This window comes from Juglans microcarpa x Juglans regia, chromosome 2S (assembly GCF_004785595.1).
Source record: "Juglans microcarpa x Juglans regia isolate MS1-56 chromosome 2S, Jm3101_v1.0, whole genome shotgun sequence".
Taxonomy (NCBI): domain Eukaryota; kingdom Viridiplantae; phylum Streptophyta; class Magnoliopsida; order Fagales; family Juglandaceae; genus Juglans; species Juglans microcarpa x Juglans regia.
In genome coordinates, this window is record NC_054597.1 from 7,418,351 (window position 1) to 7,552,436 (window position 134,086).

Here is a 134,086-nt window from a genome sequence, read left to right on the forward strand (position 1 = left end):
TGCCAAATTTGCCATCTAAAGGAAAATTTTCCCTAGAAATTCATGTTGGGAAGACACCATTCAGCCAGATTCATGTTTAAGGGAGATTTGCATTATAATACTGAATCAGGTAGCAGAATGAGTTGTCCAAGTTCAAATGAAACATTTACTTAAATGATGGGAAGCATACCATCAGGAATGCGAAGTAGTACAAGCCGCTTGCCAGAAGGTAAGAAATTGGCAGGACAAGACCTGACATTCAAGCAAATAAGCTGTGAACGAATGAATGCCCTAAAAGGTAAAGGATTCTTCTCAAAATAATAATAATATGGTATCTCTGGGCAGGTTAAGGAGTTTGCCTTGAAAGGAGGGGTCTGAAAGTCCAAAGCCTAGCCGACTTTCAATGTATAGATCGTCCGATAGCTTGTATATTTGTATTCATGGATCATGCTGACGTGCAAATTGTGTTTGCATAAATTGAATGAAGCCTCCAGCAGTGCATTATGCAACTAAAAAGATTTGGCAGTATTCCCAACCCCGATAACAGGTAGAGACATTAAATATGGTAATAGTCATGTTGCAAAGAACATTGAATTAGCAACCTACGGTTGTACTTAGAGGCAGTTTCCCAGTCCACAATCACCAGGTCATACTGATGCCTGTATTATCTTATCTAACATTTCGTGTAACTCCAGACTTTGAGGATGAGAATGGTCCCCTTGATAGAACTTACGGATTTTTCCTTGAATGGTTATCCAGCTACAACCAGGAGTTTTAACCAAACCCAATTTCCTCATCTTTACTCTGATTAGTGACACACCATCCCGTATGCTAAGAGAATCATAGATACTGCACAAAGCTATGTAGTTGCTAGAGTTTCTAGGCTCCAATTCAAAGAGCTGAAGAGCTGCAATTTCTCCAATTTCAACATTCTTGTGCATCATGCAACCTGCAAGTAGGGCACCCCAAACACTTGCTGTTGCCACCGGCTTGATATTTTTAACCAATGCAAGCGCCTCCTCTAGATACCCAAAACGACCTAAAAGATCCACCAGACAAGCATAGTGCTCTACACTGGGTTCCAATCCATAATCAAAACTTATTGAGTCAAAAATCCTCCGACCTTGATCAATAAGACCTGAGTGGCTGCAACTAGACAGAACTGCTGTTAGTGTGACACAGTTAGGTTTAAACCCACAATCTCTCATTTTCTTAAACAAAGCCAGCGAGTCCTCTCCTTTCCCATGAACACCATAACAAGATATCATTGTGGTCCAAGTTACCAAATTCAGCTCACGCACGCTCCTGAAAACCTTTTCTGAGTCATGCAAGCATCCACACTTTGCATACATATCAATCAATGAATTACCAATTGCAACATCTCCGTCAAATATGAAACTTTTAACTACTTGCCCATGAATTTCCTTCCCTTTTATCAAGTCTCCTTCCCCTCCGCAAGCATTCAAAATGCTAGGAATCATCATCGAGTCCATCTTCTTCCCTTCATTAAGCATGCCTCTGAAATAATTTAAAGCATCCGCATAAAAGCCAGCCCTACCAGAACCAGAAATCATCGAATTCCAAACAGCAGAATCTTTAGATGACATATTTGAAAATACACGCCTTGCATCAACTAAATTCCCACATTTTAAATGAAAATCCAAAACTGAACTTCCAACAACAACGTATTGCTCAAATCCAAGCCTAACCACCCAACAATGAAGCATCTTACCCAGATAAGCATCTCCGATTCCAGCACATGCCTTAAATACAGGAGGAAACGTATAATGATCAGGTCGAATACCCATTTTAACAAACTCAAGGAAAACATGAAGAGCATCCGAATAAAGCAAATTATTAGCATATGAAGCGAGCAAGATGTTCCAAGAATGCATATTCCTCTCAGACATATTGTCGAAGACTCGGCGAGCGTCTTGGAGAAAGCCACATTTAGAATAGGCCAGTAAGAGATCGGTTTGAAGGGTCACGTTGGTAAGGAAGCCATGAAAGAGGATTTGGGCATGGGTTTGCTTAGCTTGGGAAATTGCAGGGAGTAGAGCACATTTTCTCACAAGGGAAGACAAAGAAAACACAGTAGTGTTAGACATTTTTCAAGTTGTTAAATTCGAACGGTCACACGAAGATTTGGCGGGAAGAGAAGCGCGCTAACCTGTGACTTCCTGCTTCTATCTTCCTCTTCCATAGTCGACTAAAATCATGCCATGTCAATGACAGCTGGTTCCACTCGGAAGTAAAAAAAAATGGCAAGCATAGCAGAGTTGAGAGAAAAATTATATTCACGGTCCGCACATTTCACGCAATATTGTTTTTTTTTTTTACACTTAACAAATGTGTGGTATACTGATGATGAATAGAAAAATTTAATAAATTTAAGAAGAATAAAATCAAAAGTAATTTTAAAAAATTTAAAAAAAAAATATGATGTGTGATGTTTGGAGATGATGAGTAGCAAAGTTCAAGGAGAAATGATGTTATTTTTCTTGGCTTTGGATATGTAGGGTCTTGTTTGGATTCAAAAATTATCTTAACTCATTTCATTTCATCTAATCTAATTATTACAAATTTTCTGAATTTTCAAACAAAATATAATAAACAATTCAATTTTTTCAAATCTTAAAATAAAAATTATATTAAAAAATTATATTCTAATAATATTTTATTCAATATCTCATATTATATCATCTCTACTCAACTTCATATCCAAACCTCTCACTTCACTATGGTTAATGTATCATATTTTAAGTCATTTCTTATTTAAATAGATATATAAAGCCACTTAAAACATACCATATTGACTAAATTTTCAAATGAAGTGTAGCGTTATTTTAGATAGAATATTTTGTTGTAAAATCTTGTTATAAATAAAATGTATAAGCGATTTCATGAATAAGATGTTACAATGATTATGTCTAGAATAAAAGCACAACCTTTGGTCATCCATCTTTGCCCATTCTCTTGCCTAAGAAAGTTCATCTACTGTATTTTGGAAGCACATAAATTGTATTTCCAATACCCTCGCATCGTGGCATCATTATTATGTATACATTTCAAAATTTGGCATCCACAGGTGAGTTGACCTCGAGTCATTCATTTATTTATACGATATTGTACATCTAATAAAATACTTACATGACATAATTTAATTTAAAAGAAAAATTTAAAAATTTCAATTTTACTAATCAAATATTTCCATTTACATGACATATCAACTTGAAAACAGAATAATTTTTGCAAATAAAACCACCTTTCTAACTCAAGTGATTGCCTCCATTAATCATATTTATCCTGACAGTCTTTCACAATAAGACATTAAGCTCCCACAACCCTCAATTAATGTGCTACAATAAAAACCTCCCTATTCTTTTTCTTTTTTTTTCTATTCAGGCATGCATTATATTATAAAAGGAAATACTTGAATAATTATATTATAAAAGGAAATACTTGAATACAAGAGATTTCAAGTGGATCATTTCCACTGTCAATAAAAATAAAGCATCTAATAAGATTATCAAGGGGTTTGCTTCCAAAAATTAAGTTGGCTGCTAACCATTGCGCTACTAAATGCGCACATCGATTTTTATTTTCTAATTTGTGTTTTCAATGGCATCAATGGCAGATTGAGCATCGCCTTCAATTAGTGCTTGGAGTTGATGTTTTTTTTATGCCATTTTTTAAGCTAGGAGCACTGCTGAGGCTTCAACTATCAAGGGATTTGTTGTCTGAATTTTTTCTGTTTTGATCTCCAAGATTTCTTCATTATGATATTTGCATACCACTGCTGCTGTTGAGAATGAGTCTCTTACTGCTGCATCAAAGGAGAAGCTTTTGAAATTTTGTGGCAGAGGTTTCCATAGTTTATCTCTTTTTTCCTCTTTTTTTTCCCATGCATTCTTGTAATCTTGATAAATCTGGTTCAGTCTGATCTTTGCCGTCTCTAAAGATAAGGAGATGTGGTTATAAACTATTTTATTTCTTTGCCTCCAAATAAAATCTATGATGATAGCCGCAAATAATTGGAATGATTGTTTTTCCTTCTCCTGTAGTCCTAGCTCCTTCTTTAGATACAATATTATTTTGATCCAATCTGAGATGGATTGTATTAGCAGCATTTCTAAATTCAGTGGCCATGAGTTTTGTTGCCATAATATTCGATTTACTGGGCACTTTATGAATAAATGCAGAGAAGTTTCTTCCACTTGATTGCACATTGGGCATTCTTTATCTTCAGTTTGAGAAATAACTTCGCCCACTCTTGATTTTGTAGGGCCCATGTATCAAAGTAGTTTCCATAACAATAATTTATGTCGATCATGGACTTTTAAGCTCCAGAGAGGTCTTGATAAATTCTACAGAGGTACTTGCTAGGTTACAGATTGATTTTTAACAGCTATGTGGTATGTTGTTTTGATTGAGAATTTACCATTGTGATTCAGAGACCATATTATTTTGTCTTGTCACTGGGAGATTGATGGCAATGGTATTTTTTGGATTTCCAGAATGCTTTTTGAATAAAAAAGGCCTTGCATTTTTGGTAGATCCCAGGATCTTGGGTTATCTATAATTATGTCTGAGACCTTTAGGAATGGGAGCATCTGATTCATCTCTTGGACTGGTTTTGGTTTGAAATTTTCTATGGAAGGAATCCACGATTCTAAGCAAGCATTTACTAATTGCCCATTATTAATTTGATAGCATCCTCCTTTTGTGAGGAGACTTCTTGTTTGAATAATTCCTTTCCATAAGCTGGAATCTGATGTTTTTGGAGTTGCATTTCAAAAAACTAAATTCTTTAGATATTTTGTCGAGACGACTATTGGCCATAATCCATTCCTTCTATTCTGCCCTTCACTCATTTATTATCTTGTCTTTGCTAAAAGAGTTTTGTTCATATTTTCCATCAGTCTAAGTCCAAGACCTCCCAATTTTTTTGGTTGACAAATTGACTTCCATGACTTGAGGGTCAAATTATGAGTTTTGTCTTTTGGAAATCTCCACCAGAAGTTTTTGAAGCTAGTATCAAGGACTTTGCAAATTGATTTTGGGAGACAGAACAAGTTCATATAATAAGAAGGAATGGTGTTTACTACTGTTATGATTAGCATTATCCTACCTGCTTGTGAGAGAAGTTTTAATTTCAATCATTCCAATTTCTTCTCAACTTTGGCCAGTATCTTCCTGTAGTTATCTTTCATGTTCTTGCTAAAGGTAGTTGGAAGACCCAAGTATTTCATTTTTGCTAAAGAAATCTGATAAGGAAGCCATTGAGTAATGATTGTTTTGGTCGCAGGACATGTGTTCCTTGTGATGAAGATGGAGGATTTTGTCAGATTTATTTTTTGCCCTAACCATTGTTAATATTTTTCTAGACTTGTAAAAATCTCTTTGGCATTATTTTCTATTGCTTTGGCAAAAATTATAGTATATTAGCAAAGAGTAGGTGAGAAATTGAGGGGCAGTTTCTGCTAATTTTTATTCCTGGACCCTTGTGCCTCTGCTTTAAGGAAAATTCTTAATAGTGCTTCTGTGACTAGTATGAAGAGAAATGGTGAGATAAGATATCCTTGTCTTAATCCTTTTTGTGCTTTAAAAAACCCCATTGGCGATTCATTTATTAAGATGGAGAATGTTGCAGTAGTGATACATTCTTTTATCAAATTTATCTATCCTTGACCGTAACTCAAAGCCTTCATTACTTTGAAAAGAAAATCCCATTCCATAAAATCAAAAGTTTTTTCCATATCAAGCTTGATAGCCATTAGTCTTTTTTTCCCTATTTTCTTCTTGAGAAGGTGAAACAATTCATGGGCAATGATGGTGTTTTCTTTAATGTTGCGGCCCGGGATGAATGTTGTTTGAAGATGAGAAATTATATTGGCTAGAGTGGCTTTGTAGATTACATTTGTGAGACTAATTGGTCGGTATTGGCTTGAGGCACTTGGGTTTTGAGTTTTGGGGTTGAGAGCTATATTGGTATGATTCATCCGTTTCAAGAGTTTCCCATTCCAGAAAAAAATTTGCACCACTTCAATGACCTCTTTTTTTATGATGCACCAAATATATATAAAAGATCACTATCATTCCATCTGCACCTGATGCTTTGTGATTAGAAATTTGTTTCAGGGCTCCAAATATTTCTTCTTCATTTGGCACTGCACTAAGTGATGCGTTTTCTTGATCTAAAATTTGCTTTTCGAATAGATTTTCTAACTGGTCTGGAATTTGAGAATTTGATGAAGTATATATTGCTCTAAAATGATTAATAAATGATGATTCAATAACAAGAGGTTTCATTGACCAATTACCTGGTCCCAGTTTGATGGAGTCTATCATGTTGGTTCTTCTCTTGATTGTTGTTGAAAGATGATAGAATTTTGTGTTGAGGTCTGTTGAAGTGAGCCAAGCAATTCTTGATTTTTGCCGCCATAATATTTCTTCATATTTCCTCTGTTTTTGGAGGTTTTGTTGCAGAAATCTTTCTTGTTCCTGGCTATAGAAGTTCATTGGGCTACTTTGTACTTGTAGTAGCTCTTCTTCAATTCTTTGAATAATATTGGTCTGAATTCTCCCAAAATGCTTTTTGTTCCATGATTTGAGGGATTCTTTTGTGGATTTAATTTTCCTGCATAGGATGTTGGCCAGGTTACCCTGATAATTTTTGCTCTATGCTTCTTTGATGATGTTGTAAAAACCTCCCTATTCAACTGTATGGAATCAATTGAATCATTCATCGTTATGATTAATACCTAATATGGGATCTAACAATGTGTCTTCGGTAACCCATTTGTACATGGGGTTCCGGAATGAAACTAGAATGAATGGAGCAAAACTTACCTATTGCAAAGAGGAATTGAAAAAAAAATTGTCCTATAAGGTAACATTTAGTTTAATCGTCTTTGTAAATACTATTCGTTAATGCATGCTTTATACACTTTTACATGTGATAGGCAGTCATGCAGTTTGTGTTGCGTGTACTATTGGGGCTCCATAAAATACAGTGATCCACAAAACCCTAGCCCCTGAAAAAATAAAATGGAAAGGGAAGGGGTCGTTTTTAGACATTTATAAACAAGATCATTGTTCCATATATCATGTAGACCCTGCATTGGTATCAAGGATCAATTGCCAAGGGAGTAATGCGCCTCTTAGCTGGTTTATTTGAGATAGGAGTAGTTGTTGAGCTTGGTGATGCCAGTTTCCTTTCATTCTCTCCTGCTTCTGATTTCGTGCTATCTGCTGCAACAACAAATTCTCTCCTAGTTTCATCGATTAACATATCCTCTGGCTTCTGAACAGGCCCCTGGTTCTCATCAACCATGACTTTCTTTCCTTCTAAGGCAGATCAAACAAGAACTTTATGAAAGGAACTAAGCAGTTGAGGGGAAACAAAGGATTGGCAAACGAGTGATTCAAAAATAAAAACCACGGACAACAGACCTGATAAAGAGATGGGCAATCCCAGTTATCATGTTCAAATTCTAGTATAGTACAGTAACCGTCTTGGGAGGATAATGCCAAGTATCGGCCATCAGGTGACCTTTGAACACAAAGTAAGGGTAGGCTTTCAATGTCCAGAAAATATCAACTATAATTATAAAGAAGAATTGTCAACATTCACACACTAGGAGCATATTACATGGGAAATAGTACAAAACATACCATGTAATGTCTGTTATGGCTGCATAGTGAAGACCAGCCAAGATTGCTATAGGAGGAATGCTCTCTGTATCATATATGTATAAAGAATTCAAAGTGGCCACCGCAAAAATGAGGCGATATGGGAGCTTAAAGAGCGCAGCTGCACAACTTACGGAAGATGATTCAGATTACTATCATGTATTGGCCTAGCTGCAATCATTTTTGAACAACAGGTTAACTATCATAAAAGTACCTGGAGTTGACCCCCGAAGGCTAAAAACTACTGGACAGAAACGGACCACTACAACTGGCTTACTAGCACCTGGGAGCTGTAGAGCCGGCCTGCATGTGAGAAACTTCTATGTTCATGATTGCAAAACCTAAGGTCTCCTTTTAAAGTTACTTTATTATTTAAAGGAGTTAATTATCACTTGCTGAAAAACATAGATTGCTATTAATTCAGCTTGCTTCATTAAGAGATCATGCTCAATATTTGGCAAAAGTAGCTCTTAAAAAAGCAACAAAGGTGCAGTACCAAAAGAGACAGTATACAAATGTGCAGCAAAAATCTTACCTTGAAAGATCATTTCTGGAAAATATGTAAGCTGTATTTACTGTTTCGGATGAAGATGAAATTTTACAAGAACCTGGAACGAAAAGTGGGCTCATCAACACAAATTCAAACAAAGAAATATAAAAAAAAAATGTTTTACTTCAGTGAAGGGAGTCACAAGTTCTGGAAGCGTCATAAAGCACAGCTCTTTGTCAAGGTTATAAAAAAAGTTAAAATGGAGCACAATCAGAAAAGGGTGAGATCATTTAGAAGAAAATAAAATATTAAGGCATGGCTTCACACCACACTGTTTATAAGATGGTTCATCTTCTGTTCCCTCTGTCTCGCACATTGGCATAGATTAAGAAAGATATGGATAAAAATTATAAAAGGCCACAATATATGGGAATTTTGATATCCATGTTCCCGTCAATACGGCGTCACAGACTCACATGTTCCATGTACTAGTAAAGTAGAAGAAGGTACCATCTAGGTTTTTCAGATGCTGATCAACCATTATTGTCCATTCGAACCAAATTCAAGAGTCCTACCAGTTAGTGTCCTAAAAGTTTGCAGTTACGAGAACAAAAATACAACCTAATTGTTAACAAGACCAGATTAATCCTCCATTTCTAATGCAGGCTGAAAATTTTGACACCAACGGCACACGAGTGTCTGCGTAATATGTTTACTCCTCGGCCACAATAACACCTTTGCCGACCAAGAAAAGCAAAACTGCGTTTTTAATAAAAAGAATATCACAACCATTTCCTAAATAAGACATCAAATGAACGGCCTTATATGGTAGATTTTTGGCGACAATACTCATGTGAGTGATCGGGGACTCTAAGGTGCTAATGACAATCCCATTAAGCAGCAACTTTATAATATCATCAAGGATTCTTAAACCAACATTCAAAGAAAAAATACTAGTCTACATAAGTCCACAGTAGATTGGATTGTATATTATAAATGAAATCAGTACCTGCAGGCACAAGTAAAAATGATCCATCGGGTGACCAGGCTAATCTTCGGAAGAAAGATGGCAATGTTTCATCATGGAAAAGATGATTTAATGCAAACTGCACCAGAAACCATTCATGAGACTTACAGCAAGGGATGCCTTGTTGTACAACTCAGGAAAAAAACAAAAGAATGTCCTATTATGTCCTTACTTTGGAGTCATCTACTGATGAATGTTCTGCCTTTGTAATGACATTCTGACAAACGTAATTCATCTTTCCCATGCCCTTTGTTTTTGTTTGAGGCTTATTAACGTAAATACGGCAAGTTCTATCAGAACTAAGGGAAGCAACATACTTGGCCAGTGGATCCCACGCTACACCTTGAACATAATGGAAGTGGCCATCCAAAATCTGATGGACAGAACCTGAAGAACAGAAACATTGAAAAAAAAAAAAAAAAAAAAAAAAAGATATGAATTAACAAAGCATTTTAACTGACATGTCCAATACTGGCCATAAAGGGGTGTGCAATAGAAAGTTTGAAACCTCTTTAATCCTATTATTCAATGATTTTCTAAAGATACTAAATGATACAAATCTGATTTTCTAGTGTCTTTCTTACCTTTGCTTATATCCCATATAATGCAAGAATTATCGACTGATCCAGAAACAAGAAACGCACTATCGGCAGACCACTGCAGGTCCAGGACATCCTTGCGGTGAAACCTAGTCAAGGATAAGTCTATTAATGAGCATAGAGTTTATCTTAACAAAATCAGAAACGAACTTTCCGAGTCCAGAAAATAAGTGGTTTAATTTTTCCTGTCTATATGTAAGGTTTCACTCAAGCACTACAGGCTAACCCAATGATAAGCAGATTATGTTCAACTTGGACCACAAAATAACCATCATTTCATTTACCATTGAAGATCACCACATATATGTTTAAACGTGATTTACTTTATCTCATTGACATTGTGTTTTTATAAATATGATCGGATTAGCTTATTAGTTTTAAGTTGGACCCCGAGAATGAGTGATTCGAGGATGCCCTTCCTGGAAAATATTTTATTGATTTCTTCTCCTGGTTGGGTTCAACATATAGATCAATTGGCTGTAAGTTGGCAATGTTCAGTCTAATCCAGAGTGACAACCTGGTGTGTTTAATTTAGAACCATTGTAACTCATGCAAAAGATTTATCCAAAACTCCGATGAAAGGCCTTACGATAGAGCCCTGAAAACCTTCCACGTTTGACCTGTGTCTGAAGAGTGTAACTTCCAAATGACCAGTTCACCTCCTGAAACAGGAAGACTCAATTTAAGAATTTCCTAGCTAAATCACCTTGCTGAGCAATGATAAGACCGGGGTCGATAGTTTATTGGCAAAAAACTGCTGCAATGACTGAAGTCATACCATCAGCACCAGATGCAAGTTGTTCCCCTGCATTATATAAGCGAGCAATATCAAAATTCCAGCATAAAAAACATCATCAAAATAGGACATGCAGTTAACCACAAAACTAACTTGTAGAAGCCTCAACAATACTTTAATATACACAGAAGTCTGATAGAAAACATCAGTTTTAAAGTTCAGATAACTAAAAAGCAATGAAATATTAGCAAGAACGTAATGCCGACATCAAATATGGGTTACGAATGTGTGCTACTTCCTAATTTCATCAGTTTGAATATTTATACTGCGGGGCTCACCTGAGACATCCGATTGAAAGAAAGATTCCTGTGTTTGTAAAGTTTCATCATAATCTTTTTTTTTTTTTCTTTTTTTCTTTTTTTTTTTTTTTAATTTTATGACGGGGAACCATCCCACGGCAGAGCCCTTAGGACTCACCAATAGAACCTAAGCTCCCAAGGAGACTAGCACAACAACCCACCGCCATAGCCTCCCACTTAAATTGCAGTTTGATTTCAGAGAGAATCGAATCTGTGACATGGGACTCATGCACACAAGTTTGGCCTTACCACTTGGGCTACCCACAGGTGGGTAAAGGGACGTCATAATCTTTCTATGTTTAAAATTGTGTTCAGCTTTGAGTTGATTTTTGAAAGTTATTCGTGGCAGATTCATTCTATGTCAAATAATTGATAGTTTTCTGCCTTGAGTTGATGGTTATATCTTAAGAAATTATTTAGGAATATGGTCCTAACTACAGTCGCCCCAGGGTTTCTAGCAATATTACGATGGTCCTTACGTATTTTGTAGTTGTTAGGTAGTGTCTATGTAGAGAATCGTAATCATAGTAGACTAATAGGTTAAGGAAGAGTCCGAGTCAAGAGGTCTTCTAAGCTTCACCGTACTCAAATAAATAAGACATTGATAATCAAAACTTAACTTTTCAGCGTTGAGTCAAAATTGCCGGAGTGGGTCTTTCTCTATTTTTCTTCTTATACAATTACCCTGGTCCCTGACACATATATCGGTATCTCACATTCCATAGTTTGCACTTGGCGGTTCCGTTTTCGATCACAATGTATATATTCTAACAAAATATACGACTTCGAAAGGTATGTACTTACCAGAAGGAGAGAACCGCAGGATATTTATGGCAGAACTATGGTAAGAAAGGCTATTTTGGTAGGAAGCTGTTGGGCTGTTCTTCTGCGCATCGCCTGAATTTATCGACCAGAGCTGTAGCAATTAAATTAACTCGATAGTTAGCCTGGTTCAACGAGAGTATGGAATAACTTCAACTATTATTCAGGTTCATATCGTCACTGAAACATGCAGTTTACAGGTATAAAAGGAAACCGAATTCTTCAATATTGTAATTTTTCATTCGATTCCCCGGATAAATTGGGAAGTCAACGCTACCTCACAAATTAGAAGCATGAAGAAATAACGCAATTCCAAACCCTAGATGCTCACTTATTCATAATGCTTTGTTCATTTCTTCGGAGTCCAAAACGCACCCACAGAAAGCAGATAAAACACTCGAAATTCCGAAAAAAAAAAAGATAAAACACTCGAAATAGTTGAATTCCCAATGGCGAGCATAAAACTACCATTGAAAGTTTCGGTTGGCAGGAAATTATGTTGATTTCCATTTATCATGATCTAAAATGGAATTGAAAATCAAAGAATTGAAAAATAAGGAAATTGGAGTACCTTGATGTCGTAATCGGCGCCGCCGGTGGCGAGAATACCGGAGAACGGGTGGAAATCAAGGGTTAAGACTGGCCTGGTGTCGTGCCAATTGATCTGAACCGTCCCACCTTTCATTCTTCCTCTTCTTCTTAGGCTTCGTTGGGAAGAGGAACAGAGTTCTGAGTCAGGAAATTAGGTTCCTTCTCCCACCTAATTAACTTTAACTTGAGATATCGCGAATTTTTTTTAAGCAGATTTGGCGCGCTGCTTTCATTTGGCGGGAAGTTGGCAACGTGGCAAATCTGCGCATAGCACTAATACAGAAAAGTACTGCAATGATGTTGGGCCTGAAGTAAAGTAGCCACCGTTGGGCCCTGAACTCTTGACCCATTCAGAGTTCAAAAGTTAATGATAAAAAATTATAATAAAAAAAAAAAGTCACAAATAACAACTAATTAAATAAAAAAATATTATATTTATAAGTTGGCAAAGAAGACACACCATCTACACTATTAACATGTCAATATTTAATTTACAAAAGAGTAATATTAGTACAAATCATAAATAGACAAATCACATATAATTTTTTTATTAAAAAGTGAGTATCGTTAATAAAGAATAGTTTTTTTTATACTTTTTTAATATGTGATCTATTTTTTTTTACAAAGTCTTGTATAAAGTTTGTCTACTTAGGACTTGTACAAATCATTTCTATTGATATTGTTATATTTTCTACGCTGACTTATAAGAATTCAATAAAAATGCTATGATAGATTAACCATGTGCATCCTAATTTCAATTTTAACAAGTACAGTAGAAATTCTCCTTGTTATTAGGGGTAGCAGTATGTGATACGACCAGTTAATTCAACACGATAATAGCGGGTTTGGATTTAGTCTTGACGGGTTCGAATTAAAACAGGTTGACCCGTTAAGACACGATTGCTTAACATGTTGATAATGGGTCAACCCGTTATAACCTGTTAAAAAAATTAAAGTTACAATTATACCATTATATCTAAAAGTAAAATTGTTGAAATTTTAATTTCGATATTTTTATTGTTTGGGTTGTAATTTTAGATTTGTAGTTAGTTTTATATTTTTTTATAGATATTGTGATTTTAACATTTATATAAAATTGTGCTAAACTTAATCAGGCCAAATAAGTTAATTTCGGATCTATTCAACCCATTTATATAAACAGGTTGAAACGAGTTGGGTCGGGTCTAATCGTGATAGCTTATTTCGTAGTATTCACTAACGGGTCGTGTCAATCCGTTATGTTAATGGATCATATTAAGATTTGAGATTTTGACACAGTAAACTTAATGAATAGTATTCGGGTTGACCTATATAGTATAATATATATGCATTGACACGACACGAATACGACCCATTAACACTATTTGACACCCTTGTTATGTTAATTCTTGAAGAGTACTACTACGGGTACACCCAAAAAGTGTCCCGAATAGTGCAATTTTTTTCCTCTTTTTTCTTTTTTTTTCATGTATTTTTTTAATCATCATAAATATTTTTTAAAAAAATAAAAAATTCACAATATTATTAAAAATATTTTTTTAATCATTGGGTAAAAAAAAAAAAAAATCCCATTCGGGACATTTTTTGGGTCCCGAATTATTTCTCATTCCTGAATATGAACTCTAATACATGAAGTATGGTTGTGGTTCATTTCCAATTAAATGCATGTGCCAAAACTTTCCGAACGTGTCGAAATTATAGGTATTTTGAAACATACACACGAAAAAAGGGGGAGAGGCGATAAAATTAGCTAAAAATGCCTGCAAATTAATTTTTCTTTAGCTGTTTGGTACCTAAATTCTCTTCACCTCATCTTTCTGAGATAAAAAATGGCGGAGAATGAAGCCATTCTTGCAGTTCAGTAGCACAGAAGATTGTGTCAAGGTAAGTTTTAAAAAGACAACAATGCTTTAATTAGTGGGAAATTATATGATCCTTATAATCACGGTCTACTTTTTGACAGCACTGGATTCTTTCCCCCTTAATAAATTCAATATCGCTAGGCTTTGACGCAAAAGGCCAGCCTAGATGCTATCATGTCATGCGCATTGATAAATTTCAATCATTGCCAAGAAAAATTAACAAATCATTAGCATACACAGAAAAACAAGAAGTTCATAACACAAAGATAACTAGGGAAAATGCAGCACGTTGATCAATATTATCGGGGAGGCAAGTCACGAATCAACAAGATCAATAATTCCTAAAACTGCATAACAAAGGCACTTCAAAGCCTCCTCCCTACGTGCAAGCTCTGACGGATAAGCCAATCCTGGATACTGTTTGAAGACATTGCGGCAAGCATTTGGGTAATCCGCCGCTGCAGAAGCGTGCATGTAGGCATAGTCATTGGACTCAGCAATCAAATCCTGCGCAGAAGCTTGGAGAGCGTCACCCGCATAGGCATACTTGGCAACGCACTCCTTGAGGACCTTCTTCAAGATCGTGTCGTTTGTAGTGCTAAGCAACTGAGATGAGAGGAAAGAGGAAGCGGCGGTGCCATTTGCCATTCCAATCCCGACCATGATGACTGCCAATCCCTTGGTATCAGCATTCAGGCTGGTGGGATCGGATTTGAGAGACTACAGACAAAGTTCGTAATATTTGGTGCTTTTGCAAGTCTCTTGGATCAGATTGGCATCCCCAGTCACAAAAACGTATGGTCGGTGAAAAATACATGTTAGAGAAGAGAGATCACTAGCAAAAGAACCCATTTTAGAGAACAATCAAGTTGAGTGGAATTAAGCAAAAACTGTACGTGAGAGTGCCTTTTCTTTCTTATATATATACGGCTCCTTATACTTAATTTTATCTTTTCCTGTGCCAGATCATATTACGCGAAAAAATATTTGCAATCATGAATTGTGCAACTGCTGCATAATCTCTTTAAAAAAAAGTGAATAAAACATAGAATCCACATGAAAAAAAAAATATTTTTTTAATAGTAGACCCTACTCTTTTTCAAAACGATTACGCAGCGTTTACACACTTCACGGTTACATGTAGTTTGCAAATAATTATGGCCTCGTTTGGCAGCTTCCAAAACCATGTCACGGGTCACCACCAACGACAAAGGAGACCCTCAATCTAATGTCTTCTTGAACTCTGAAATGTTTTGTTATGCACATTATATATATGTGTTCCCTGTTCAGCCAAGATAACCCATTTAGACCAGTCTTAATTTGTTAAGCCAAGATAATGCTGAACATGATTACAACAGGTCCGAGCACGTTTATTCAAAACATCGATTATGCGTGCGTCTAACAAGTATCCCTTTGCATATGAGAATGTTCTGCCTTGTTAAGATTGCAAAGTGTGAAACTTTTTGATTGACTCTGCATTGCTACGTTTACATACATTTGGAGAAGATTACAAATAAATAGATTACAAGTGACTATGCTATGTATGGAAACAAATGTATATGGTAAGTACATATGCTAATTCCTAAAATCAAGTAATTGATGCCAATTTGCTGCTGATTTTGCGTTTGATTGAAGAATCTGTCAATATGCCACCTTGTTGTAATATCCCCAGTCTACCTATGGAAAGGCGCTATCCGGTGTCAAGTTTTTGTTCAGTTTATCCCTTGTGTTGTGTTCAAGAAAATGGATTTATAATGGCGAAAGAAATGGACCATTAAACAGAGGATCAGCAACTCTGTTTGCAGCCAAAGCTTCCATTTTAATGTGCAATGTACAGATCAAGAGTCTTGTATGGCTGATGCTGGTACTATAATATTAAACCCAGTTCACTACGTATTGCCTTTCATTAATGGACGATATTGCTCAATCAATCATCAGATATATACATATATAGAAGTGTAATACATAATAATAACAACAACAACAACAACAACAATAATAATAATAATATAGAAATTCTATTTACAGTCTTAAGTGGGAGATTGCGTATGCAATCTCATTGATGAATGAGACCAAGAATAAATACCCAAAATAAAACAAACAATTAGATGCATGCGAGACAGACAATAATTCATAATCCCATACAATGAAAATTGATATAAAATCATGCATATCTATTCCGATTGTAAAACTAAATTCAAAGTATATAATTGGAATCCGAGGTAATTCTGAAACCCAAATATTCGAACCCTAAATTAGTTAAAGTACTTAATCTGACCATATCCAAATTCACGATCACGCCTATGATCTTCGATTTCTATGCTGCTGCATCTTCATCGATCTCAAACTCATTGATGCCGTGTGTACCTATATACGTATAGAGTGAGTTCATATCCGCTGGAGGCCCGTGCATTTGATCATCATCTGGTAAAGTCTGCATCATGGGGTTCCGTACATTAATAGGCGGAATCATCTGCATCCTGGGATTGTAATTGAACATTGGAGGCAACATGGAGTTGTTGATCACTGTCATATTTTCCATCAATCCAACGGCCAGATCATAATAGATCGGGTAGTTCGGTGGAGAATACTGTATCCCAGTACTAATAGACATATTTCCATGTGAAGAACAAGCCTCGTCGACCTTGACCTTCATCGGATCGGCTAAAGGATTAACACAAAACGGAAGCAAAGAGGAATGATCACCCTGGTTATAAGATGAATAGAAATCGGGCCACTGCAGGCCGTTAAGATCATCCAGTGATTTTACATAAGATTTAGGCATAGGCAGCAGGTTACCAGCCTGCAGATCTAGTCCAACATTAATCCTTTGAAGCATGCCCTGAGTGTAGTTAGGAAAATCGCTTGGGATTGATCCAAAGACGTCGTTGGAGTTGCCCGTTATTTCTAATGCTGCATCAATATTCATCGCAAAGGATTTGTTATCAGCGGCCTTTAACATGTCGATTTTTCTCTGCACTGCTTCGATCTTCGTATCCAGAAACCCTTGAACTATCCTTAGTTGTTCACAAGAGAAATAGTCCATACGTTCATCCCACGTCCGGAACATGATGTTACTCCTGCAATTTTCCGTGCGCTTTCTTGAGATCTCTTTTTCAATATTCTTCTTGCGGTCAATGAAATAGTCGGATAAATCCCGAGTTCCTCTCTTACGTGCGCTGCTAATTGTGTTGGACTTGAATTTGTTGACCAAGGTTCTGACGCAATCTTCATCGTTTTCAGGCCAGGTTGCCATATCGCAGGGATGGCCATTTTGTGATCTGGGACCGTAGATGATCATGCACGCCTTGATGCCACAGAGGGTGGAGATCTCGTAAAGCTTCTTCTCCAAACCTTTTTTTCTCTTATGATAGGTTATCATCCGAGACTTGTCGTTGCTTATGAATTCCATGCTTCTTCTTCTGCGCCCCATCTTTTGGTGGTGTGAAAAACTGAAACTAAATAAGATCTTACATGCACCGAAGTAGTTTTATAGAGAAAAGGCCGGTCTGAAGATCACACATCAAGGAAGATTCTAGGAGGCTAGGGATACGCGCGCGAGCTGCATTGGCCATCAAGAAACAGGATCGGTAAATCAATATTTCCTCAAGAATTTATTACTTACCATAAAACGTAGTGAGAGCTATATACACGGATTTAATTGCTGCAGCTGTCTCTTGCTTCATTAATGTCACGGATTTAATTGCTGGAATATTTCCTCGTGTTCACTCTTTTAGTTGTCACCGAAGAAAATTAATTAAACTTCTTGTTTGAATTAATTAAACTTTGAATCCCACAATTCTGATATTTCTATTTTCCAATTTAAAAAGCCCTCCCCCTACCAACTAAATGAATAGTTCCATTTGACAGTGTCGATAGAAAACCAAGATCAAGGAATCCCATGTTTGGTAACCGATAGAACAGATAGAAGAAAATGAAATAATAAAGCAAATTAGGGGTCCTTAAGTACTCCCCCATCCGTTCTTCCTACAATTCTTTATTAAAAAAAAAAAATCAATTCTAATAGTGAAACAGAATGAGATTAGAAATGAACTTGGAATTGAGATCGAGATTTGAGTGAAAAAAGTCAAAATCCCCTTAAAACCCTACCACTGGGAATGGTTTCGTGGCTTCACTATTTCATTGGAAGGCTTACGGTGACAACTAATAGGTAAGATGCAAAGAACAAAACATGAGGTATATATCCAGAGCAGAAAGATTACAACTTCTCGTAAATATATATCTACTTATTTTAACATGATTAAACACATCTAGTTTCATTTTAGACTGGCTCCACATAATTTATTTTATCACCTCAACTCTCAACATCCAAACACAATCTAAGTAAATGGAAAAGGGTCTTGTAGCGGACTTTTTCGCTAGAGTACAGACCTAGCTCTTCCACAAGGCGCCTAGTGGAAGAATGCCCCCGCAATCCCAAATATAATTTTTTTTAAAAAAAATAAAATAAAATCTCAATATTTAGAAAATAGAAATTGATTATCTCAGTGAGATATCAAATAGATCTCTTGTAATTATTCATTTTTAAAATATCTTCACGAAATAATTATTTCACATATTATCTTTTTTAAGAATACACTTATCTTTTGTCATTTGTGGTACCGCTAGGGTGCTGCCCAGCACAGAGAGCTAGGTGTGCCCCTAGGCTAAATCCCACCTTTTTTTTCATCTTTTAAACATTTTTTTTTTAAAAATATCAATATATTAATAGTCACTTCTTTAACTATTAAGCAAAAAAAATTAGAAAAAAACTCTGGGGAAAAACAACCTGTTTTCTCTCTCCAGCCCGTTTCTCTCTACCCAAACAGCTAGCGATCACAATCTCGCCGCCCAGGGGTGTTGGAGCTTTGGCTCCTCCCTCCCTCCGCTCAACTAGCCATGTTGGCACTGTCTATAGGTTTTTTTTTTTTCTAGTTTTTTTCTCAAGCTTTCCAGCGATAGCACCTAGATACTCTGATATGCTGCTTTCTGGCCTTCCAAGGCTACTACGCGCCCTACCATCGAACTCTCCAGCCACCGATCTGTTGAAAGATAGGAGAATATCGTCCAAACATGTGGCACGTGTGTCTCACACACTACCATGCCAGGTGGAGTCCTCTGCCGCCATGCCCGACACCGTCGAGGTCAGCGGCTTCGGCTCTCTCATATCCGACTATTCTTCTTTTTCCTAGTGTGGTGCGTGATCTGCACGCGCCACCACAGCCTATGGCGGTCCTATGCCGGTGTATTAATTTATCTGCAGGTTGTTATTCCCCTATATTCATGTTTTCCCTAACCACTGATCAAGATAAAATGTTGGTAATAGACTCCCTCAGCTAGACCAGATCAGCAATATGCAGTACACTCCTTTCGACTGCGACTTTTAGTTGTAGTTTTTTAGTCTGTTTATCAAATATTGTAACTGCTTTTACGTGACATCCCCTTTGCGGGACATGGGTTAGAGTCAATCTTTTGATTCGAGAACCCACTTTTTTATTTTTATTTGCTGGTGTTGCTTTTGCTTGTTTTGTGACGATTGTTGGGGACTCTCATCTCATGGAATCTTGTATCTTTGTACCCACGTAGTTCAATCTATGATTTTATTGAGAAAAAAAAAGCAAAAAAATTTAAAAACAAATTAAATACATGCACGATAAAAATGAGGAAGCACAATGAGAGGGTATACTATCATTTTCCTTTGTCATTATTATTTTATTATATAATATAAAAATATAAATAGCAAAATCTAATTTTTAAGTGTTCATAAAAGGATTTTGTATAAGAGTAATACTATATAAAATCATAAGTTGTGCAAGTGTTATGTACTTCTTTTGAAAAAAATATGATTCATCATTAAAAAAAATTAATTTTTTCATGCGTGTCTCATATTTACTCAATTTTTCAAAATGAGTACCCAGCGCTTGAGCATTCTATAACTGTAAATATCATTTTTCTTTATATAATCTTTTGAAGAGCTAAGGCCTCAACTTTTTCCAAATGCGAAGGTTATTTATATATTTTATTGACAATAATGGTTATAATTGTTTGAGTATGAAGTGCGTCTTCTAAAACTAAATTTGATAAAATCTTCTCTAAACCAGTATTTTTCTAACAAAGATTAAGTATGTTATTAATTGGAAAGGTGGTATTAAATCTTAATTAGTAATTTCATTTTGCAAAATGATAGGAATAGTTTTTAAATAAGAATGTAATGTAAAAAATGAAATCAAAATAAATTTTCTAAATCATACTTTTAAAAAATAAAAAAGGTCTCACTCAAAATTTTCGCCGTAAGCCCTCCAACCTATTGAGACGGCGTGAGAGTTTGTTATCTTTTGTGCAGAGAATTTTAAATAAGAAATAATATAAAATTCAATAGATAAATCAATGTTCATATTGAGCTACCTCAAAGCCATACTTATACATGAATGCCTAATCCAATAACAAGAAGTTTTATGTTGATATTGCTTATATTTTTGCTAAACTTGACATTTGGCTAATCTAATACAAATTCTGTATCAAGTTTTATCAAGTGACCCATATTTGTCACATACCGACCACTCTCAATTGCTTATTCAAAAAGGATGACCCTTATTTATACCTTATCCGGGTTCCGCTGCTAAGAGGGATTGTGATGTGTCAGGTGTCAGACTTCCTACCACTCATTTTCCTGTCGCCACAATGTGTCAGTTAACGGCCTAGGCAGCTGAGAACGATCGTTCCGTGTCAATTGTGCTAGGTCTGTCCTGCAGCCACCTTCCTGCCAAGATAGTGTGTCAGATCGTGGGCGAGCCGCCCTTTGTACGTGAGGCATACCATTATGTGCCAGGTCTCCTGACACAGGCATTGAACACGGCGTGCCTTGAGTCTGTCGGATCCATGACTAGGCACATTCAGCCATCCGCGTGTAGTTGGGCGTCTTGTCCGATGCTCTACGATAGGGCAAGTTGCCGAGCCCTGAGACGTTCTTCTTGGCTCCTTTGGACTTGGTGTTGATAGGCCCTCCCAGGTTGGTTTGCGCTCGGTACCCGATCCTCTTGCCCGGGGTCTATGACTTCCTTCCTTAGGCCTGGGGCTCCATAGCTCGGCCTTCTTGGGCCCGAGCCCTTCTAGGATGGGCCCTCCCTCACATGTTCGAACCCCCCACCCACCTCATAAAAATAGAAAAGCATTAACTAATCTATTTATCCCATTTCATTAGAAATAAATTTCAGTTTTACACAACTACAATTTATTTCATCTAAACTAATAAAATAATCTATAAATTCATAATTTCTTGTAGTATTATACTCTACAAATATACATTTCCGGCCAAGTGGTCTAAAATATGTATCAAATGAGCTTTGAGCCCCGTATAAATAAATAAAAAAATAAAGAATAATTTGTGCAAGTCTAATGACGTGCAAGTATCGTAAAATTCTTTTAAAAAAAAGTATGATTCAAAAAAATATTTTTATTTTATAAGAAAACTTATTTAATATTTATTTTTAAATAGACTGTATCTGAGATTCTGATGTCACCCGAAAAACCATTTTGTCCTTTGGCCCAATTAGGACCCAAAATTCACGTTCGCTAGGGTTTTAGGGAGACCTCTATCTGGCACTGGCATCTCCTGCTTCTCCGCACACGACCCGTCTTAAACCCTAATTCCCTCCTCAAATCTCCGAAGTCACTATGCAATGACAGACTTTCTTCCTCAACCAACACCCGAAACCCCAATTATAAACACTAGCCTTACCTCTTGCCGTTACTCCCATCCCTCCCACCACCATGAGACCCCATTCTCTCCAAGAACCCTCCTTTTCTTCACCTCTTATTCTTCTCCACTACTTGTCAAAATCTCTCATTTCTCATCCTCTTCGCATTACGCGTCCATTCCGTACATCCGGGGAGACGCCACGACGAGGAGTCCCGGAATGTGAGAGTTTCGGTGTGGTGGGACTTCGAGAATTGCAATTTGCCCAATGGTGTGAACGTCTTCAAGGTCGCCCACTCCATAACCGCGGCTGTTCGGGCCAGTGGGATAAAGGGTCCCGTTACTATCACGGCGTTTGGTGACGTTTTCCAGCTCTCGAGGGCGAAGCAGGAGGCGTTGTCCTCGACTGGGATCAATATCACTCACATCCCTAACGGTTCGTGCTTCTTTTTATTTAATTATCTGGCATAGGGGATGTTTTTACACGTTTCGGATCGGTAGTTAGTGAGCATATTTAAGTTTGATAATATGGACTGTTAGTGATTGTTGTTTGAACTTTGAAGTAATTAAGTTGAATTGTGTGGAATAATATTGAATTTTTTATCAGTTAGATGGCTAACCCGTTGAAGTTAATTTATTTAGGAAAATAAATGCTGAAGTGAAGTATGCTGTTTTTTTATCCCAAAAATATCAGATATTGTAGGTGGCTTGAGTTAATCTCTTAAATGAAAAATTGATCAATTTTGGTTGGTGTATTGGGATGAAGGATTTTATTTATGATCTTAGTGGTGCTGACAATGCTGTCATTGCTGAGCCATCAACCGTGAGATTGAGTTTGATTGTAAAAGTTTTCAATTTGTTTGTGAGTCATAGGGCTGCAATTTCCAAATTCGTAAAACTTGATTGAGCAGTATATGCTTTTAAGATTTGTCTTATCAAGGTTGCATGAAATAGTAGTTCACTGACTGAACAAAAAACCAATAGATTTTTTTCAAAGGTTTAGGCCCCGTTTGGATGTCGAGATGGTCTCATCCCATCTCAACATCCAAACACCACTGAAACATTGTCACTTTTCAATTTCAAATCTTCAACGTTTTCATCTACCATTACCTAATCATTATAACTTTCCCAAACTTCCAAACAAATTTAATGACTTGTATGCTTCTTTCTCTGCTAGTAGGCTGTAATTAGGTATATTTCTCTTGTATACTCTGTACTTGGGCTTTGCATAAATATGAGGATTAATAAATTTTTCTTACTTATAAAAATTAAAACTTCCAAACAAAACACAAAAAACAATTTAACTTTTTCAAATCCCAAAACAAAAATAATATTCTAACAATATTTTAATTTTATAATATTTTTATTTAACTTTTTCCTTCTCTTTTCCTTTTGCCTGCGCTTTCAGTTTCAGCAATACATGTGCTTCATTGGCTTTGATTGTCTCCACCATTACAATCATAGCAGACGTTCCAATCTTACCCTCTTCCTTCTTCCCTTTCTTTCTAAAAATCTGGGTTTCTGGGTCATGTGCTTTTGAACATAGTTCTACAAAAGTATTGATTGTTTGAGAAGCCAAGATGTGAGACAACTCATATCTGAAGCAATTGATGCACATCTTAAGTTGTTGCGCTTCAAAGAACTCTTGCTCACAGGAGAGTTCCAGATTTATCCATATGGCGATAAAGTCATCAACAGACTCGTGTTGATACTATAATAATGAGTCTTAAGGTTTTCTCTTCAGTGGCAAATTGTTGAAGGTTTTGTTGCTGCCCTAATTGGAAGCTAAGTTTCCTTCAGAATTTTAAGCAGCATTTGTTAATACTTATCAAAAGATAAGATCTGAATGAGAGCATGATGTTCTTAGATTTTTTTTTTTCTCTCTCTAAATGAACTGAAATGAACTTCATTTTTCCTTTCTCTTTTCTCTATATTTATCTGGACATAGAGACTTCACCATGAACATGAATATTCACAAACTTCAATTTGTATGTTGGATCTTGAAATCTGAATGATATTCAATACATCACTTACTGTTATATTATAGCGGTATAATATATTTAGCACTCTGTAATTATACACTCATTTCTTCTGGTCAACAATTGAAAAGCTTACATATATTCAAATCATTCAATTTTCCTTACAACTGATTGTTGTTTCCAAATCTTTTTTCTCAGTTAAGTTTTAACATTTCATGTACATTGTTTAGTAGCTGAGCAGATGATATACCATTGTTCGATCATATGTATCAGTTCAATTTTAACGTTTTGTGGATATCATTATATACTTGGTTGCAGGTGGAAAGAACAGCGCTGATAGGTCTCTTCTTGTAGATCTTATGTATTGGGTTTCTCAAAATCCTCCACCAGCACATCTCTTTTTAATTTCTGGTGACAGGGACTTTGCTAGCATTTTACACAGGTTAAGAATGAACAACTACAATATATTGCTTGCAAGTCCTGAAAGTACACCTGGTGTTCTTTGTAGTGCTGCAAGTATCATGTGGCATTGGCCTTCCTTGATTAGAGGGGAAACCCCAACTGGGAAGCATATTAATCAACCCCCAGATGGTCCCTATGGTTCTTGGTATGGCCACTCTAAGGTGCCTCTTGAAGATCCCTTCTCAGTTACTGAGCAACCAGCCTCACGAGCTGAGGACTTGCCTGAACCTAGTCCAGATTCTAAGCCTCGTCCTGTTCCAGAGATGATGACAAAGCTGATTCTCTGTATATTGAATAGTCATCCTGAAGGAATTTCCATTACAGAACTTCGTTCCAAGTTGGGAAATACTTTGAACATAGACAGAGACTTTTATGGGTATAAAAAGTTTTCCGTCTTTCTTCTATCAATGCCACACATTTTAAAGCTTCAGTCTGAACGTGATGGTCAATTTGTTGTACATGGTATCACCTCTAAAACCCCTGAACCATTTCAGTCCAATCCAGCCTTGTTCGCAGAACCTGCATGTGATAGCGGAATCCAGGACTTCTCTGCAACTTCAAAGTCAAATGGTGAGCTGGGATCTGTTGCTGGAGGTGTAAATGGGAAGCCATCATTGTCTCCATCCCCCGAGTCAAATGTGAAGGGGCCTCCTAAAAAAATTCAAGAACCTTCTGCACTTGGCAGATCTGTTACAGGGGTGATGGATGAGAAGTCAGCATTGCCTTCATCGCCTGAATTAAACATTGAGGATGTGCAACAGCACTCTCCACATGAGGAGAAGGGTGTTGAACAGGTGAAGAACCGTCATTTGCCTCCAGTGGTGGAACAAGATTCTGCATCTGCAGTGGGTTTTTTAAAGAGAGTTTGGAGAAAATGTTTCGGCAGAATCGATGGTGGTCCCATGAATAAAAGTCAAAGCATTCCAGAAAAATGTTCTACTTCTGTTGTTATGTCTGAGAAAAGAGGTCATGAAACTGCTGAATATGGTTCCACTGTTAATGGCTCAAAAATGGCAAAAGTTGAGGACAAATGTGTGAACTCAACAAGCCTGGATGCTAAACCAATATGTCAGGTGCCATATTCTTCTGCCAATAATGGGTCGGCTATAGACAGCAAAACTGCTACAGTTTCTGAAGCTTATGGTAATAACTCAAGCACAGGTCCAGGTTTCTTCAACCAGATGGTATATTGGTGTAAATTTTGGAGAAGTAACCCAAATTCTGATATATTAAATGATCAACCCAGAGATAAACTGGAGCAGAACTTATCAAAAAATAAACTGGAGCAGATAAATAGTCGTTCTGAAAAGCATAGCTTATTTTCTATGGATTCTTTTTGGAGTGACATGGAATCTTTTCTGGGCACAGTCAATGGTTCAGTTATTGTCTCCCAGTCAAGGACCAGGTCTTATGCATTTTTTGATTTTCTATCTTTTATGCTGTTTTCTTTCTGATGCTGCTGATGATATCCTTTTATCCGGCTTATGTTCTTGTGTAGTGTAAATACTTGGTTCTGTTCCTTATTTTCTTATCATTGATGTAATATCAACTATTAGAGAGAAGAAAAAATGAAGTATCTCAAATTGTAGTACACATATCTGACTAAACATAGTAGATACTGGGTTCTCTGGGAATTATTTGCAACTTATTTTATGCTGTGGCTTTTCGATTTTTTTCAAGCATAAATTTCAAGTTTAGTGGTTGGAAACTTGTCGGATAGGTTTTTGTTTGAGTCGTTTGGATTGAGAAACACTCTCAACCCATCTCATCTCATCATTACAACTTTTTCAAATTTCTACATAAAATATAATAAACAATTCAACTTTTTCAAATCACAAAACCATAATAATATTAAAAAATAATATTATAACAATATTTTATTCAATTTTCGACTTTCATCTAAAACTATCTCATCTCATCTCACAATCCAAACAGCTCTTAATAATTTATTTTTTTTTTGCTTTTGGTCATCAGAATTTATCATGGGGAAGAACTACTTCAAATCTTGCATACACATGTTTTGTATTGAACTACATTAGATGGAATGAAATTTTGCAGAAGGCTTATAACTCCAGTCTGAGTACCACAAGGTTGGGATAGTTTTCATTGATCATTTTCTGGCTTTTTATTAAGAGAACGTCTGCAACTTTTCTGCAGTTCTTCCACTTCATGATTCGAATGTAAATATTAACTGATTGATATACCCGTCAGGCTGCAGCCTAATGGTCAAAAGGCGGGCTTGCGATGAGTTGTAGACTCAGAAATCTTGGGTTCATTTCCACACTAGGGGTTCCCCCAAATTACCTGATATACGGTTCTGGCAGACGTGATCTTTGTACCAGGATTTACTTCTTAGGGGTGGGTCCAAAGGTCCCTACATTGGTAAAGTTCCACGTCGTTAAAAGAAAAAAAAAAACTTTTTAAACCTGAAAGCTCTCTAACCCTGTTGATGCCTTTATTGCTGTGATCTGACAACTTTTGCCGATGTTTAAGCTGGGTGATTTTCTTAAACTTAGCACTTGGAATCAGAAGAATATGCTAATATTATTCTGCTGTATGTGATTCTTTTCAGGGAACAGATGGCACAAAATCTGCAAAAGGAAGGGCCTCCAGCTCTTAGATCTCTGAGTGAAAGTGACGTCCTCCATTTGGTAGATTTATTAATATCAGAAATGAAATGGATGGAAGAACGCCCTTCTCAGGCATCACCTTTCAAACTCACTCGGCCGGTTGGAAATAGCTCTTTGGTTCAAGCTCGCAGTTCAAATGTGTTGAGCTCTATCTTTCTGGGCAAAACATTACAGTCACCAGAACATGGAGAAAGAAAATATCAAAATATTCCTCATACTGGAGTTTCTCCACCTGCTGTTCACAAGAAACCTTCAGTCAGATCTAGATGTGATATATTAGCTGATTGTCAGAAGCTCGTGAATGAGATATTAAAGAATTATCCAAATGGCTTTAATATGAGCTCCTTCAGAAAAACTTTCCTTGAGAGGCATGGTTATCCTCTTGATTTACAGAAGCTTGGGCATCAAAGTTTGGTATCCCTGTTACAGATAATGCCTGGGGTGAAAATAGTCTCTACTCAGATTTTTCCCTCTAGTGAAGCCTCAAGTAGTTCAGGCCTAGAAATTGCCCTTCCTGATAGTCAAGAAAATAGTGCTTGTCATTCAGTTGCTAATTCAGATAGTGAATTGTCTGATCCAACAAAGAAGAATGATGATTTTGACTCTCCATGGGAAGAATTAGGGCCTGTTGCTGATACAAGTTCTACAAAAAATGAAATGGAATCAGTGTCAAGGAAGAAAACTATAGAACAAACAGAGAGGCAAAAATATCCTGATTATGAACCTTCCATATCTGATGATGACAAACAGAGAGAAAAGTTGTACAGGAAACTTGTACGGAAGCAAAGAGCTCAAAAGACTTTTTCATTTGTTGCTGACCCAGTTGAGGTTAACAAGGACAAGCTGATTGATGGAATATTGGTTGGCCTGAAGAAATCAGGTGAATCAAGGGTGCAGGGCTGAAGGGTTCAAAAACAAGATGTGATGCATCCGGGGTTCTCAGGTTGAATGCTGGAAATGGGACTTTCGGGCTAGCGAGAAAGATTTATTAGAAACAGGTGGTATTGAGTTATAGTCATGCATCACTCATTTTTTGCAGATTTTTTTATTTTTGATGGAAAAAAAATTATTCTATTGAGGTTAGAGCCTCAGAGGTGGGATACGAGATCATTGGCACTACCAAGAATGTAAGTTATGGCTTAAATCCAACTGATGGTTAGGGGTGACAGCGATATCAGAGAAAGTATATATCATTACCAAGGCACAGAACATGCTAACATTATATTTATATTTCATGCTGATTATAAGCAAAATCTGTGATAAATATATATATATATATATATATATAATATTCCTGTTCAAGTGTTGAACGTGGATGATTAAATTTCTTTTTTTGTCTACTCTAAACTTGTTTTGTCATGTATTAAGCCTAATTGTTTACTGTTTCTATTCCTTAATAAAAGTTAACTTCCCCAAAGGGGTGATTGTAGCACCCTGTCAAATGTACATCCTTTGTAGTTTGTCACGTTAAAAACACTTATTTCATGATAGATAAAAATATCGCTTCGTTTATATTTTAAAGATACCCTGCAATTTTTTTTAAAAAAATTTAATCGGTTCCTCTTCCACATAAAATGCTAAGAGATCAAAGCCTGAAAATAAAGACATTAATTTATAATTCCATTTTCAACCATCCCGACCCAAGCCCAGCAGTCCTTTTTCATTTTGACTTTTAAATTTCAATTTCTCGGAAGCTCTATTCCTATACGATGATTTAAGGTTGAGATGAAATGGTTTTAAATTAAAGTTGAAATTTTAAAAAATTATTATTAGAATATAAGTTTTTACTATTCTTATCATTTTAGGATTTAAAAAATTTTAATTAAGATGTGAAAAAATTTAATTGTTTATTATATTTTATGTGAAGATTTGTTAAAATTATAATGACAAAATGAAATACTTTTCAAATCCAAACGGAGCCTTATTTTCTAACTTGGATACTAAGAAGATGATTGATGAAAAAACACCTCCAACACAAACCGCCATTAACAAGGCCAGCAGCCCCGCCACCATAACTTTTAGACGGCAATTGGCTCGCAAGATTGGCATCACTGGACCACACCACATGAACACCTCCATAACAAAAGCTGCTTCATTTTTCACTCTGTTCACACCCTCTTCCCCAACCCAAATTAAAGGGAAAAAGGGGGGGGGGGGGAGGTGGTGAACATTTCAATGGAAGTCTCGAGCTCTGTGTTTTCTACTTCCCAAACATGCAATTTGTTCTTTTGTCATGGATTAAGTAATTGAAGAAAAGTGTTCTTGCTTTTGTTTCTTTAAGTTCAAAAAACAGACGAGAGACCAACACCAGTTTTGGAACTTCCTGGCCTCTGCCTCAGGTACTCCATTGTAAATACAAGTATGCCATATCCAGTCACCAGCGCCTCCCGTGAGAACCACCACCTCCACCTCTGTTCTTTGCAAAGAAGGTATTCTTGGGTTTTGGAATCTCATGGATGTCCATCACCTGAATTGTTCTTTGCTTTTTGGCTTCACAATAAGTAGAACACACAAGCACAGACAGCATCAGCATAAGCCAAAAATAAGAACTACAAAAAACATGGAATGCAGCAAAATTATAGAAACAAAAGGGAATAATCAAACCATTTTGAGCTTCTTTGTAATTCTCTTGAAGCCGTTTTCTTGCTGAAGCCAGTCTTTCTGAGTCAAAATCCTTTTGCTCCCTTTGTCTTTGCATCAATCAATGAAGTGATTTGAATTGAGTTAAATCTTCTTATAATACATTTGATTGGCCTGAGAGAATAGCAGGAGTATATCTCAAAACTCCATATTGTTAATGGGGCATGATCAGAAAACTTACACCTCCCACTCAATTGAACCAAAATAAACCATTTGATACAATTGAGTTTGGTTTCTCATATTCTGGTAGCATAAATGCTTCGAAAAATTATTCTCTATCTCCCACTTCACATCAACCAAACATAGAGCAAGAAACTCTAAGTTGGTATCCATACATTTTGATGTGCAGACGCAGATAGAGTTGTGGATTGGGCTGGTCTAAGAGGAGCTTCCTTCCGAGGAATCACTTTCGGCTTAGGCTCTGATTCTGAGTTATTCTTGTCTGACCCAGAACTCCCATCTGTTCAGGCAAGACAGATCAACAAAATCCATAATCCCAGACAATGAAAATTGATATAAAATCATGCATATCTAATCCGGTTGTAAAACTAATTAATTCAAAGTACATAATTGGAATCCGAGATAATTCTGAAACCCAAATATTCGAACCCTAAATTAGTTGAAGTATTTAATCTGACCATAACCAAATTCACGATCATGCCTATATATCTTCAATTTCTATGCTGCTGCATCTTCATCGATCTCAAACTCGTTGATGCCGTGTGTACCTATATACGTATAGAGTGAGTTCATATCCGCTGGAGGCCCGTGCATTTGATCATCATCGGGTAAAGTCTGCATCATGGGGTTCCGTACATTAATAGGCGGAATCATCTGCATCCTGGGATTGTAATTGAACATAACTGGAGGCAACATGAAGGAGTTGTTGATCACTGTCATATTTTCCATCAATCCAACGGTCAGATCATAATAGATCGGGTAGTTCGGTGGAGAATACTGTATCCCAGTACTAATAGACATGTTTCCATGAGAAGAACAAGCCTCGTCGACCTTCAAAACGGAAGCAAAGAGGAATGATCACCCTGGTTATAAGATGAATAGAAATCGGGCCACTGCAGGCCGTCAAGATCATCCAGTGATTTTACACAAGAAAAGACGTCGTTGGAGTTGCCCGTTATTTCTAACGCTGCATCAATATTCATCGCATAGGATTTGTTATCAGCGGCCTTTAACACGTCGATTTTTCTCTGCACTGCTTCGATCTTCGAATCCAGAAACCCTTGAACTATCCTTAGTTATTCATAAGAGAAATAATCCATACGTTCATCCCACGTCCGGAACATGATGTTACTCCTGCAATTTTCCGTGCGCTTTCTTGAGATCTCTTTTTCAATATTCTTCTTGCGGTCAATGAAGTAGTCGTATAAATCCCGAGTTCCTCTCTTACGTGCGCTGCTAATTGTGTTGGACTTGAATTTGTTGACCAAGGTTCTGACGCAATCTTCATCGTTTTCAGGCCAGGTTGCCATATCGCAGGGATGACCATTTTGTGATATGGGACCGTAGATGATCATGCACGCCTTGATGCCACAGAGAGTGGAGATCTCGTAAAGCTTCTTCTCCAAACCTTTTTTTCTCTTATGATAGGTTATCATTCGAGACTTGTCGTTGCTTATGAATTCCATGCTTCTTCTTCTTCTGCGCCCCATGATCTTCTGAAATTTTAAGATCTTACATGCACCGTAGTTTTATAGAGAAAAGCTTGGTCTGTCTGAAGATCACATCAAGGAAGATTCCAGGAGGCTAGGGATACGCATTGGCCATCAAGAAACCATATAAAAAAGCCAGATTTACTAAAAATATACTAGTTTTCTTGTAGTGTGTGCATTTCATCTGCATGCTATTTTGGTACATGTATATTCATGTGCTATTTTATGCTAAAAATCATTATCTTAAAATTTGGCAACGACCCAAGTTGAAGATTTTTTTAACTTCGTAAAAAATTGTTGATTTTTCAGGAACAGCTAGGATTAATTAATACTCTTGCAATTAATTATTTTTTCGATTTTATTTTCTATCCTAAGTTCATGTCGTTCTCTCGTCATGCATTATCGAACTGGCATGGTGAGGTTAACATGATATTTTGACTGGATTAGGTACCGCGTACCTCTTTCTGTAAAATTTTGTCTTGCTATATATATGATTATATTGTTCTTTATAGTAGTATTGAGACGAAAGGATTTCTATGGGTTAATGCATTAGATTAAGCAATTTTTGGCTAAAAATGTCATGATACAGCTGCGTTAAGATGTTTAACTGAATTGAGTTGAGTTGAGTTGAAATGATAAAATATTGTTAGAATATTATTTTTTAATATCATTATTATTTTAGAATTTAAAAAAATTGAATTGTTTATTATATTTTACGTTGAAATTAGAAAAAATTGTAATGATTAATTGAGATGTGTTGATGATCCAATCCAAACGCATCTTGTTGGATTAGTTATACTACTCACTACAACATGCATGAAAGGGTTTTTGCAACCATTATATACAACGAATTTTTTTTCCTTACTAGCTAATAATGTATACACTTTTTGCAATGAAAGTCTATTTCTCTGTTGCAAATGGCCTCAATTGCACAATTTACTTAGCAACGGTTTAAGTAGGCCTTTGTTGAATTCAAAACTCATCTCAGCTCATTTCATCTTATCATTACAATTTTTTCAAATTTTCACACAAAATATAATAAACAATTCAATTTTTTCAAATCTTAAAATAATTTTATCAAATTTTTACATAAAATATAATAAACAATTCAACTTTTATTCTACTATTCACAAAACATCTCAACTCATCTTAACTCATCTTTGAATTAAAACCACTCCTTAACAATAACAACGACATTATCCCGTTGCAAAAAGCTTCTATCCACTAGCAACGGTTTAATTTTATTGCAAAAATATATATGCTCATTAGCAACAATATAATTCCATTGCAAAACATGTATCCTGATTAATAACGATATAATTTCATTGCAAATACATGTATCATCATTAGCAACGAATCAAATTCGTCGTAAAAACATATATTCTCACGACGAATATATATCATTGCAAAAAACGTATATCCTCACAACATGTATTTCTCACAACTACAGTTCACAATCATACAAAACAATAAGAAAATGGACCAAACCAAATCCTTTCAAGCAGGAAGGATTATGATGATCAGGGTCCAAAATGAAATGAAATCATTAGTTACTAGGAATAAGTGACTTAATTGAATTACAGCTTTCTCAGCAAATACGTAAACATGTTCACTGTTTTTGTCACCAAGGACAATTAATTAAACCTTTTTTTTTTTAGTTAATTAAACTTTGAATACCACAATTCTGATTTTCCTATTTGTATATTCCAATTTAAAAGCCTTTTTTTTTTTTTTTTTACCAAATGAATAGTTCCATTTGATAAGGCTGTGTTTAATCATAACTCATCTTAAACCAATCATTAATGAGACCAACTATTTTTTTAAATTTTCATTAAAAAGTTAAACACGTCTCAACCTATTTCGTACATTTCAACTTAAAAAGTTAAAACTTAAAAAAGTTAAACTCATTTCAATAGAATCTATAAAATAATGTTATTCACAACTCAACTCAATTAAATAAAATAATAATAAGAATTAGGGGTCTTTTAACTCCCCATACATTCTTCTAACAATTATTTTTTTAAAAAAATAAATTATAATAGTGAAGATTTCTGCTTTCTCAACAAGCAAATGTCGCACAAGTAAAGTGGATCAAAATGGGAATTGAGATCGAGATTTGAGTGAAACTGGGAATGGTTTCGTGGCTTCACTATTTCATTAGAAGGGTAAGTTTAAATATTGAGATGAGTTTATAAGTTGAATTGTTAATAATATTATTTTATAGGTCTTGGTATGAGTTTAAATTTTTTATAAAAAATTAAAAAAAAAATCTCATCAATAATTAATTTAAAATTAATTTAAAATGAATTGAATTAGGTTATCAATCAAACACATACTAATTCATCAACCTGGCATAGAGTCCGATGCTTTTTCCCCACAGTCAGTCCTGCACTAACAACCAAAACCCATCACTTTCACTCCCTCTTCAAACCTAACCTACCGAATCTAAAATTAATCCCAAAATTCGATGTTCATCCCAAAGGCTAAAACCCATCACAATCGAATGATACCAAAGTCAAACAGCAGTGTTTATTAATTATTAAACTCCAAACAAATTGAGTCGAACAAATGGATTTCATCTTGTCTCAGACGAAGAGGCAATGCCGACGTTACCGACATGGAGAAAAGTTGGCAACAACGGACAATGAAGAGCGGCTGTCGGGACTGAAGGTTAGGGCGGAAGATTTGGGAGTGTAAAATGAAAATAAGTAAACCGGGAGAGGGACTAGTAGCAGCCTTTTCGCCGGAGTGCGCAGGCCATGCTCTTCCATAAGCCGCCTAGTGGAAGCCCCCAAAATACAAACAATCCCAAACTGTGTTTGTGTGTGTTTGTATATATTAGAAGAAAAGAAAATCTCAATATTTATAAAAAAAATAAATAAATAATTATCTCGGTGAGATAAAAATATCTTTATGTAAAATACACTTATCTTTTATTATTATTATTTTAATATATAATATAAAAATTATAAATAGTAAAATTTAATTTTTAAATGCTTCATAAAATGATTTTGTATAAGAGTAATACTAAATGCTATCATAAGTTCTGCAAGTACCATGTATTCCTTTCGAAAAGGAATAGGTTCATTATTAAAAAATTTTTTTTTTTATATAGATCTCATATTTATTTAATTTTTCAAAATAAATGTTCAACGCTTACTCACTTTATGATTACAAATATCATTTTTTTCTATATAATATTTTGAAGAGGTAAGGGCCTAATTTTTTTTCCCAAACGTATAGGTTATTTGTAGAACTTTATTGAAAAAAATAGTTATAATTGTTTGAGTATAAAACGCATCTTGAGACTTGATCTAAAACTAAATTTGATAAAATATTCTATAAATCAATATTTTTCTAACTAAGATTAGGATATGTTTGGGGAATGGGATGAGACAGAAAATTATCATCTCATCTCATTATTACAATTTTCTCAAACTCTCACACAAAATATAATAAACAATTTAACTTTTTCAAATCTCAATTCAACATTTTCAAATCTCAAAACAATAATAATATTTTAAACTTTCATCTAAAATCAAAAATAATATTTTAATTGAGAAGGTGGTATTAAATCTTAATTAGCAATTTTATTTTGCAAAATGGTAGGAATAGTTTTTAAATAAGAATGTAATGTAAAAAATGAAATTAAAATAAATTTACTGAATCTTACTTTTTAAAATAAGTTTTATATTGATATTACTTATATTTTTGCTAAATTTGACATTTTGGCTAATCTAATACCAATTATCTACCATATTTGTCACCTATCAATCACTCTCAATTGCTTACTTGGATATCATGCGCGTAATCGTCGTAGCTAACAGGCTTTGCTTTAGATTATAACCCATTTGGAAAGTACCTCCCAATGCATAGATAATGTGCTATCTGATCTTCAATTTAACGTTAACTAATCTATTCATCCCATAATCCATTTCATTAGAAATAAATTTCAGTTTTACAAAACTACAATTTATTTCATCTAGACTTATAAACAATTTATAAATTAATAATTTCTTGTACTATTATACTCTATAAATATGCATTCCCGGCTAAATGGTCTAAAATCTCTATCAAATGAGTTTTGAGTCCTGTATAAATAAATAAAAAACAAAAAATAATTTACACAAGTCTAAATTGTGCAAGTCTCGTATAATTATTTAAAAACAACATATTTTTAAAAAAATATTTTTTTTATAAGAAAACTTATTTAATATTTATTTTTAAATAGACTGTATATCTGAGATTCTGATGTCACCCGAAAAAGAATTCATTGAAGGCTGGGTCAATCCCGTTCTAAACCATTTTGTCCTTGGGCCCAATTAGGACCCAAAATTCACAGACACCGCACCTGTTTCTCACGTGCGCTAGGGTTTTAGGGAGACCTCTATCTGGCACTGGCATCTCCTGCTTCTCCGCACTGGCCCCGTCTTAAACCCTAATTCCCTCCTCGAATCTCCGAAGCCACCATGCAATGACAGACTTTCTTCCTCAACCAACACCCGAAACCCCAACTATAAGCCCCTGCCCTACCTCTTTCCGTTACTCCCATCCCTCCCACCACCATGAGACCCCCACTCTCTCCAAGAACCCTCCTCTTCTTCACCTCTTATTCTTCTCCACTTCTTGTCAAAATCTCTCATTTCTCATCCTCTTCGCATTACGCGTCCCATTCCGTACATCCAGGGAGACGCCACGATGAGGAGTCCCGGAATGTGAGAGTTTCGGTGTGGTGGGACTTCGAGAATTGCAATTTGCCCAGTGGTGTGAACGTCTTCAAGGTCGCCCACTCCATAACCGCGGCGGTTCGGGCCAGTGGGATAAAGGGTCCCGTTACCATCACGGCGTTTGGGGACGTTTTCCAGCTCTCGAGAGCGAAGCAGGAGGCGTTGTCCTCGACTGGGATCAATATCACTCACATCCCTAACGGTTCGTGCTTTTCATTTAGGCTGCTTTTGGTTTTGATGTTGGGTTGAGTTGAGTTTTTTATGATTGAGATGGTAGAGTGAGTTTTGTGAGGTCTATTTAAGATGAATTTAAATATGTTTGGATGTTAAGATGAGTTTATATGAATTTATAGTTGATGAAAAAGGTTGTGTTCCCATATGTAAATAAGTTTTGAATTGAGATAATTTAAGAATTGGATGTTGGATGTTAGACTTAAAATTAGACTGAACTAAGTTGAACTCAAATGAATTTAACAACCAAACAAGGCCTTAATTATCTCGCATAGGGGATGTTTATACACGTTTCGGATCGGTAGCTAGTGAACATATTTAAGTTTGATACTATGGACTGTTAGTGATTGTTGTTTGAACTTTGAAGTAATTAAGTTGAATTGTGTGGAATAATATTGAATTTTTTATCAGTTAGATGGCTAACCCGTTGAAGTTAATTTATTTAGGAAAAGAAATGCTGAAGTGAAGTATGCTGTTTTTTTATCCCAAAAATATCAGATATTGTAGGTGGCTGAGTTAATCTCTTAAATGATAAATTGATCAATTTTGGTTGGTGCATTGGGATGAAGGATTTTATTTATGATCTCGGTGGTGCTGACAATGCTGTCATTGCTGATCCATTGACCGTGAGATTGAGTTTGATGGTAAAAGTCTTCAATTTGTTTGTGAGGCAGAGGGCTGCAATTTCCAAATTCGTAAAACTTGATTGAGCAGTATATGCTTTTAAGATTTGTCTTACCAAGGTTGCATGAAATAGTAGTTAACTGACTGAACAAAAAACCAATAGATTTTTTTCAAAGGTTTAGGCCCCATTTGGATGTCGAGATGAGATAAGATGAGACCATCTCATCTCAACATCCAAATACCAATGAAACATAGTCACTTTTCAATTTCAAATCTTCAATGTTTTCATCTGTCATTACCTAATCATTATAACTTTCCCAAACTTCCAAACAAATTTAAGGACTTGTATGCTTCTTTCTTTGCTAGTAGGCTGTAATTAGGTATATTTCTCTTGTATACTACCTCTGTACTTGGGCTTTGCATAATTATGAGGATTAATAAATTTTTCTTATTTATAAGAACTTATAAGAAGTAAAAATTCTAAACAAAACACAAAAAATAATTCAACTTTTTCAAATCCTAAAATAAAAATAATATTCTAACAATATTTTAATTTTATAATATTTTTATTCAACTTTTTCCTTTTCTTTTCCTTTTGCCTGCGCTTTCAGTTTCAGCAATACATGTGCTTCATTGGCTTTGTTTGTCTCCACCATTGCAATCGTAGCAGATGTTCCAGCCTTACCCTCTTCCTTCTTCCCTTTCTTTATAAAAATCTGGGCTTCCAGATCATGTGCTTTTGAACATAGTTCTTCAAAAGTATTGATTGTTTGAGAAGCCAAGATGTGAGACAACTCATATCTGAAGCAATTGATGCACATCTTAAATTGTTGCGCTTCGAAGAACTCTTGCTCACAGTAGAATTCCTGATTTATCCATATGGCGATAAAGTCATCAACAGACTTATGTTGACGCTACTTGGCTTCCATGACTTCTGTCACGCCTACACTCCTGTGGGTACTGTAGAAGTGTTTGTGAAACTGTTGACGAATGAACAAACATATAATGAGTCTTAAGGTTTTCTCTTCAGCGGCAAACTTTTGAAGGTTTTGCTGCTGCTGCCGCCCTAATTGGAAGCTAAGTTTCCTTCAGAATTTTAAGCAGCATTTGTTAATACTTATCAAAAGATAAGATCTGAATGAGAGCTAATGTTCTCAGATTTTTTTCTCTCTCTGTACATGAACTGAAATGAACTTCATTTTTCCTTTCTCTTTTCTCTATATTTATCTGGACATGGAGACTTCACCATGAACATGAATATTCACAAACATCAATTTGTATGTTGGATCTTGAAATCTGAATGATATTCAATACATCACTTACTGTTATATTATAGCAGTATAATATATTTAGTACTCTGTAATTTACACTCATTTCTTCTGGTCAACAATTGAAAAGCTTACATAAATTCAAATCATTCAATTTTTTTTACAACTGATTGTTGTTTCCAAATCTTTTCTCTCAGTTAAGTTTAAACATTTCATGTACATTGTGTAGTAGATGAGCAGATGATAAACTGTTGTTTGATCATAAGTTTCAGTTCAGTTTTAACGTTTTGTGGATATCATTATATACTTGGTTGCAGGTGGAAAGAACAGCGCTGATAGGTCTCTTCTTGTAGATCTTATGTATTGGGTTTCTCAAAATCCTCCACCAGCACATCTCTTTTTAATTTCTGGTGACAGGGACTTTGCTAGCATTTTACACAGGTTAAGAATGAACAACTACAATATATTGCTTGCAAGTCCTGAAAGTACACCTGGTGTTCTTTGTAGTGCTGCAAGTATCATGTGGCATTGGCCTTCCTTGATTAGAGGGGAAACCCCGACTGGGAAGCATTTTAATCAACCCCCAGATGGTCCCTATGGTTCTTGGTATGGCCACTCTAAGGTGCCTCTTGAGGATCCCTTCTCAGTTACTGAGCAACCAGCCTCACGAGCTGAGGACTTGCCTGAAACTAGTCCAGATTCTAAGCCTCGTCCTGTTCCAAAGACAATGACAAAGCTGATTCGCTGTATATTGAATAGTCATCCTGAAGGAATTTCCATTACAGAACTTCGTTCCAAGTTGGGAAATTCTTTGAACATAGACAGAGACTTTTATGGGTATAAAAAGTTTTCCCTCTTTCTTCTATCAATGCCACACATTTTAAAGCTTCAGTCTGAACGTGATGGTCAATTTGTTGTACATGGTATCACCTCTAAAACCCCTGAACCATTTCAGTCCAATCCAGCCTTGTTCCCAGAACCTGCAAGTAATAACGGAGTCCAGGACTTCTCTGCAACTTCAAAGTCAAATGGTGAGCTGGGATCTGTTGCTGGAGGTGTAAATGGGAAGCCATCATTATCTCCATCCCCCGAGACAAATGTGAAGGGGCCTCCTAAAAAAATTCAAGAACCTTCTGCACTTGGCAGATCTGTTACAGGAGTGATGGATGAGAAGTCAGCAGTGCCTTCATCCCCTGAATTAAACGTTGAGGAGGTGCAACAGCACTCTCCACATGAGGAGAAGGGTGTTGAACAGGTGAAGAACCGTCATTTGCCTCCAGTGGTGGAACTAGATTCTGCATCTGCAGTGGGTTTTTTAAACAGAGTTTGGAGAAAATGTTTTGGCAGAATTGATGGTGGTCCCATGAATAAAATTCAAAGCATTCTAGAAAAATGTTCTACTTCTGGTGTTATGTCTGAGAAAAAAGGTCATGAAACTGCTGAATATGGTTCCACTGTTAATGGCTCAAAAATGGCAAAAGCTGAGGACAAATGTGTGAACTCAACAAGCCTGGATGCTAAACCAATATGTCAGGTGCCATATTCTTCTGCCAATAATGGGTCGGCTATAGACAGCAAAACTGCTACAGTTTCTGAAGCTTATGGTAATAACTCAAGCACAGGTCCTGGTTTCTTCAACCAGGTGGTATATTGGTGTAAATTTTGGAGAAGTAACCCAAATTCTGATATATTAAATGATCAACCCAGAGATAAACTGGAGCAGAACTTATCAAAAAATAAAGTGGAGCAGATAAATAGTGGTTCTGAAAAGCATAGCTTATTTTCTATGGATTCTTTTTGGAGTGACATGGAATCTTTTCTGGGCACAGTCAATGGTTCGGTTATTGTCTCCCAGTCAAGGAACAGGTTTTCTTGATTTTCTATCTTTTATGCTGTTTTATTTCTGATGCTGCTGATGATATCCTTTTATCTGGCTTATGCTCGTGTGGTGTAAATACTTGGTTCTGTTCCTTATTTTCTTATCATTGATGTAATATCAACTATCAGAGAGAAGAAAAAATGAAGTATCTCAAATTGTAGTACACATATCTGACTAAACATTTCAGATACTGGGTTCTCTGGGAATTATTTGCAACTTATTTTATGCTATGGCTTTTCCATTTTTTTTTAAGCAAAGAGTTCAAGTTTAGTGGTTGGAAACTTGTCGGATAGGTTTTTGTTTGAGTCGTTTGGATTGAGAAACACTCTCAACCCATCTCATCTCATCTCATCATTACAACGTTTTCAAATTCCTACACAAAATATAATAAACAATTCAACTTTTTCAAATCTCAAAACAATAATAAAATAATATTATAACAATATTTTATTCAATTTTCGACTTTTATCTAAAACCATCTCATCTCATCTCACTATCCAAATAGCTCATAATAATTTTTTTTTTTTTTTGCTTTTGGTCATCAGAATTTATCATGGGGAGGAACTCCGTCAAATCTTGCATACACATGTTTTGTGAACTACATTAGATGGAATGAAATTTAGCAGAAGGCTTATAACTCCGGTCTGAGTATCTCAAGGTTGGGACAGTTTTCATTGATCATTTTCTGGCTTTTTATTAAGAGAACATCTGCAACTTTTCTGCAGTTCTTCCACTTCATGATTCAAATGCAAATAAAAACTGATTGATATACCCATCAGGCTGCAATCTAATGGTCAAAAGGCAGGCTTGGGATGAGTTGTAGACTCAGAAATCTTGGGTTCGTTTCCACACTAGGGGTTCCCCCAAATTACCTGATATACGGTTCTGGCAGATGTGATCTTGTACCAGGATTTGCTTCTTAGGGGTGGGTCCAAAGGTCCCTACATTGGTAAAGCTCCACGTCATTAAAAGAAAAACTTTTTAAACCTGAAAGCTCTCTAACCCTGTTGATGCCTTTATTGCTGTGATCTGACAACTTTTGCTGATGTTTAAGCCGGATGATTGTCTTAAACTTAGCACTTGGAATCAGAAGCATATGCTAATATTATTCTGCTATATGTGATTCGTTTCAGGGAACAGATGGCACAAAATCTGCAAAAGGAAGGGCCACCAGCTCTTAGATCTCTGAGTGAAAGTGACGTCCTCCATTTGGTAGATTTATTAATATCAGAAATGAAATGGATGGAAGAACGCCCCTCTCAGACATCACCTTTCAAACTCACTCGGCCGGTTGGACAGAGCTCTTTGGTTCAAGCTCGCGGTTCAAATGGGTTGAGCTCTATCTTTCTGGGCACAACATTACAGACAGCAGAACATGGAGAAAGAAAATATCAAAATATTCCTCATACTGGAGTTTCTCCACCTGCTGTTCACAAGAAACCTTCAGTCAGATCTAGAAGTGATATATTAGCTGATTGTGAGAAGCTCGTGAATGAGATATTAAAGAATTATCCAAATGGGTTTAATATGGGCTCCTTCAGAAAAACTTTCCTTGGGAGGCATGGTTATCCTCTTGATTTACGGAAGCTTGGGCATCAAAGTTTGGTATCCCTGTTACAGATAATGCCTGGGGTGAAAATAGTCTCCACTCAGATTTTTCCCTCTAGTGAAGCCTCAAGTAGTTCAGGCCTAGAAATTGCCCTTCCTGATAGTCAAGAAAATAGTGCTAGTCATTCAGTTGCCAATTCAGATAGTGAATTGTCTGATTCAACAAAGAAGAATGATGATTTTGAGTCTCCATGGGAAGAATTAGGGCCTGTTGCTGATACAAGTTCTACAAAAAATGAAATGGAATCAGTCAGATCTAGAAGTGATATATTAGCTGATTGTGAGAAGCTCATGAATGAGATATTAAAGAATTATCCAAATGGGTTTAATATGGGCTCCTTCACAAAAACTTTCCTTGAGAGGCATGGTTATCCTCTTGATTTTCAGAAGCTTGGGCATCAAAGTTTGGTATCCCTTTTACAGATAATGCCTGGGGTGAAAATAGTCTCCACTCAGATTTTTCCCTCTAGTGAAGCCTCAAGTAGTTCAGGCCTAGAAATTGCCCTTCCTGATAGTCAAGAAAATAGTGCTAGTCATTCAGTTGCTAATTCAGATAGTGAATTGTCTGATTCAACAGAGAAGAATGATGATTTTGAGTCTCCATGGGAAGAATTTGGGCCTGTTGCTGATACAAGTTCTACAAAAAATGAAATGGAATCAGTGTCAAGGAGGAAAACTATAGAACAAACAGAGAGGCAAAAATATCCTGATTATGAACCTTCCATCTCTGATGATGACTTCTCTGATTCAGATGGGGAGACCTCTGTGTTAGCTGGACGTGAAAGGCATGGGAAAAGAATGAACGAGGAAGATAGTTCCCTACTGCAAATTCTAGATTCCTGGTACAGCACTAAGGAAGGTGACAATAAAAAGAACGAGTTAGAAAATGTTGATAGCATGGTTGATTATTCAAAAAACGGTTCAAAGCCATCTGGTTCATCCGCCAATGGCACCGGCAGTGAACCTTGTACAGGAAACTCTGTCCGGAGGCAAAGAGCTAAAAAGATTTTATTTGTTGCTGACCCAGTTGAGGTTAACAAGGACAAGTTGATTGATGGAATATTGGGTAGCCTGAAGAAATCAGATGAATCAAGGGTGCAGGGCTGAAGGGTTCAAAAACAAGATGTGATGCATCCGGGGTTCTCAGGTTGAATGCTGGAAATGGGACTTCCGGGCTAGTGAGAAAGCTTTATTAGAATCAGGTGGTAATGAGTTATAATCATGCATCATTCATTTTTTGCAGATTTTTTTTTAAAGGAAAAAAAACTATTGTATTGAGGTTAGAGCCTCGGAGGTGGGATACGAGACCATTGGCACTACCAGGAATGTATGTTTTGGCTTAAATCCAACTGATGGTTAGGGGTGACAGCGATATTAGAGAGTATATCATTACCAAGGCACAGAACATGCTAACATTATATTTATATTTCATGCTGATTAGCAATTTGGATTGCATCCATTGCGAAGCAAAGTTCATCTCACTATTTCTATGGCATCCTACTCGAAACTTGGTGTTTTATAAGCAAAATCTGTGATAAATATATATATATATATATATATATATGTATATATATATTATATATATCCCTGTTCTAGTATTGAACGTAGATGATTAAATTTCTTTTTTTGTCTACTCTAAACTTGTTTTGTCATGCATTAAACCTAATGAATTTTGCTACACAACCTCCACCACACCACACTTCACATTTTTTTAAATTTTTTAATATTTTTTTAAAATTTTTTTTTGAGTTTATTCTTTTTAAATTATTTCAAATTTTCTATTCATTATTCACATAATAAATATTTGATAAAAGAAAAAAAATAATAAAAATTAAAAAAAAAATGTGGAATGTGGAGTTGTGAAAATTTATTCTAGATAAAAGTATCGCTTCATTTATATTTTAAAGATACCCTACCATTTTTTTTTTTTTTTTTAAATTTAATCGGTTCCTCTTCCACATAAAATGCTAGAGTTCAAACAAAGCTTGAAAATAAAGACATTAATTTACACAATTCAATTTTCAACCATCCCAACCCAAGCCCAGCAGTCCTTTTCATTTTGACTTTTAAATTTCAATTTCTCGGAAGCTCCATTCCTATACGATGATTTAGGGCTGATAGATGAGATAATTTTAAATTAAAGATAAAAATTACAAAAAAATATTATTTGAATATAATTTTTTAATATTATTATTATTTTAAAATTTAAAAAAATTTAATTGAAATTTAAAAAAAATTTAATTACTTATTATATTTTATATAAAAATTTAACAAAATTGTAATAATGAGATAAAATCCTTTTCCGAATCCAACGAAGCCTTATTTTCTAACTTGGATGCTAAAGTAATTGATGAAAAAGCACCTCCAACACAAACCGCCATTAACAAGGCCAGCAGCACCACCGCCATAACTTTTAGAGGGCAATTGGCTCACAAGATTGGCATCACTGTAGCACACCACATGAACACCTCCATAACAAAAGCTGCTTCATTTTTCACTCTGTTCACACCCTCTTCCCCAACCCAAATTAAAGGGAAAGCAAAGGGGGGGAGGGGAACATTTCAATGGAAGTCTCGAGCTCTGTGTTTTCTACTTCCCAAATATGCAATTTGTTCTTTTGTCATGGATTAAGTAATTGAAGAAAAGTGTTCTTGCTTTTGTTTCTTTAAGTTCAAAAAACAGACGAGAGACCAACACCAGTTTTGGAACTTCCTGGCCTCTGCCTCAGGTACTCCATTGTAAATACAAGTATGACATATACAGTCACCAGCGCCTCCCGTGAGAACCACCACCTCCACCTCTGTTCTTTGCAAAGAAGGTATTCTTGGGTTTTGGAATCTCATGGATGTCCATCACTTGAATCGTTCTTTGCTTTTTAGCTTCACAATAAGTAGAACACACAAGCACAGACAGCAGTCAAAGCATCAGCATAAGCCAAAAAGTACAAAAAACATGGAATGCAGCAAAATTATAGAAACAAAAGGGAATAATCAAACCATTTTGAGCTTCTTTGTAATTCTCTTGAAGCCGTTTTCTTGCTGAAGCCAGTCTTTCTGAGTCAAAATCCTTTTGCTCCCTTTGTCTCTGCATCAATCAATGAAGTGATTCAAATTGAGTTAAATCTTCTTATAATACATTTGATTGGCCTGAAAGAGAATAGCAGGAGTATATCTCAAAACTCCATATTGTTAACGGGGTATGATGAGAAAACTTACACCTCCCACTCAATTGAACCAAAATAAACCATTTGATACAATTGAGTTTGGTTTCTCATATTCTGAAAGCATAAATGCTTCGAAAAATTATTCTCTATCTCCCACTTTTCATCAACCAAACATAGAGCTAGAAACTCTAAGTTGGTATCCATACATTTTGATGTGCAGACGCAGATAGAGTTGTGGATTGGGCTGGTCTAAGAGGAGCTTCCTTCCGAGGAATCACTTTCGGCTTAGGCTCTGATTCCGAGTTATTCTTGTCTGACCCAGAACTCCCATCTGTTCAGGCAAGACAGATAAACAAAATCCAATCAAGAACACACAACAAAGACCAAAAGTTGAACTTTGAATCTGATTCTACGACTCACTGTGTGGATTGGGGGAGTATCCAAAATCAGGAACCTACAGAGGAAGAGAATATCAGAAAGTTAACACACGACAGAAAATTACAACTGTACTTTTTCCCAGGCAAAGTAAATTAGCTAGAAATGAAAGCAAAAAATGGTTTCTTCCACCTGGTGATGACTATTTTGGGGAATTTTCCTCAGGGGCGATTCACCATCCTCTGCCAACAACATCGATTACCATTTTTAACATAATTTGTAAAGCACAATTTGCATTTCAACGATCCCCAAATCTTTTCGCAGAAGGGAAAATTAAATAAAACAAGGTGAAGAGTAAAATGTTACCCATTAGAGCAGAGGAAGTCTGTTCCCCAGGTTGATTCAACTTCACCCATTCATCCACAATATCCTTCCACTTCCTGAACAAAACAAAACCATCGCAATAAATCTTGAACAACTTTCTCCAACACTTGCACTATCATGTGCAAGATTAGAAACGAAAAAAATAAGAACATTTGTACATATTTCTCTTAAATTTTGGTCGTTCAAAACCTGACTAAAAGCTTCACCAATCTCCGGACATCGCTTGATGAATGCTTTCGCAATCGATTCACATGCCTTCCTATATCAGTCTCCTATAATTCAAAATAACAACAGATGAATAAATATTAGATAAACGTTATAATTCGAAGAGATTAATTTAAAAATACCAAGAAAAATCCGGTAGCATAATTTACCTTGAGTGCCTGAAATGTTATATCCATGTCTGCTAGACTTTGAAGCAATTCAACCAAAGAATCATCAGACTGACTCGCGGAAGCGAATCCAAACCAAAGAGAAAGTCAAACTCAGAAAGATAAAACTGAAATATAAACGAAACACTTAATAGAAAGAAAGGGAAAAAACCTGGTCAGGATCTTCGAGGTGCTCCTTAATTTCCAGAATTTTTGCCTGCTCGTCATCGAACAAACCACCGTAGGGATCCAAATCTCCGACGTCCTCGCCTTCTACGGACTGCGGCGTCATCGGTGACCCTCCTTTCCCTTCGTGGCCGCTACTATCCTTCCCCGCCGGAGCCTTCGCCTCGCGACGATTATTAGGCCGCAGGTTGTCTACGTCGTCGCAGTTTCGGCACCGAGGCTGCCCCGGCGAGGTCGCCGCGTAAAGCCGTTCCACGATCCCGTCCCTACGGTGCTTGAGCTCGTCGCCGTAGTCCGAAGACGCCACCGTTATGGCAGTGTCTATGAACGTCCACACGTCAACCCCACAGCTCTCCAGAACTTCCCGGAAATCATCTAAATCCATCGTCGCCATCGTCGTCGCGATGCCGATGAGTTATATTCGATAGAAAAGAAAACAAGGTTCAGCTCCAAATGGGTAATCTATCGTATTTTTTGAGCGATTTCGGAGATCGGAATCGTGAGCTTTTGCATCACCGGATCTGGACTAAGACGAGGTCGTACCTCGAAGACAATAAACCGTGCCTGACAAAGGAGCTAACGTAAGAAAACGTGCGTACATACATCCGAGAGACGAATCATCGAAATCCCCATTCGGACAAAACGAAAGAAGCACACAGATCTGAGAAGAAGGAAAAAGCTGAACTGGATTTTTGGGGATGGGTAAGGGAGGGCAGAACAAAGTGATCTCTGTTCCTATTATTATCCCTATTTTTTTTCCCCTTTCTCGGTTTCCTTTGGTTTTCGGATCGAACTGTGCAAGGATTTTCTTTAAAGACAAGTGGGGGTATATTTCAAGACTAAAGTTTTTATCTTTTCGTTTTGTTTTTATGAATTGTTTTAGTTCGCGTTGACCGGCGAAGCAGCCATGAACTCGTGGGTTTGTGGCTCTGTCTCTCTCTCTCTCTGTGCGTCGTCTTCTTAGAAGAAGCAGGGGTTGGGAAAAGGAGGGAGGGGGAGGTAGGGGAATGAATTACGGGGGGATTACTTTAGCATTATCGCTGGAATATTGATGTGAATGTGTGCTCCGACTGTCCAATATCCAATGTCAGGGTGAGCCGTCCGGATTACCCGCCTGTAAATATTCCGATTTCATTTCGGTTTGAAATTTATCAATCCAATCATTATAATTTTTTTTAAATTTTTATATAAAATATATAATAAATATTCAATTTTTTTAAATCTCAAATTAATCTTTTTAAATCTCAATTTAATTTTTTAAAATTTAAAAATAATAATAATATTAAAAAATGATATTCAAACAATATTTTTTTCAATTTTATTTTTCATCTAAAATCATCCCACCCTAAGAGCATTGGCATTAGATTGACTATTTTACTCTTCAAATTTTGACTAATTTGTAATTTTTTCACTTTTAGCTAATCATTCAAAATTTAAAATCTACATTAGATTAGTCATCATACTCTCTATAATAATAAAATATTATTATTTTTTATTTTTATATTTTTATAATTAATTTTTATTTTTTAATTAATTCTATTTTCATAACCTCCTATAATCACCTATAATTTCTAACAATCATATTCATTTTCATTTTCACAATCTAATAAACAAAATTTCATCACACGATATCAATATTATCAAAACAATTCTATCGATATTCAATGCAACCAAACCCATTCTCACAAACATCATCACTCAATATAAAAAAGATTGGTTGCCATCATTTGAAGGCTATACAAAACAATACTACTGAAATAGCAGCCACAATTTCAAGTGAAATTAAGATCATCCTCAATAGAAGCAATGGGCAGTAGCCACATACAAATATGCAACATCAAATGTGATAACTCAACAGTAAAGCATGCATATAGGACACGCAGTAACTTGGAATGGGTATTACATATGCAAAGATTGTCTCTCTTATAACTACAATAAGCATTGCAAAAGTGCCACACATAGTTGCTTTTTGAGGATAAGTTTTCTGTGAAAATAAGAAATACATTATACACTATGTACAAACAACTTTTCTAGGGGAATTTTTTTATTATAACATGAACTGATCCTAAAGGTCTATTAAAGCATTTTTCCATATAATCAAAGCAACATAGTTATGTATTTAATTGATCTAAGTACATGCATGCCTTCTTCTTTATTTTTTTCCTTGAAACTCATGGATTTGGGTACCTATGTGCTGAATAAAGAGACTCCAAACAGATAAATTTTGCTATCTTCCGTATGTGCTGAATAAATCTGTATGAGTACTATTTTGTATGTGCTGAATAAATTTTACAGATAAACTCGAGGCATGGTGGGTTTGTCAATAAATCTGTATGAGTACTATTCTAACCTGGTATGCCTATGTTCTTGAATTTTTTATATTGAATAACAAGATGGGTTCTAGCATGAAGAGAGCAGTAATTAGCCTTTCTTCCTATTCCCCTGGAAACGCAGAAGAGGAAGTGCAACACGGCCAAATCGCACCATCATGAAAGACAAGCGAGACCGAAGAAACTACCCGAGACCAACAAAATCAAACCCAAACAATAAAATTAAGAGTAGAATCACAGTTAGAGCTTCGAATCAAACCCAAACAACATCAACAAAATCAACAAAATCAAACCCAAACAATAAAAATCAAGGTTAGGGTTTCGAATCTTACCTTGTGCTTGTCGTGGTGGAGAAAAGCTGCCGCTGTGCCGTGCTGCAGAGTGCCGTCGCGGGAGAGAATGGTTGCGGGAGAAGAGAAATGTGGAAGAAGAGAAAAAAAAAACTAGAAGAAAAGAAAGAAGGAAGAGACGCGGGAGAGGGAAGAAGAGAAGAAGAGAAAAAAAAAATAGAAGAAGAAAACAGAGGAAGAGATGCGAGAGAGAAACAGGGAAGAAGAGAAGGAAGAAACGCGGGAGAGTAAGAAGGAAGAAGAAAGAGAAAGGAAGCGCGGGGGAGAAAGTTGAAAATAATAAACTATACATTTGGAGGTGGAACAGTACTTTTCATATTTAAAGAAAAAAATGAATTTACTGTAGATAATATTTAGGATGAGAAGTCTTTAGTTAATTCAATATGGGCTAATTATTGATAAAATTATTTAAATTTAGAGATGAAATATTATTTGAAGAAGTCAATGTAGATGCTCTAACTCTGAAATCCAAACCAACCCTCCATCTTCCTCTTTACAATTACATTGTTTAGTGGTGTTGTATAAACCTTTAGGGGATGTATACCTTCCACTAGCTTTTATTTTCGTATTTTCCCACTTTTAAATTGAACGATCCAATTTAGAAGGGACCTCAATACAATGCATGCGTAATCTTATAAAGTTTTAAATATTTTCTATTACGACATCTATCTATTAAAAAAATTTAATTAAAAGTCTCGTTTTTATATACTTAATACATCATTAATATGGAAGTCTTTTATATGTTAAAAATTAATTAGTATTTTAATTTTTTTAAAATTACAATAAATATGTTAAACTTATCGGGTATGGCAAAAATAAAAATAAAAATAAAAAATGTGTTGTCCATTATAACTTGTTAAATCTAATATAATAAACAACTACACAATATTGAATGAGAAATGGGGGGTTTAATTAATGAGGCTGCTGGTAGGTCTAAGAGTTGGTTTGGATTCAGAGATGAGATAAGATGATTTTAAATGAAAATTAAAAAAATATTATTAAAATATTATTTTTTAATATTATTATTTTTTTGAGATTTAAAAATTTTGAATTGTTTATTATATTTTATATAAAAATTTAAAAATATTATAATACTAAAATGAGACGAAACACTTAATTTATAGCTATCTCTAACCCGACCCTGCCTGTACCCAATGGGTGGGCAGACTGCCCAACCCACCGTCTGGAGCCATGTTGCCCATATCAAGACCCTGCAACAATCCTACTCACAAAACCTCAAGTAGTAGATTTGATCTTTGACAAGATCAGATATTTTAATTGGTCATTGATCATATCTAATCTTTTTGACGTGCAAGGTTATTCTCATATTTGATCATATCAGATTTGAGACCTACAAGCTTGGAGTAGCCGTGGATCTATATAAGACTAATGTAGTTACTATTTTTGTCACGTTAATGTGTTACATCGAGACGTATTGTACATGTGCCACAATTAATGTTGGTGCATGGTTCTATGACTCTAGGTAGCTACCCGAGTGAATAGAAAGAAAGAGAAATTATAATTACAGTCGTGAGTGTGCAAGCGTCACGCAATCACTTAAAAAAAATTGAATATATACGAGACTCACATAAAAAAAAATAAAAATAAAAATAAAAATAAATTTTTAATACTAGACCTCACTCTTTTTCAAAACGACTGTACAACGCTTACGCATTCTACGATTGCATGCAATAATCCTCAACATGAGGTGTGTTGGATAGCAGCCAGCAGGCACCTCCACTGTCCAAGCCTAATTTTAGGACATTGCAATGAGAAATTTCAATCATATTATTATTTTTTTTTTTTTGGTGTTACATGTTTTTGTTGACATCTCTATTACGTGTGATTAAGATTATATTTGGATGTTGAAGTGAGTTGAGTTGAGATAATAAAATATTATTAGAATATTATTTTTTAATATTATTATTATTTTAGAATTTAAAAAAATTGAATTATTTATTATATTTTGTATTGGAATTTGAAAAAATTATAATGATAAGTTGAGATGAATTTATGTTCCAAACGAAGCCTAAATTTTTAAAAATTTCATATAAACAAATAACATTAAAATCTAAGCAGATAAAATGGGTTCAAACCAAAGTTTTAAATTTCGTACCGTACCAGCCGGTACGGCCGAAATTTTTCGTTTCGGCCGTCCGGCCGGTACAGGTACTATACTTGTTCCGTACTGGCTAAAATACCGGCCGTATCGGCCGGTACCGGTCATATCGGCCTCAATTTCGGCCTGTACCGGCCTATATTTCGGCCGGTACCGGCCAATATTTCGGCCTGTGTTTTTTTTTTTTTTTTTCGTTTTTTCAAACTACAAACTTATTTTTTAATCCTCAATTCAGACTAGACTATTTATAATTTATATATATGTATTTATATATAATTTATTTATATATATATTTATATATATAATTTATTTATAAATCGACTATTCCGAAACGTTATTTCGAAATATTATCTTAAAACGATATCGATATCAAAATATTTCGTTTCAATATCTTGATCGGTATGCTGTCCGATATAATATTCAAAATATTGATTCAAACCCAAAGTAAAGATAAAGAAGGGTGCATGAAGGAGCAGGGTTCCTCGAGAAAGGGATTCAGGGAATGATAAAAGTCCCGAAGAGCCATAGACTATAGGGCAGTGGTGGAGGGACCTCCCTTCATCATTACATGACCCACCTCTATATATATGGAGATCGACTGCGCAAGCCGAACTACTACTTCAATCATAAAATATAGAGCCGTGATTTGTACTCGTGTCATTGAAGTACTTCGTTTTTTGGAGGGCATATGTTGGTATCCTGTCATGATGTTTGATGACAGATCAGCTCAATGATTCGAACATATGTAGCATTGATGGAGGGCATATTTTGAAATGTATAATTATTTATATCAGCTTATAATTACAACACATTATATGTTAGTTCAAAAAAATATATATATACAATTATATGCGATGTGCAAAAAATGCGATTGATGTATAGTTATAATCTTTTAAAATTTTGCGCTTAAAAATTTCTCATATGTAGGATTACTCTTCTTTTATATAACTACACGTGCTAACTTACATTTTCAGTTGGCATGGAGAAGACTTGGCCAACCGAGAGATTATTTCCATACAGTTTGAATGGATAAATGTGAGTACGTAGTTGTTGGAAATGTTCTTGAAAATATCACGTAAAATAAAGTGAGAATTGTATTAGAAGCTAGGATACATTTAATTCTATACTCCTTTCTAGTTTCTTATCCAATTTCAGTACTTCAGTAGCTTCTTTACCTTTCCCTCGCAATAAATGCTGGATAGAGAAGTTGAATTTGCATATAATAAGACGAGAAGAAGAGAAAACACAACCAAAAGGCCCAAAAGGAGTTCTCTCTCCGGCCGAAAGCTCTCTCTCAAGCAGAAAGCTCTTCCATCGCTTCACCAAGGAGCCTCCTCCGTTCACCAGGGGCAAGGGGTTGGAGCTTCGGCTCCACCCACCTCCTCCCCTTGCCAGCTTTCATTTAGCTTTGTTTATTCCCATTTTACCTTTTAGTTTTAACTTGTTAGCACCGAAACATGCCGATTTGTTGCTTTTTGACGATCTAGGATCGACACGCGTCCCACCATCAACCTCTCCAAACATCGATCTATCAGAAGGTAGCAGAAATTCATCCAATAGTACGGCGCGTACGTCTCACGCACGGGTTATGCTGAGCGTGAAATTCACACGCTGCCACTCTTTGGAGAGCTTCTTGCCTCCACGCGCAGCATCGTCGGGATCAGAGGCATCAGATCTTCCAAATCAGACTTACCATTCCACTCCAAGTGTGACACGTGTCTTGCATACACCACCACCACTAGTGACGGCCCTTCACTGGCAACTTGACAATGTTTTCGGTTGTTACTCTATGTTCTCACTTTTTCTAACCAATGATCAAGTGAAAGTGAGTGTAAAAGTCTCTTCTAGCTAATCCAGACCAACATGATGTAGCACACAATCTTTCATTGCGGCTTCTAACCACAGTTTTATAATTTATTTATTAGACTATATTAAAACCACTTCAAACGATCATTTCTAATAGAAAATGTATGGAGCCAAACTTTTGACTCCATGTCTCTTTTTTTTCTTTCTTTTCTTTTTGTGATATATCTATTAATTTTGAAGAGATTGTAGAGTACTCTTTGTTATAAATTGTATCCAGTAATCCAATAATGTACGTACGAATATTTTACTTGTTAAAAAAAAAAGGGGTTGCAAAAGGAAATTTACAGTAAAATCACGAAACCCCAAAAAAGATGGCAGCTTGATTAGATGGGAGGAGACCAATTTTAGCTTTGGCAGCAGCTTATAGGCGCCGCCATTTGTGTTGAGCGGGCCACCTAGAAGAAAAGGCATATGGACATGATATGGTAGCGGTAGCATCATCCTTTATGTTATGAAATATTCGTAGATATTATTTTTATTATTTATTATTTTATTATTATTGTATTATTAATATTCATAGAATAACTAAAAATATTTAACTATATCTAAACGCAACTATAATCCTTAAAGATTTTGATGTCGTTTGGTACTTTGGAAAAATAGAATTGCATTATTATTAAGATGAGATTAAGACTGTATTTAGATATTGAATTGAGTTAAATTGAGAGTTAAAAATTGAATAAAATACTGTTAGAATATTATTTTTTAATAATATTATTATTTTAAGATTTAAAAAATTAAATTATTTATTATATTTTATATACAAATTTAAAAAAATTATAATGATAATGTGAGATGAGGTGAGATAAGTTTGAGATCCAAACTCACCCGCAATTTGGACAATGAAAGTATTTTATCTCATTTTATTTTATCTCATCTTATTTTATCATTATAATTTTTTTAAATTTCCATACAAAATATAATAAATAATTCAATTTTTTTAAATCTCAAAACAATAATAATATTAAAAAATAATATTATGATAATATTTTATTCAACTTTCAACTTTCATCTAAAACCATCTCATCTCATCTTACTATTCAAACCACACCTAAGTCTACGTTTCCAACACCGAAGCAGTTGTGCTCATCTGAGTTAAGTTTAAATTTAAGTCTAACACAATTGCAACATCTAAACATATAATTCTCAAATCATTAAATATCACTCAACCCAAAGCCTCTTTACACATGGGATTCACAATCTTTTTCAACTCAAGACCTTTTACACGCAGGACCCACAACTTTTTTTAACTTTCTGTACACATTTAAATTCATCTTAACATCCAAACACATATAAACTCATTGTAGGTGAGCTTCAGAAAAGTCACTACAGCTTCTCAACTCACTATTATTCATAAAATTCAATTTATCTCAATTCAACTCAACATTCAAACGCAACTTAAGCATACTAACTTAAGTCTCATTCCAACAAATTAAATAATATTCCAAGCTTCATGAAAGTTAGGAACTTAGGGTTGTATTAATGGCATGCAGTGAGAGCAATGCAATTTAGGGTTCCTGACGTACGTCGTGATCTGGATTAATTCCTCCACCATATATATAGCTAGGCAGCTTGCTTCTAGGCAAAGGAATAAGAAAAAAAGATTCCTAGGAAGAAAATTCAGAAAAAGAAAAGAAAATTATTGTTAAGCTTATTAAAGAGGAGATCGATAAATTAAGCGGTCCTTGACTGGAAATTACGCACCTAAATTTGGGAATATATGATAAGCACTCTTTAAAAGGGGTTAAATAATTGAGCTTTGCTACTCATCATCTCAACATATCACACATCACATTTTTTTTTCTTTTTTTTTTTTAAATTTATTCTTTTTAAACTTATTAAATTTTTCAACTTATCATCCATATACAATACATTTAGTAAGAGTAAAAAAAAAAAATGCGTCGTATGGTGTATTGAAATGATGAATAAAATTTTTCTAAATAATTTAATACAGTCCATGAGGAATAAATTAAAGAGATTAATAAATTATATATCATGAAGAATATATAATATTGAAAGATCGATCGATTTCGTTTATACTGATCAGATGGAAAAATTAAAGAGCTAGCAGTACTGTTAAAAGCTAGCTAGCTAGCAATGCATGCAGATCATGAAACTGATGCTTTACTTCATGCCCACGAAAATGTTTGTCGTGATGATCATCGATGATCGATCGATCATGAACACCTTAATTGGCATGCATGCATGTTGATAATCACTTTGCAGATCATTTCTTTTGTGGCTCCCATGATGATCTGATATGAAAATGCTAGAATATGTTCTCTCGGATCACATTAAATATTATTAATTAATATATCATGTTAATTTTGCTCATTATTAGAGGCAGGAAACTGGGACGACGGATCATGACTATTAAGTTTTAACCGAATTACCGCGTCCTTACAATTAATTGCTTGCTATCTTTGAGATCCGAATGGTTAGATGATCATTAGGGATACGTCGGCTGCGTTTGAATGTTGAGTTGAGTTCAATTCTTTATAAATAGTAGTGAATTAAATAATAAATAAAGTTATGTAAGATCCATCTAAACTGAGTTTAAAATGTATTTAGATATTAAAATGAGTTTAATATTTTTATAAAAAGTTGAAAAAGGTTATGAGTCTCATGTATAAAGATGTATTAAATTAAAAAAAGTTGTGGGTCCCATGTATAAGGAGATTTTGAGTTGAAATGAGTTTAATAATTTGAAAGTTAAATATTTGAATGTTAGAATCAGTTTAAAATTAGACTGAATTCAGCTGAATCTTGCGACTAAACGTAGACTAAATTTTTTGGGTGAGTATAATTGAGTCTATGACGGTGGTGTGACCTACATGAATGAACGACAACGACTAGGTTATTTTTGTGGGTATAAGATGCTTATACCTACATCTTATACGTTCGTTATAAGTAGGTATAAGATGCTTTATAAACCTTGATCGCACAACAAGACGAAGGAAAGTGTGACGGGACAGACACAAAATGAAACAAGCAACCTTTTCTTTATATATTTATGTGTGTGTCTATTAATCGCTCCATGGTTTCAGGACCACAAATTAGCATATTCGATAATGTTTCTTTGCAGTATAACTACCTATGTACGCACCAAATAACTAGCTAGTTCTCCGCAAAAGGATCACATCGATCTTTTCTTCAATATATCGATCATCATTGATGATCATGCCCAAACACTGATCTCTTATATTAGTCATCATCATCTCTTATCAGTGATCTATTTTGAAAGGAGAATATATAATACATGACTTACAACTCTTTTATAATATTTCACAATCCATTTTAATTACAATCACCAGCATATATAATATATAATCCCAATTAATGCATTAAAAATGAATTTTAATTTACATATATAACTGATGATCTCCATTTAAAATAAAGTACTTATAAAAGAATTGTAAGTCGATATTTTTCATTTTGAAATATCTCATCATAGCTAGGGATCAACACACAATACAATTAGTAGTGCCAACCTATAAGGGATCAAAGACGTGAACAGCTTATAGCGGTTAATTGGCTTAAGCAATTAATTAATTAATTAGATCATCAACACAGCATTAACATGTATGAATAGTACAGAATATTTGATATAATGGATATTGACGCTAGTTATAATTATATATTATCACAATGGAAAATGAAGCGTGCTTGCTTGTGATCTCTACTTAATTATAAATTAGCTGCTTAATTTGCTAGCTAATCTCCATGCATGTCTCTATCCAACCCGAAGATTCCAATGCATGAATGCTAGCTTTAGGCATATATATATATATAATATCATGTACAGCTAGCTTTCCGCCGCTCGCGATATTTATTAGCGATCGCTAATAAATATTGCTAGCGATATATATATATATTATATATATAATTAATTAATGATGTATATAGCCTTGGAAAGTCGATACTGTTACAAGACGCACATGCATTTTCCTGGTGGCCTACAGAGACAAATATATATACATATATATATATAACTATAAGAAAATTACGTATTTGTGATGAATTATTTGTGATGATAATTATTATTTGTAATAAAAACAGATTCATTTTAACATAAAATAATCATTTTCATTATAACTAATTGATCACAAATAAATAATTTTTTGTAATGTATATATATATTATATATTAAGATTATCCAGTAGTACTCTCATATCCTCTGAAATATATTATATAGAAGATTTAGGTGCCCAGAAAAGGCCAAAGAGGAACAAGATAAAGAACAGCGCCTAGGCCAATAGGACAAGATTGTATATAAATATATATTCTGGCACTACTAGTCTAGTTATAGCAGGCCAATTATATATATATATATATAACAAGGATAAGACGGAACTGACTGAAGAAGAAGAGAAGGAAGGGAATGGAAGAAACAAGATATATTACACAATAATTAAATTATGAAAGCACAAAATAAACAGGCGGTTAAACCGACCATATGCATGTATGCGTATGCAAAATTAATTGTAAAAAACATATAAGCTTTATTAGAATTAACAAGCTTAAAGTAATTACAGGCACAAGGTAGTACAGATTTGCACTTACAGAAATCAGGGTAAATAAGAAGACTCAAGAACAAGGTAGAGAAGGTCAGGTTTTCTCTCAAGTGAGTTCTGGTTTGAGTTCTGCCTTACCTTAGAACGAGGTTCTCCTTTTATAGAAATAAGGAGTTCCTGTTTACAATAGTTAAAGTAAAACAGTGTAACAACCCGTGAGTGAATAGTGGGAACTGTTTGGGCACGGGGCTCATGGTGTCATCATTGTGTCTTCCAGCTGTCTCTGTGGGCGACTGCTTTGGGCGCAAGATGACAAATTAGTATTCGGTCGTCTCTGTGTCTTCCAGCTGTCTTTGTGGGTGACTGCTTTTAGGCGCAGAGTGGCAATTATCTCAAAGAGGACTATATCGGTCTTCTTTGAACTCAAGTAGTAGTCAATCATCTTCCAGCTTTGGAATGCCTTCTGAGTCATGACCAAATATGTTACTGTACGAAGCCTCTGATGATGCTTCTGAATCGTTTTCAGAATTATCACTTGTAGACTTAGACTGTTGTTGTTCCAACAATTTTATCAAATCTTTTTTACCAAGTCTGTTGAGGATATTATCTTTGGCAGACTTAGAAGATTTCTTTGAGGATGAGCTAGTGGCTTTTCCTCTTGATGAAATAGTTGGTGAATCAGGGGCCTGAATTATCAGAGGATATTCAGGTATTATTGAACCAGATTTGATTGCAGGGAATTCCTTCTTGTCTTGTAAATCAGGGGTGACTTGAGGGAAATCTTTAATCATCTGGTTAATCACTTTTTCAGCATATCCAAACCTATCCCACCATTTTGTGAAATAAGCTCGGTCCATTATATTAGCATTTTTCTCATAAGTCCATTTGAAGATCCACGGCAGTTTGTAGTTCTTACAAAAATGGAGCTCATAAGGAAACATCTGTGAATGCCGGTTCAATTTTGTACCAGCAACTTGTTGATAAAATGTAAAAGCTCTGGCGAGCTGCTCAGGAAGATTCTGGGGAATTAATCCAAATTGGTCCCACCATTGGAGAAACCAGTAAGGGAAAATTCCTTTGAATCTTGTATCAAAATTAATGAACCATGAATGGCTCATATCTGGTACCTGAAAAAACATGAAACGTCTCCAGGCAGTTATATAATCAAAGTAATTATAACTCAGTGCAGAGTCTGGGAGTCTTTTAAGAGTCGATGGGTTGGTACCCCATTCCTCTTCTGTTGTAACTCGAAGAATATAGGCACTGTGATAGATTAGTTTGGTGGAGTCATTCTTATCATAAATAGGTTTTATGACAAGAGAGTTGGTGAGAATCAAGATACTGGAATAATACTGGAGATTTTTGGAGGAATCTTCAGATATCCAGTGGAAATTGGGGGGAAAATAAGAAGAGGCTATTTTAAACGGATCTGTAGAATTAGAACGACTGGGTTCTATATGGAACAAATGGGTAATAAATGGCTTCTTCATGTATTCAGATTTTCCTTTTGGGAGGAAAAACTGGGGAGTAATTAAAGTAGGACCTTTTGATGCAATTGCTTTTGCATATGGATCAAAAAGTGTAGAAACCGTAGACGCAAAAGTCGACGGTTGCGCAATTTTACCAAGAGGTGTGAACCTATTGGCAATATCTAGTGCTGTTGAAGCAGCACTAGGCACAATGGATGATCCAGACTCATTCTTGATGAGTTTTATACTGGGTATTGGAGGTGGGGGGTTCACTTTCTGTTTTTCTTTTCCTTTCTTCTTGTTTACGCTCATGGTTGGGTGTCTGCAAGAATTCTCTGGTAAGAAAATCAGGGATAGAATTATCAGTGCCTTTGATGTATTCAATATCAAAATAAAAAACACTTAATATACCTTGCCATCGTGCAAAAATATATTTTGATACAATGTTTTGAATATCTTGTTCTAAAACAAATTTAGCACTCATGCAGTCAATACGAAGTAAAAACTTCTTATTTAACAAATCAGATTGAAATTTGGAAATACATAGTACTATAGATAAAATTTCTTGTTTAATAGTACTATATTTTTCTTGTGCAGGGTTCCAGGTTCTAGAATGGAAACGAACAATTTGTTCAGAAGAACCTGGTGAAACAGATTGTTTCAGAATGCCACCATAACCAATGTTTGAGGCATCTGTCTCAACTATTTTAAATGAATCAGAAGTGGGGATACCAAGGCACGGGAGAGTTTTAACATGTGTTTTGATTTTCCTCACTATTTTAGTATGGATTTCTGTCCAAGGAGGAGGATTGGAAAGAAGTTTTTTGAACAAAGGACGACATTGTTTCCTCATATCCTTGTAGAAATCAGCAACATAGTTAAGAGATCCTAGAAATCTCTGTAACTGGTTTTTGTCAAGAATGACATCAGGGAATTTGTCGGCAAAATCAATGGCTCTTTGAATGGGCCTGATTTTCCCTTCAGAAATATCATAACCAATGAATCTGATCTTGGTTTGGAATAATTTGATCTTTTTCGCAGAAACGACAAGACCATTGAGTCTAATGATGTCTAGAAACAAATTTAAATGTTTCCAGTGTTCATCAATAGATTTGGAAAAAACAAGGACATCATCTATGTAGACGATGGTAAAAGCAGTGAACGAGTTGAAAATATTGTTCATGATATGTTGGAACTCACTAGGGGCATTTTTGAGACCGAATGACATCACATTCCATTCGAAATGACCAAAGGGGTTACAAAAGCTGTCTTATACCGGTCTGACTCGGCTATCTGGATTTGCCAAAACCCAGATTTGAGGTCAAATTTGGAGAAGACTACAGCATCGCTCAACCTATGAATTAAGTCATTTTTGTTGGGAATAGGATACCTAATCCACTGTAAGACTTTATTCAAAGGTTTGTAATTAATGACTAGACGAGGGTACCTCTCTCTAGTTCGGCCTTTTTTCGGACATAAAAAGCTGGGCAAGACCAAGGGGACTTGCTCTCTCTAATTATGCCTTTTTTCAACAAATCTGCAATTTCCTTTTTGCAAAATTCTAAAGTCTGACTATTCATCTGAATTGATCTGGCTTTAGTGGTGATTGTGTTTTCATCAAAATTTTTGATATAGGGTAAAGAAACGATGTGTTTCTTCCTATGCCAAAAAGTATTTGGTAAATCAGAACAAACATAAAAAACAAGACGCTTGTTAAAATCATCAATTTTTTAAATCAAAATGGGCGAAGATAAATGCTCAGAAATCTTTTTATATCTTATTTCCTGTTTGAGGAAATTCAGATGCTTTTGTTTTGCAGAAAGTAAAGATTTCAAACCTTTATCTTGATCAATCTCTTGACGAGATGCAAATTTGAATTTGACCTTTTGACCAAAAGGATCAGTAGTAATACCATCTTTTTCAGTCAAAAAAGGATATAAAGCCGAAATAAATGGAATGCCTAAAATCACTTTGTTAGACATGTTTTTGACTAAAACAGAAGGGATTTTAAAACAAACACTATTTTGGCAAACATGAGCGTTATTCAGCTCATAAGTAATTTTCATCTGAGATCCATTTGCAGAAAACAATCTCTCAGAAGATTTTTCAAAATATTTGCTAGGAATGAGTCCTTCCTAAATACAATTCAGGTCTGATCCGGAATCAATCATAGCAACAACAAAAAATTGAAAATCATGGGCAACCACAATGGTAACCCTTGAAAACCATTTTGGAGGAATCGTATGATGGATTAAACAAATCTGGTTATCAGCAGCTAACTCATGTTGGCTAGAATCGGAGTCGTTCGTTTGCTCATTATCAGAAGGGATGTCCTGATCAAGTTGTTTATCGATTTTAAACACTAAAAATTCTTGTTTTAAAATCTCATTTTCAGACTTAAGGTTGTTAACCTCAGATCTGAGTTCAACGATTTCTTTTTTAACAAGATTTATTTCGTGTTGCAAATCATTTGTAGAAATTTCCTTGGGTTTTTTCTTTTGAAATCTCTCCAAGGTTTCTTGAAAACTAATCCTGTGTTTAGAGGGTTCTGGTTCTTGGCGAACCATAACCTTCCTTAATTTAAGAAGATATTCTTCTTTGAGCTCAGGATTGGTTATTTGAGAAATCAAGGTTAGCAATAAATTCTCTTGTTCTTCAGACTTGATAAGAGTATGAATTGTCTTTCCTTCAGTCTGGCAACAAGTATCATTACAATTGTAACCTAGCTTAGGACCAGTGGAATCTGGAAATTCAGTTTCTGAGTGATATTCTGAATCACTAGAACTGAACTCGAGGATATCAGATGATGAAGAGGAAGCTATTTCTAGGAGTCGAAATAGTTCTTCTTTATCATTGCTATCAATATTCAACCGATTAAGCTTCTTTTTAAATTTTTTATCCTTTTTGGATTTCTGGGGACATTTATTAGCAAAATGTCCTGGATTGCCACAGATATAACATTTTGCTTGAGAAGAATCTTTAGATTTCTTTTTCTTAGAAAATGGCTTAGAAAATGGTTTTTTATAAGTTTTCTTATAAAATTCATCATGGGGTTTTCTCCTGATACCACCATGAGGTTTAGAAAACTTGTGTCTCCTTTTAGAGGGAGCTATAGCAGGAAGTCCAAATTGTTCACAAAATGTTCCCATTTCATATTTGGCTTTCTTGCTATTTCTCATCTACTCTCGGAGCATTCTTTGATCATTACACATACTAATACCAAGTTTCTTTATTACTACACAGATATCACCATAGGTGTATGTATCGTAATTAAGAGACCCAGTAACAGTAAGTTCATCCTTCACCTTGTAGGCAAACAAGCGAGGTAAACCATCAATAAATTTCTCCTTCCAGTAAGGCTTTTAGCTATCATCACGAAGCATTACTTTGGAAATAAAAACATCTTGGTACCATCTATAATCAGACATCTGATGACATCTAAGATTATTTAACTGGTCGCTGATACGACTGGTTATATCAGATGGTGTGCCAATAAAATGTTTTAAAATTGTATAAATCAAAGTATTAACTCCATCAGATTGGGCAGATCCAATGGTTTCATCAAAAATAGGAAACCCTTCATCATTACACTTGACAGCGTTCTGAATGGTTTCCTTAGCATCTCTGGTCAGGTGTTTATCCCACCAGTTTCTTAAAACACCGGAAAATCCTTGTGTTAAAATCTTAACAATATCAGGCTGTCTGATATTATTATTTACATAAGCATTTGCTACAAGGGACATTTTACTCATGGTATTCATGATCTCCTGTTCAGAGAAACCATCAATATTCTATTCATAAACCTTGTCAGCAGAGTAAGAAGATTGGCTTTGAAAAACTTTTTCTTCAAACTGTAAATCAGGAGGAGTAGGCCTGGAATACCAGTTCTTCGTCAGACTCATTGGTTTGGGCCATTTTGAAGAAAATCTGGCAATTTCAAGTTTTAAAACAATATCTTGAAAATTGTTTTCAAGTAAATCAAGATCTTTTTCTTCAGATGAGTGATCGTTAGAGGACTCATCTGTAGTTTCAATAAGAACTTCTTCTTCTACTTCTTTGTTAGACAAAATACTAGTAGAAGGCTGTTCTTTTTTCAGATCATTAAGCATTTGATCGATCTTATCTAAAGTCTGTGCCTGAGGATTTTTAAAATCAATTTTGGCTCGACTTTCAGGTAAGATAATCAAAGGTTTTTCAATCATTTTCTTTGGTTGATCTGTTTTAGAAACCAAAGGAATAGGATCAGGTTTTTCAACATTTTCTTCAATCCGATCTAACTGTTGTCCGATCGTATGAAGAGCAAGATTCACAAAATTATTTTGAGAAATAACCTTTTTTGTTTCTTTGAGAATCTTGTCCTTCTCAGGATCTCTGGAAACAGTTTCCGAGATTTTGAAAGGTGAAGCTGATATCTCAACTCCCTTATGGGTGATGAGAACAGTCTCCAAAGGTGGATGGCTTGACTGAACTACCATCTTACCTTCTTCCTGGACAAAATTAGTTTTAACAACGTTTAAAGTGTTGTTAGAAACATAAATATTTTCAACAAAATCAAAGAAAAGAATATGCTTTTGCTGCTTATTCATTTCTTCTTTCCATTTCCGTTTAACACGTTGTTTTTCTTTTTCAGAATACTTTGCATGATAGGCTTTTCGCCTTGCATTGTTTTTTGAAAGTTTGTATTCTTCAAAAAGATAAATAAGATCAAACGCAAATGGTTTATTCAACACAGTTAGACTGTGATGAACCTGTGGTGCAACACGAGCTACCATATCTGAAGCTGTAGGTGATATAGGAGATTCCTCTTCTTTATCGGCTTCATTATGAATAGGCTGGTCCTTAGAGGATCCAACATCCTGTGCAGAATAAAAAGCAGAAGTAACTTGAGAGGACGTAGAAAGTCCTTTCAGTTTTAAAACAGGATTAATAGGTTGGGTTGTTTTAACAGAATCTTCCAGAAATTGTTTGAGATTTTGGTCTCTTCTTACTGGAATTTCTGACCCTTCAAAAGAAGAACTAGATCCAGCATAAGAATTTATTCTTAGCCCTGGAGATCTATTCTGCTCAAAACTAATTTTAATGGTTCCATCCAGATACTGTTGAATGTTACTTGGATAACTATCAACAGGATTTCTAGGAATAGGAGGAACTTCTTCTTCCAAAATCCATTCTTTGGGAAGAGTTATATCTTTCTAAAAAACCATTTTTGGAGTTGAAACTTCCGCATCTGGGGTTGAACTCTGGATCAGAAGAGTTTTTCCCTGGATGGGTTTTGCAATTGCTTTTGGATTTAAATTCGTTTTTAAAAGACGATAATAAATCCTGTAAATCAAAGTGAGGGGTTTGCTTCCTTCAAGCATGTCATAACCAGAGGTTAAAATATTTAAAGTTAAACATTTTGAAATATGATTATCATCAATTGCAATGGTTAAATCAGGATAACAATTAAAATGGATTGGTCCATCCGTTAAGGAGGATTGGATCATTCCAAGAATACTTGTTTCAAAATGATTGAATCTGGCATCCCTTAGACAGAAAAGAACGGATGCATTGATGCCTCTCCTTGTTAAAAGTTTGGCAGCAATTTGGACAGATCCAATATGTATATATCTAAATCCTTCCTGCAAGAATTTTAGCATCTGGTCTTTTGGGAACAGATAGCATTTTTCTTGGGATTTAGATATAGCATAAGTTTGTTCAACAGTACGCACGCAAAATTGTGTGTGCAAAGTTCTTTCAAACCAGTTGGTTCGATAGATTTTATTAACATCAAGTTTTGGAATCTTCCATGATCCCAGCACAGAAGACTCAGTTGCTTCAAAAGTACAGTCTTCCTCATTAACTATGTCAGGCGGCATAGTCGACCTGGAACTAATTGTTGAATTGGATCTATTTATCCAACTCATTTTGTCCTAGGACAACACCGACCGTCGCATCTCAAGGGTCTGCGAACTTACCACTCTCGGCCTTCGGGTTTGAACCTATATCTGCCCTAAACGCCAACCTTGGCTTCAACACGGGACTTACCAGGTTCCTGACCTACTTGTCGAAAGATGATCCTGAACCAACCAAAGTAGAAACTCCGAGTGGGGTTGTCAGAAAACAAAATAAGTTTAACAAAGAAGAATCAACTTCAAGAGGTTACAAATAGTACAAGTGATGACGATGGTTTCCCCTTCATAACGATACAATTATATATGTTGCTAGTGACCTTCTAGGTTTTACCCTTACAGGGTTACAAATCATGGCAGCGATCTTTTAGGTTTTACGACCCACAAAATGTAACAACTTCTAGTGATCTTTTGTAGGTATTATGCTTGTCGTTTCCATGCAGAAGATGCAAAATTTATTCAGCAAGCACCTTCCAGCTAGCTAGCTACCAATATTAATTAATATTCCAACCATGCATCTTCCCAACCAAAATACTATAAAACCAACCACGTTCCTCCATTCTTTTCCATGCACATTTTCTCTTCGGCCCCAAATGTCCTTGATGGTTCTGTTAATGCTTTTGCCAGCTTTCAGCTGCCTTTTTCAGTTGATGATCAGTTTCCATACTTGTGCCTCGAAACCCATTGATCTCACAAAAGGGTTCATCTCCCTCCCGCTTAATCGATCAAATTTAGTCGTACAAAAACCCTACGACGTACCTGAAAATCATCGATACAGTTTCACCAATGGAGTTCACAAACTGTGGGTATATTCTACAGACAAGCCTCACTCTCCTGCCAGCAAAACGAATCCCCGCACTGAGATCCGCGTACAAGTAAGCACTCCTAGTGCGGAAAGAAAAATATATAAGCTAGGATCGATCGATAACCATAATCAAGTGTGTGTGTATATATATATATATATATATATATAGTTTATATATTAAGTTGGAAGCATTTAATTATGTTGCTTTATATATACTGAAATCTTAGGACTAAATCGATCATGCGTTCTTAATTTCCTTGAAAACGAAAGAAAATATCCAAAAGGTAATTGAGAAGAATTCTATGTAACTCCTGTCATTAATTATTAGGAGCCTGCATGCAGCTTGAATTAAGCTCAAGATTAGGCTTCGATCGCTAGAACCATGCTCCTCTAGAACTTTTAAAACTCCTTAAATATAACTTGTTTGCTATTCATGTTATCACTGTATATATAACAAAAGGACTTGCTCTACATGCACATGAGGCCAGACCAGAAGATAAAACAAAACTAAATTATAACAAGCTGCATGTTACCTATTTGCAATGCATCCACAACAACATCGATCCAAATCAATTATAAATACCCTTGTCTATCTGTATCATTTCGCTCATCAGATTGTACTACACCTCCCTGTTTAATTCTAGAGACAAAAAACATGGGTGTAGATTTCCATTACATTGCCCTTGTAGTTTTAACTTTTCTGATATTCACGGATAAGGCCGCAACCGGGAGGCCAACGGATCCAACCCATGGCTTCGTGGAGCTCCCTCTGAACACATCCAACTTTCATATCCAGAAGCCATATGACTTGCCGGTAACAGAGCGGTACAGCTTTGTGGATGGAGTCCACAAACTATGGGTGTACTCCTCAGACAAACCTCTCTCTAAAAACAGTCCCACCAAACCTCGTACAGAGATCCTCATAAGCGTAAACATTTTGTATTTATACTCTCTTTATATATAATTGCTTGGTAGTACTGTTCGTTCCTTTCATGATCTCCTGGCTCAATCACAGCCACTTATATATTTCCGGCATGAAGTTTGATTTTCCTCATAAAATCTAATTAATTTTCTTTTATCTTTCTGCATTGGGGTTAAATTTAGGCGCCCATTCACAAACATAACTTAATTTAAGTACGAAGTTCAATCTTCCATCCATAGTAATTAGTTTGATATATATATATATATATGAATGCTGTCCTCACTAATCATCATGAATATCTTTCAGGGATATGATTATTCTTCTGGTGTTTGGCAATTCGAAGCATATGGGTACGTGCCATGTGGTACATCCGGCGTCTGCGTCATGCAAGTGTTTGGATCAAGCCCTCCACATGCCACAACCCTAATGCTTCGAGTATATAATGATTCGCTCTCTTACTATAGGGCTCCGGTCCTCGTCCCCAACATTTACGACACATGGTTTCGGCTAAACGTAATCCATGACGTTGAAGCCTCGAATGTAAAGGTGTATATAGATGGAATTCTCAAGTACGAGGCAAGTGGCCGTGGGGGGAAATCGCATTACTTCAAATGTGGAGTCTATGCACAGAATGATGATTCTTTCTATATGGAGTCCCGTTGGAAGGGAATCAAAGTTCTTAAAAAATGACATGCATATTGATTGATCATCCTTTTAATAATATATAATTCTCGATCGAGTACGCGGTTTGTAAGGGTACTATGTTTAATTATTACGGGGCCTAGCTTGGAAGATGATCATGATCATTAATGTTATATTCCCTTCATTAATAAAATTAACCTCTTGCTTTTCCTGCGGGCATGCATGCAAGTGTTTTGTACGTACGTACCTACCCTTAATTTGTCTCATTCTCTTCTTTATCTTTACTCTGCTTATATATATATATATATATATATATATATATATGATATTTTGAAGACTATATATTTATAGATTTAGTCATGGCAAAGGACAAAACTCCGTGACCTTAAATGATCCAAGAAACTACATACATTTGAGAATTAAGGGGTGTGACCAAGTGAATGATAGATAAAAAAAAAAATAGCTAGCTAGCGGCCGTTAGGTACTGATATAGCTAGTTAGATCATGCTTAATTAATTACTACTGTGTTAAATGGGTGCAAATGTAAATGTCTCCTCTCCCACGGACACGGGCCCGTCCAGCCCATTTTAGAGTGTGATTCAGCAGAAAAATTAAAAAGCAAATTGGCCCATGCAGGTCTCGAACCTGCGACCTTCGCGTTATTAGCACGACGCTCTAACCAGCTGAGCTAATAGGCCATTTGACAACAATCTCATTGCAATATATTCAATAAAATAATTTTACAAACGACGTCATCTTCAAAAACTCACGTAACATATTAATTAACAATAATGCCCAAAACCTTGTACGACGTACGTAGTACGGGATATCTAGCTTTTATTTCTTTAATTTTATCTGAAGTGTTAAGCTAATTAAGGTAGTGGAACTACGGAACTAATTTCCTAGAAATGGTCGCCGCCGCCGCCATGCATAGCACCCTGATCGTTTGATTTTGATGGTAGCTGTGGGTGTGTTGTGGCACCAAAAGAATCACAGTAACCACGGAGATATATCGCCTTCTTGTTCAGTGAAGCCGAGGGAGCCAAGCATGGCAAGCCAGCACTCGTGCTCTACGACCCTGATGGCGCGACAGTAGCTGAGGACCAGATAGGTCTCCCCTTCGAGGAAGAACGGGACGACCTCGCCCATGCACGATCAGAGCTCGAATAAGGAGCCCCAGCAGTTGGACTGGCTGTCGTCGTTGTCCAACTACAAGCGAGCTGCCAGTGTCGAGCCGGAGTTCAAGGGCGGTACTCCTGTTGTCGCCGTCGTGGTGATCACTGTCAATGCTATGATCACGACTGTTACGAGAACGAGCGTTGAAGAGTAGGCCGCCATGATCAGGGTGAGAATTAGGGTCAGATAAGATGGATAGACAAGAATGTTTCGCACAGAATCTGGCCGGCATGCATGAAGCAATGATGGCTTTTAGATATAGGTGCGCTACGTACAATTCAATTTATTGGACTCCTTTGCAATCCAAACATAGGAATAGACAAAAAGACATTCACTTTATCATTGGCTTGACCAAAATACCCCCAAATCAAGAAGGAGCCTAAAATCTAAAAGAGCATTTCAGGCTCCCGCTCCCTCTTTGTGTCGTGCAGCTCCTCACCTCCTCCACCATTGACAACTCCTCAGGAGTACAAAGGTACAAGAAATAATCTAAAGAAGCATCATTTTAAGTTTAGGAATAAGTTGATCGGCTTCATTGTTGCAGTTCTTGTCATCCCTATCATCTTGATCTTGTATTTTACCGTTCTGTAAAGGTAACAACACAAACAACTCTCTCAGCCACAAATATCATCCCCAACAATTGGGCACCTAAAGCCACTTATACGTAGATAGCCTCAAGTTCTTAAGTACCTAAAGCACTTGTTTTCTTCCTAAAAGGACTTCTCTGCATGTTAATTTTTAATTTTTAATGTTTCATTATGTTAATTAGCTAAAAAAAATATTAAAAAGCACATGATCAGTGGAGCTAATATTAAAAATATTAGCTGATTTGTCCATAGAATTAACAATGTCAAATTAAGGAATGAATGATTTTACATGTTATAGTAGAGTTAATAGTGGATTAATATCATTGTACCTATTTAAAAAATAGGACTTTCACATTTAAAAGGACAAATGAAAATTGTTTACAAAATGTTTAGAGATTTTTTTGGGTTCTTGTTTTTGTACAATAATTTGAAAATTATTGTTGAAACTGTTTTGAAAATTCTATGTTTGTTTGTTTACATAGTCAGTACTAACTTATTTAAATTTTTTTTATTTCATATTGTGCAAAAATGAATGAAGATTGTTCTTGATGGAGAAAGGGAAAGAAAGCGTATCTAGTAGGCGATCGCTATTTTTTCCCTAAAAACAGTAATTATATGGATACCCCAAATGTGAGAGATGATGAGGAAGTAATTGATGATCATGAGATTTTAGAGCCAACACCATAGAATGATGATGATGGAGTTTTAGAGCCAACTCTTGATAGTAATGATGATGGTGATGGGGTTTCAAAGCCAACTCCACAAAATGATAACAATGAGATTTCTGAGCCAACGGCTTGGATGTTTTTTAGAATTGAGCAAGACCTCATTGACTACTATAAGCAATATGAGAGACAGACTGAATTTGACATAATCCAAAAAAGTAGAAGGAAAGTTGATGGGAGTGTTAAGTATGTAACATTTGGTTATGCGCGTGGTGGTAAGGCAAGGAACCGAATTACCAACCTTTCTAAACCAAGCCCGACAATGAAGACCAATTGTAAGGCGAAGATTAATGCACACTTGGTCGATGATGTCTTACGCATAATTTTTGTACAGAATGCACACAGCCATGGACTAAGTCCACAAAATGCAAGATTTTTTAAATTTAATCGACCTATTGATGACTCTGTAAAGAGGCAGTTAGATATCAACGACAAGGTAGACATCGACATGTCCAAAAGTTTTAACGCCTTGGCTGTCGAGGCTGGTGGATTTGAGAAACTTTCATTCATTGAGAAAGATGCATGGAATTATATTGACAAGGCTCGACACCTTAGACTTGGCAAATGAGATGCTGATGCACTTCGTGGTTATTTTGAGAGAATTCATTATAAGAATGACGGGTTTTACTCATTGATGGATGACTGCAAAATGTCTTTTGGGCTGATGCACATAGCAGAACAACATATGAGTATTTTGGGATATTGTGACATTTGATACAAAATACCTAACAAACAGATATGGCATGCCATTCACCATTCGCCCCATTTGTTGGTGTTAACCACCATGGACAAGCAATACTTTTGAGAGCAGGTTTGATATCAAACGAAAATACTGAAATATTTGTTTGATTATTTGAGACTTTGTTGAAATGTATGGATGAGAGAGCGCCAAAAGCTATCATCACTAATCAAGACAGGGCTATGAAAAATGTGATTGCAATAGTTTTCCCTCATACCCGACATAGATTTTGTTTGTGGCACATAATGCGAAAACTGCAAGAGAAGTTGAGGTCATATGCTGAATATAAGTGTGGTTTGAAGAGTGTATTGCAGAAAAGTGTTTAGAATTCTCAAACTTCTGAAGAGTTTAAGAAGTCTTCTGTGGTGTTTCTTGATAGTTACAATTTGCATGAGAATGCATGACTTCAAAGTCTCTATAATGAACAAATGTTTTGGGTTTCTGTATACTTGAACGATACCTTCTGAGCTAGGATGAACACAACTCAAAGGAGTAAGAGCATGAATACCTTTTTTTATGAATTTGTACATTCAGTGACTATATTAAAAGAATTCATCAATCAATTTGACAATGCATTGAGGAAGAAAATAGAGAACAAAATGGCAGCGAACTTTCACTCATTCAATTGCACAATCCCGTGTATATCCCATTTACCTGTGGAGAAGAAATTTCAAGAAGTGTACACGAATTCTAAATTTAAGGAAGTACATGCAAAAGTAATGAGAATTATCTATTCTCATTGTGTTCTCATAAAAACGGAGGGGGCGATTACAATATATAAAGTAAATGACCAAAGGCAAGTTGAAGACTGCATCGAACGATCAACTGTGCAGGCATACTTCAATGAAGATGAGTGCAAGACGAAATGCATGTGTGGACTATTTGAGATGAGAGGAATTGTATGTAGATATGCTCTGATTTGAAGCAGTTACGATGACTTGAATGGTAAACCAATAGTTAGTAGGTACTCAAGTTTGATAAAACTATGCTACCAAGTAGGTACAAATGCAGCTGAAAGCGAAGATAATTTCATATACATGACACAAAAGTTATAGACAATGAATGAAATTTACACTAAATCAATACCCCATGCCACAATTGCAAGTACTCGTACTTCCATTGATGTCGAAACTAGAAGTTCGAAGAAAGTGCTAAGTTCTCGAATTGTTAGAGGAAAAATGAGGCTTCCATCGAAGAGGAAATAACGTACAATAGAGAAGTTACAAACTAAAACCAAAGTGGCCAGTAGGAAGGGACAAAGGAAAAATGTAGGAAGATTTAAATAATATGAGTTTAATATATGCTAATATTTTTAATCAAGTTATTTAATTTGTTTATATATTCAAATGTAGGCAACTGCACGTCCGGAAAATGTATTAAACCCAACAGATTCGGTAGTACCGTCTAGCACACAACAAAGTGTTGTTTCGCAAGTGCCTCGTACACAACAAAGCATTATTTCTTAGATAAATGTTGTTGATTTTCCATTTTATTTCTATGTTGAACAATTAATGAGAGGTTTTGCATGAGTTTTACACAATGTTTCATACTACTTGTAAGTGAACTTTCAACATCATAGCCCTCTTGAGGATTGATGAGAAGACGTTGTGGACTGCTGCATGTTGATGATGTTAAGAGATGAAAAGACATTGAAGACTACATTTTAACTTATAACATTATTGTATTATTTAACTCGATGTAATGTTGACGACGTTGTCATGGATAACTCACTTTTTTAAAATTTCAAGTGCATGAAGAAATAACCTGAGAGGAATGGGAAATAAATTTCTTATTTGGAAAATTTAATTTCCTTATCAATGAATAGTGGGTACAAATCAGCATAACAATAGGGAATTGATATTCTGAGTATTGAAAATATGACAACATTGCAATATATTAACATAATAATCCAACTGCGTTGTTCTTGAATATTACAATATTGATAAAGAGCCTAAACTTATTACAACCTATACAACAATATTACACAGTTTGGTACACCAAAAAGCTCATCCCGATTATCTTGGATGTCCTCCCAACAACATTACACAGTTTAGAGTTCTTCCTTTCTCTTTTGGAGGCGACGTTCTCTCTTGGACTTCATCTTATTGCAGAATGCAAGGTAATTGATGTTCATCTTATTACATAATGCAAGTGCTTCATCAATGATAAGCCTTTGTGCCTCAACTAGATCATTTTCATCAATGCAGGTGCTTCATAATCGAAACAATTTTTGCCTGCATTTAGAGATGAAAGGAATTGGAAAAAGAAGAAAGAAAGAAAGAAAGATAGATAGATAGATAGATAGATAGATAGATAGAAAGAAGAGTCAATCCAAAAACCAGTTAACATTTGTCGAAAAAGCATGTTCTGGACCAAAAAGAAGAGCTAGAATGTACTATCTAGATTACTGAGATTAAGTGTACTTGACTGCATCCCATGAACAATGCCCAGTCTTAGTAACCTAGGAAGTTGTGGGGGTGGTGGGGTCATTAGAGACTCAATGGGGGTGTTTCATAACATGCTTTGCTGCCAGTTATGGTGAGGAAACAAATTTCTTGGCTGAATGTTCATTAGTTTTAAATGGCCTAGAGTTGTGTAGGAAACTTGGGAGCAGAGTGCAACTGATCATTGACACCAATTACCAAAGTTTTGGCAATTTGTATATTGTTAAGATTTGACAGTTAAATATGATGAATAGGACATGTAGCACAATCTCAATGGTCATATCTCAACCCTTTCACAACAAACAAAAAATGAAAAATGAGGTTTCTTATCATGTTTACAAGACAGTAGTTCCTGAAAATGTATATTTTTCTTATGGCTTCTGTTGCACATATAAAAAACAATTACATTTGAGTGACTTATGATAAAAATAAAGCTTCAGAAGCCCCATTGCCAAAGTAATCTAACATACTACTCACGAGCAAACAAATTAATGATACACGAGTAACTTACCTATCATTACAGTTCTGCTGTTATGAATTAAATCTACATCAGGTTTATTACAAATCAATGATAAACAAGTAGTTTATTACACAAGTAATATACAAATTAATGATACACAAGTAGTTTATTAGAAAATATTGAGAAATGAAAAGGAAAATATATCAGGTTTCATGTCAAATGAATATATTTCAGGCTCAAACAAATAATACAGAAAAATAGCAAAGTTATGAATAAGCATAAGGGTTAAATACATTTTCCACCCCTACACTACCATGTGTTTTGCACTTTATACTCCAAAGTACCAAAACTTTGTACTCCAGTGCAGAGTTAGAAATTAAATCTACATCTAAATATTAAACTTTATCATACACGTATGATTCACCATCTAGAAGGATGCAATCTCTGTGGGAAATTATCAGTTCACATACGTATGACAGCTCTAGCCATATTCTGAGTACCATAAATTTCATACATTATACTGAGATACATATAGAAAATTGGCAGACAGTGAGAACATGAATATCTCATTCAATCACATATGCATTATCACTCTCTATTTTGTGTTTGAAAATCCTTTCAACAATGTGCGCAATTGTTTCAGGAAAAGAACATAAATGATTAGTTGTTCTTCAAACATGTTGATACATGTAGCCTTAAATTAAAATTAATCAATTACTTGAACCCAGGTTCTTGAATATTTAAAAAGAAAACATTGGCTTCCTTTCGTTAAATCTTAGATCTTCTCACAATGACCAATGACGATTACAATAGAAGATAAGAGAAAATTGATTACACAATCTACACCTTACAGCCTATAGGGAGAGAGTGAGAGACACAAACACGCATGGGCAGATTGAGTCCTCTCTTGAGGAAGGGAAAGGCGACGTCAATGGGCCGAGGGAGCTGCGTAGTCGATGGCGACAACAATGGGCTGAGGGTGAGTTCCTTTGCTCTGCTCTGAATTTCACTGAGGAAGGAAGCTCTGGATTTCACTGAGGAATGCTTCCTTCGTTCGCTCTATTTCATCTTCGCTGAGGAAGGAAAGGATTTCACTTTCGTAATTCTGCTACATGAAACGCTGCGTTTCATCTATTGATGAAACGAGGGCATTTCATTTAAGCCTGCAAAGCAGTCCACGCCCGTGAATTGCAATAAGAATTACTCCTGAAGATATATATATTATAAAAGCTAAGGCAATTGAAAAGTCCGAAACAATTCATAATGGAGTAAATCGAAGTGGGGCCGGGGAGGCTAAGAGATCCTTAGGGGCTGTTTAGATTCGAAGGTGATTTCGAATATATGAGGATGACTTCGAATATGTGAGGATGATTTCGTACGGTAAAGTGGTCTGTCAAACCACACTCATCTCAGCAAACTCTCGCATAAGACAAATGTGATTTATGACCGTTGCTTTTCAGCTTTTCCACTTTTGACTGGGCAACTTGACATCGGGTGTAATGGCTTTTCAAGGCCCTCCCACCCACCCTTCACCCATTCGGTTAACGCACACTCAGCTCCACGCAAGACACAAATCGCCCTCACCGAAGCTCCTCAGGCTCAGCGGTCATCTCCGCGCAGAACTCGTCTCAACTCTGGGTAGTGATACTCCCTACCATCATCAACGCCAGACCGAATGTTAAGAGCCGTTTATCACGGCTTGAATGCAGCAGCTCATCTGCAATCTCCCGTAATAGGCGTGTTCGAAGGCAAGCCGAGCTTCAGAAGCAACAAAATTTCCCATGGCCAGAGGCTACCCAGAGAGGTCAGTCGCGTACAAATCTTAGTCCAAGCAACCGATTTGATGATCTTCCATATCTGGTAACCGTACCCAATCACGTCCCCTTTCCATTACAGAGATTCCCCTGCCCTTGACCCAAACGCTGCGACCCTTTGTCTAGGGTTTTCATGATAGATTCGCATCAAACAGTGTAGATTTAGGTAGGTGTTTCCGTGGGATTTTACATTAGAAATTGATTGTGTCCCCTTCACTAATGAAGGCCACAATTCCGAAAACCACCAAACACCCCATATCAATTCATAAATAAATTACAACTATTTATAAATTATTTCAACTCATCTCACTACTATTTATAACTCATCTCAACTCATCTCACTACTATTTATAACTCATCTCACTACTATTCAAAACTCATTTCAAATCATCTTAAATTATCTCAACTCATCTTCGAATCCAAACGACACCTTAAAGATCAATCGGAATTATAATATTTTATAGCTAAGCCGTTACATGAGTAGATCATGTAAAGGCCATGATTTGTGCCTATAAATGAATGAATGAAGTTAATTACGAGTGAGTTCGTGCATGTGGTTCGTCTTCATCATATGGAATAGGGCTTGTTGATGGGATGACATGATAATCACGCGAGTTTATGATCAGCAAGTAGATAGTACTTAATAATTAGTCTAAATTAATTAGGGGATCATTCATCATTGCCTCATGCAGAACCCAAAAGCCTACTGCATGCATGCAGAATTTGATCAACCTATTACATACGTTACAATAATCTTTCAGTGATTGTGTATATCTAATGTGGCACTTGTTCCATCAAAACATCAAATATGTGGGCTTAATACATGATTCAATCCTAATTATTATGATCTTGACTAATAAATTAAGTTTCACTACAGGAATTTTGCCTTCTAGCAGAGAGTAACATCGCTGCATTTCCCCTGTTTTCTCGCGGGAACAATTCACACACTGCGATTTTCACTCTTCGCTAATCGGTCGAAAATAAAGCGTCTGCTCAGAGGAATTTCGATGAGAAATCATGGCCCCCCGTAATTGTTGCAGCTAACTCGGCGGACATTTCTCGCAACAAAATCGCCTAGGCAATTTGGTCTAAAGGGCAAATACGGTGAGGAGATGTCGCAAATTTGGGTCATTTACGACGATTTTGCAACGTTGTAAAATCCAAATATTCGGCGATTTATGGGGCTGGCAGTAAGAAGCTTTGTTCCTATTTGTGGTGAATTTGTAGACGCCGCAAACTCAGACTCTTCATACGGCGATTTTGGAGCTGGCGGTAAGAAGCTTTGTTCCCATTTGCAGTGAATTCGTAGACGTCGCAATTTTAGACTCTTCATACGGTGAGTTCGTAGATGCCGCAATTTCAAAGATTCGGTGAATACCTAAACGCCGCAATTTCTTCTATTCTACATGCGGTGAGGATGTATGGCACAGGAAATGCCAAAACCACTACTTTCTAAAATTTACAGTTGCTGGGCTAGATTTGCGGTGAATAAATGAAGAAACCCACTAGTAGAATAAGAAGGAAAATCATGGGTTTTCCGAATGTTGGCTTCAAACAATAGTTGAGCAAATTTATGGGTTTCTTGCAATGCTGCGCAGCAACGTTTACGTTATTTGAAAGCTCATGTTTTGAACCCAAGTACGTATGGAAATCAATAGATATATGCAATTAATTGTTTTTGTCCTGATCTATCGCAATTCCCCTGCATCTTGGCATATTGATTCTCCACCAAGCATAACTTAAATGTTTAAAATATTGATTATTTGCCAATTTAGCCGCCCAGTATATGTTTCATGAATTAATGACCAATCATAAAAAATATCGGACCTAAGCAGATGATCATTTCAAAAACATTAATATGCTCTTTAGGAAATTAGATACTAGTAGATGCATCTAATTTAATTGAACCCAATAGCCCAGTACGTCCTCTATGTTGATCATGAGGAGCTTATAGATACCTAGCTAGGGTCGATGATGAGAAGAAATGCTGTGTGACTCATGCATTTGCCAAAAATAAATTCCAAGCTTGGAGCAATATTATATATAATAAGAGCTAAGGAAATAGCATACAACAGTACTTCAAGTCTATTTAGAAATTTAAGATGAGGTTCTCATGCATATCGATGATTCTTTGTCTAAATACTGGAATTAAAGAAACAATGTCTACAAAAAGGACCTTTACAACTAATTTTTGCAATACTTTGCAGTGTTTATTAATTTCTTAACATCTTGGTGGTAACAGGATCTAATTAGATTAAGCTGAATTATACTGCACTAACTTAGGGAAAAATAAAGAAGATAAAGAAGAAAGAACTCTAAAGAGTAGTCACGTACGAGACCAAGGAATAATTGAAACTTTCCCAATAGCAAATTAGACTTATCTTTGAAATTCCTCTCACTTTTTTACTCTACCAAACTTGTATTTGTGGACTTTTGTTTTAGATTTAATATAAATCAAACACCATATTTTTTACCAATAATTTACATGTACATTGCTATCCAGTTTCATACAAATAAGCTTGAATGTGAACATTTCATTTACTTTAACATCATACATTATAACAGGTTTCTAATTATCATGCAATTGCTTAAATTCCTGAAAACATCTACTGGCACTAAACACATTCAAAATATGTGCATATCATTGGAATTGTTGTCAACATGGCTATACATTAATTTAAACCTGGGAGTGAATCCATATTAGCATCCAGCAAGCTCATTGGTGCATCAAAAAATTCCTAATGACTGATATCAACATTTGACAGCTTATGTCTACCTGCAAAATTGACATGCTTCAAACAATTATTTTCAGCCTTATGATATGAAAACTACATTTTCAAGCACACACCTAAGCACAAAATGGATGACCTGTCCAAGTATATGCAAGTATGATATGATATGCAAGTATATCATATGCACTACATTTTCAACCACTACATTTGAGGCCATATGATATGTAAGTATATAGGCTGTCCAAAAACAGGGGAATGAATGGTGGAAATTACCACCTAAGCACAAAATTCCAGGAAACTAATTCTTCATGCCATTTTTGTTTCTTCCACACTACCAAATATGGAAATAGTGCTACCCAATTAGTTTTCTTAAGCTTTATAAATATGTATGCACGCAAGGACTAATTACCATATGATATATAGAAGAAAACACCAACATGTTTAAAAATCCTCAATATCGACATGCCAAACCTCACTTCAATTAAAATACATTCTGGTTGACCCACCATAAATCCCATTTAATAGACAATCTTATTTTTTAAGTTTACATAAATACTCTCAAAGAGTGACCCAATGACCTGTTCTTGTGAATAAACAATGTTAGACCTGATTAAAAAATTTCCCAATATAATGCAAAACATGCAGTTGGAAGAGGTTTTAAAGCATACTTACAAAGTTTTCTGATAACCTTTAACAAAGTAATCCCACCAAAATATTGTAGCCTAGGACTTTTTATAATTCAACCAAGCAACATCCAACAAGTATAGATTTAAGGAAATAAATCCTACACCATTTTGTAGACAACTAATAAACAAAATATGTGTCTGTTAGCAAATGTTAGCAAAATATCAAAAGAGACCCAGTTTATAAAGTATCCAAACTAGTGGTTGCTAAATGTTGACATTGACATGTTGACATCAATGACTAACAAATAAGAATCACGAAACCAACTATTGGGTCCAGAACCACACACCTCAAGTGTACATGACCATTTTATCTATTCTGAATTAGTTAAATGTATAATCATATTATTATCACCGGATTTAGTCTATTTTTTGCAGACTCATTTAACCTCTAAACCTGTTTGATAGTTAACAAAACCTAACTAATTGGTTGTTGGCTTGGTGTATCTGATCAATGTGCACTTTGATCACCATTATGGTAAAAAAAAAAAAAAAAAGCTACTTGAAAAATATAGCATCAACAAGCAAATTGAACGTATGAGACAAATTCTTTTTAAGAGCTATTTCTGGCTAAACAAACAATTAATTTTCATGCAGAATGTTCTCAGCTTTCAAACAAAACAGACACAAAAGAAAGGTCATGTTTTCAGCTAATCAAGTAATCAATTAGCTTGATCAGTTTGTCTTCGAACCCAATTTTGAAAAGCATGAAATCTAACATTTTTTTAAAAACGTTCACTGAGCATTCTTGTGTTGGACTCTATGCATTTGCTGTTTACACTCGATTCAGAGTTTTTTTTTTTTTAAATCCTTAAGTTAAAATAAATGATATACTTGGGGAACTTGGTGGGCGAGATGAGTATTTGCTAGTGGAAGCCCTAAAGCAGGGCAAAGTATCCAAACCAGTGGTTGCTTGGGTTAGTGGAACCTATGCACGACTCATCAAATCTAAAGTACAGTTTGGACATGCTGTAAGTAACCACCTCAATTGCCTTTTAATGTTCCATTTATAAGGCTATTTTTTGTACCTATATATTACGGAAGGTGCCGCATTCGTGAATAATTATATATCTTGGTATTGTCTAATCGGGGAGCTAAAAGTGGTGGTGACATGGAATCTGCTCAAGCCAAAAATCAAGCACTAAGAGAAGCTGGGCTGGAGCTGTTGTACCCACATCATATAAAGCCTTAGAAGTTTCAAACCTTAGCAAACTTTTGAGAAACTGGTCAGTTCTGTGTATCATGAACATCAGCCTATAAAAAACCTCATATTAATTCCTTTAAAGGTTTTGAAGAGGGAAAGACTATGCCGGTAAAAGAGAATAAGTAGTGGCATCCACAAGAAGCTACTTATTATAATAAGTAGTGGAGATTTTTACCCATTAAGAGATGGTAAGAATATACATACCGGGATCTCTTAGTGCTTAAAGGTGAGTCTGAAAGGGAAGAACGTCTCCAATGGCCTCCACATTCATCTGCGCCTTTGCCAAACTTGTCTAAGCAGATTTCTCTAAAGCAAACAACTCACAACTTTCTATGTACTGCTTTCGTGTAGTGGTCTGAAAGTCATGAAGTGACTTGCATCTGGTATAGTGTTTTAAAAGTTTGGCTAATTTCCCTCCAATTTTGGCTTCTAAATATTTGGTTATCCCGCGTCTTACTAATTCCCCATCAAAAAGAGGTCTTTCACTATTGATAGGTCTGAGGGTGGGACCCTCCATTGACACGGTACACATCAACCATTTCCTCAAAAACTAACAAGTAACAACCCCTTCTTTACTATGTAAAAAACTTAATTATATTGAAACCAGGCCCTTCAAACGTTATACCATTTGGATACGACGTTGAGCATTAAATTAGATATATATAAAAAAATACATATCACTATGTTAGATTCTCTGGTGTTTAATTCCTATAATTTAATACTAAAAAATATAAAATTACATTTGGACAAATATCAAGATCATTTTTATATTTCACTATATATGTTGTTCACTGACCCAAGCTCCCATAAATTTTATATGCTATTTTTTTCATACCTTTTCATAGATTCCGATATCTTTTCATAATAAAAGGGAATTAATGTCTGTGTATTTGATGCATGAGGATCCGAGTCATATGAAGCTAAGTTGTCCCGAGCTAGATTTTTGCACTGATTACTTCTTCTTTTACTATTTAATTTTGGCATAATTATTAGAATTTTGCTACTTTTGGATAAAAAATGTTCTCTTATCGATTTGCAATTATTATAATGGCTTGGCTTGTGGGCTAATTTTTGACATTCTTGGATTTGATAATTTTGATTTGAACAATTCTCTGTGTTTTTGGACGATTCTCTTGTTCTCTTCTCAAAAATTCTCTATTGAAACTAGCCTGCAGAATAATCGTTATTCAATCTGGCGTCAGCATGCCACCTTTGTATAGAAACTAAAAACAAAACATATTTACCCATTGGTTTCGGGTTGAACCCGGTATTTTTTGTTTAAGTAGCATTCAAACTCTATTTATTTAATTTTATAAAATAAGATTGTTTATATTGTTTATAAAATAATATTACAATGTTTATATGAAAAGCACAACTAACAGTGTTTATATGGTATTGATGTGGTATATGATATTGATGTAGCAATAGAATAATTTTATAAAATCAATTCAAATCAAAACGAAATGAAATCAAATTGAGAAATAGTCTTTCCAAAAGACAATCCTTCATGCAATAAATAGGTCCTATAAATGTACATAAAACAAGTAAAAAGTTGATAGTGTAAAACTGTGATGGTAACTGTTAAATTAGCATATATAGATAAATGAAAGTGGGTATCACCACATCACAACTCGTTTTGTTCATCAATCATCTCAAGAGGTTGGAAGTAATATGCCAGCCTCAAATTTAAATGTTATTGTTTTCCAAAAAAACAGTGCAAGTTGAAGTGCGTAATATGGAGGGTAGTGGTCCATATGCATACAATTTCCAAGAATCTCAATTTTTGCATGACGATACATTTTGCATCTTCATTCAAATTAATGATCATCAAACATAATAGTCTTAGGACTGATCTTTAATTTCCAAGAATCCCAAGATCAAGTACATATCAATGCAGAAAAGTTGATTTTACAGAAAATATTTCATACACGTATACAAAACAATAACATTTGTTTCCATGGTATGGTCACCTAACCAGAGTAGATAATTGACCATGTGTTATATCAGACACAGAAAAAGTTCCAGACTGATCATCATCCAGATATTCTAATCTTCCATTACAAATTTACAAGTGAAAGGTCTTATTCAATTATCTTCTATATCAATTTAAGCTTGTACTAAGCCATAAACTTGACAACACTGTGGACTTCAGTTATCTTCCCCACCAGTTTTAGCTTATATAGAATAAACTCAATAGCACTGTGGAAAAAGACAGATTCAATGTGTGAGCAAATAAATAAATGGAGTAGAAATAAATAATAACTAAATATAATAAATGGAGTAGAAATCATATATGTTTTGACATAAACAGCTCATTTTCTTATCACAAACCAATCACTATGCACACAAAATCTGCAACAGGTTCATTTCAGTATTCAGAGCAAAAGGTACTGAAAAAACTGAGTTCAGCCCACTACATATGCCGCATATGCATGCACTCTGCTTAATTAGCTTAACTTACAGGAACTAATTCATAGCTAAAGATCAGATAGTTTCTCAAAAGTATATTAATATATATATATATATATATATATATATATATATAAAAGCTCATGCTAATTACTCGTATCCTGCAACAAAGGGTAAAAGAAAACTATGCATTTTCCTTGATTTTCAAGTCATTATAGATTAATCAAGTACCTGTACCACCACCATAATTACCATCTAAAAGTCGTTTTTCTAATTAGTGCGTTTATCTGAGACAGTACCCCTATTATAAGTATAATTAGATGAACATATTTAAATGAACCAATATTATTGATAATGTAGATCTATGGGTGTGTATAGATATATATAAATATATATATATATTATATGGGCTTGGACATGTAAAAAACTTAAAACGCATTGAACAGGTTCTTGAGTTTTAAAAATAGATGTCGTACATGATGATTCTAGCTAGGTTAAAGCCATTTCATAGTGCTTCAGCACTATGAAACCCAAATGGGACAGATGAGGGTACGTACTAGTAAACTAATAAAAAATGTGAGACAACAAAACTTAGTGTATACGCCTGCAATATTTATAAAGAAAAGGAAGTAATTGTAACATCATCTGGATGAATACTACTTATTACTATGAGTTTAAAGAGTGGTAGAGCATCAGCTTGGGTCATAGTGACAATAGGATGACAGTGAAAAGAAGGATAAAGGCAAAAGAGAAAATAGAAAGACAAGCGACTTGTAGCTAATCTAGCTAGGCAGATCATATACATGAATTAATAAAGTTATTTCTCAAAACCCTCCATACAGCCAATGTTTTCCATCTAGTGGAAATATTTATTGACAGCTTCAAGTGGTATGAATGAAGTTAATAACATCATGTTAATCGACCATTCATCCAGTACTAACTGGAGAGCCATAATTCTTTTGACTAAAGCTTCAAAACATATCAGTTTGCACACCAAATTATCAACATCGGCATATTACACTAATAAAAATTAAAACTCAGACCACATGTAAAGATTCAATTGTTAAAATTATGCTACATTACCTATTTTCATTTATTATCCAAAATAAACCTTAGACTGAAATATAAGTTGGTAACGCATGCAATATGTGAATTTTAGTAATTTTGAGTGGAAAATGTTAAATACTTGGGTGAAAATGAAAAAATAATTAAGTCCACGTGATGTTTGAAAGGTAGGATGCAACACACACGAAAGGTAGGATGCAACACACACGGATATTTTTACAACATACCAACTAGGTTCCTAGTACTTTTGGTCAATGTAAATTCATCCACTTGGACCGTTTGTGATGAGCTAATTATTTATTTGTCTCGTGTATGACCATGAAACGTGTGGAGATGAGGGTACATATTCATTTGGGATCTAGATTATGGTTTTCATGCTCTCCAATCAGTACTTAAAGTTGCTGATTTCACATGTTAGTATATCTATATATATGTCATTGTTTGGGGTTGCGGTAAAAACATAGCAACCACTTCTTCAAGTTGTGAGAACCATCTAGGAAATACGGAATAGAGAATTGACTAAATTAACTATTGCTTGGTCACCCAAAACAACATTCACCAAACCTCCCAAAACTCCAAATTAATTATAAATCAGCATCTAAAAACTGATCAAAACCCATCATTCAGCATCAAAAAGTTCCTAATGTAGATAAAGCACTGCAATTTGTAATAGATTCACAATCAATTTAAACTAGTATCTGAATATTTAAGTCTTCAATGACTTTACCTTTCACTTGCAAATGAACCCAAAAAGAAAAATAGCTAAATGCATATACCCAAAACAGAGAGAGATAGACATGGAATGAAGGAGAGAAATACCACACAGATTGAAAGGAGAGGAGATAGCTTGCAGAAATAGGGACCGAGTGGAGAAGCCGTGCGCGACAGTGGAACACGATTGGGCAGCCTATAGAGAGAGAGGGACTGAGTGAAAGTTAGAGAGAGAGAGAAGGACGGTGAATTGATTGTGAGAGAGATAGACGAGACTTACCAGCTAGGCGAGGAGGCGACGCCGTGCAGCAGGGAAGTCAATATGTCACAGAGAAGAATCGACTAAGGTGGAGATCAACGCGGCACACAACATTGTTTTCTCAGACCTTGTTCAACGCGAAGACTGGGATGGACTGATGGAGGGGGTTTTGCTCTGTTTCGGTGGTGAAGGCAGGGTGGGTAGGCATGGCTGGTTCATGCTTGGTGGTGGACGCTCACGATGGCTGCAACAATGGGTTTCTGTATTGGCGAAAATGGAAGACAGAGATCAGTATCGGCGAAAATAGGTTTCTGTAATTTTACGGGGAGAAATATTTTGCACGCTTCTAACTTAATGCGGTGATAAACATGTCGCCGCATTAAGAAATAACTTGCTATTTTTCATCTTACACGATATTATTATTTGTGAAGAGTCAAAGTCGCCGTAAAACATATCCTGTCGCTGCAAAAAAATATGTTTTAAGGCAAATTTCACAATTGCCACTACAAAAACGCGGCTACAATAAATTATGGTCTGTTGCGGCCAAAATTTACTCGCCCCTTCAGTTTTTGGCAGCAAAAGCTGCTTTTTCTTGTAGTGTTTACAGTGAAACTAATTTCTCTTTATCTTTATAATTTGTTTTCGAAGGCCGGGTTAATTTCCCGGCCACCGTTAATATATAATTTGAAACTTCTAAATCCATGCATCATATATATATATATATATATATATATATATGTACACACACACTAAAACAGAAATTCCCAAAGATAATATTACAAACGGAAATTTAAAACCAACTTTGATGCGTAAGGCTGCTGGCATGGAGTAGACAAATATATGAAGTTTTGGACTACTCTTGATTTGCAGTAGACATCAAATCACATATATGATCAGCTTAGTTCATGGTCTTAAAGATCAGATGATGTTAAAGCAGGACAGAAGATGTTGAAGCCGATCTCCAACTTATGTTTACTATAGTTCCCAAATTTTATTATAACCCTCGCTTTTGGGAGAGAAGTACGATTTTATTTCACGTGTATTAAGACCTCGTTTGTTTTTACAAAATTTTTCAAATCATCTCATCTCATTTCATCTAATAATCATTACAACTTTCTTAAACTTTCACATAAAATAATATAAACAATTCAAGTTTTTCAAATCTAAAAACAAAAACAATATTAAAAAAAATATATATTGTAATAATATTTTAATCAATTTTTAATTTTTATCTCAATTCATCTCATCTGTGAAAGCGAACGAGGCCGTACAGTTTTGGGGGTCAAAAAGCTATGGATATTGTGTTGGACCAGCGGGCCAGCAGGAGCCGCCGCAGCTAGCACAAGTACCAGATGCTACACCACGTGAGTTGCCTCACAAGAGGGCATGCACCTTTCAGGGGCCGGGGGCGAGTCCAAGAGAAGTGATCAGGATGGTAGCCGGCCATGAAGGCATATGTGGGGAGTGCATGGTGGCGACCACACGCGCGGCAGCTGAGAGATAAAGGAAAAGGGTTTGGGTTGAATGTTCTATATATATAGATCGAAGTGAATGATATGCAGCGGAGGGGGAGTTTTAATTTGAGAGGGATGTAAGAATATTACGAATTTAGATGTAAATATTGTTATCCTTTATTATTAGAAGTCCGAGCCAAAATCACTCGTACGTAATTAAGAGATCATCATGATCATGATGTGTCTATCCCAAAAATAAAAAATTGTTATATATACATACCCATATAGACATATATATATATATATATATATTTTTTTTTTATAAGTAATAAACATACTCATATAGACATATATATATATTTTTTTTTTTATAAGTAATAAACATACTAATATAGACATATATATATTTTATAAGTAATAAACATACCAATATAGACTATATTGTACATTAATCCCAATCGCAATTTAATTATTGGATCAATATTGCATCCATTTATATTTGCTTATAAGAACAATTTAAGTATTGGCAGAAAGAAATTATAATGAGGCATGCACAGTACTAGTGCTCTTTGAAATTAAATGAACTTCATTAATTCCACAATTAGATGTTACTAAGTACTGATCATGTGTCCAGGGGTTTTGGTGCTTGGGATAACCCATTTTATTTATTCATTTTTAAATCAAACTTTACTTCCCAAATTATATTTTTTTAGATATAAAATTTTACTACTAAAATATATATCAAAATTATCATGAGATATTGTAGATCAATCAACTGACACAAAAAAACCATGGACAAACTTTTTATTTGTAAGGGTCATCGATCATTACATATCCAATTACTAGATATCAAAACCGTGCATGACACCCAGATTGGAAGTAGACCAGACATGCAAACACTTATTTCCCCGAGCTAGCAAGTGATTACATGGAAAACAAACCAACACAAAGCAAGACACACTTAGAAATACCAGACATAACTAGTGTAAACTAAAATCGGACAAATAGCTGGAGGACTAGGCCCGACGCAGTAGTACTTGTGTCCCAGATCAGGAAGGAGCGGCGGCAGCAGCAGCTGAGGGCGCTGCAGCTGCAGCTGCAGCTGCATCACAATAGCCTCGTAGAATATTGCCTTCCTCGGCTGTAAAACCGATGGAAGTAAGCATGGCAGGCCAACAATTATGGGTTATGATAGAAATGGCACGGCAACAGTCTGGACCGATTGTGGTCTGGCCATTGAGGAAGAAGATGACGATCTCGTTTGAGCAGGATTTGACCTCCACGAGCGCCTTCCAGCAAGGGATTAGGCCTTCGCTTGTTTCAAGCCTCGCTGCGAGCATGTGTCCAGGCTTAATGGGGACTTCCCTCGCTGCAGTTACGAGGGTCATCGCCAATAGACATATTCCAATGCCAAGGGGTAGCAACACAAACATACTTCGGCCAGCCATGGAAATTATCTGGGTCTGCAGGGATATGGGAATGCTCGGGTATGCGTCTCTACTTATAGAGCAGGTGAAATGATCAGGGAGAGGAGAAGACTCTCAAAAGCAAATTCCAACCGCTGCATATTGTGATTTATGAGGTTTAATTACTGAGTTAACCAAAAGGATTAATAGCAGAAGATCATGGGCTTCTCTAACTGCAAGAATTTGGGAAGTCGATCAAACTGATTGATCATGGAGACTGCTCAGAGACTGTTTGGATCAACTGATTTATTACAGCACCAAGATACCACATCCCACAATTTCAGCAATCCCACCAAATCAGCAATTTGACAGTTACATAATTTTTGTAAATCTACATTATCTTTCTTTCCATGTATAAATCATCTATTCATGTATATATATGTGTATGAGATCAATGAAAAACATACGGAAATTATTCTTCCATTTATTTCTTAACATGATTAGACATCTCTAGCTCGAAACATCCTTTGGACTGCTTGGCATTACCTATATTTGAACAAGCGTTCCAAGTCATGGTGATCACGTCTCTAGGCCTTGGGTTCCATGTACATGGGCATGCATCACCATCAAGCTGCATATATATCAATAAGATTTACTGTATTTCAATGAGATTTACTATATTTCAATGAGATTTAATGTTTTTCAATTTTTCAATTTACTTCGTATATTTAAATATATATCTTAAATTATTTATATTCAAACACATCTATTATTTATAAATAAATTTAAATTATCTGAAATCATCTCAACATATATAACAAATTATCTAAAAATGTGAAAATAGATGAGTTTCAATACCAGCTGCTATTGACAAACCCTATTATATTGCATAATTATTCCCCGGCCCCAGAGAACTTAGAAAAATATATAGAAATAATAAAGATGCGCAGAATACAATTAGTTTGAATCTATCGTCTCTCCCTCTTCCTTCACCTTTATCTCTTGATCACTTCTCTGAGTAATCACATTAATTTGTTATCTTTTTCATCAATAATTTGCTATATATATAAATACAAATCCTTTTAATTAAACACAACTTTTTCTGAAAGTCATGAACAAGATGCATGTATTACAATCAACCCTAGTTTTAAAATTTAAGCTTAACAGCTTCTATTTCTTAGTGAAAAAAACTAGATGAAGTAAGATTAATAACGAAAAGAAAACATCTTCATGAAAGTTTTTTCCCACTCTTTTCTCATCTGATTTCCCTCATGAATGAACTAGCTAGACGATTATTATCATATATTGTCTGCGTACGTACTGATCATATATCTATTCATAATTCTCAAAAAAATTTGTAAAGTGATTAAAAGTACTAATCATCTTAAACAAGTAATCGATTAATGAATCATGAATATTAACATGACTTTAAAAATTCTATCAAGATTTTATTAAATTTGTGTGTGTGCGCTGAAGACGTACTACGGTTACCAGATTGGTCTTCATTAGAAACACATGAAAAATTTGGATTCAATAGATCAAAACGATCGAGAACTGGCCGTAACGCGCGCGGCCTTCTATTATATGTTATATATATGTACCAAAGCTGTACGTTATTAACAGGATAAAGTCTCTCCAAAGTACTCCAAAACCATGGCATGACATGCATGATAAATCATCCACTGACAAAAAAAAATTATATAAACAATTAATTTCCATGATGAGTGAAATGATAGATCAATCCGCTAATCATATATATATATATATAATCGATTACTTTTATATAATTACTTTGTGATTAAGAGTATTTCTCATATATATATATATATATATATATATATATGTATGGACAATGGTAGGATAAATATCAAATGTGCATCTCAAATATACAAAATGCAAATATATATATATATATATATATATATATATTTTTAAGAATTTTTTAAACATCATTAACCATTAACAAAAAATACAAATTCACTAATAGTAGGGTTCGAACAAAATCGGCCACCCCTCCATAAATAAGTGGACGCAAATAAATTTAATATGGCACATACATGACATATAATGTGCAATCAGTGTTGTTAATAAACAATTACTAGGATGTCGGCATTGTGAGAAATGCTATAAATAATTACTTGTATTTGATAGAGAAAGTCTACTTTACCTTCCTAATTTGACACCTCTATTTGATCCCTAGTCAAAATTTATTTTTTTATTTTATTTTTTTTACTTAGTAGTTAAGGAAGTGATTTTAAGTATATTGGTGTATTTTTTTTATTTTTTAAATATATTTAAATATGTTAAAAAAATATGAAAAGAAAAAAAAAAAAAAAAAAGTTACGCTGGGCGGTATGCCCAGCGGTCAAAATGGGGTGGCATAGTAGCCACCCCCTATTTGATAAGAGTTGCAGTCTAGGACTCTAGGGTACCTTTTTGGTAGGTTTTCTGCATATATAATAATATAAGGGAAATACTCTAACTATAAAGTGATTACATAAAAGTAATTTTACAAACTAACATAATTTAATGTGATTTGTCAGATTATAAAATTATTTTTATTATAAAATAGATCTAACAGATAAGATAAAATCATATCAATTTATAGGATTATATATATATATATATATATATATATATATATAAACATGGGTTCAAAAAATAGGCAATCCACCGGGGACATCAGTACTACACCCGTCTATATCATATATTTTTGTGACAATTCACCAATTAATCAATCATCTTATATTTTGAGACCAAAGTTTTTTCTACATATACACTAAATTTACAAAAAAAAAAAAAAAATAGCAGAGAAAGTTTAGCCAAGTCATACAATGAGGGATTCATCAATATTAAGGGTGGTAAATCGTGATTTCAAGTCGTATCAAGTCATGAACATTCGACTATATAAGTCAACACGAACACAACTCATTAAGTTAAATGTGTCAAACTTTCAAATTCTAACCCAACCTAATTAAATAAGGAGTTATGTCGTGTCACCCGTTTTGATCTGTTTAATAATGAATTATAAATAAATTAACACGACACGACTTATTTAATCCATTTGTTTCGTGTAAATGAGTTGAACTAAAATACATTATTTGTTTGACTTGATTAATATAATTTCACATCAAAGTTATAACCTATATTTATTAATAACCACAATATCTTAAAAAATATATATAAACATTTTTCAAATTTTAACATATAATAAAACTAATATTACAAACTATACAATAACAAATATAAGCATATGTCTAAAATTACAATCCCAATAATAAAAACATAAGCATATTGAGAAATATCAATATTACAACTTAACAATAATAAAATTTTAATTTTAAAATAAATTCTAAACGGGTCAAAACGAGTTGATTTCATTTTAAGCAGATCGACCCGTTATTAACCCGTTTATAAATAGTGTCTTAACGGGTCAACTCGTTTTGATATGAACCCATTAATATCAAATCAAAACCTCCTTAATTTCGTATCATGTTCGTATTAGATTCACAGATCGTATCACATATTGTCACTACAATTCTTCAAAGCAAAAACCGCTTGCAATTGGTTAAGAAAGAAACTATTTCTAAATTTATATTTTTTTCTTTCTTCCTTAATGGTTAAAGATGTTTAAAAAATGATTAAAAAAAGAAAATAAAAAAAACTCATTAATTTGTATTAATATGCACATTTGATGGGTACATTTAGCCTTAGTATGGGTATTAAGATTATCGTATTACTATTTATTATTTTTTTATTACTTTTCACTTATTTTTTTATTATTTATTATTATTTAATATTTTATCATTATTTTTTTTATTATTATTCATAAAATATCTCACTATTCAAACATAATTTTAATTGCTACCTTAACATTGTCAAAAAAAAATGAAAAAATTTACACAACTTCTTATTATTCACATAACCTCTATAAATTACATTTTTTTCAATTTTTATTATTTTTTTCTTTTATTAAATATTTAATATATGAATAATAAATAAAAAAATTAAATTAGCTTAAAAAGAATAAACTTAAAAAGATTAAAAAAATTATTAAAAAACTTAAAAATTTTAAAAAATGTGATGATGAAGAAATTGTATAGCATTGCTCAAACAAACCCCTTCAAAAAACGACACTTCACTTTCCAGCCAAGCATACAGCGCCAGATGTGCCCTCTGTTTCCGAAAAGTCTCTGTCAATGGGTTTGCCTTCAAAAGGGCCCCACACTGATTGGAATTCCCTCTCAATTGTCTCTGGACCCCACATCACAAGATTCACCACGTGGCCTGTTTTCCACTTGGAGCCTTTCTGAGCAATAATTAGGTCCTATATTTTGTAATAATCATCGTCGTTAAACAATTACTAGAATATATATTTTTTTTTATAGATTTCATTATTTTTTCAAACTCCAATAAATATATATTTTAAAAACCTTACCGTTTCAAACACGTAAACATTTCATTTCACCATATTTCACAAAATTCGAAAAAAAAAAAAATTCTCTCTCTTATAAATTTCTCAAATATATATATAATATTTTTCGTCCAAAACCTTATCAGTTATTTATTTTTAAAAATTTAACTCAACTCATCATTATAATTTTTTTAAATTTCAATATAAAATATAATAAACAATTCAAATTTTTTAAATTTTTAAATAATAATAATATTAAAAAATATTTTTCTAATAATATTTTTTTATCTCAACTCAACTCAATTAAACTCAATTTAACATTCAAACGTAACCTTAAAAACTGTGATAGGTCTAGCATAAAGTGGATTATGCATTCTAGGATACGTTTCACATCTTTTAATTAGTGGTAAATGAGATTAAATAATTTTAAATAAAAATTAAAAATAAAATAAAATATTGTTAAAATATTATTTTTTAATATTATTATTATTATGAGATTTGAAAAAATTAAATTATTTATTATATTTTTATGTAAAATTTTGATAAAATTAAAATGAGATAAAATATATTTGCTATCCAAACAGGCCTTAACGAAGGAACGATGAATTCTGGGATCCCGTGACACGGACGTTAATATTTATCCCAGTTTGATGTTCATGATCGATTGCAAATTAGTTCAAAAGTAAAAGGCACTTAGGCTTCATTTGGTTCCTTAATCTACTTCAACTCATCTCAACTTATCATTACAATTTTTTAAATTTCAATACAAAATATAATAAAAAATTTAATTTTTTCAAATCTCAAAATAATAATATTAAAAAATAATATTCTAACAATACTTTATCATCTCAACTCAAATTAACTCAACTCAGTTTAACATCTAAATACAACCTTAATAGATTATGGCAATGTGTGTACTATTCTGAATCATGGAAGTCAACAACCACAAAATAATTTTCAGGAAGGTTTTTAATTATTCTCATATCATTTTATCTAATTAATGTAATTTTTTAAAATTTTTATATAAAATAAAATAAATAATTCAAATTTATTTAACAATTATACGACACAAAAAAAAAAACCACCCTATTGGCATGTCAGCAGACAGTGTAAGTTGGGCACAAGATTTTTTGGATCTTGGATTGTAAATTGTTAGTTTTCGAGTTAAGTTGATCGTGAATGCTAAATCAGTACTAGATATCAGCTGACATGCACGCTGGTGGTAACGAGTAGGGTTTATAATAGAGAGTTTTGGTGATTGTATATTTTTTAATTAGCAATTACGTACATACGACACTAGGATGAACAATGGAGGCCGTTGAGACTCTTGGTTTGGGTAAAGAGAATATTTGAAAAGTGTTGAAAATATTTGTAAATAATAATAAATGTTTAGTTATCCATATTATTCTCATTCAGAACTCGTTTGAATATATAAATCATTTCAATTCATTTTATTGTTATAATTTTTTTTTAATTTTCATGTAAAATATAATAAATAATTTAATTTTTTAAAATTTTAAAATAATAATAATATTAAAAAATAATATTTTATTTAAAATTATCTCATTTCATCTTATTTTACTATTTAAACCAATCATTGCTCAAGAGTTTTTATTTTGCCTCTTGGCTCATATCAAATAGCTTAAATTATAGGACAATTTAGAATATAACACAATGTATCATCAATGATTGCATCTGGTTTTCTTGCTCATCCCCATTAATAGTATTTCATTTATTATGAGGGAAATGTCAAGTGTGGTGTATTTTGTGTGTTATTTTTTTAAATATTAAAAAAAAAACACACACACACAAAATACACAGTCGGTGTACACCATTAATGATCCTCGTAGAGGAACCCTTATTATAAATACAAGAATTTGTCGAGAAAACATATCTTATGAGGAGTTGTCTTTTGAAGTAATCGTACGAGGAGTTGATACATGAGCTACGCACACTATTTTTTTGTTCAACCAGTGAATGAAAATGTATAGCTATGACTATGAGGTGGTTGATAACAGGCTTACTTGTCATTACAAACCGGAAGGAGGGCACAAGAATCATTACACCAAATACTTACTGGTCAGTCTTCTTAGATTGTGTTTGATTGTTGAACTGAGTTGAATTGAATTGAGTTAATAAAATATTATTTTTTAATATTATTATCATTATTTTAAAATTTAAAAAAATTAAATTATTTATTATATTTTATGTTAAAATTTTAAAAAATTATAATAAAGAGTTAAAATGGATTTGGATTTAGTATCAAGCTAGAGTCAACAACGTACGTAAAGAAAACGCTCCGCTTCCGATCATATTTTCTTGCGAGAAATTAAAATAGAAAAATGCCAATCCCACAGGCGCAGAGAGAGAGACAAGAGCAAGGGGAAGGGGAAGAGAGTACAGTAAAAGTTCAGAAAAACGCGTTAGCAACTAAGCAGAGACCAAAAGTAAAGACACGAACTACGCCGCGTGAGCAGATCCCACTTCTTAAATTTTCTGTCCCTCTGTCTCTGCTGCCTAAACTCTCTCTCACTCACACAACTCACTTTTTTTGCTTGCACAACAAAACCGTGAGTTAAGACTAAGAGACAGGAAATTTGCCAACAGGAACACCAAATCCAACTCTCCAGTCTCCACAACCCAAAAAAAAGAAAAAAAAAAAAAAAAACCCGTAAAAGACACAGATCATGATTGCAAAAAACAAAATCATACACAAGAAAAAATTTTCATTTAAATTCTCTGTCTCTCCCTCTCTCCTTTTTTTTCCAATTTTCTCCATACACCAAATCCTCCGGTGGGGACAACTCAGAGCCGCCGCCACCGCCGCCACCACCACCATCACCCGGGCCCCACCCACATCTCACTCTCTCTCTCTCTTCCTTTGTTTTCTATATACCCTTTACATCACATTTTCGTGATCTCTCTCTAAGTCTGTCTCTCCCTCTTACATCTCCTTCACTTTTACGCGCCCGCATTCCCCACCACATATATTATACTCTGTTTCTCTCTCTAAAACCTGCATTGAGTTTCAAGATTAAGGCCGGCTAGGCCACGGAGCAGACTTGGCTTGCTAAGGAATCAACGTCAAAGACTTCTTCGTTTTCATTTCCCCCCCCCCCCCCCCCCCCCCCCCCCCCCCCCCCCCCCCCCCCCCCAACTCTTTTTATAATAAAAACCACCTATATACAACTTCGTTTCTCCCTCTCTCTCTCTCTCTCTCTCTCTCTCTCTCTGTGCATGCGGGATCTTGGTTTGTTGTGATGGGTGCTCACCTGAAAGTTGTGGAGCGCAAAGTCGGATCTTTTTACACGGTGCCAGATCGGTTTCCCGTTTGAGGATTTCAGTTCAAGAAGCCGGGTTTTGTGGGTTTGAAGTGTCTCAGATTTGCTGGGCTTTGTGTTGTGTTTGATGGACACCAGAGGTCGGCTCGTTGCTGGGTCTCACAATAGGAATGAGTTCATACTCATCAATGCAGATGAGAGTGGAAGGGTAAGATTCTAAGAGTATCCCTTATCTTGGTTCTTTTTTTAATTTACGGAATACCCCCTGGTACATTTTGTTAGTTCTCCATGGGGATTACTAGAAACGTGAAAAAACATTGGGTCTTTCGATAGTAATTTGATGCAATTTGGGTACCCTTTCTTCCGATTTGCGTAACGTGTTAGGAAATTGATTATTGCTTTTGTGGCTTTTGGTTTTCTTGCTCACATTTTGAACGGGTTAGTTATGCTTATTTCTGTGTATGTTTGTGTCTGATAGAGACAATTCTTAAAATAATATTTAGTTTAGATGGCTTTCTTGGGCTATGATGTTGATTTCTTGTTTACATCCCGAAGGGAGTCCTTATTTTGAAGAGTTAACGGCTTTCTGTTGTTAAATCGGTTGGTTTTCCGGACCTGGGCTAGAAAGAACCTGTGCATTCAAAGCTTTCTATCCTTTGAATTAATCCTTTGAATTTGGTGGTGTTTTGTAAACAAGACTTACCCTGTCTAAGTTTCTTGGCATCTCCAAAATATTTGGAACTGTTAAATAAATTATGACTATGGATTGTGAAAAAATTGGAAAAGCTGCTTTGGAAAATCAGGTTGGCATGTGTATTAAATTTGCATATAAAAGACTGACCTTTTTCGGTTTTTTGATTAGTACCAGTTTTTGTTACTCTGTATTACGACATTACTATAATCGAAGTCAAGTAGAAAAAATGATAACCTTATGAAAATTTGGAAAGGAGATTAGTGTTCTTAGTTTAATTGGACTTATGAATCTTATTTGGGGAATTTCTAATTTATTTCAGGAACAGATTAATTAAATAAAATTCAGCAAATTGAATATTTTTAGTTTTAGTTTGTTGTTTGGTTTGGTCGGGCAAGTTGAACTTTCAATACATTGACTAATCATCAACTTTTTGCTGCTGAGTCTGTAACCTCTGGTTTTGGTGCTCGTAGCACTTATTTTTTGGTTGCTGGATCCTTGCAGATCAATTCTGTGAAGGAATTGAGTGGACAAATATGTCAGATTTGTGGGGATGAGGTGGAACTTACTGTGGACGGAGAGCTCTTTGTTGCCTGCAACGAATGTGCTTTCCCTGTGTGTAGGCCTTGCTATGAATATGAGAGAAGAGAGGGCAATCAGGCTTGCCCTCAGTGTAAAACCAGATACAAACGCATTAAAGGTGAGTTTGTTTCTGTATTCTTTTGCTTACACATCTATTGAACACTTCTTGAAGTTCTCTTACTAGGGATGTGAATTGCAGGTAGCCCTAGGGTTGAAGGTGACGAGGAAGAAGATGATATTGATGATCTGGACAATGAGTTTGATTATGGAAACCTCAATGGTCTAGGTTCACAAGAAGTTGCAGAGGCAATGCTCTCTGCACGCCTCACTGGCCATGGTTACCACTCCGGTGCATCTGGAATCCCCCCTCTCTCAGAATGTGAGACCTCTGCCCTTAGTTCTGAGATGCCTCTATTGACCTATGGCAATGAGGTAAATGATTTTGAGATTTTAATCTTATTCCTATATCTTGTATTTGTATATTCGTTTCTTTGCATGTGCATATGGGTTGAAGTAAGTGTCTTGTGTTGAACACCTCACAATGGTGCTTTGCTGTTTTAGGATTTTGAGATTTCTCCTGATCAGCATGCTCTTATTGTGCCCCAATTTACGAGTCATGGAAACAGAATCCGTCCGGTGCCTTTTTCTGATCCATCCGTACCTTGTAAGGTTTTTTCCTTAGTTGCATATTTCTTGTCCAGTGGCTGTTTAGATTTATTTTTTGCATAGACAGTCAACTTAAGAGTTTTTTAATGTCTGTGTCATAGTGCAACCTCGACCAATGGTTCCTAAGAAAGATCTTGCAGTATATGGGTATGGGAGTGTGGCTTGGAAGGATCGGATGGAAGACTGGAAGAGAAGGCAGAATGATAAGCTTCAGGTGGTAAAGCACCAAGGAGACAATGATGGGGGAACCTCTGGTGGAAATGAACTAGATGATTATCCTGAATTACCCATGTAAGCAATTCTTCTCTATTTTTCCACCTTTGATGCCGGTTTTGCCATCCTTGACCAAAAACAAAAAATGATTTATTAAATAATAATCATTTTTCCTCTAGGACAAAGTTGATCAAAATTGGTGAGAAGAAACATCCTCTTATCTGAAATGCCTATAAACATGTTGCTTGATAAGGTGGAAGGGATCTTGCTAAAACTTCCTTCACATACTGAAGCCCTTGATATGAATTTGTTCAATGTACTGCAGATTTCGATTTTGAAACATTAAGGTGTACTCAAACCTTCTTGAGACCCTTCATTCCTTGCCAAACGGAGAAAGTAACAAAAGGGAGATACAAAATATTTCTGTGAACTACGTTTCTTACATTTAGTCATACCTAGTCAAGATTTAGGATGCCTTAGTAGCAGCTGATTGTATTTAAAGCTAGGTACATTCTTTACATGGTCCTTACAAAATTGCTACCATTGAACATTGATATATTTACCTCAGTGCTTGGGTAGGTGTGGGCCTTTGGACTACCTCAATGCTTATGTGCAGTTGCGTATGGTCTTGAAGCTTTGGTTCTCAATGTTCCTTGGCTTTGAGGCTGGACCTGTGGTTATGATTGAGATGTATTTATTACATTTATCTTAGAATCCTACGTAACTATATGAGCTGTGATCATGTTTAATCCACACTCTTGTGATATCAAAGTCCCTAGGTTTATATAAACAACAATTTGGGGTGTTATCCTATTTCTTTGGTAACTATCAGTATGTGAATTGACTTCAAAACTTGATATGCAGTATTATGTGAAATACATTTCTTGATATTCGTAGTACTCTTAATATTCTAAATAGGACTGCTACAGATACAAAGGGATCTCACAAAAAGGATCCCACAAATTGATGTGGCACTGACATATGTCATCAAGTAAAACCAAATCAAACCAACCCTCTAGAACCTCGACCCCCTCCATTTGTTCCCAAAACCCCTTCCTTAGGCCCCTAACCCCCTGTCCAAATCTCCCTAGCCCCATCTGCGTTGCCTTCTCCCTCTTCGCCGCAAGTCCCATTGACATCGACACTGCCAAACATCCTCACTGTTAGGTACCTCTCTCTCTCCACTATCAATTTCAGCCCTAAACGTTGGAATTTTTTCATCTGGCCAGCTGTGGATGACATTGTGAGATTGTAGGGGTTCATTCATATGCGGGTTAATGCGTGATAGCAGAGAAGGTGCCTCGCTCCTTGCCGCAGTGGCGTTGGATGCCACGAAGTGGCAAGTGGGCTACTTGTACAAGCCTTGCATCAGTGACTACTACTATGGTCAAGGCCACCCAATGAAGCCCCATAGGATCTGCATGGCCCATAGGCCATACCTCATTGTTTGCTACGCCCTCCATCGTCGCATGGAGATCAACCACCCTTTCCCCGTTGGTCCTGCCGACATCTACCGCTTTTACTTCGAGGAGTATGTGGACTTCCTCGCCTCAATCTTCCCAATACCCTCTCAAACAATGCCTTCTTCTACAACACTAAGCGCTTCGATGTGGGCAAGGATTTTCCTGTCTTCAACGGTCTCTTTGGCTTCTGCCAATCCTCCACCTGTGGCTCCATTGGCGCCGCCGTCAAGCTCAATCGTGGCGATGCCAATATCGCCATTAATTGGGTCGGTGACCTTCACCACCCCCAAGAAGTCCGAAGCCTTTGGCTTCTGCTATGTCAATGATATTTTGCTTGGTATTCTTGAGCTTAATTGGTGTTTGGTTATTATAGCTGAATGTTTATGGGCTGACATGTTGATACATTTTTTTGTACACTTTATTTGTCCCCAGGCAGCATGTACTTTATGTTGATTATGATGTCCACCATGGAGATGGAGTTGAGGAGTCATTTTATGCCACTTACAAAGTCATGACCGTGTCATTCCATTAATTTGTAGATTTTTTTCAGGATATTAGGCACATCAAGGATAAAGGGTGGGGGCCTGGGAAGAATTATGCCTTGAATGTCCCCATTAAATGATGGATTGGATGATGAGAGTTTCTGAGGTTTGTTTAGGCAACCACCACGGAGAGAGGTACCTGGTGGTGAGGATGTTCAACGACGTCGGCGTCGACGGGGAGTTGGCGGTGCGCACAAATGGGCTAGCTTTGGGAACAAATGCAGGGGGGTGGGGGTGGGGGTGGGTTTGGGGTTTGGGGATAGCAGTAAAAAATAATTTTTTTAATTGATGACGTGGCACGTCAACTTGGGGGATCCATTTGTGTCTGTAGTAGTTTTCTATACTAAAACATATTAAAACCTTTTTCTTAAATACTTTATTTCCTTCGGCAGCTGCTATATATTTTAATGGGCTGAGCTTTCATGATTTTCTTGTATCCTCTTTTGTTCCTAATTAGGTCTTTCCGTTGTATATTCCTGTGTCCTTGGGCTAACCCTTTTGCTCTTCATAAAGTTTTCGATTACTTGTAAAAATATACGCTACAATATGGTTGCCTGAAACCATGCATAAAAAATATGGCTGTCTGAATTTAATTTGGAAGTGTCACTTGTATGCTTCCTAACTTCTGTAGTATGCCTTTCTTCATTTCTGTTTACTTACAAGATTTCTTGATTTATATAAATAATAGGATGGATGAAGGCAGGCAGCCGCTTTCCAGGAAGTTGCCCATCCCTTCAAGCAAGATAAATCCATACAGAATGATTATCATACTCCGTCTTGTAATCCTTGGCTTATTTTTTCATTATAGACTTCTCCATCCAGTTAATGATGCATATGGCTTGTGGTTGACATCGGTCATATGTGAAATTTGGTTTGCCGTATCATGGATTCTGGATCAGTTCCCAAAATGGTACCCGATAGAACGAGAAACTTACCTTGATAGGCTATCGTTGAGGTAAATGTGACTAGCATGGTTTTTGGGTTTCAACTTATCATATTGAATAACATTTGCTTCTTATGCTCTTAGGTATGAAAAAGAAGGGATGCCATCTGAGCTGGCCAGTGTAGACGTCTTTGTGAGTACAGTTGATCCTATGAAAGAGCCTCCTTTAATTACCGCAAATACGGTTCTTTCCATTCTTGCAGTTGATTATCCAGTAGATAAGGTTGCTTGCTATGTATCGGATGACGGTGCTGCCATGCTTACTTTTGAAGCTCTTTCTGAGACATCAGAATTTGCAAGGAAATGGGTTCCTTTCTGTAAAAAATTTAATATTGAGCCCAGGGCCCCAGAGTGGTATTTTTCACAGAAGATTGACTATCTGAAGAATAAAGTTCACCCAACAATTGTCAGAGAAAGACGGGCAATGAAGGTATTAACTTCCCTGACTGCAGTTGCGAATATGGAAGTATTTGTAATTTCACAATAATGCCGAGCATACCAAATTATTCTAAAATTGCTTGTCTTAATCTTCTGGTTTAAATATAAGATTCAATTCAGTTGTCATGAATGATGGCATTTGATTTTCCTGTTGGTGCAGAGAGAATATGAAGAATTTAAAGTTAAAATAAATGCGTTGGTAGCCACAGCACAAAAGGTTCCTGAGGATGGCTGGACAATGCAGGATGGGACTCCATGGCCTGGAAACAATGTACGGGACCATCCTGGCATGATTCAGGTAATCATTCTACAAATATTGAAGATACTCTTGCGCCACATTGCAGTGTTTCTTATTTTTGTTAGTTAACGTTTCTTAATCGGACGGGGGGTATTTTCCCTTGAATTATTTGAGGAGAACTTATGGGACAGTCCTTGCTGAGGGCTTGTGCACCCCCAGAATTAGTCAGACCTTTGTCCCGGACACCCGGTGCCAATCAAAAATTTTTTTTTTAATGTTTTCATGGACTGATGACTTCTTGGTCTAATGGTACTTGTGGGCATCCCAAGTAAAAACACCATTATAAGTTTTTTTTTTTTTTCTTTGGGGGGGGGGGGGGGGGGGGGGGGGGGGGGGGGGGACTTCAAGCAATTCCCAAGTTGTCTTGGTAAAGGGATAGGACAAGGCGTCATACAGGGTTCCGATGTGTATATATTCCACTTAAACCAAATTCTGATGTTGGCAGGTCTTCCTTGGCCATAGTGGTGTTTGTGACGTGGAAGGAAACGAGTTGCCTCGTTTGATTTATGTTTCTCGTGAAAAGAGACCAGGGTTTGAACACCATAAGAAGGCTGGGGCCATGAATGCTCTGGTAAGGCTAAAGCCTGTCTCTATGATAATCCTTCTAGATCACTCTTCTGGTTTTTCCTCCATGCTCTTTTTAATAATTAATGCATGGTCCACAATTTTGATGTTAGTTGATGCACAATAATTTTTGAAGGTACGGGTCTCAGCAATTATCTCAAACGCTCCTTATCTTCTGAACGTTGACTGTGATCATTATATTAACAATAGCAAGGCACTTAGAGAAGCCATGTGTTTCATGATGGACCCCACACTGGGGAAGAAGGTTTGCTACGTGCAGTTTCCTCAAAGATTTGATGGGATTGATCGTCATGATAGATATTCGAACCGAAATGTCGTATTCTTTGATGTATGTAGTCTTCTTGTTGCCATATTATATCTATCTATCTGTCTGTCTTTCCGTCTGTCTTTCTGGTTGGTAACATATTATATGTACTTATTTTCTTATTGCAAAGCCTAATTTCCCAATTAAAACAGATCAACATGAAAGGCTTAGATGGTTTACAAGGACCCATATATGTTGGAACTGGATGTGTTTTCAGAAGGCAAGCACTTTATGGATATGATGCACCTGCCAAGAAGAAGCCCCCTAGCAAAACCTGCAACTGTTGGCCAAAATGGTGCTGCCTGTGCTTTGGCTCTAGAAAGAACAAGAATGGGAAGACAAAGAAGGAGAAGAGGAAGAAACCCAAGCACAGAGAAGCATCAAAGCAGATACATGCACTTGAAAATATTGAAGAGGGAATGAATGGTAAGGATTCATTAATTGACCCAGTTGCCAACTTAATTGACATTTGTTTTGTAATATTAAAAATCTTTGAAAATTAAGACAACCCTGTTGCAGATTCAGAATCAAACATCGAGAAATCATCCTATATGTTACAAATGAAATTGGAGAAGAAGTTTGGGCAATCTCCGGTGTTTATAGCCTCCACGCTTCTGGAAAATGGTGGAGTTCCTCAGAATGTCAGTCCTTCATCACTCTTGAAAGAAGCCATCCAAGTCATCAGCTGTGGATTTGAGGATAAATCAGAATGGGGAAAGGAGGTAAGAAAAATTGAAGAACTCCAGAAGTTTTTCAGAACTCATCTTCTCTGGATTCTTCCTTGTCACAATATTGCCCTCTAAATTTTTGAACATTTAACCAGGTTGGCTGGATATATGGTTCTGTAACTGAGGATATATTGACTGGATTTAAGATGCACTGCCATGGCTGGCGGTCCGTGTACTGCATACCTAAGAGGCCAGCATTCAAGGGATCAGCTCCTATTAACCTCTCAGATCGTTTAAACCAGGTTCTTCGGTGGGCCCTTGGATCTGTTGAAATTTTCTTGAGCAGGCATTGTCCTATCTGGTATGGCTACGGCGGTGGGTTGAATTGGTTGGAACGATTTTCCTATATAAACTCTGTCGTGTATCCTTGGACATCGGTTCCCTTGATCGTTTACTGTACTCTACCAGCAATCTGTCTTCTCACGGGAAAATTCATTGTTCCTGAGGTAACACCCCTCCGAATGAAGTTATTATCTTCACTTTTCTCAGCCCATTTTTTTAACCGAACTGTTGAAAGCATGTTTAAAAAGTGTGCAAATATGGAATATGTGGCGTGGAGTTTTGGTGACATCATGGCTCAGCCCATTGCAGTGTTCTATTTATTTTCTTTTTTGGAAAATATTTTTCTTTTTTTTCCAATGTTTGGTGCTACTGAAAAATACTGATCAATGGAAAGTCTTTTATTGTTTAACTGAAAAATGCACCCAAAGTGGCCGAGCGTCAGTTATTTTTCTGAAACATGGCCTTCTGCTCTCTCTCTCTCTCTCTCTACAAGATATCCACCTCTTTCCTCTACACTGGTACTACCATCTCTTCCCCTCCCCATTCTCACCCCTTTGCTCCACTGTCACCTCTCTTCCCCACTCTTTATTGCTGCCACCACCTCCACTCCTTTCACCCCCTCCGGCTCCACAATGCCACCACCTTCTCCATCCCCTTCACTTCTCTGTACCTTCACCATCACCATCCTCCCTTCCCTCTCCTCAGTCTTTGCCATCTTCCCCGTTGCTACCACCATTTTCTGCTCCCCTCTTCCCCAGTCTTCCATCCTTGGCTCCAGACCTGCTATATTTTCAGCTTTTGGGCTTTGGTATCATTGCTTTTGAATCTTTTTGTTGGGGGCAAATAAGCCTAGGAAATCATTTTTGGGGTCTCAAACCAAACAGTAGAAAGCAAATAATTGGTTCGGAGAATAGTTTCTATTGAGAAAATTCCTGAAAAGATGGGAAACAAATGGAGCCTAAGCCTTAAGCCAACTTAAGCCAAAACTTAAGGTTTTTCAAGCAGCATACATGAACCTATAGCAATGGATTTTTTATTTTATAGGTAGCATCTATGCCTCGTGATTTTCTGAGTCAGGTGGTGTAACTGTCAAGTTTTGGTACTTAAATCTGGTGTTTTAAGAATTCATCCTCACTTTAGACTGACTTGTGAACTTTTCAAAATTTTCTAATCTTATTTTTGTCTGCAAAAACTAAGCTGCTTAGATAATAATCAACTTTTGCCTGGCAGGCATAAGCACACTATGCACATGGCTCTGGAAGATCAATGTGCTTGCAATAATTTTGCAGTGTATCAGTTTGTCATTACAATTGCTTGTGAGCATCGCCGTGATTTTTAAATTTAGTTCCCATGGATGTTTCACATTATACATGAGTAACATGATTGGAAAGTGCCTCAATGGTTTGAATAAGGTGACTGGCTGCATTTGTTTGCCATGTCATTTGAGCCCCGTAAGCACATACTTCAATCAAACATCAAGTCTTTCACACTGCCGATTTAAATACTTGTTTACTACTTACTTTTTGCTAACCCAGGCCCCTTGACTTATTTGTACAGATAAGCAATTATGCAAGTCTAGTATTCATGGCTCTCTTCGTATCTATAGCTGCAACCGGTATCCTTGAGATGCAGTGGGGTGGCGTTGGGATAGATGACTGGTGGAGAAATGAGCAGTTCTGGGTGATTGGGGGTGTTTCATCACATCTTTTTGCCCTTGTTCAGGGTCTACTCAAGGTGTTGGCCGGTGTCAGCACAAACTTCACAGTTACCTCTAAAGCAGCAGATGATGGAGAATTTTCGGAGCTCTACATCTTCAAGTGGACATCATTGCTTATCCCTCCCACAACTTTGTTGATTATAAATATAGTTGGGGTGGTGGTTGGGATTTCGGATGCCATCAATAACGGGTATGATTCATGGGGTCCGCTTTTTGGTAGGCTATTTTTTGCGTTCTGGGTCATTGTACACCTCTACCCCTTCCTAAAGGGATTACTGGGCAAACAAGACAGGATGCCAACCATTGTTTTGGTCTGGTCTATTCTCCTTGCCTCAATCCTAACGCTCATGTGGGTTCGAATCAACCCATTTGTGTCAAGAGATGGTCCTGTGTTAGAAGTTTGCGGGTTGAATTGCGACGATTAGGATACGTGAATAAAAGCTTTAGTTGCTTCTCAGTTGCTACAATTTTCCAGGAGGGTTATGGTGTTGCACAAGAGAGATTTGTTCTTTAGGATATGGTTATGGTGTTGCACGAATATGTTGGAAGAAAGTTTTGGTTTTGGGGTATGCGATGTAGATACAAAAGGGCTTGGAGTTGGGACTGGCACATTATTATTTGTTTTATCGGGTTTCATCAATTTTTCTATTGCATTCCCGTAGGTTCCTTTTAGGGTAAATGTTTCAGTATCTGTTTTGCAAAGTGTCTGTGTTATAATTTATCCCCTTGAAGTTTTTTTTTTTTTGGGGGGGGGGGGGTGTGTGTGTGGTTGGTGGAAGATGTCTCTTATAGGTCTGGCAAGATTAGTTCAATTGTCTGTATTGGTTGTCTCCCTGGACGACATAATTGCATGCTGGAGTTTCTAGTACTGTGGATTTTATTCACTTTCTATCTTTCATTTCATATATATAAAGCTAGACTTCCACTTGCTAATTTCCTCTCATTGGAGAGCCTTTCAAATCAGTGGACAATAGACACATCTAGCAATCGAACAAATTCCATGAAACTTAGGATTTAAAAATTTAATGTATGACCTTGCGGCCTTGAGCTTAATTGGCAATGTTGTCTCAGATTGGTGACATATCTGGCAGAGTTTGGCTGGAGTAGGTATGTAGAATTTGAGCCTCTGCTTATAAGAGTCAGGATGATGCTAGCTGTTTGAAAATTGTTTCAATATGTTGATAAAGAGGTCTGTCATTTACAAGTCGGTATGTAAATATATGATAGGGCATCTGCTATAAAAAAAAAGATCATATTTTCAAGCCGGTGTGTAGAGCACATTGAGTAAAGTGTTTACATAGTATAATTTGATTTGAAAGATAAATTTTAAAATTTGAATGTTACAAATCAAATTTTGTCATTTAAGTGATATAGATGCATGGTGTGCTCTACACAAAACGTAGGGATGATTTGGGCGCCAAATAGTTAAAGACTCTTATTTAGAAATTGGGAGAGAATTCAAAGCAATGGAGAGAAAACTAGGAATGGAATTCATGCATACACTCAAGTTTGATTAATCAGTTCCCTAAAACCTATGGTTCTGTAACATGATATACGTTGAACTCCCAAGTGTTGACGAGTTAACCCAAGTCAATTCTAATTCTTTTCGACTGCCCACGGATGGGGGGACTAGGAGAACAAAGGAAGAATCATCTGTTGACTGGTCAACAAATAAGGTCCTTCGAGCTTGTGGGAATTGCATAAGGTATGCATGGTTTGAAAACGCAATGCATGAAATCATAGTTGCAGTAGTTAGTGTGTAAGTGTCATACAATCACTTTGAAAAAAGTGAATGAATACGGGACCTACATGAAATGAAATTAATTTTTTAATGTTGAATCTCATTCTTTTTTAAAACGATTGTACAGTACTTGCGCAATTCACGACTATTATATATAACTTTACTCTATATATAAATATATATAGACATGTATATTATTCTTTGAATAATCATGATCTTCTGTCTAATCTTTATCATCTTCATGAATTACATTTAGTGATGATACATTTGAAGTGCATGTCATTTAAATGATTGATATAAGAAGTAACTGAAATATAAGGTTGCGAATATGCGTAGCATTAATCTATTATTGTTCACAAATAATCAAATAATATTCTAATATATATAGCTCGGGTAACAGGGGGTGGAACTATCCATTAATTGTCTTGCCCCCACAAATTACAAAGATTATTTTTTATAATGTTCATTTGAGGTAAGATTTATAAAAATTAATTTATTAATTTGCCCTCGCAAAGAGACTGTTTTCATAAAATTAAAATGCTAAAATATATCCTACACAAATATAAAGCAAATTATGAGCAAAAGTCAGGGCCAAAAATCTATCATCCTGTATTTAAATATTCTTACTATTGAGTTCCAACTTTTATATATATATATATATATATATATTTATCCGAGTATTACTATTTGAAAGTTTTTACACTATATACCATTCACATGACATAATTTGATTTGTAAGATTTAAATTTTAAAATTTAATTTTGAAATTAAATATTTATGCCACGTACGGGATGACGTGTGTTGTAAAAGATTTTAAATAAAATTATTATTTTTTTACCCGTATCATATATACTCCTGCATAATATTTAATTAAATGACATTAATATCCAAAATGTTCCGTATAATATACTCATGCATAATTTTTAAATGACAATATCCAAAATGTTTTTGCCATTAATTGTACATATATACTAAATGCATGGATTTGATGATCTCTAATTAATGACTATAATTTAATTCTTTGATCTTCTTCTCCATGCATTTTTATTTTGAGAAATTCTATTTACAGTTATCATCTAGAGTTTAACTGATTTCTTTCGTATGCCATATGTTTATTAATGTCATAAGAAGGGCTCGTCTGAAAAATTTTCATGCTTTCCCACTAAGTCAAATAAAGGGTTAATTAATATCGAATATGACACTATTAATTTAATTTCTTGCTTCCTTCTCATGATGCTATGCATAAAGGGACCAATAAATTTATTATCCTACTTTCCAATGAAAGAAAACGAAACCAAGAAAAAAAATAAAACGACGAATGCAGCCAAAGACCAAAACAAATCAAGCAAGACTCGTTGAAAAAGAGTATAATTTTTCTATATACATATATATATGTATATATACACTCTGATCATCTCTAAAAGCCATCTCCATGAGCTGGGTCAACCCTAATTTTTGTTGACCTAGTTCTCCTAAACTTGGTCAATTAATTTGATCCGTCATGATTTCAGAATTTAATAAATCCAAGTCACGGCAATCTTGAAACTTGTACATCGCGCAGACCGTACAGATTCGTCCCATGATCAAGAGCAATGCATTAATTATATGCATATTACTGATTACATATATCCAACGGCTCAAAATCCATTATATGAATATGTGGGGAAGATTTAAGGATCATTGTCAATAAGGTGGGTCCCCTCTCTAAGGCGTGTTATGACGGAAATTATATCCATCATGGACCACAAAGATCATATTATTCTGATATAGCATGAATTCCTTAAAAAAACTAGTCCCAACTCTCAAGCCGTTGGAGTTTTTTGAAGATGAATGAATCCAACGGACCATAATACTTGTGACTGGTGACCTAAACTATAGGATGATTTAATGAGATAAAATAATAAAGCATATATTATACATCTTCCAGCCGTCTTCATAGAACCAACGTTGCAGTTTCTTTCTCTCTCTCTCTCTCTCAAAACTCCAACAACACGTACCCTCAAAACGCGCTCTAGCTACGCAAAACCCCCTTTAATTTGAAGGAAGGACCGGAAGGATATAAGCTGTCCAGAACCTTATAAAGAGATAGAAACAACAGAGAAGAGTTGATCGATTCAATCCTCTTTCCCCTTGCGTTCCAAACCGTCAGCACTTTCAATGGCAGAAGTGTTATCTTCTGCACGTAAAAGAAATCCCAAGAAGTTCCTAACCGAGTCGGACATGGCCGCGGCTCAGCAGCTCATGCAGCTTAGCGACGAAGATAGCAACAATATTATTACTAACAACAAGAAGAAGGACGCAGATGATGATGATGAAGAGGTTGATCAGAGTCGACGAAGCGAAATAACTTCGGCAGTGATTGAAGAGATTTTCGGGAAAGAAGACCGGGTGTACCGGCCGAAGAAGAGGAGGTATCGGACTCTTGATAGTATTTACACGGCGACAAAACCGATGATGATACGGGAAGAAGGTGAGATCTTACAGAGACCTTAATGGCCTGGATATTTGCTTAGGAGAGTTTGATTAATTTAGTTATGGAATTGTGGATAGAGGGTTTTACTGATTTACTTTTTCTAGGAAAACTGGAAATGGAGACTGTATTTCTAGGTTTTCCTTATTAATAATAGTTGAGGCCGTATTATAATCTTATGTTGTTGCATTGCGTGGGATATTATTGATCATCATGATAAGATAAGCTTCAGCTGATCTTTTTTTCTCTTCAGTATAGACCAGACTTTATAGAATTTTTCCTGACATGATTAGTTTGGTGAATGATGATTTAATATCATCATGCAGGAATGGATTTAGAATTTTAAGCTTTCTATGGAATTAATGAGAGGGTGTGAGCACTTTAACCCAAGTTTAACTTAAACTGGAGAATGGGATAATTTCCCTCTCCTTTAGGGATATTGTTTTTTTCTTTATTTTAGTTCACTGCCTGTTAACTATAACAAAGCTTTCAATTCAGTAGATTTTTCATAGTTTAATATGCATGGTAACATCTATATATAATGTAATACCAATATCTAAGACTTCAGCCAGCAAAGTGGGGATTTGCTTAGAGAGAGAGAGAGAGAGAGAGAGATGGAACCCATACTCATGACATGAGGCAATCTTTGTAATTCTCAAGAGGGTCATTAAGAGCGTAAGCAAACAACTGTGTTTTGTATTCATGCTTATAAAAATGCTTACGCATATATATTTTTCCTTTTTTTCAAAATGGGTGTAGTATCATTCTCAAGCAAGACTAGCAGCAATAAGTTGGAAGTTGTATTCCTGCGTGAGTAATGTTATACTTTATATTCTCATCTTATTTTCATCTTATTATATAAGATTATGTGTTACATTTAGATAAAAAATTATTCAATAAAAAATTATTTAATAGTGATAAATATGATACATCTTATATAGTATACAATAAAAATATAATGATAATATAATGTATAAAAGTTTCGTTCTTACATAGGCACGTTAAAAAGTTTCAATGAACATCTTATATATATATATATATAACATATATATACGCACATCTCTACTTAAATGAACGGGTTATTAAAGCAAATTAGCAAAAGTTTAACTTTTGTTACAGGGCCACGTATATATTTTAACATTCACATCTATCGAAGTCTCATGCATGCTTTGTGTGGATGGGGATCAGCGCATTAAGTGATGAAAAATTTCAAAATAAAGATTTTATTTTCAAAGTTGTTTTACCATTAATTACACAACATGTCAAAATATCTATAATTACCAGTACTACTGCACATTAAAAAGTAATATTTTATTGTGAAATTGCTTTAAAATGTCGGCTTTTGGAAAAGTTTTGATATTTGGAGCCGTGAAGAATTAGGTTCCGTTTAGATATTGGATTGAATTAGTTTTCTCCCAATAATAATGAGTTGAGTAATAGATAAAATTATGTGAGGTTGGTTTAAATTAAGTTTAAAAAGTGTTTAAATGTTAAGATAAATTTATTACTTTTTATGAAAAATTAAAAAAGATTATAAGTTACACGTATAAAGATATGTTAAGTTAAAAAATGTTGAGTCTCACATATAAGGAGATTTTGAGTTGAAATAAATTTAATAATTTGAGAGTTTGATGTTTGGATGTTAGACTCAGTTTAAAATTAAACTGAACTCAACTGAGTCTTGTAACCAAACGTAAAAGTATTTCATTTCAACTCAAATTACGCCCATTTAGATAATAAAAGTATCTAAATGGGTGTAATTTGAGTAATTTGCGTTTGCCTAATTACGTTCGTTTAGATAGTAAAAATATTTCATCTGAATCATCTCATTTCATCATTATAATTTTTCTAAATTCTCATATGAAATATAATAAAAAATTTAATTCTTTTAAATCTCAAAATAATAATAATATTAAAAAATAATATTTTATTCAATTTTTAATTTTCATCTAAAATTATCACATCTCATCTCAATATCCAAACCTTAATATTGCGAGTTACGAAACTACTGATTCTTGGCAAAAGCTCATGATCATCCTTCTTTGACAAGGGTCATGAAGACACGTTTTAATTTCATAAGAGATATCATGCAGCATGCAATTGCTTGGGATGTAAACTTTGGTCATCAATGCAATTAATTATGTCTCCATGATACCTAATATCATACCATGCACCACCACACTACCTCTCATGTCAACCTAATTAGAATACATGATCCTTATTTTTATCCCTTTCATGTGTCAGATCATGTAGAACGTACCATTCCTTTTATATTATAGCCACACTTTTTTGTTCCTATATTTTAATTTGTATGATTCCACTGGACAGATAATTAAGAGATATTGCAGTATCGATCATTTATCCGAAGAAGAAACAGCTAGCTATGCACTCTCCACAGCAAATTACACTCAAAATCTGAACCTATCGTCCTTTTTGGAAGAAAAAACCCTAAAAATCCCATGAGGCGCCGACTCGCTGATGGCATATGATATAATCAATTTAATTTAGGTCAAAGGGCCGCTGGCCTCCTCGATCGCTGGCTGAAAGTGGAAAAGCAATTCTCTTTCTCATCCACAGTCCACAGCTCTCTGATCATGACTTTGTATGGACCAACAGTACACACACACACACATATATATATATATATATACACACGCAACCCATGACCTAGCTAGCTACTTTGTACTCTTTCTTTCATAATTAGTAATGCTTTATTTGTTTTAATTATAATAATAAGATAGGAAGAAGAAAACAGCTCCACAGTTTGAATATTGATCATTTGTTTTTTCTTTCTCTCTTTATCGGGTCAGCAACGGAGTTTCATTTGAGCAGTGAAATTGGTGGTTAATTTCTCAGAAGCACTCCATATTTTGACCAGTTGTGCTTTTGAATTTAATTGGAGTCAAATCTCTGTCTTTCTTACTGCTGATATAAGGAGTAAATGATCCTTGACCGGTCAAAGAATACCATCTTTAATTATCTGGATCATGACTAATTTTATGTTTTATGCATGGTGTGAATTGGATAAACTAGTCGTTTGGACATGTAAAGCGTAATCATTACTGTTTATTGCAGTTTCCCCCACAATTCTCTCTGAAATGACTATATTGTTAACTGGCAATGTTAGGTGTGATAGGTAAGTTTTTTGCTCTAGTTTTCGGATCAAGATGGCAGGACATTTTCTTCTCTCGCCGGGCTGGGCTCGGTCCGATTAACAGAGTTAAGAGCTCAGTGTTAAAAGGCTCAACGAATGATGAGGAGAAGGCCCAGGCCAATATGGGAAAGGACGAGACAGTCCCTACTTGGGCACATCTCCATCTAAACCGCATTGAATGACTGGATACGGGTTGAGATTTGATCATCTCTGATAGGGAGTGCCGCATTAATTAAATGCGACACAATGTCGTCCACAAACACAAAGGCCCAAAATGGGTTGAGAGCTCTCGATAGGGAGTACTGCATTAAATACGTCAAGATGGCACCCCCAAACACAAAGGTTTGGCATGAGTTGAGACACCCTGACAGAGGCTGTCACATTAAATGCAACAACATACTATTCAAACCAAAGGTAGACACTCCAGGCACAGCAAGAACAGTGTCCCACCAAAAAAAGGAAGCATAAAAGCTCTAGTATTGATACAATTCTAGGATGATTCTGACTACTCATTTCTCACCCTGAAGCATAAAATTAATTTAAGTATCAGAGGTGTTTTCTAGTACTCCGAGCCATCAAGCTCTTTTGTCTTAGGTGAGCAACGGGAAACAGTGGGGTGCGAAACACGTCCTTAACATTCTCAAATTGTTATTCGACTTAAGTGAGTGAGATACTAGATCACATATAAATCAAGTAACCTTAAATTAGTAATAAATACTATAAAATACACTTAATATTGCATGCTTAATTTATGTACTAGATTATGTGTTGTTCATTTGATCAATATCAATCTTAAATTAAGGAAAAATCCAGTTTTTTTAATAGCTTTTAACTTACCTCATGCGACTACTTTTTTTTTTTATTTTTTATAACCAGACAATCGTTCTTTAAAATTAAATAGATTCCTTACAAATATTGATTTTATCAAGCCAAATCTTACAAAAGAATGACCAAAATTCCACCACATCTCAATATCATTGACACCCTATGCATGTCTTTTCAAGTGATGAGCCAGCCATATTACCCAGTCGATTCACATGCAAGACTTGAACTTCTTGAAAACCCCTCATCATTCTTCGAATATCTTAAAGTAGAAATTCAGAATCTGTTAAAAACTCAAATAGATTATTCAAAGCATGAGAAAGTATCAAACAATCTGTTTCTAAAAATAATTTTTCAAATCCCCATTATACACATAATTGAAGACCTCTTAACAAAGTTGTTGCCTCAATAAATTTTACAGAAGAAACTTCCCTCTCCACTTTGCTACAAGCCACTAAGACATCTTTTTACCCACTGTTTGGTCAGAATGAACTCAACATGATATTCTTCATAAATTTTAGGCTACTATTTCAAGCTAGAAAAGTGTTTATAAGAACTATGATAAAGCTCTTGTGTTTTGTTAAAAATATAATATGTAAGAGGCAGTTAGTTTGCCTAATTAGCAGATTGTAGATACATGCGATCGATGGCTTTATAACGCGTACGTCATTCGAGCCCTCGGTGGTAATAAATGGTTATTATTCTCTCATCGTTTCACAGCACATTTCAAGCCTTCACACCAAAACAATATATTAGATTACAAGTATGTAAATCATGATCAATAACGACGATACGCCTGCAATATTTACTTTATAACTAATTTATAATTCATTTTAAATCAATCAATATAATTGTGACACTTTATTAAAAGAAAAATTTTATTTTTATTTAACTACCCTTCATTTTAAATAGAGTGATAAACTAATTGTAAGTTTATCATTTTCTGTACATTATATAAGTATATATATATATATCGTTGAAATTTTTTCATTCATTTCTTTTATTGAGTATATACATATGAAAAATGCCATGTTTCTTTTTCAAAGTGACTGTTATGTTTGCTGATGATTAACTTCTCTTTGTTTTTCAGCTCTAATACAAAGGATAGGGTGAAAACACAGATTGTTCAAGTAGCATGGAGAAGTTGTGTGTGGGAGGAATGAGAAGAATCTCGGGCTCCCAACAATGGTGGGTTGAGCAAAGATCAGTATTTTCGTAGGCATCAAAGATTGGATATGGCAAAAGAATAATAACTGGAAGACTTCTTTTTTTATGTCATGCTAGAAAGGAAGTTCTTATAAAAGCAGTCATCCAAGTCATACCTACCTATACCACGAGTGTGTTCAGATTACCTAAATCTTTGTGTGAAGAAATCTCTTCTTAATTGATCTCTAAATTTTGGTGGGAAAATTAGGATGGGGAGAAGAAAATACACTGGAAAAGCTGGACAAAGATGGGTGAATTAAAATCAGATGGTGGACTAGGCTTTAGAGATTTCGAGAGTTTCAACAAATCTATGCTTGCCAATGCAAATAGTGTTGGAGGCTGTTGCAATGTCCTGATTCATTAGTAGCTAAAGCACTCAAGGATAAATATCTCAAGAGGACTGACCTGTTAGGTGCAAAGCAGGGTCGAGGAAATTCCCAAATCTAGAGAAGCTTGGTTTCTGCACTAGACTTATTGAAGGAAGGCCTTAGATGGAGAGTTGGGGATGGGAAAAATATCAACATTTGGGGACAAAAATGGTTGCAGTCACCAACCGCTTTCAGCGTTCAATATTCTCCCATTAAAATATTAGAGGCAAGCTCCACTTTTAAGGAATTAATTGATGAGAACTCACGGAGTTGGAAAACTGAGCTTATTGGTGAAATTTTTTAGGAACATGAGGCTGAACAGATCTGCAGCCTACTAGTAAAATGGGAGGGGTTGACAAAAGGATATGGGGTTACACAAACAATGGTAACTTTTTTGTTAAAAGTGCCTATTGTGTGGACTACAGCACAAGAAGAGATAACTGGGAGAAGCTTCAAAGGGGGTCAATTGCCAATGGTAGTTGGAAGAAAATCTGGAAGTTGGAGGTGCCAAATGTGGTTAAGACTTTTCTTTGGAAGGCAGCTCATAATATCCTTCCCACAAGACAAAATCTTTATAAAATAAAAATTGTTGGTAACCCTTTTTCCCCCATCTGTCATATGGAAGAAAGTCTATCACTCATGTGATTTGGAGGTGCAGCAAATGATGTGTGGGCGGATGCTGCCAGTCCAGTACAGAAATTGACTACGTACTTGTACAGTTGATTTTATGCAGGTCTGAGAGCAATGCATTTCATAAACTTCAGAAGGAGGATTTGGAGTGGGTATCGATCACCATGAGGAGACTTTGGCTAACAAGGAATGAATTCATCTTTGAGGGAAAGCTGTCCAATCCTAAGCAGCTCATTCAAGCAACTGAGGTGACACAGACAGAATTTTCTCAAGCTCAACAAAGTAGTAAGGGACAAAAAGCTCAAGGTGGGGTAGTCAGCAACCATCCTCTATGGAGAAAGCCTGGTGAAGGCTTCGTGAAGGCTAGTTGGGATGCTGCAGTTGATGGGGTGGGTAAGAAGATTGGCATGTGAATCGTTATCAGAAACCATGATGGGGACTTTATGGTTGCAGTGAGTCTTCATAAAAAGCTCAAACCAAAACCCATATTGGCAGAATGCATGAGTCATGACCTTGTGGAGAGCTATGGAAATATGCATGGAGCTTGATATAAGAAATGTTATATTCGAGGGAGATGCTCAAGTGATTGTTAAAGCAGTCAACTGTGATTCAGAAAGCTGGAGCTGGTATGGCCAAGATATTGACGACATCAGATCTTTACCGAGGAGCCGAGTTGATTGGAGAGTTGTTTTTACTTCTAAGGCGTTTGTGCACTTACCACTGCAACTATTATTTCTAGTAATATTATTCATAAAAGTAATCAAATACCGAGTTGATTGGAGAGCTAGGAATTGAGTAGCCCACCAGCTTGCAAAGCTAGGATATTCGTTTGTCATTAGTCTGCTTGGATTGAAGATGTTCCTGATGTTGTTTCAGAGTTGGTTTCTAAAGACAAACTCTGTATTTGATTGATTTTATGAATAATATTACTAGAAATGATAGTTGCAGTCGTGAGTGTACAACACCGCGTAATTATTTTATAAAAAAATGAATAAATACGAGACCTACATGAAAAAGAAATTAATTTTTTAATAATGAATCATACTTTTTTTTAAAACAACTGTTCAACGCTTGTACATTCACGACTGTACGTAACATTACTCTAATATTACTCGTTTCTTTTAAAAAATTTACACTAGTAGTCAAAATGAACGCTCACTTTGAGATCAGTACAAAATAGCAGCTCCCTATACATACATATTATATATATATATATATATAAATTTATATAATTATAAGTAACTTGCAATATTTAAAAGAGTAGAGATGAAGAGTCCTAGCTAACAATACATTGCATTGATGTGGCAATATTACAATACAACTATATCCATGCAATAATAAAAGTGGGAAATGAAACGAAATTAATGGTTGGGTCTTAAGTTTAAATTATTTTCAGATTAAGTTCTAAAAAAAGTCATCGTTAAAATGATTGATATGAAGGTCTCGAATATTATAGAAGTCTTTATTTTGTTTGTAGCAGAAAATACGTACCACACTAGGAAGAAGCGCATTATATATTTTAGATTGTTTTGGAAAAAAGTAGTGGAAAACTTTAGGCCGTTTAGATTTCAAACTCACGTTAATTTATTTCAATTTATTTTATCTTATTATTATAATTTTTTAAAATTTTTATATAAAATATAATAAATAATTTAATTTTTTAAAATTTTAAAATAATAATAATATTAAAAATAATATTTTATTCATCTCATTTAAAATTAATCTTTTTAACTCATTTCTAAATGGCCGACCATAAGACCATGAGAATTTCAAATTTTTGAAAAGCAATAACACATGCAATATTGCAATAGGATGATGTTGACAGTAGAACGTGAAAGCTCCGAAAGTGATGAGCTATGCTACGGGCCATCGAAAAGTGGTCTGAATAAGTGTTCGTGTATTTTATTTTTTTATTTTTTTATATATTTTTTTAATCATTATAAATATTTTTAAAAAAATAAAAATTTATAATATTATTAAAAAATATTTCTTTAATGATTAAGTTAAAAAAAAAAAAAAAAAAAACCATCGAGGCACAAATTCGGAATCTAAATTCGAGACAGAAAGTATTTTTGAAAAGTGATTATACGGATTTACAGGCACGTGGGACCCACGTGTTGGGAGGAATGAAATAGCGATAGTCTGAAATGGGTGGATCCGTAATCGGGAAACACGGGGGTGAGGCCCGCGTGTATACGTGATGGAGCGGCAAAGATGTAGTGGTGCGTGGAACCCACATACAACTTGAATAGGAGTACAGGTAATGACACGTATTGATACATAGACAATGAAAATGATAGGATCAATATTGAAATGAGATGATATGAAATGAATAAAACTGATGATTTGATACTATTTAAATATTTAAATAGGCTCTTAAATATTCATATGTAATTTATTATTTTTATTCTTTTATTTAAACACACATTACATGTGGATATGTGGGATATGAGCTTTTCTTGTAACATTTATCCCTGGAGAGAAAGGGTAGTCACTACTCAAAGGTAAACTGAGGAGTATACTAATATTATTTAAATTAGTAGAGGTCTACGATCAGGTACACTTAAATGCAGGAGATTAAGTTGGATTCAAGGAGTGGTGGGACTCTTTAAGAAATTTATTATATTATAAGGAAATTAATACATTTTTATGGAACGAAACATCAGTTACAGATTTTTGGATTAAAAATCAAGATCTCCTCTGATCATCTATAAGAGAGACAGACACGGAAAATAATAAATGTTACATGATCTGCTTTATATATCTTTCTATTCCGATCCTCGCATTTTAGACAAGAATTGAGTGAATCTTATTCCCAGTTTCTCGATTCTAAATTAACCAAATATTAAGAGTACTATTAAAATAGGTACGTATTTGAAGAAAAAGAAATGATTTGTACAGTTTTAAAATGTGAAGTTCCATGACAAATCCGAAATTTACATAAAAAATCTCTTTTTTAAATAATGGACGTCATTTTTTTTTTAAAGGGAATGTACATAATTAATTTGCACCATCCAAATTAATCGCACGTATAATTACTTTTTTTGAGAAACAAGGTGACAGATATTATAAATGGCCAGATTAATGATAATACAATGTAACAATTAGCGATAGTGAGATGAAATGAGATGGTTTTAGATAAAAGTTGAAAGTTGAATAAAATATTGTTAGAATATTATTTTTGTTTTGAGATTTGAAAAAACTGATAAATTATTTATTATATTTTATATAAAAATTTAAAAAAATTATAATGATGAATTAAGTTGAGATGAGATGAAATACTTTCACTATACAAACGGGCCTATATAGATCATCAACAAAGTTAATGATGTGATAATTACAAAATAATTATGTGCATTGTATATAAATATAGGATTCGAACCATGGTCCATGGTATTGCAGTTCTCGTCCACTCAAAACAACATGCTAGGAAAAGCATCCACATTGGCTTCTTCAAATAACATTTCATCTCTAAATTTAGCTAACTTTATCAATAGTTGGCCCACATTGAATTAGCCAAACACTTTTCATCTTAAATATTATCTACAATAAATTCATCTTTTTCTTCAAAGATGAAAAGCACTATTTCACCTCCAAATACATTATTTATTAATTTCCGCTATCTCTCTTCCGCGTTTCCTTTCTCTTTCTTCTTCCCTCTTCCTCTCTCGCGTTTCTTCTTCTCTTCTTCCTTCTCTTCTTCCCTATTTCTCTCTCGCGTCTCTTCCTCCGTTCTCTTCTTCTCTTCTTCCATTTCCCGCGTCTCTTCCTTCTTTCTCTTCTTCTAGTTTTTTTTTTTTCTCTTCTTCCCTCTTTCTTTTCTTCCCCATTTCTCTTCTCCCGCGACGACACTCTCCAGCACTGTACCGCGGCAGCTTTTCTCCACGACGACAAGCACACGGTAAGATTCGAAACCCTATGGATGCGAAGAATATGTTCTATAGGCTTGAACTCACGTCCTCTTCTTTACTCTGGAACTGGATGATTAGAGGGTTTACGACACCAGGTCAATTTGATTTTGCCTTGTTATTTTACTTTAAGATGTTGGGTTGTGGTACTTCTCCTGATAAGTATACTTTTCCCTATGTGATTAAGGCCTGTATTGGTTTGAATAATGTAAATTTGGGTAAGTTGGTTCACGGAACAATTCAGTTGATGGGCTTTGAGTTGGACGTGTTTGTGGGTAGTTCTTTGATCAAAATGTATGCGGAGAATGATTGTATTAATGATGCGCGATGTTTGTTTGATAAAATTCCACAAAAAGATGGTGTTCCATGTAATGTCATGCTTAATGGTTATGTAAAAACTGGAGATACTAGTAGTGCTCTAAAAATGTTTTTGGAAATGAGAAATAGTGAAATTAGGCCCAATTCCGTGACTTTTGCTTGTATAATATCAGTTTGTGCCCCAGAAGCAATGTGGAATGGAATGATTTCTGGATTTGTACAAAATGAGTTTATGCGTGAGGCTTCAAATTTGTTTCGTGAGATGATATATGTTAGTGTCAAACCAGAGTCAATCACCTTTGCAAGCTTCCTTCCATCAGTTACTGAAATCGCAAGTCTCAAACAAGGTAAGGAAATTCATGATTACATAGTAAGACACGGTGTGCCTTTGGATCTATTTGTGAAGAGTGCACTTATAGATATATACTTTTAGGTGCAGGGATGTGGGGATGGCACGCAAGGTTTTTGGCCAAAGCAACACAGTTGATGTCATTGTGTGCACAGCTATGATTTCAAGTTTTGTGCTTAATGGAATTAATAGTGATGCTTTGGAAATTTTCAGATGGTTACTAAAAGAAAAGATGAGACCAAATTCTGTTACCCTGGCAAGTGTTCTGCCTGCTTGTGCTGCTTTGGCTGCTCTAAAATTGGGGAAGGAACCAAGTTCGATTGTGTGAGCATATCAGCTACTCTATCTGCATGTGCAAACTTACCATCACTCCAATATGGAAAAGAGATCCACTTGCTATTTTGAGTTTTTGATTAGTGGACTGGATGCTCATGCTAGAAATTGGCCTCAATGAAGGAATTACTGAAACCTCTTTGAGTTTGTTGTAGTGTTTCTATAACATTTATCTCCTTCAAAGCCTTGTATAGCCTTCAAATGATGGCAGCTTTTCTTCTTTACATTGAGTGATGATGTTTGTGAGAATTGGCTTGGTTGCATTGAAGATCAATGGAATTGTTTTGATAATATTGATATCGTGTGATGAAATTTTGTTTATTAGATTGTAAAAATGAAAATGAATATAATTGTTGGAAATTATAGGAGGTTATGAAAATAGAATTAATTAAAAAATAAAAATTAATTATAAAAATATAAAATAATAATATTTTATTATTATAGAGAGTGTGATGACTAATTCAATGTAGACTTTAAGTTTTGAATGATTAGCTAAAAGTGAAAAAGTTATATATTAGTCAAAATTTGAAGAGTAAAATAGTCAATCCAATGCCAATGCTCTAACAGCCTCAAACCACTCTACGCCAAACCTTTTGAAGCAAAACCCGTCCAAAAGAACATGATCAGAGAGAAACCAGAGAGAAGGAAAGAAATTAAGAGAGGTTGATCCAATCAAGTCTCCTTTTTCTTGTCTGATTTCTTCAGCATTTCCATGGCAGAATCACCGTACTCTTCTACAAGTAAAAGTAATCCCCAGAAGGTGTTGATCATGGAGACTGTTAATATTGATATATTATTGATTGAAACATTAGGTACAATAGAAGATAACAATATGATTCTAGAAAAGGAGGGATGACCCAACCTTTTATACCAAACATCAAATTCAGATTGACGAGAATGAGAAACAAAAGCTGAATTGAAAGGTAAATCACAAGGAAGAGTACTAGGATCATCTGGTTTATGCAGTAAGTATAGTCCTCCTTTGGCTTTACCCTTCCCAATCATTCTCCAATGGGTGAGGTCCTGTATAAAGCAAGCGTCACCAGAAAATATCAAGCAACAAGAGGATGATTTTGTTAGTTAACTGACAGAGTGAAGATTGAATTTAAAAGAAGGCACACAAATGACATTATGTAGAATGAGTTGTGGAGACAAATGAATAGAACCAATGTGTGTAACTAGTGCTAAGGCATTTTAACAAACGCATTATGTGCAGAATGAAAGGTTGTGAAAAAACATGTGTTATGGACCATGTGGTCCGTAGCACCAGTATCCACAATCCAATCATTAAAATTAATAAATGATGGAGATATGGTTTTAATGGAAAAAATAAAAGAAAACACAGAGTTACTCGAAAGATGATCAATTGGAGAGGTAACATTTGCTGTTTGTGATACATGTGACTCATAATTGAGGAGAGTAAGAAGTTGTTGACATTGTTTTGGTGTGAATGGAAATGATGAATCAGCAGCAACTTGATGAGCTGAGGATGAAGGAATTGAAGATTTCCCTTTGGAGCAATATCCAGGAGGATATCCATGTAACTTAAAGCATAGTCTACCCTGGAAGAGAGCAGTGAGAACAAATAGGCCTTTCTTTCCGAGGGAAAGCCTTAGTCTGATGAACAGGTTTGGATGTGGATGAAAGCGCAGCAGATGGAATGTGTGAGACTAGCACTGACCCAATGTCTCTCTAGCGTTCCTCTTGAAGAACAAGTGAGAATACCTTGTTGATAGGAGGAAGTGGATCAATTAGGAGTATTTGACCACAGACTTGAGAGAATAAATCGTTGAGCCCCATAAAAAATTGCATGACATAATCTTGCTGGTGCATATCCATCAAAGCACGTAATCCTCCACAAGAATAGACAGGTAAGGGCCTATAGTTCATCAGCTCATCCCATAGACCTTTCATTTGAGTGTAGTACGCACTAACAGAGAGATCATTTTGCATGAGAGATCCAATTGATTTATGCAACTGGAAGATCCGAGGGCCATTGCCTTGAGAGAAACGTTCTTGAAGATCTGACCACATTTCCATGGTAGATTCAACGTAGATTACACTAGCAGCAATCTCTTTGGAAAGAGAGTTAAGAAGCCATGACAAAAGCACGTTGTTACATCAAATCCAGTGATGAAAGAGAGGAGAAGTGTTCAATGGCTTAACAAGAGAGCCATCAACAAAATCTAATTTGTTCTTGGCAGTAAGGGCCATAATCATGGATCTACGCCAAGTGTAATAGTTTTCACCAATGAGAATTTGTGTAACAAGAACAGATCCAGGGCTATCTTTATGATGAAGATAGTAAGGACTAGAAGAATCAGAAGGATTTGAGGAGGAATATGAGGAAGGTACAGATGAAGATTCAAAAGAAGGGGTAGTCATGATGTTTTGCGCGGGAGCGTATTGTTCAAACTGATACTATGTTAATATTGATACCAAGAAATGCTCAAGAAGATACAGAGCATCAGAGAAATCTTTATTATGTAATATGTATGAAATGAGCTACAACTTATATATACTCACTTTCAGACGCGAGAAAGATAAAATTTAAATATCTAACTAACTCTAACATAAGCCTCTATAACAAAATAAAATGAAACTATATTATCTCTAATAGAGACAGAGAATACTGTGCCTCAGCATCTCTTGCAGCTCAATGATGAAGATGACAACGGAAACAACAACAAGAACAAGGACACTGATGAAGAGGTTGATCAAAACCTAGGAGTAATGACTTGGGCAAATATTGGAGAGATTTCCGAGGAAGAAGAGGCAAATCGACCGTTAAAGAAGCAAAAGCATCGATCTCTTGTCAGTATTTACATGGTGACGAAACCGATGAATATTAATTGCTAGAAATGGGAAAAAGGTGAGGTCTTGATCAACAAACCCTACCTAAGCCACTGTTTTATTCGTTCCATACTTTTTTTTTCTAGCTTTATGTCATACTCATATCACCTTTAACTTCTCTCCGACCTCTCTCTCCCTCTTCAAACTCTCATCAGCCTCTCTCTCTCCTCAAGCTTTCTCTCTCTTCGACCTCTCTCTCCAATCTCTCTCCTCAAACTCTTCTCAAATTTTGTTTTATAATATGTTAAAGAGAAGAAAGGAAAAATAAAATAAAAAATAAAACCCCGTGTGGGGTGTGGGATCAGCTTGCTAATCAGTTTTTCATTTCCTAATGAACCGTAGGTTTTATATTAGTAGGCTAATCTAATAAATAGTCTGAGTGTTTTCTATTTTGTAGAAAAATAAATTGGAGACCATAATTTGGAGATTATTTTTCTGTCTTTTATAATTAATTTGGTTGTTGTGATTGCTGGAAAAATAAGATGAAATGAGAAATATTTTAATAGTAATAAAATTGTTTGTGAATAGTAATTAAATTGTTTGAATTATAAGTTTTATTGGGTTTTGAGAAATGAAAGATAAAAAATTAAATAAAAATATTAGAGAAATGATATTTGCAGTCACAGATTGTACAAGTACTGCACACTCCTTTTGAAGAAAGTGAGTAAATATGAGATTCACATAAAAAAAGTTAATTTTTTAATAGTGGATCACACTCTTTTTTAAGAGAGGTGTGCGATGCTTGCATAACCCATGACTATATCTAGCATTACTCTAAATATTATAAAGTTAAAATATCATTGGAATATAATTTTTTTAATATAATTTTTGTTTTAGGATTTGAAAAAGTAGAATTATTTTTTATATTTTGTTTGAAAGTTTAGAAAATTTGTAATGATTATATAATAATTAGATGAAAAAGTTAAAAATTTGAAATTGAAAAGTATTTGTATTAGAGTAATATTTAGAGAGGAGACGAGATGAGATGAGGCATATTCCCAAACAACCCTTAAGTATGCTTAATTAGGGAATGAGATGAGATAAGAAATATGTAAATAATAGTGAAATGGTTTGTGAATAGTAGTAAAATAGTTTAAGTTAATTATGAGGTTTTGGAAAATGAGAGAAAAATTTTTTAATAAAAATATTATAAAATTAAAATATTGTTAGAATATAATTTTTTAATATTAGATTTATTTTAGATTTTGAAAAAGTTGAATTGTTTTTTGTATTTTATTTGAAAGTTTGAAAAAATTATAATAATTAGTTTGAAAAAGTTTTAATGATTAGTTTAAATGTGTTTGTGTTTGAAATTGAGCGATATTTAGAAAAGAAGTGAGATAGGATAAGATGATATGAGATGAAATGGTATGAAAAACATTACCAAACATCCCCATGATGATAGAGTGTGTTTATTCAAATTTAGCCAGCTAGGGAGATAAATGCAATATCTTGTTGTCCTGCTGGAGTACTACTGCTAATATTTTAACGAAAAAGCTTTTACATGCATGGGATATTTTGTTTGATCCAACCAGCTGCTAGAACAACGATCTTCTTTTCTTCTTTTATAGGAACAAATAATATTAGACAAGTATTCATTGCAATCCACTGTATGTATAACTTGCATTCGTTTTTTGTTTATTTCTGAAGGCCAAAAATGGAAAAATTAAGCTAAGACAATCCTTTTAATTCCCAGTTGATCATGATCTGTTCCTCAATTCTTATCTCAATATATACAATGATCAGTACTGTGTATATATGGTACTGATCATAATTATCATCGAAAATGATGTTATTGTTTAAGAGGTTACATGTATATTTTCTAATTGTGTAAAGAGCAGAAATGGAAATGGAAAACATAGGTGGAAAAATATAATTTGTATTCTGTAATCTAAAGTATTACGAAACGTAGCCTAATATACACTTTAATAAAGGCGGGAAAAGTAGTTATAAGGTTAAAAATGTATTTAAATTCTAATACACCCTTCTCAAGCTGGAGCATGAATATCAATGAGGCTCAGCTTGGACATTATGGCAGAAAATAGTGGATTGCCTAGAGCTTTGGTGAAGCAGTCAGCTAATTGATTTCTTGAAAAAACATGCATTGTATGCAGAAAACCATCTTGAAACTTATCACGAATAAAATAACAATCAATTTCGATGTGCTTTGTACGTTTGTGAAATACAGGGTTTGAAGCAATATGCAATGCAGCTTTACTATCACAATAAAGAGAAACAACTACTGGAGGTACTTGAAGATCTGAAAGCAACGAGGATAGCCAAACTAATTCACAAACTGTGGAAGCCATTGCTCGGTACTGGCTTCTACAGAGGATCTCGATACTACAGCTTGCTTCTTGGATTTCCATGACACAAAAGAATTGCCAAGGAAAATACAAAAGCCAATGAGGGATCGTCTGCTGTCTTGACATCCAAGGGATCGTCTGCTGTCTTGACATCCAGCTCAATCTGAGTCAGTAAAAGCACTCAGTTTGAGTGAAGAATTAGTAGAAAAGAAGAGTCCTTGGCCAGGAGCAGATTTCAAGTATTGTAGGACACGATATGCAGCATTTAAATAAGGCTGCCGAGGTGAATCCATAAACTGGCTAAGGACATGCACAACAAAGGTAATATCGTGTCTAGTGATTGTAAGATAAATCAAACAATCAACCAATCTTCCATAAACTTTGGCATCCTCAAGAAGAACACCTTCACTTCGAGACAATTTCAAGTTTTGTTCCATGGGAGTCATAACTGGTTTACTTCCCAAATATCTATTGTCGGATAATATCTCCAAGGTGTATTTCCTTTGAGAAAGGGATATGCCTTTGGAGCTGCGAGCAACTTCAAGTCCCAAAAAAAATTTCAATGGACCAAGATCTTTCAATTTAAATTTATCATCAAGGAACTTCTTGAGAGTGTCTACTGCAGCAAAATCATTGCTAGCAATTAATATGTCATTGACATATACTAATAAGACAATAAAAAAAGAGCCTTGTGACCGAGTGAAGAGTGAATAATCAGCTCTTGATTGGACAAAACTATGTTGAATAATGGTGGAGGAAAACTTTGCAAATTACTGCCGAGATGCTTGCTTTAATCCATACAAGGATTTATTGAGCTTGCAAACTCTAGCGTCTCCCTTTTCACCAAAACCAAGAGGTATGGACATATAGACTTCTTCTTTCAAGTCACCATGCAAAAAAGCATTGTTGACATCTAATTGAATAAGATGCCAACCTTTAGTAGTTGCAATGGCTAATAAAGACTTTACTGTAACCATTTTTGCAATTGGTGAAAAAATATCGAAAAAAATAAATCCCTTCTTGTTGAGTAAAACCTTTAGCTACCAGCCTAGCCTTATACATTTCAAGGCTTCCATCAGACTTAAGTTTGACCTTATATACTCATTTGCATCTAATTGAATGTTTTCCAGGTGATAGAGTTGTCATTGTCCAAGTCTAATTCTGCTGATGTGCATTAATCTCTTCTGCCATAGCAGTTCTCCAATAAGGATATTTTACAGCTTGATGATAGAATTTTGGCTCAAAAAGTGATGAAATGGCTAAAGAATATGCTCGGTATGGTGAAGATAATCGAGAACAAGAAATAACAGATGAAATGGAGTATTGCTTACCTGATTCAGGACCAATAAAAGGATGTGAAGATGGGATAGAACAAGCATTAGACGTTGCCAAATGACAGTGGTAATCCTGGAAGGAGCCAGGTGGTTTGTGTTCTCAATGATATTCTACATGGAGGTGATGAATCTGGTATAGTGGGGACTAAGATAGAGTTGAGAGAGGAAGGAAAAGAAGCATTAAAAAAGTGATTATGGCTAGAAATATCAGGAATTGGACTAGGAAGGACAACAGACGATGATGGATTCATAAAAGAGAAGTTATCAATGTTTTGTGGAACAGATTTGAAAGGAAAAATCTGCTCATGGAATGTAACATTTCTGGAAACAAAAATGGAATGATCATCAAGGTCATACAATTTGTAACCCTTAGAAGCAAGTGGATATCCAAGAAAAATACATCTATGAGCTCGAGGGGCAAATTTAAATCTATTATGCGCAAGAGTGGAAGCATAACACAATGAACCAAATACTCTTAAATGAGTAAATGATAGATATTTCTGAAAGAGCAATTCATAAGGAGTTTTATTGGAAATAATTGTAGAATGAGTTCTATTGATTAGATACACGGCAGTGAGATTGCAATCACTCCAAAAAATCAATGGAACATTGGATTGAAAAAGGAGAGCTCGAGCTACATTTAAAATGTGCTAATGCTTCCATTCAACCACTGAATTCTGTTGGGGAGTAGCTACACAGGACAATTGATGGATAATGCCTTTGCTAGAAAAGAAATGATGCATAGGAAACTCATTTCTATGATTAGACCTAATGATTTTGATAGTAGAGGCAAACTGATTTTCAACCATAGCAGTAAAATATTGTCAATGACTTCGAGAATCAGATTTTGATTTAAGCATATAAAGCCAAGTACTATGAGAATAGTCATCCACAATGGCTAAAAAATAACGAAAACCTTCTATGGATGGAGGAGAAAAAGGTCCATAAATATCAACATGAACAAGATCAAATAGATGTAAAGAAGTGTGTTCACTGTCAGGAAATGGTAACCTCTTGTGTTTGGCAAGAAGACAAACACTACAATGCTTGGGATTATTATTAGAAGTGATGGAAGAAAATTGAGGCAACAGTTTCATCAAAGATAAGGATGGATGTCCCATCCTTTAATGCCAAATAGAAACAAAATTAACAATATTACAAGTATTGGAAACAGAATTAACAGTATGTGGTTTAACATTGAAATAATCAACATGAGAAGATGCATTTTGAGACACAAAACCATGAATGGGTGGAGGTTGTAGCAGATATAACCCTTCTTTAGCTTGTCCCCTCCCAATCGTCCTCCAATGTATGAGGTCTTGAATAAAGCATTCATTATGAAGGAAAATAAGACAGCAAGATGAACTGGTTAGCTTGCTAATAGAAATGAGATTACAGGTAAAGGAAGGCACATATAGAACATCATGTAAGATGAGGTTCGGTGATAAGAAAATGGAATCTATATGACTTACATGAGCAAAAGTTCCATTAGGAAGCTTCACAACAGTGTTGTGTACAGGTTGATATGAGGCGAATAAAGATATTGAGTGAACCATATGATCAGTCGCATCGGTATCAATTATCCAGTCATGATCAGAAAACTATTTGGAAGTTTTATTGATGGAATAAAAAACCAAATGATTAAAAGAAAATTTACCTGAGAGATGATTAGAAAGAGATGAGGTAATTGTATTTGCTGCCTAATGAGTAGGAGCAAAAGACTCAGGATTGAGAAGTGCCAAAAGTTGTTGACACTGTGTATGAGAAAGAGGTAGAGATAAATTGGAATCATTGGAGACTGCTTGGTTAGCATAAGGAGTTGAGGATCTGGCTTTAACACGATATCCTGGTGGATATCCATGAAGTTTAAAGCATTTGCCAACAGTGTGACCTTGCAATCCACAATAAGAATATAGAGGTCTATCCTTTCGAATAGAAGCATTATTGCCAACAGAGGATTTGCCAATTCTGCTTGAAGACAAAGCAGCAAAAGGAATGGAAGGGATCATGAAAGATCCAATGTCTCTTTGTCTTTCTTCTTGAAGAATAAGAGAGAGAAATTTGTTAACTGAAGGAAGAGGATCAATTAACAGAATCTGACCTCGAATGTGAGAGTATCGATTATTTAGTCCCATAAGGAAACACATAACATAATCTTGTTGTTGGAGATCAGATAAGGATCGTAGAGCACCACATGAACAAGATGGCAATGGCCTGTAATTGAGTAACTCATCCCATAATCCTTTTATTTGTGTAAAATATGCACTAACCGTGAGGTTATCTTGTGTAAGAAAAGCAATAGCCTTCTGTAATTGGAAGATACGAGGTCCGTTGGCTTGAGAAAATCGATATTTGAGATCGCACCACATTGCCATTGCAGAATCTTCATAGATCACACTAGCGGCAATTTCTTTGGATAAAGAATTAAGTAGCCAGGACAAGACCATATTATTACATCGAATCCAAGAGGAAAATTGAGAAGAAGAAGCGGTTGGTTTCAAGATGGAGCCATCAACAAATCCGATTTTGTTTTTTGCAGTTAATGTAATTGACATTGATCAATGCCAGGTATGATAGTTCTCACCTTTGAGAACTTGTGTTACGAGCAATGTACTTGGACTGTCACCGTGATGAAGGAAGAAAGGACTTGAAGAATCTTCATGAGGAGGATTAAGAGTTGAAGAAACAAATGAATCTGACATGATTGTATTTTGTGAAAAAATTCTTCTGATACCATGTAAAGAACAAAAATGGAAACGTAAAACAGAGGTGGAAAAATATAATTTGTACTATGTAATCTAAAGTATTACAAAACATAGTCTTATATACACTTTAATAAAGGCAGGAACAGTAGTTATAAGGTTAAAAATGTATTTTAACTCTAATAAATTGTATTTTTTTTTCGTTTATGAGTTTAATTAATGTATTCATGAATGGCATTATGATGATCTTCAATAAAAACTTTTATTGGAATTTTAACTAGTAGTAACTTATGATGAATGGCAATTATTATTGCTCCAATAACCACTATTACTTATAATTGTCCATTAATCAACAGTACTCGAAGTCTCGAATGAAATTGTTACGACGACCATAATTAACAGCCACTAAAACCCTTTTTACCATGGTCTCGATCGATGATCACCTCATCATGACTACATGATTGCATGGTTGTGATATTGGCCATGATATTATGGTCGACGATAAAGACAAGTTAGACGAATTAGTTCATTAAGAGTAATTTTACTCATCATCCCATAATGTGATATTAGATGATTTGAGACTGTTTATTATATTTCACTTACGAACCTATCATCTAATACCACATCATGGAATGATGAGAAAATAGATGATGAATAGATTTTTTCCTGCACTATATTATATATTTTAAAAGATTTGATTTTTTTTTTAATTTATAACAATATATAGCTAATGACACGTACACTAGTAAATTAAGGATAAGTTATTGCCACGGTCGGTCATGAATTGGATATTGTTGAAATTATTATCATGATACACACACACACACCATTATATTCAGGCTCATGCATATTATCATCATCCTCGAATTAGTATTTTCATTTTTATGGTCAATGAAGGTTAAAGCTCATGTGTTTGACGTGAAATTCCAGCAAAAAATAATACAGAAAATGGTATAAACTCTGATGTTTGAAATGTTCAATGAAATTTTGCATAATATTAATCTTGATCAATTATGCTAGTAGATATTAAAATAAATAACTTCATGCCGTTGGTTCCATGATTGTCAAATTTCCTCATTAATATTGTAGATCATGCATGGATCGAGTCCGAAATATAGAAAATAACGTACTCAATCTTTTCTTTTTTTGACAAAAACAAAGGCAAACCATCATCTTTGTATTGATCAAGCTTGCATGGGGACAATAACGATAAACATTAAATATAAATTAGTCAGCCTTCCTCAAGGGTGGTCTGCCCGTAGCCCATGGCTACATGATTTACATAGCCACCACCATTGATGGGTGGATCATGGGCCTCCTTAAGGAGGTTGGGTGACCCATTAGGCACACATGACTAACAACTGTGACATCTGCGGTTAAAAGAGATGGAAAGAGTAATAAAGTGGAGAAGACAAGTAAAAGTGTCATGGCAATGCTTTTGAGAACTCACCCAATTTGAATCTCCTCACTACAAGAAATCAGTACTTTTTCAGTGATCAAAATCGTCGCAAAAACTCTCAAAAATCGTCACAATTGCCCATTTTCGTCAATTTTTTGTTCGTTGCATGTTCAATGCAATTAAAGCGTCATTTTTGAGTTAAATCAACGACAGGCAAAAATCGTCGAAAAAAATTCATATTCCCGATGATACGTTTACTTTTAAATCATTGAGAAAAGTCAATTGCGCGATATATCGTCGCAAAAGGTAAATAAATCGCCGCAAAAAACTCTTCTATTTCCCAGCGATAAAGCATTTATCATTGAGAAAACTTTTTGCGACGGTAACTGTTCGTCACATATACTCTAAAAATCACCGCAAATAAGTATTTCCAACGATATTTATTATCATTGCTAAAAGGTTATGGGACCATAAGGACTCTTTGCAACCATCATTCTTCGCCGCAATTATACATTTCTATTGAAAATAATTGTCGCAAATAAAATTTTCCTGACTAATTTGGATTCTGACTCTATAAGTCTATTTGCGACATATGTTAATCATCGCAAAAACTAATAGCGACGAGAAAAGGGTCCTTTTGCCGCGACTTAAGTTGTTACAAAAATAAATAAAAATAATAAGAGTGAAACGTTTCACTAGTATTCCAAACCATCGAGCGAAGTATCATTATCCTTATGATATCTTTTTATAATATCGTCAATGTGGATTAACTTCTTTAAAGAAGTTAAAAAAGTTAATCCACATAAAACAGATTTGCTAAAATAGAAGCCGCTGAAAATGGTCTTTGATAAAAGAAAAACAAAATGGCGGTACTAAAACATTCTATATAAAAAATACAAATTCACATTATATTTCAACAAGCCTTACAAGAACACTGCATCCAATTGACTTTTAATATATACCAATGAAAGAATTTTAGAAAAAATAAATGCTAAACAAAACATGTAACCTATAAACATAATCTTAAGCCAAGACGTTCTGTAAGCAACTACCTAAGGTCCTAAGTTTTGAACTCCACCTACCTAAGACATTCTGTAATGATGCCAATATGCTCCCCTTCAATTCCATTCTCAACCAATTTCTTTGTGATCTATATAATGAGCACGATGAGAAACAAATACATAAAAGGAGTGCACCATGAACATCCAATACACAACAGGACCCACCACCCAGTCCAATGCTCACGATCGTTCCTTCAAAACCCTGATCCGACCTGATTGTATGCACGTCGACTTTCTGGGGGAGAAGATAAGGAGGCTATAGTTGAGAAGGCATGGAAGAGGCTAACGTTCGTAGAGGGTTTAGCAAAAGGTAAGAGGTGGTGGGGGTGGAGGCTGACGCGACCCACAACGTGGAGGTTAAGAGAACGACAAAGAGAGAGTGGGGGCGTCGCTTAAGCTGCAATTTTTTGGAGAATAGGGATTGGGGAGAGAGGGGGGAATTAAATGAATGAGGGGAAAAAGCGTGGGTTTAAATTTTATTAGTTTGTTCAGCGCTTTTGATTCACTGCAAATAAACATTGATTGGCCGCATATGACTTTTATGTCGACAATGTTCACCGCAAATAGTATCTATTGCGGCGATTTTCAAATTCGACGAAAATAAAATGCCTCTATGGTATAATATTTGTTGTGACGACAAAAACCACCACGATAGGTATAAAAGTTACCGTAAAAAAGTGAATAGTCAATTCTTCCTCAGCATTTTCCAACTTCGTGCTGGAATTCAGCGGCGACTTGGAAATCGCCGCAAATAATCCTATTTGCAGTGATTTTTTTTTTTGCGGTGATCTTAAAATCATTGAAAAATGCCTAATTTCTTGTAGTGCCTAATGATAGCCTCAGGAGTCACTTTCGAGAGTGACTCTTTTGGGTGCCAACGGTTAATATTATATATATATATATATAAGTAAGAATAATTTTATTAGAAAATAATATATATACAAAGCTCATGTACACAAGTTGTATGCAAAAGAAAACACCTAACTACATTCTAAGAAATAGAAAGCGATAACAAAAAATCATGAGCAAATGTTCCATTAATCACTAAAACAATAAACAAAAAACTTTGGATTTGCTCCAACGTACACTGATTATCATTAAAATACCGCTCATTCATTTCCATCCAAATGCATCACATGAGGCACAAATGAATCATCTTCTAAACCGCATCCACTTGAGAACAACCATGGAGCCTATTCCAACCATGTAAGAAGATCAACCACTCTCAAACACATCACCCAAGCCAAACCGATCCTACAAAAAATGTCATCCCACAAAGCCCTTATCACCTCATAATAGAAAAGTAAATGATCCATGGTTTTTTCATGCTTATTACACATGAAACACCAATCCATAATTATAATATCACACTTCCTTAAATTGTCCAACATCAAAAATTTTTCAAGAGAGGCAATCCATATAAAAAAAAGCAACTTTGGAAGGCTCGTGAGACATCCAAATTATACACTTTCAAGCAAAAGGAGGACTATTATGAAAGTCAACAATTTTATAATATAATCGAACAATGGACCTTTTACACCCCTTGGACTTCCACAACCACATCATTATCACCAAGCATTAAAGAGTGGAAAAAGCTGAAGAAAGCTTAAACTTCATCAATTTCCTAATCTTGAACAGTTCTAGCGAAGCAAACATCCCACTAAAGAGAGCCATTAGAACAACAAGAAAATAAGATACAGAAGCATACTGATCATAAGCCAACAAAAATAAAAAACCAGAAACACCCTATTGAGGGCTCGATCACCACACTAATCAATCCCAAAAATGGATTCTAGATCCCTCTCCAACATCATAACTAACATGGCTAACAAAACTCTCACAACTCTTTGTAATGAACTTCCAAAAATCCACACCAGAAGCCCCCCTCCCGGTACTTCATTAGAACACCAAACCCCCAAGCACTTCCATATTTTTTATTAATAACCTCCCTCCAAAGTGACCCTCTTTCCAATTGATATCTCTATAATCATTTTCCAATAAAGCTCTATTAAAGATACTCAAATTACAAACCCCAAAACCTCTAACTGAAATAGGAGAACAAACTTTATTTAATAATATGAAATTTAGTTTCCTCTCCCATTCCACCCAACAAGAATGCACAAAACAACTTCTCGATCTGGTTGGCCACCCTTACAGGCAATGAAAACAATGATAGAAAGTAAATGAGGGAATTGGAAAGGGTACTGTTAACTAAAGTAATTGTGCCCCTTTAGATAAATATAACTACTTCCAACCAGCCAGCATTTTCTCAACAACCGCATCCCTTATAGCATTAGCCTTAAAATGCGCCTCCAATGTAAGGCCTATATATTTCAAAGGTAAAGAAGCAACTTTACAACCCAACAAACTTGCCAAACTATTGATGTTGTGCATCACCCCACCAAAACCATCTCCGACTTTCCAAAATTCAACGTAAGGCCTGAGACAACTTCAAAACATAATAACACAATCCTTAAGGCTTGAATTTGACCACAATCCACATCATATAAGATAAGACTGTCATATGCAAAAAAAAAAAAAAAAAAAGACGAGAATGTGTCATAGACCCATTATTAGCATTACCAACCAATAAGCCTAAAAGAAATCCCCTCCACCCTTGCAGCAGCCTCAACCATCTAACCCAACACCTCCATGATAATGATAAAAAGGAAATGGGACAAATGATCCCCTATTTCAAACCACAAGAGCTATGGAAAAAACCAACTGAGTTACCACTAACCAATACCAAGAATTGGGCAGTAAAAACAAAATGCCTAATCCAAGAACACCACATTTTTCCAAAACCGCATCTTCCAATTATGTAGAAAAGGAAATCTCAATTCGCGTGATCATACGTCTTTTCCATATTAGGCTTACAAATACCATCTAGAATATCCTCTCTTGTTTGACTATCTATATATTCATTAGCAACGAAAATCGAATCAAGAATTTATCTCCCATATTTTGGAGCTTAGAGGTAATTTGCTCGATCACCTTGCTCATACAATAACCGGATGATGCACCAATAACCACCACCAACGTGACCTCTAGAGTAACTGCCACTGAGTGGCCCATTCACATTGGACCACTAGTAATTGCTTGTGGGGGGTGTCACCTCGATAAAAAATAAACTCTTTAATTCAATACACTAGAGCG

General features: G+C 35.2%; 10 protein-coding genes, 2 long non-coding RNA genes, 1 other non-coding gene and 3 pseudogenes across 19 annotated transcripts in view; 7 read left to right on the plus strand and 9 right to left on the minus strand.

Moving 5' to 3' along the window:
- Positions 1–2,252, minus strand: part of LOC121253065 (pentatricopeptide repeat-containing protein At5g04780, mitochondrial-like) — a 3,795-nt gene extending 1,543 nt beyond the window's left edge. The window contains exon 1 of the mRNA XM_041152960.1: positions 170–2,252. Within this exon, the coding sequence (XP_041008894.1) occupies positions 627–2,087 (1,461 nt within the window). The 5' untranslated portion in view covers positions 2,088–2,252 and the 3' untranslated portion in view covers positions 170–626. The remainder of the gene's footprint in view (positions 1–169) is intronic.
- A 4,604-nt stretch (positions 2,253–6,856) lies between these two features.
- LOC121253314 (chromatin assembly factor 1 subunit FAS2-like) lies at positions 6,857–12,392 on the minus strand. Its single transcript, XM_041153348.1, is given in 13 exon segments — positions 6,857–7,329; positions 7,435–7,461; positions 7,464–7,534; positions 7,657–7,795; positions 7,889–7,977; positions 8,210–8,282; positions 9,174–9,270; positions 9,364–9,578; positions 9,776–9,879; positions 10,380–10,452; positions 10,569–10,595; positions 11,690–11,801; positions 12,279–12,392. Coding segments are annotated over 13 exon segments (1,362 nt in total). The 3' UTR covers positions 6,857–7,108.
- Positions 12,393–14,475: 2,083 nt separating this feature from the next.
- On the minus strand, positions 14,476–15,062 carry LOC121253315 (annotated as a pseudogene).
- Positions 15,063–16,266: 1,204 nt separating this feature from the next.
- Positions 16,267–17,956, minus strand: LOC121251465 (MADS-box transcription factor 56-like). The gene is made up of 2 exons (XM_041150725.1): positions 17,812–17,956; positions 16,267–17,722 (listed from the first exon to the last, which is right to left on the minus strand). The coding sequence occupies exon 2, from the start codon at positions 17,591–17,593 to the stop codon at positions 16,478–16,480; it is 1,116 nt and encodes a 371-aa protein (XP_041006659.1). The 5' UTR covers positions 17,594–17,722; positions 17,812–17,956; the 3' UTR covers positions 16,267–16,477.
- A 3,083-nt stretch (positions 17,957–21,039) lies between these two features.
- On the plus strand, positions 21,040–27,896 carry LOC121253316. Its single transcript, XM_041153349.1, has 4 exons — positions 21,040–21,124; positions 21,936–22,292; positions 24,154–25,702; positions 26,870–27,896. The coding sequence occupies exons 1-4, from the start codon at positions 21,040–21,042 to the stop codon at positions 27,828–27,830; spliced, it is 2,952 nt and encodes a 983-aa protein (XP_041009283.1). The 3' UTR covers positions 27,831–27,896.
- A 1,277-nt stretch (positions 27,897–29,173) lies between these two features.
- On the minus strand, positions 29,174–47,162 carry LOC121253291 (probable mediator of RNA polymerase II transcription subunit 26c). 3 transcript variants are annotated; one of them, XM_041153312.1, is made up of 9 exons: positions 46,040–47,161; positions 45,871–45,939; positions 45,686–45,768; positions 45,479–45,552; positions 45,305–45,354; positions 45,158–45,191; positions 29,903–30,027; positions 29,532–29,619; positions 29,174–29,417 (listed from the first exon to the last, which is right to left on the minus strand). In XM_041153312.1, the coding sequence occupies exons 1-9, from the start codon at positions 46,445–46,447 to the stop codon at positions 29,302–29,304; spliced, it is 1,047 nt and encodes a 348-aa protein (XP_041009246.1). In that variant the 5' UTR covers positions 46,448–47,161; the 3' UTR covers positions 29,174–29,301. The 3 variants fall into 3 exon arrangements, 2 of the variants coding, with proteins under 2 accessions (XP_041009246.1, XP_041009245.1); XM_041153311.1 differs by lacking the exons at positions 29,174–29,417; positions 29,532–29,619; positions 29,903–30,027 and adding exons at positions 44,176–44,453; positions 44,571–44,658; positions 44,944–45,068 and having other exon boundaries at positions 46,040–47,162; XR_005938394.1 differs by lacking the exons at positions 29,174–29,417; positions 29,532–29,619; positions 29,903–30,027 and adding exons at positions 44,629–44,658; positions 44,790–45,068 and having other exon boundaries at positions 46,040–47,160.
- Positions 35,587–43,029, plus strand: LOC121253290. 2 transcript variants are annotated; one of them, XM_041153310.1, is made up of 4 exons: positions 35,587–36,166; positions 38,405–39,953; positions 41,100–41,428; positions 41,660–43,029. In XM_041153310.1, the coding sequence occupies exons 1-4, from the start codon at positions 35,803–35,805 to the stop codon at positions 42,679–42,681; spliced, it is 3,264 nt and encodes a 1,087-aa protein (XP_041009244.1). In that variant the 5' UTR covers positions 35,587–35,802; the 3' UTR covers positions 42,682–43,029. The 2 variants fall into 2 exon arrangements, with proteins under 2 accessions (XP_041009244.1, XP_041009243.1); XM_041153309.1 differs by having other exon boundaries at positions 35,588–36,166; positions 41,100–43,029.
- An 18,013-nt stretch (positions 47,163–65,175) lies between the features above and the next one.
- On the plus strand, positions 65,176–67,166 carry LOC121253097 (citrate-binding protein-like). The gene is made up of 2 exons (XM_041152991.1): positions 65,176–65,467; positions 66,626–67,166. Exons 1-2 carry the CDS (start codon positions 65,186–65,188, stop codon positions 67,007–67,009), a joined length of 666 nt encoding a protein of 221 aa, XP_041008925.1. The 5' UTR covers positions 65,176–65,185; the 3' UTR covers positions 67,010–67,166.
- Positions 67,167–67,585: 419 nt separating this feature from the next.
- TRNAI-AAU lies at positions 67,586–67,659 on the minus strand. The gene has a single exon. It is a non-coding gene; the product is annotated as a tRNA-Ile (tRNA).
- Positions 67,660–70,537: 2,878 nt separating this feature from the next.
- LOC121251450 lies at positions 70,538–80,694 on the plus strand. Its single transcript, XR_005938022.1, has 3 exons — positions 70,538–70,550; positions 71,114–71,115; positions 80,461–80,694. It is a non-coding gene; the product is annotated as an uncharacterized LOC121251450 (long non-coding RNA).
- LOC121251449 lies at positions 77,523–84,153 on the minus strand. Of its 2 annotated transcripts, none has more exons than XR_005938020.1 (3): positions 83,991–84,153; positions 83,819–83,906; positions 77,523–77,682 (listed from the first exon to the last, which is right to left on the minus strand). It is a non-coding gene; the product is annotated as an uncharacterized LOC121251449 (long non-coding RNA). The 2 variants fall into 2 exon arrangements; XR_005938021.1 differs by lacking the exon at positions 77,523–77,682 and adding an exon at positions 81,687–81,724.
- Positions 84,154–86,338: 2,185 nt separating this feature from the next.
- LOC121253152 (egg cell-secreted protein 1.4-like) lies at positions 86,339–87,329 on the minus strand. The gene has a single exon (XM_041153090.1). It carries the CDS (start codon positions 86,869–86,871, stop codon positions 86,473–86,475), a length of 399 nt encoding a protein of 132 aa, XP_041009024.1. The 5' UTR covers positions 86,872–87,329; the 3' UTR covers positions 86,339–86,472.
- Positions 87,330–94,399: 7,070 nt separating this feature from the next.
- On the plus strand, positions 94,400–104,433 carry LOC121252069 (cellulose synthase A catalytic subunit 6 [UDP-forming]-like). 3 transcript variants are annotated; one of them, XM_041151537.1, is made up of 14 exons: positions 94,400–94,732; positions 95,720–95,915; positions 95,997–96,229; positions 96,359–96,461; positions 96,565–96,754; positions 99,370–99,636; positions 99,709–100,054; positions 100,223–100,360; positions 100,806–100,931; positions 101,061–101,273; positions 101,402–101,675; positions 101,754–101,971; positions 102,073–102,423; positions 103,817–104,433. In XM_041151537.1, exons 1-14 carry the CDS (start codon positions 94,652–94,654, stop codon positions 104,399–104,401), a joined length of 3,321 nt encoding a protein of 1,106 aa, XP_041007471.1. In that variant the 5' UTR covers positions 94,400–94,651; the 3' UTR covers positions 104,402–104,433. The 3 variants fall into 3 exon arrangements, with proteins under 3 accessions (XP_041007471.1, XP_041007472.1, XP_041007473.1); XM_041151538.1 differs by having other exon boundaries at positions 101,769–101,971; XM_041151539.1 differs by lacking the exon at positions 103,817–104,433 and adding an exon at positions 103,490–103,632.
- Positions 96,777–98,796, plus strand: LOC121252070 (annotated as a pseudogene).
- A 13,793-nt stretch (positions 104,434–118,226) lies between the features above and the next one.
- Positions 118,227–119,270, plus strand: LOC121253317 (annotated as a pseudogene).
- An 8,198-nt stretch (positions 119,271–127,468) lies between these two features.
- Positions 127,469–128,323, minus strand: LOC121253319. The gene has a single exon (XM_041153350.1). The coding sequence runs from the start codon at positions 128,321–128,323 to the stop codon at positions 127,469–127,471; it is 855 nt and encodes a 284-aa protein (XP_041009284.1).
- Between the last annotated feature and the right edge of the window lie 5,763 nt (positions 128,324–134,086).

Coding starts and splice junctions, on each gene's coding strand:
- LOC121251465 (XM_041150725.1), bottom strand. CDS start 17,593: ATGGGGCGCAGAAGAAGAAGCATGGAATTCATAAGCAACGACAAGTCT.
- LOC121253097 (XM_041152991.1), top strand. CDS start 65,186: ATGTCCTTGATGGTTCTGTTAATGCTTTTGCCAGCTTTCAGCTGCCTT. Junction 65,468..66,625: donor GCACTGAGATCCGCGTACAA/GTAAGCACTCCT, acceptor AATATCTTTCAG/GGATATGATTATTCTTCTGG.
- LOC121253319 (XM_041153350.1), bottom strand. CDS start 128,323: ATGTCAATTACATTAACTGCAAAAAACAAAATCGGATTTGTTGATGGC.
- LOC121252069 (XM_041151537.1), top strand. CDS start 94,652: ATGGACACCAGAGGTCGGCTCGTTGCTGGGTCTCACAATAGGAATGAG. Junction 100,055..100,222: donor GAGAAAGACGGGCAATGAAG/GTATTAACTTCC, acceptor CTGTTGGTGCAG/AGAGAATATGAAGAATTTAA. Junction 101,274..101,401: donor GAAATGTCGTATTCTTTGAT/GTATGTAGTCTT, acceptor CAATTAAAACAG/ATCAACATGAAAGGCTTAGA.
- LOC121253291 (XM_041153312.1), bottom strand. CDS start 46,447: ATGGCGACGATGGATTTAGATGATTTCCGGGAAGTTCTGGAGAGCTGT. Junction 45,355..45,478: donor GACTTCCTCTGCTCTAATGG/GTAACATTTTAC, acceptor TGTTGTTGGCAG/AGGATGGTGAATCGCCCCTG. Junction 30,028..45,157: donor ATACTCCCCCAATCCACACA/GTGAGTCGTAGA, acceptor TTGCCTGAACAG/ATGGGAGTTCTGGGTCAGAC.
- LOC121253316 (XM_041153349.1), top strand. CDS start 21,040: ATGACTAGGCACATTCAGCCATCCGCGTGTAGTTGGGCGTCTTGTCCG. Junction 21,125..21,935: donor AAGTTGCCGAGCCCTGAGAC/GTTCTTCTTGGC, acceptor CACCACCATGAG/ACCCCATTCTCTCCAAGAAC. Junction 25,703..26,869: donor GTCTCCCAGTCAAGGACCAG/GTCTTATGCATT, acceptor GATTCTTTTCAG/GGAACAGATGGCACAAAATC.
- LOC121253290 (XM_041153309.1), top strand. CDS start 35,803: ATGAGACCCCCACTCTCTCCAAGAACCCTCCTCTTCTTCACCTCTTAT. Junction 36,167..38,404: donor TATCACTCACATCCCTAACG/GTTCGTGCTTTT, acceptor ACTTGGTTGCAG/GTGGAAAGAACAGCGCTGAT. Junction 39,954..41,099: donor GTCTCCCAGTCAAGGAACAG/GTTTTCTTGATT, acceptor GATTCGTTTCAG/GGAACAGATGGCACAAAATC.
- LOC121253152 (XM_041153090.1), bottom strand. CDS start 86,871: ATGGCTGGCCGAAGTATGTTTGTGTTGCTACCCCTTGGCATTGGAATA.